Source organism: Macaca fascicularis, chromosome 7 (genome assembly GCF_037993035.2).
Source record: "Macaca fascicularis isolate 582-1 chromosome 7, T2T-MFA8v1.1".
Classification (NCBI taxonomy): domain Eukaryota; kingdom Metazoa; phylum Chordata; class Mammalia; order Primates; family Cercopithecidae; genus Macaca; species Macaca fascicularis.
The window spans coordinates 5,761,608-5,904,156 of record NC_088381.1 but is presented as its reverse complement, the minus strand read 5'-3'; the positions used below and the strand labels follow the sequence as shown (position 1 = coordinate 5,904,156).

The window sequence follows — 142,549 nt, the reverse complement described above, 5'->3', positions numbered from 1 at the left end:
CCATACCCTTTCCAAGGTTCACTTTTCCTGGAAAGCCCCTGGAGCTTCCCTGGCTCTTATCCTGTGAAGCCGGCTCTGGCCACCAGGGGGCAGGGCCATGAACGCAGCCTGGAGGGAGCCTGCGGGGCAGCCGGCGCTCTGGAGGGACAGACAGAAGAGGCCACCAGGTGCAGACGGGAGAGGGAGGCACGGGGACGGAATGGAAGACGCCTGGGCTGGGTGGAAGTCAGTGCCCTTAGGTGCTGGTACCTGTCTTCCCGGCCACCGCTAGATCAGGCTTCTGAGCCTGTTGGCTGTCAGGGTGGGACCGCGCCCAGTAGGCGCCATGGCAGTCCCTGTGGAATCCCCCAGGCGCCACCAGGCAGCATACAGGTAACAAGCCTGGAAGGTCCCCAACAGCCTAGCTGGACATGCTCAAGACACTCTAGGGCTCCTCGTTTGGTGGCACAAACTCCAGGACCCAGTGAGGGAAATGGGAGCACACCAGGCCGAGGAGTATGGCTAAATCGGTTTATTCCAAAATAAAAAGCAAAATAAACAGGAGTCGCATCACCAGGGAGCCACGACCCCATCCCCGCCTCCTTCCTCTGTCCTATGCTAGCAATAAATAAGTTTCCCAGCCACAAATAATTATTAAAACCTCCTCCCCATGTCTCAGTTCCAACCTCCACTAGGTCCGATACAGGGGCGGCCCTACCCGCTGGGATATACAAAAGGTTACACAGACAGAATAAGTACACCAGGGAAGGGGGGCCACCCCAGCAGCCCGTGCCCTCGCCTGGTCCACAGTTAGCCCCACTGTCCTGCCTCAGCTACCTCTCTGAATAAGAAGCTGGGAGCCTCCCTGAGGGAAAAGTTGCTATGGTGAGAGAAAGGAGGCCATCAGGCCTCCTCCAAACAAACCAACTCCACCAGCCTCTGGCTCTTAAATAACAATCATCATCATCCAGAAATTTAAGGACTCAGCCCTGGTCAAGGTGGCAAAGGGTCTGTTTGTCTTTCCGCATTAGACAGAGGTCTTGTCTTGCTACCCTAATTGTAAAGGGGTGACTGGGAAGGGGTGGCAGGGACATGGTGGCGGTGGAGACTCCAGCCCAGCTTCTCCAGGGCTTGCTGTCAGGGGCCTGCTTTTAATTTTCATTTTTGTCCCATGACTTTAAAATCCCATAACTTCTTTTTCGTAAGTTTTTTTTAGTAACTTCCCATAAAACTTTTTTCTCCTTTTTTGCCACAACTTTTTTACTTTTTTATCCCATAACTTTTTCACCCCATAACTTTAATCCCATAACATTTTATTTTGTGTTCTTTTAATAAACACCTGCATAGTTATATTACAATTTTATAAAAATGAAACAGATTATCTCATGCCAAGCATGCCTAGCATTTGCACAGTATCAATACCTTTAATATTATAGTTTTCAAGACACGCAAAATAAAATTTTAAGGAAAAAAACAGCACTTTGCAACAATTAAATCATTTATTACATTACAGTAGCATCACACCAGCAGTCAATAATGCCACTTTAGGCAAAGGTCTTTCAGTATTTCTATTATACATTCTGTTTACAAGAATTCATAAATTGGTAAAATTCATTCTAAGAAAACTTGACAAATAAAGCTTTGGGCTGGAATTGGCATTTCTTTCTTTGCTTTTTCTTCCCACCATTTGTTTCTTTTAAACTACAGTGTTCATATTTTAAAATGTTTTAACTTATTTCAGAACATTAAGATAGCAGTTACATTTTTTAATAGTTATATTGTTTTAAAAATGACTCTTTAAGATAAGATTTTAGACTAACTATATTATGGATAGGGCTGATTTACATTTTCAAATTCCTAAAAGTCAGCTTTGGTTTTAGAGCTCATTTTGTTTTTTTTCATTTCTGGAAAACCTATCAGGTTTAATCAAATACTTTTAAAATGATTATTATATATTGTAATCTTTAAATAGGTGTTTTGATTCTTCCTACAGAAATTCAAATTTATTCAGTTGAACTCACATTTTAAAATTCTATGTTTCTGATGAACTCTAACCTTCCAATGTTGCCTTCTAAGCAAATCGAAAGCTGCCTTACACTGAATGAGGAAGAGCACAAATACTTGGCTGAATGAGGTATCGCAAAAGACTGCGTGCACTTTGAAGAAAGACTTAAGTTATTGTCATATCATTTCCATTCTTTTTAGCTTTTTCTTAAATATATGACAAATACCTACACAAAGAGTGGAATTTCAGTTAATACAGTAAATTTATTTTCCAGATGGACATTCAGCTGGAACATGCCAGCGTGTGATTTAACCCATCGGCACCTGATGAACACAGTATGGTCAGATTGGTCACAGATGCTAAACACTATCTGAAGGTCATGCCCAGTCACTCATGTTTATCAGGGTAAAAGTGAAGTTATTTCAACGATAAAAGTACCTTTGAAATAATTTATCCATGTATTAGATAAACCCAGTTTCAGAATGATAAAGAAAAAACATTAGACCAAATAATATGGCTAATTAACAGTGGTCCGATTTCTAGCCCGAGGTTTTACAATGGACTTAAAGTAACTGTCTTTAAACTGAACTCAAAGAATGCAAAAGTGGCAAGTTCAGAAAATAAAAGGCAAGAACAGGACTTACCCACGGGCTAGAAATCGGACCACTGCTAATTAGCCACATTATTTGGTCTAACATTTTTTACTTTATCATTCTGAAACTGGGCTTATCTAATACATTGATACATTCATACAATTTGGAAGACTCCCATTGAAGTCACAACGACCCAATATTTGTGCTCTTTCAGTGAATGCAGGCAAATCTGTTATTCCATCGGTAAAATCGTATTTTGCTCTCCTGTTAGAATATCATATTTATAAAAGTGTCATAAGGATGCCAGATGCTAAAAATGGAGATGGTCTGGTAACTAGAAATCCCCACCCCAGGGAGCACACGTACATATCTCCCTACATCCTAATACTGTGATGTGTTTTGGACACAGACATTAGAACCTCATGAGGTTTTAACTGTTGATTCTTTCCCAAGCACCATCAAGTTATGATTTAGGCAATGTGTGACTGAAATTCATTCATTCATCATGCATAGGCACGATCACATAAATACTGCACAAAATATGTCCCTAACTGAAACTGAGAGGTACAAAAACATATTTCACTCTTCGTAAAGAAATTTGCGAAGAAATATACCTATGATTGTATAGACACGTTACCTCGTAATACACTGACATTCACAAACAGTAGATTGCACTGCAGTTTGTAAACATCTTAAGTTGCATAAAGTTCTCCTTGATTTTCAAAGACAGTATAATACTGTCTACTAAAACTCCTTGTTTCAATTAAGTACTCTCACATATATTAATTTATAATAATGTTTGTTATTATTTTTTAAAGTGTTTTCCATTCAAGGAAAACAAGTAAATTCCTATGTCAGAGTAACTAAGGTGGTTGAAGAATAGGTATTAGCCAGAGAGGTCTAGATGGTAAAATCAATCTTCAAGCCTCAAAGAAGCTCCATGAACAGAGAGGAATGCCAGGTGTCACATGGCTTTCCTTCACTCTAATTCATTCTGGACTAGAGCCTCTATGCCTGTTCCAGGGACATTTAAACTCTTAAAGGACTTCTCATGCTTTTTACTAAATACATTAAGAAGAATGCTAACCAGTGCCCTTTTGTGAACTGGGACATGTAGTCATGTGATTAAAACAGGTAACATGAACTCTGATTTTCAAATGTATTACAGATACAAATGCTCTAAGCTAGGAAAGGTTTTCCACATCCACAGTCAACGATGGGAGCCTTTCATTCCTCAGAAATAGTCCCTTTTTAGGTGACGGATAAAGAGTACAACTGCTGCAGCTCCTGATGCAATATCTTCATGAGCCCAGAGCACACACGAATCCTAAGGGAACTACCATAGTACAGCGCTCGTTCTTGGCACCGGAACAAATGAAACACACTGTATCCCGCACATTCCTGCCGGAGCAGGCCACTGTCCTCTTCTGTGAGATTTAAAAAGCTCCCCCAAAACGTTATTACTCCCATCACCAGTACACAGAAAATGGGGGAAAGGCTGTTTCCAGTTCTCAGACTTTAAACAACTCTAATGTCAGTACTCACGCTGGCATATAGTACAAAGTAATCAACAGTGCACACTTGAGGGCAAACCGCATATTGAGCTAATGAAGGGCTCACTGTGATTAAGATTAAATCAAACATAATAGCAGAACATAAGCAAATTTTATCTGAATTCTGATGCTGCAATAACATTAAAAAAGCATGGCAGCCTGTTCCAAACAGCGAGAATAGTTTTGTGCAAACAGTGGGTCTTTGTGTGTTTGAACTCCCACCACGTAACGGCAAACTCGATATACATGCTAATGACCTACAATTATGAAATTAAAACAGAAAAATGCTAAAGGATGCCAGAGTGAACCTCAGTGAAGGCCACAGAGACCCACTCTCCTTTAACTTTTTACAAATAAACTTAAACTATAAATTGGAAACAAAAATAATCAAGAGTGGCTCTAACATTCAAATGAAGTAAATGGATTGTGTAGGAGATTCATCCCATAGCTTTGTTTCTTTTTAAAAAATGTCTTGACCAGCTCTTTGATGATGGTGATGTTTATCTCCTTCTTCTTGGCAGCCAAGCCCAGCAAAAGAACGGCACACAGCGGCTGCTGCCCAAGCCTGGGTGCTCCTGGTGCTCCTGCGCGATGGGCTGTGCAGTAGGGTTGTCGTGGGGAGACCCCTCCGTGGCTTCTCCTTGCCCAGTCTCGGCGCTGTCGCTGAGGCTCAGCTCACAAAGATCTTTGGAGAGAGGGAGGCGGGGATCTGAGCACAGTGCAAACCCCCTGCTCCTGCCTGCCCGCCCTGCATGAGGGCTCTACTCACCACCATGCTGGTTGGCAGCCCTAAGCTCCTGGGCGGCTGGGGCTCCTGGACGGGGCTCATGAGCAGGGTTCTGGGAAGAAGTCAGGAGTTTGCTGTGCTCGTTGTTGTGGTCCACACAAGCCATAATAGCATCTCCTGCAGCTCCACCTGGAGGGAGGGGTGCTCAGCTGTCACGCTGCTGCCGGCGCCCACCCTCACGCCCACCCCCACCCCTGCAGAGATGTTGCACACCCTACCTTCATCTCCTCCCTGTGCTGGACCAGCCTGATGATGTCCTCCTCCCATTGCTGCATCCTCGGCACTGCCCCCTGCCTCTGTTAGAAGCTGATGAACATTCCTGCGGGAGGACAGGGCTCAGACGCTGGGGCCCCTCCGAAGGCCCTGCAGCTCCCCCTGCCCTGCCCTGGCCTCCCACTCACTGATGGCATCTCTCTCCCCAGTATTCGATGAATGGAAGTTCGGGTTTCTCCACCAGCTCACTCAGGTCTGCCATCTCCTCCCGGTGGTCCATAAAGCCGCTCTGGAGCCAAAATAATGGGGTCACATCTCGGCAGCGACCTGCCCTCAGGTGGCATTTTCAAGTAAGTCATGGAGAAGCTGGAGGTGAGTCCTGGCATGGGCCAGCTTCTCCACGACTTCCTGCAGGGCCCGGTGGGTCTCCGCACTCACAGACTCGCCCCCAGTCCCTGGGGCTGGGACCGCTGCCTCTGGCTCCTTCTGGGCCGAGGCCACCAGGTAAGCCAGGTGCTGGCAGCACACCCTCTGCTCTGTCACCCACTCTCGTAACCCTGCCTGCTCCTCCTTGGCACTGGCTCCAGCGGATTTGAAAAATGCCACCTGAGGGCAAGACGTGAGCATTCTTGTAGGGGCATACACAGAAGAAACAGGGTAGAGGGGTGGAGCGCAGCCCCTTCCCTTGGGGCCCCAGAGAGTGCACCTTTTGGTCACAGGGGAAATGGGGTCTGACCACTGGCTCCCGGAAGGGATGAGGGCGCAGAGAAATCAGAAGGCAGGGAAAGTAAGAGCATAAAGGGGTCTTGCAGGGACCACAGAGGAAGGTGGTAAAATGGGTGCGGGGGGAGTCAGGCTCACCATGGCCTCCCAGCTCTCCTGGTCCTCTGGGACGCTCGGCATGGGCCGAGGTCCCTCCTCCTCCTCACTGTCCAGATGTCCTCCATCTCCTGTGGGGAGTGGCCAGAGGGCTCCTCAGACAACCCAACATTGGAGGTACTGTGGGCCCACCTCTGCCTCCACCCTCACTGTGTAACCCTGAGCCAGCCCCTCCCCAGAGAGGAATGAGCTGCTGTTCTTTATTTTTACTTTTAAGAACCAAGATCTTGCTACACCGCCCAGGCACAGTCCCACTACCGGTCGGTTTGGGAGTTCTGACCTGCTCCGTTTCTGACCTGGGCCAGTTCAGCCATCCTTAGGCAACTTGGTGGCCCCCCGCTCCCAGGAGGTCACCATATTGGTGTCGAACTTAGTGCAGGCACCCGGTCGGCATAATGACCAGCTGTTCTAAAGGTCTCTTCCAACTCCTCAATCCTATGCTGCTAACAGTCCCCCCTTCCTCCTGGGGCTCTGTCCTCTTCCTCTGAGTGGTCTCCGGTACCTTCCCCAGGGAGAGCCTTGAGGTTCAACGGGGCATTCAGCTGCTGGCTCTGCTGGCTGGAAGCTTCCAGGCGCTCCTAAGGGGCCAGGAAAGAGTGAGAAGGCATGGAGTTTGCCAGGTCGTCCCCCTCATAGCCCCATCCTCAGCAGCTCCCTCCCCTGGGTCTCCTGCAACTTTTGGCGGGCCATCTCGGCCACCGCTTTGCCCCAAGCTTCCTGCTGCTGCAGCTGGTTCATTAGCTGGGTCTGCTGCAGTAACTGCCTGTGCAGCGCCTCCTTCTCAGAGGTCAGCTGCTGATAGGCGGCCACCTGCTGCTGATAGGTGGCCACAGACTGCCGCAGGTGACCCAGGTAATGGTCTGGCTGCTGCTGCAGACTCTGAGCCTCTTGGCTCTTCAGCTCTACCTGCAAGAAGACCGTGGGTGTGACGGCACGTGGCGGCTAGCTTCCAGATTCTGGGCCCATTAATAGGGTCTCCAGGGCACTGTGGGGCTCTGCCACCTGCCCAGGACCCTCGCCTCTTACTCCAGGCCTAAGTGACTGCCTCCCTTTCCTAGAACCCCATGCCTCCTTTCCCAGGCTCAAATCTCATACCCTCTTCTCACCATTTAAACTGTAGGCCACAGACTGGTGGAAAAGCAGTGGGAGCCAGCCGCCATCTGCTAAGTGTGCTACAGGCCTAGTGCTTTCCGTGTATTATCTCATTTAATCCACAGCACCTCTGTAAGGAAAATGCTAACTTTCTTTTAAAGTTAAAGAAACAGAAACTTAGAGATGCAAAGTACTTGAATGGTGACCAGTGGAACCAAGGCTGGAATCCAGTTGTAACATAAGGAGCCTTTTTGTTTTGTTTTGAGACAGAGTGTCACTCTGTGGCCTAGGCTAGAGTGCAGTGGTGCAATCTCAGCTCACTGCAACCTCCACCACCTGGGCTCAAGAGATTCTCATGCCTCAGCCTCCTGAGTAGGTGGGATTACAGGCATGCACCACCATGCCCGTTTTGTTTGTTTGTTTTTGTAATTTTAGTAGAGATGTTACCATGTTGGCCAGGCTGATCTCAAACTCCCGACCTCAAGTAATTCTCCTGCCTCAGCCTCCCAAAGTGCTGAGATTATAGGCGTGAGCCACCGTGCCTGGCATAAGGAGCCTCTTATCCCACTGTCTCTTCACCTATGACTGGGGGCTCCATGCCTCTAGCTGGGATGACGATTTCCAGACCTGGGAGGAGCCCAGGGCTACCCACCTCTAAAAGTCAGAAGGCAGGAAGGAAGAAATAGTCACAAGACTGTCCTGGAGGGTGCTGGGGTAACCTGCCCCCAGGATGCAGCTGCCTCGGCCTGGCACACCCCTCCCCAGAGGCTGGTGCCCGCCTCCCAGCCCTTCTTGGATGGGGCAGAGGTTACTGTCTCCTTCACCTCGTCCAGCTTCTCCTGTAGCTCCTCCACTTGCTGCTCCAACTGCAGTGCGCTCTTGTTCTCATTGTTCTGGACAGAGAGAGGGAATCAGCAGCCACCCACTGCAGCTGGAGACCCTAGAACTCGGTGTCTGCCTCCCATGGCACCGGGAAGGGTGGAGGCAGGTTAGAAAAATCATCCCCTCTCTCCCACAGCCACCAGAGCAGGGCTCTGGCTCACAGGTGCCTTTAGAAGTAACATTTCACGTGAGGGCTACACTGCCCCATTTTACAGGTGGGGAAACAAAGGCCTGGAGGGCTAGGGAGGAGGATAGGCTCCGCAGGTGGGGCAACGCACCAGCTCCTCAACACCGCTCTGTGGCTCGGCCAGCTGCTGAAGCTTCTCATCCTGCTCTCGAAGTCTCTCCTCCTGCTCCCGAAGCCTCTCCTTTAGTGGCTGGTTCAGGAGACTTACGTGTTGATGGTTTTCCACCTGGGCCTGGAGCTCTGCTGACACCCTCTCTAGTTCCTTCCTCAGGTGCTGCAGCTCCTCCTCAGCGGGCACTGCTGGGCGCTCCGGGGGCTGGGGTTTAGCTGAGAAAGGAAGCAGACAATAAGGGCCTCTGGATTCTCAAAAACAAAAACAAAAAAAACCAAACAACAACAACAAAAAAAACCCTCCTCTTGGTGCACAGCTCCTCTCAGCCTCCCCAAACTTGGCCTCACTGCTAATGATTCCTCGCACCCGGATGGCAGCCAATCTTCCAAACCACTTTCAGATGGAGAGCACTGTGGGTGACTGACAACGGGCCCCCTTTGCTGATGGGGACACTCAGGCTCATGGAGATGACAAGATTTGCTGTCTCCTGGCACAGACCTCTTTCCCTCTGCCTCAAAGCCCTTCCATCCACCCACCTCCCTGGAGCATTCTAAGCCCCTCCACAGCCCTCTGATGCCAGGCCTGCTCCCAGGTCACACCAGCCCCATCTTACCCATCTGGTTTTTGAGTTTGGACAAGCTCCTCTTCAGCTCCTCCACCCGACGTGTATCATCCTTCTTCTCTTTCTTCAAGGTGCAAACCTGCCCAAAGCACAGGGGGAAAGCGCCCTGGAGAGAGGGGCTGGTGGCTGGACAGGCTGCCATCTCCCTCTCTGCCCCCACCTCCACAAAGCCCAGACCCATGACCACATCTGGCTGTATATTCCCATGTTACAGATGCCCAGAAAGATCCAGTGACCTATCTAAGATGGGGGTGCTGAACAGTCAGACCTCACCTCCTGCCACATTTTTCTCATCCTCTGCTGCCACTGGGCCCTCTCTCCTTTTAGATGTTGAGCATATTCATCTCTCTCTAGATGGGCTTGTTTAAGTGAATCCTTCATCTGCAAGAATGGGCACAGAAGTTAGGAAGGGCTGTCACTGGTCCTCACCTGCTCCTGGCCACTTGGGATCATTTTCCTTCCACATCTCTCCCTCTGCAAAACCCCACCTGTGTCAGCTGAGCTTTCAGCCGTGCCTGCTCCTGTATGGACTGCTCTAACTGCCACTCAATAAGTGCTTGACTGCGGCTTGAGAACTGGATGGTGAAGAGTGAGAAGTTTCCATCTGGGGAGCCCGGGCCATTCCACACAGTGCCCCTTAAAAGGGCTAGGGCTAGGCTCAATATACAACTCGGTCAGTAAAGATCAAGGCATTTCCAAGCCCATGGTCTGGTTTTTAAAAGAACTCAGTAAAGTTGGAAGGGAGAGGGAAAGAGATCGAATTTACAGCTGGCTAACAGAGGCCCAGAGAGAGCAGATAATATTGCTATTGTTATTACTGTTATTACTACCACTGTCTGAACCTTTATGGAGTGCTTCACCAGGCACCACGCTAGCAATCTCATTTAATCCTCACAACCACCATAGGAGACAGTTACTATGATTCCCTCTATTGTGTAGATGAAAAATCATGAAGTATTTGAGGTTAAGCGCTTGCCGAAGATCACTGAGGCAGAGTTGGGATTTGAACACCCAGGTCTATCCGATTCTCTAAGCCCATTTTTCTTGCTGGGGATGGGGGCACAGATAGGAAGGGGACAATTAATCTTTTGTTTACTTTTTGAAAGGATGACACATTCGTATAGTCCAAAACTCAGAAGGTACAGAAGGGAAGTATCTCCCAGCCGCCCTGTGGCTCTCTCCTGAGTTTTTTTTATGAACCCTTGCAGACATGTTTTCTGTATATTATTATAATATGTACACACACACACACATACACACACACACACGTTTCCTCTCTACAGAAATGGTATCATACTAAAGGTACTCTTCTGTACCTTCACAGTACAAGTACCCAATACCCCACCTAGGACTTGGCCAAGACCACAGCCAGGTAAGGGCAGGGCAGGCACTTGGCCTCCACGCTCTACGTCCAGTGCTCCCCGCCGCACCCCCCAACTCACCCACAGCAGCTGACTCAGCCCCAGGCTGCCTCTAACAACCAGACACAAAAGCAGTGAGACATGGCCATGCCGCCTTCTGGGCAGGCCACTCCATCCTGCAGAAGGGACTTTTAGGCTCACTCCTCCATCTGCGAAGCCGGGCTCCCAGGGGACAGGGCAGGTGGTTGAACTCACACTGATCTCCTTCTCCTCCTGTGTGGCGGGGACAGCAGACAGAGCCTGCTCTAACTCTTCTATACACTGCAGTGTTTGTTGCAGGCGGCCAGCCAGATCCTTGGACTCTTCTGTAATGACAGATGTGAGATGGGGCCCAAAGGACTCTCCCTAAAGACCTGTCAAAGTGCCAGGTTAAAGGATGACAGGGCGCCCAGATTCCCACCTTCAAAGTATCTGAGAGAACGTTTCGTGTGATTCATGTCTGTATTTAGTTTCTTTATCTGTCTATTCAATGTCTGGATTTGAACCTTTGGGAGAAAAGCCAAGCAAGTGCTGGAAGAGAAGGAAAGAAACATTCTCCGGAGGACAGGAGAAAACTTCACACCCTCCACTCACCTCTAGCTCCCTTTCAGTTTTCTGTTTCTCATTGTTTGCCTTCTTTTCCTATAGGAAGAGGAAGACAGAGCTCTTACCAGGGGGAGGCAGAGATGGCACAGCAAGAGACATGCCCCCAGAAAGCCACCGATGCCCCAGGACAGGCCCACCCATGGGACCAGGTTATCAGGGACCCTGTGGGGATGGGGTAGAATCTGAGGGGTGAGCCTTCTTCCCCAGGCTGGGAGTGGGCGAGACGAGACTGGGGCCTCTACATCTGAGTGCCCCCCAAACCCAGCCGTCATGTCGCGAGGAAAAAAAGAAATCACATTACTTCTTCCAGCTGATGTTCCACTTGTTTCTTCTGTTGTTCCTGTGGGGAGAGTCAAATTAAGGTGATGGAAGGTGGCCCCTTAACTCTATTCTCCAGACCAGGAAGTGGTAGGCAGGGGCCAGGAATGGATTTTAAAGGCAAAGTTCTCAGACCCAATGGGAACACGAACTGGTAAACCCTCCTCAAGCTTCCAAGGACAGAGGATTTGGGTCTTTGTCGGCTTTCGCCCACAGCCACAGAACTCAAAGTCTGAATGTGGAAACTCTTGAGAGGACAGGAACACAATCCTCTAGAGATGGAGTTGGAGAAAGGCCCCCCTCCTGCCCGTTTGTGATTTAGAAAAGTGCGTTTGGCCGGGCGCGGTGGCTCACGCCTGTAATCCCAGCACTTTGGGAGGCCGAGGCGGGCGGATCACAAGGTCAGGAGATCGAGACCACGGTGAAACCCCGTCTCTACTAAAAATACAAAAAAAAATTAGCCGGGCGCGGTTGTGGGCGCCTGTAGTCCCAGCTACTCGGGAGGCTGAGGCAGGAGAATGGCGTGAACCCGGGAGGCGGAGCTTGCAGTGAGCCGAGATCGCGCCACTGCACTCCAGCCTGGGCGACAGAGCGAGACTCCGTCTCAAAAAAAAAAAAAAAAAAAAGAAAAGTGCGTTCATTCAATAAACATTTACTGCGCATGAATGGGCCAGGTACAGTTCTTCACAGCAGATATAGGCTAACGGAAAAGGACAGACAGCAGCCCTTGGCCCTGAGGTTTCCATTCTAGGCGGCCTTTAAATCTCGGACTCTCAGAGCTAACAGACACCTTTGATACTCACTACCTCCTCTGGAAACACGAGTCCAGAAAGGAGAGGCGGCTTGTCCAGAATCAAAGAGCAAATTAGGGACTGAGTCATGGCAGAAATACAGCGCCCCTGACAACCAGTCAGGCTTGCACTTCCCCGAGAGGCAACAACCCCAGGGCGTGTGTAGCAAGGACTTGAGCAGGGGTGTGTGGAGAGGAGACAGTCGGCAAAGAGGGCAGCAAAAGAACAGCCATGGTGTGTGCTCTGGGGTCCCTCCAGGTGAGGTCTGGGAGCCCCAGCTCCCTATTTGCCCTTGGCACCAGGGACCCCCAGCCCCTTTCTTCAGGGCCCCAAGGGGAAAATGGAGCCCGGGATTGGCAGCGTGGAATCAGGGGACCCCACTGGACTCTTACCAGAGATTTGATGATGTTATTCAGTCGACTGATTTTGACAGACCTCGAGTCCAGGACAGCTGCTAGTTCTTGGCACGGGCTCTGAGGCGCATGCAGAGAGGAGGAGGTGGAGGAGGAGTCGGGGGAGAGGTAGAGAGAACAATCATTAGGGCTGGGGTGTGTGTGGGCTGTCTCAGCTGGCAGAGGGGCACCCAGTCCCCACTGTGGGAGGAGGTTAGAGGATCGGCCTGCAGGGTCACTGCACCTCCACCCAGAGCCTCTTACCTCCAGATCCTTGAGGGGTGCAGATGACGTAGGGCCCTCTCCGTCGATACCTGTTGCTGACTACAAGAGGTGAGAGTGCACATGGAGATGTTCTGTCCCCCTCAGTGTCAGAGCCCTCTGACTTCCTTTCTTCCCTATCAATGGGCAACATTTTCTTTTCTGCCTATCTTGGACCCTTTGTCCCGTAACTCCTTTATGCCAACTTCTCTCGTGGTTCTTATCTCCCCACCATCCCACCCTGGGGCCCTTTCTGTGACTCCTGATGGCAAATGGCTGTTCTCATTGCCCTGGCTTCCCCTTGAGACTGGGGATGAGGAAATTCAAAGAGCAATGACCATATCCTGGATGTCCTGGGTGTTTACAGCAGGCCAAGTACTAGGGATTAACATAAAACAGTAACAAATCTCATTTAAACCTCAAAAATGGAAGTCAAACAATAATACCACCTCTATTACACAGATGTGCAAAGAGAGGCCCAAAGAGCTCAAGCAACTCACCCTAAATCATATCCCTAGCAGATGGAGAGGCAGGATTCAAACCCAGAATTCTGAACCAGTACCCAACAGTCTATCCACAATCTTAACAATTACCCTCTACTGCCCCTTGTGCCCCCTGTCCCCAGGAGCCTGGCCACCAAGACTCACATCCCCAGGTGAGTGGGAACCACCAGAAATGGCTGTCTCAGGGCTACTGCCATTTGTTTTCCTGTTCTTCTTCGCTCCTGCTGGACCACCAGGGCTGTTTCTGTGCCAATATTCTTTTAACTGTAGGAAAGAAGATCAGTAATCCTCATGGAATCATCAGCCCCTACAGCCACATCCTCCTTTACAGTTTTTACAAAATACTCTTATACACCTCTGATTTAATGACACCAACAACTGTACAAGGTGTTGTCACAATCATTTAGTGACTGAGAGGGATTGATATCTTGGCTAGAAAAAAAAAAAGGAAAGAAAAAGGTGATACTGGAACTTTGAAACTCAGTCTTCTGACTCCAAGCTCTGGGGTTTTGAGAAGAATCAGCAGCTGCCTAGGACAAAAACCAGAGGCAGAGGTAGAAAAGTAAACATTAGGTAGGCAGGAACCGTATGCCCTGTGGTTTAGAGTCATACATCCTCACATGTCTGTTAGTGTCAAGAAGTGCACCAGTACCTCTCAAACTTTTATATCAATGTGTCCTCATGGCAGAAGGCAGCCTTTCTGTTAAATCTGGGAATTCATCAGAAAGAGGACAACCCAAGCCTCATTTCAGAGAGAAGTCTGATATACTCTTGGAAATCTGTGACTGTCATCCTTAAGTACATTAATGTTTTTTTCTCCTGATCTCAAGAGAATCAAGGGAAACTGATGCTTCAGAAAGATGTCCCATATTTGTCCTGTGGCACTCAAGGTACCCCAGATTGAGATAATATGAGGAATATGCAAGTCATCAAGTTCAGTTTCCCAAGATCTGTTCCACAGAAGATGAGCAAATCTCACTTCAGAGACCACTGACTGAAGGGCAGTCTGGTCCCAGAACCATGGAGAATTAGAATATGAGGTGGAGAACACAGAAAAAAAGGTTAAAATCTCTCTCTGGAAAGTAGAAGCCTGGGAGAAAACCAAACCAAACCCATCCTCCCATTGCCACTTGGAGGTACGGTCAACGTTCTGCGCTCACAGGGGAAGTGTAGGCTTTCCCCCCTGTCATTGTTGATGTTAAGGGAGTGAGACAGCCTGAAACCTCTTGCTCCTAGGTCCCACAGTCTCCATTCCCCTTCCAGCTGCAAATTCGTGCTGTGACCAGAGGAACCAGAAATGGGTGAGAATGCTTAGGGGACTGGGTCATAAGATCAAAGGCCAGTCTTCCAGTAATGACAGTTCCTAGGCAGACTGTGACATCACTACATTCCACTCCTCCTGATGAGGGGGAGGGACCACATCAGCGCAATGTCCGAGTTACCACTCCATGATGGGGGAGGGAAACACAAGGTTGGGACCCAGGTCCTTGAAGATGCCAGTGTAAAGAGCCCACGGAGGTTAACCTTGAGGCAGCAGGCGGGGAGGGCAGAGTCTGCAGCAGGGAGCCCCAGGAGTCACCAGCTCAAAGTCACCCAGGGATGACACACGAGGGCAGGGCCTGGGGCTGGGGGACCAAGGTCCCTAGAGATGCAAGCCCAAAGAGCCCAGGGAGGTCAAGCTTGGGGCAGCAGGAGATGAGGGCCCAGTAATGCAGCAGGAAGCCCCAGGAGTCACCCACCCAAAGTCACCCTGGGGTGATTGGCAAGGGCAGGGACTGGGCTGCTTGCTGAAGGGGTGAGGCTGACTGACAAAACTTTGATGGGGGCAGCCCAGAGGCACTAGGGTTAGTGGGCCCAGTCCAGTGTGCCTCAGGAGTGGTATGGACTCTGGTAGTGGTCTTGTTGTCAGAGGGGATCTGTGGCTGGGTTGGGGGGCCATGACCTGGTATGTTTTTACCTTTTTCTTGGCCTCAGCCAATATGCTCTGTCGAGTTTCTTCTGCCATTGCAGAGTGGGGAGGGAGGCGGGGTTGGGGCCACATCAGCAAAATCCTAGCAAGCACTGATCAACACCTCCAGTCACCTACCAGGCAGCTGTGCGACTGAGCCAGAGGCAGCGTAACCAGGGCTGCAGTAGAATGCCAAATAGGGGCGTGGCCTTAATGCTCCAAGCCCATTGGTCAATTAGAAAGATGAAAGGGAATGGGGGCGTGGCTAGACAGCAGTGTGTCCAGAGGGACTCATGGCTCACAAGGAAAGCTGCCCATGCAACTGCTGTCCCCACCCACTCTAGGAGAACGGAGGGGCTTTAAAAGCTTTAAAACTTTTAAAAATATATGTGTGTGTACTTTATATATATGTGTGTCCGTGTGTGTGTCTATGTTTACTTCCAGATCTGTCTTCATTACCCAGTTTCTATGCAAGATCTGTGATTCTGGCCTATATTTTTCATCTTCAAATACAGTACAAAAATCCCCAGTATTACCTTAATTGAGATACAAAGCCTATAAAAATGGAAAATCCATAGCATGCTTGATGATTAATGAAGCAGACTATATTATCCAACATTCCAAAAAGATAAAATAATCACAATGATTTCTCTATTTTGGAAAAACGTTTCTCTTCTTCTATGTTATTCTTAAGATATTTTTTCTTAAACAAGAAACATGTCTAATATCTGTAAAAAGGCAAAGCTTTTGGGTCAGGCGCAGTGGCTCACACCTGTAATCCCAGCACTTTGGGAGGCCGAGGCAGGCGGATGATGGAGTCAGGAGATCGAGGCCATCCTGGCTAACACGGTGAAACCCCATCTCTACTAAAAATACAAAAAATTAGCCAGGCGTGGTGGCAGACGCCTGTAGTCCCAGCTACTTGGGAGGCCGAGGCAGGAGAATGTCATGAAACCTGGAGGCAGAGCTTGCAGTGAGCCAAGATCATGCCACTGCACTCCAGCCTGGGCAACAGAGCAAGGCTCTGTCTCAAATAAATACAGAAATAATTGTTCACTATATCAGTTGTTCACAAAAAAGAACCAACATGTCCATTAACAGGGAACTATTTAAATTAATCAAGTTCATCTACATGATGTAATACCATACAACTATTTAAAAGCACCTAGTAAACCAATACACACTGAGATGGAATAATGCTATTAAAAACAGCAAGTAGTAGAACACTGTGTTGCCTATGACACCATTTTTATTCAACATTTAAACAAATTTATAACAGCAATTATATGAGCAGTGAGAATGGGGTTTATGAGACTTTTCATTTTTATGTGCTTCTATTTTTGTTATGCTTCTGTATATACATCCATTTATTATGGAGTATTATTTTTGAAAAAACAAATGGGCCAGTATTGTTTGGTGTTGCAAAGCGAGAGTATAGCTTCTGATATCAACTTTTGCATATTGCTTCTCATTTTAGGGAAATTACGAACCTCCCTTATTCTAACTAACTTAAACCCAGAATTTCAAACATACAGAATTGATGACAAAAAGAAAGAAAGAAAGAAAAGACAAGGAGCTTCAGATGACAGTGACTCATACTAAATTATTTATGCTGTAACGCTTGTTAAATAGTGCCATATTCTGGACATACTTGGTATTACAGTCCAACTCCAGTTGATCGCTTTTTACAGAGACGAGGAACAAAGGAAAAAACACTCAAGAAGTGAAAAGTATGGAGTCATGGAAAAATTGCTGTGATGCAAAGCCTATGGTCATAGGACATGAAACAAAGAGAACTCCAAGCAGTAAGCCACTGCTGTTCTATTAGCATCCAAACCTCCGTACTCCTGTCTGCCCCAAGGCTTTTTTAAAAAATGGAGACAGGGTCTAACTATTTTGCCCAGGCTGGTCTTGAACTCCTGGACTAAAGCAATCCTCCTGCCTTGGCCTCCCAAAGTGCTGAGATTACAGGCTTGCATCACCATACCTGGCTATTGATATTTTCTTAACTCTCTTGCCTGGCCTATAGCCACCATGGAAGCTAATAAAGAATATTAATTTAAGAGTAATGGTAGAGTTCACTACATTGAAATACACGTATAAGTGTCTAAATTGTACATGAAAGGCATCCATGGATCGATTACCCCCCCGGGTGGCCAAAGGAACTGCGCGAACCTCCCTCCTTGGCTGTCTGGATCAAGCTTCCCACTAGGTCCCTTTACTGAGTGCCTCCCTCATCTTTAATTATGGTGAAGTCTGGGATAACAGGACTGGCACAGGGGAGGGGAAAGCTTCCTCCAGAGTTGCGCTACCCTCTCCTCTACCATCCTATCTCCTCACTCCTGTCAGCCAGGGAGTCCAATCTGTCCTGAACTCAGAATGTCACTGTCAACTACATAAAATTGCCAGAGAAGCTCTTTGGGACTACAGACACATACCCTTAATGTCTTTATTTCTATTTTGTCTACCTCTTCAGTCTAGGTGAAAAAATAAGAAGGATAATAGGGAAGAACTTTGTTTATGCCACTTGTCCGCCCCTAAGAATTTTGAAAACCTCTAGGTAGCAATAAGAACTTCAGCATGGTATAAGAAAAGAGGAGGAAAAGCTGTACAGAACTGCATAATAAATGGGCTGGAAAAGAACTGCTGGGAACAAACAGGTAGGTTGAACTATATAGAGAGAAAGCAGAGAGGCTAATCAACAAGGCTGGGATCCCAAAGGGGCATGATGAGAATATTACCAAAGTAGGAAGTCCTGGCTCCATGTCCCCTTAGTGGCTTAGTACTATGTAGCTTGCTTTCTGCAGTGAACTTCAGACCTTCCTGCTAGGATCCTCGAATGGAATTTTCTTATTGGAAAACAGTCGTTCTCTCGACATTCAGGTAGGCCCAAGTCTGCCACACTCGATCACATTTTCTCTTCATATAATCTCTCAACCATCCTCTATCCTTTAACTGTTTTTCTATATCCTGATCAGATGCCAACAAAAGTGAGAATGTTAGAATCATATATTTTTAGAGGTAGACCATACCTCAGATTTTAAAAATGGCAGATACTCCATTTTCCAAAATGCATATGCAGAAAAAATAAGTCTAGAAGGATATATGCTTAGGTAATCAGTTAATTTATTTACTTGTATTTTATGAATTCTTTTAAATGAACACATTGCTTTTTTAAAAAACAAACTAAAGGTTTCTGTCAGTTAAAAAATGACACTGATGAAGCAGAGCCCTTACAGATCATCCAGTCTGACCCTGGCCCATACGGTAGCCACGTGTGGCGTATCAGTTCCTTAAAAATGCAGTTCCTGTGCTGCACAAGATGTGTCAAGTGCTCAAAAGCCACATGTCACTAGTGGCTCTGTGCCACACAGCAGGGACATAAAAGATTTCCATCCTCAAAGAAAGTTCTACTGAACAGCACTGCTCTAATTAAATAAAAAATACCATTGAGGACAACATAGTAATAGAAAAGACTGAAGAGGTAGTGCTGATACTTAAAAACCTGGTATTTTCAGCCAGGCGTGGTGGCTCATGCCTGTAATCCTAGCACTTTGGGAGGCTGTGGTGGGAGGATCGCTTAAGCACAGGAATTCTAGACCAGCCTGGGCAACATGGTGAAACCGTGTCTCTACAAAAAATATAAAAAATTAGCTTGGCATGGTGACATGCGCCTGTAGTCCCAGCTACTTGGGAGGCTGAGGTGGGAGATCACCTGAGCCCCGGAGGTGAAGTCTGCAATGAGGTGAGATTGCACCACCACACTCCAGCCTGGGTGACAGAGTGAGACCCTGTCTCAAAAAAACCAGGAAAACAAAAAAACAAAACAAAAACACCTGATATTTATTTTTAAGTCCTCTATTTTCAAACATTCAGAAGTTATTCCATCCTATCTTCATGGTTTCCATTCTATGCCTCGTTTAGGATTGGGATCTGATAAAATAAACATGTTCAACAGAACCAGTTCTCATGGCTGTATAACAGATGATCAATACATATTTGATGAGGAAATTATTCAATTTTCTTAATTTTTTTCACAAAATTTGTGGTTTCAAGGGACCAAACTTGAATACTACGCCTTCATGTTCTAAGAATCAGGGGACTTATATAAAACCTCTGTTGCCTGATAAGGGCTACATCGAAGTGAAAAGCCATGGGAAAAAACTAGAAAGTATACTTTTGACCCTAGTTCTGTAGTTTCCTTAATGCCACAGATAATACAAATCCCCATTCCTGCCAAATTCCTTCCCTCATCTCCATCTATTGTCTTGATTCCATAAATAGGAGAAGAGCATGAATTTGCTTTAGTTAGACAGATAGATGGATAGAGAGAGAGAGAGAGAGAGAGAGAGAGAGAGAGAGAGAGACAAAGATGGAGATAGAGATGGAGATAGAGACAGATTTGCAGAAGACAAGTTATAGGTAAACTAATGTCAACATCAAAGTGGTATACCTACATCTAACTATTCTGGAAAGAAAAGCATACCTCAAAGAAATTGACTTAAGTACATACAGAGAAAAAGTTTAAGCTGAAAGCTACTGTCCTCTTATATGAGACACTTAAGAAGTTGAGGGCGCGGTGGCTCAAGCCTGTAATCCCAGCACTTTGGGAGGCCGAGGTGGGTGGATCACGAGGTCAGGAGATCGAGACCATCCTGCCTAACACGGTGAAACCCCGTCTCTACTAAAAATACAAAAAATTAGCCGGGTGTGGTGTTGGGCGCTTGTAGTCCCAGCTACTCGGGAGGCTGAGGCAGGAGAATGGCGTGAACCCAGGAGGCGGAGCTTGCAATGAGCCGAGATCAAGCCACTGCACTCCAGCCTGGGCGGACAGAGCGAGACTCTGCCTCAAAAAAAAAAAAAAAAAAAAAAAAAAGAAAGAAATTACTTGGGGGCAAGTGAGAAAATGGAGAGACATAGCTCAGAGGATACAAAGTAGCAGATATGTAGGATGAACAAGTCTAGAAATATAATGTACAACATGAGAAATATAGGTAATAAAATTGCTGTATTTGGGATTCACGCTAAATGAGATTTTAAGCTCCTCTTGCCACCAAACAAAAAGAAAACGGGTAACTATGTGAGTTGAAGGATACGTTAATTTGCTTCACTGCAGTAATCTTTTAACCATCTATATGTATCCCATAACATCATGTTGTATGCCTTAAATATACAGAGGACAATTTATTTAAAATGAAAAACTACTCCAATATTTTCTGCATTTTTAATATTCTCACTCAAAGAAAGTATTAATTTGCATATCTGATGTTAAACAGATAGCCTAATCAAGTCACTATCAAGATCAAGACTGAAAGTTATAGCTTTTCTCTTTTGATGCCTTCGAGATATATATGTACACATATATATACACATACACATATATATACACAAATATATATACACACACATATGTGTGTGTGTATATATATATTTTTTAAGTTTTAGTTTTGGCCAGTTGCAACGGCTGACACCTGTAATCTGAGCACTTTGGGAGGCCGAGGCAGAAAGGTTGCTTGAGGCCAGGAGTTTGAGACCAGCCTGGGCAACAGAGCAAGGACCCTATCTCTACAAAGTTTTTTTAAAAAATTAGCCAGGGGTGATGGCATGCACTTGTAGTCCCAGATACTTGGGAGGCTGAAGCAGAGGATTCCTTGAGCCCACGAGCTCAAAGCTGCAGTGAGCTATTACTGTGCCACTGCATTCCAGTCCAGGCAACAGAGCAAGACCTTGTCTCACAAAAAGTTCTAATGAAAGATAAAGAGTTATAATTTTACAAACCTTGACTGCAACTGAGGGAAAATCCCGTAATTGGCAAAATGAATTCTGCCTGCTTGCAAAACTTCTGACTAATAGAAAATAATAGGAAGCCCAAATTAGAGGATCCACATCAGTTAAAAAGTTTTTCCAAATAAGAGTGACTCTGAGTTCTGCAGAGTTGAAAGATTGGGTTCAAATCAAAGACTTGTGAGATCTTGAGGAAGTTACTTAATCCCTCTGTGACTCACTGTTCTGAAATGTAAATGAAGACAATTTGTAACCCAAAAACATAAAAATGAAAGAGTTTTCTCGAAGATTGCAAATTCTAAAGATAATTTCATTTTAATATCAGTCATTTAGTCTGGATACACCATAATGCAGACTAATTTTCCCTCTGTGTAAGGTCCACACAAAAACATTATCAATCAAATTTACTTGTGGATCAATTTTCCTCCTGAGGCTTCCTCATTTTTTTGGTTAAAAAAAAAAAAAAAAAAAACACTAGACGGGGCACAGTGGCCCATGCCTGTGATCTCACTTACAGAGGCCAAGGCAGATGGATGAGTTGGAGACCAACCCGGGCAACATGGCAAAAACCTGCCTCTACAAAAAAAATACAAAAATTAGTCAGGTGTGGTGACACATACCTGTGGTCCTGGCTACTCTGGTGAGTGAGGTAGGAGGATTATTTGAGCCCACACAGAGGTTGCAGTGAACCGAGATGGCACCACTGCACTCCAGCCTGGGTGACAGAGCAAGACCCTGTCTGGAAAAAAAAAAAAATCACTATAAAATTGAAATAAAATCACAACAAAGGAAATACATTTGGATACCCAACCTTCTTTTAATTTATTTATTTACTTATTTGTAACATTTTGAGATGGCATCTTGCTATGTTGCCTAGACTGGTCTTCAACTCCTGGGTTCAAGGCATCCTCCCGTTTTGACTTCCCAAAGTACTGGGATTACAGGTGTGAGCCACCATGCCCAGCCCGTATTTAACTTTCACTTTCTGAATATCGCAGGTCTAAAAGGTCATCAAATATATAGTACTATATTTCATTGCTCTAAGATGCACATTCACATTTTATTAATAATAGCTCTAAAACTGATGTATTACAATTGATGGCAATTTAAATTTACAACTATAACTGGTAATGTTTTCCTTCCTGGCAGTATAAAAAATAGTGTTCAGTCTTTTTTCTTTTTTTTGAGATGGAGTCTTGCTGTGTCACCCAGGATGGAGTACAGTAAGGCGATCTTGGCTCACTGCAAGCTCCGCCTCCCAGGTTCACACCATTCTCCTGCCTCAGCCTCCGGAGTAGCTGGGACTTACAGGCACCTGCCACCACGCCTGGCTAATAAAATAGTGTTAAGTCTTAAAACCAGTGGCATCTTTAATTTAATGAAATAGGTATTTGGAATCTCCAAGCAATTTCTCATCTAGGCACTAGGTAAATAAAATCCTGCCTAGTTACTTGGATTAAGAGTATGCATATGTGTGTTTATATAGAGAGAAAATTCTTTAAAATATTCTACATAAAAAGTGGCAGTGATATTTGGAATGACTTAAATCCTTTATAATTTTCTGCAGTTGTGTTTTCTTTCTTATGTTTTTTTAAAGACAGGGTCTCCCTCTGTCACTCAGGCTGGAATGCAGTGGAACTGCTGCAATCTCAAACTCCTGGGCTCAAGGGAAGCTCCTGCCTCTGCCTCCCAAGTAACTGGGACTACAGGTGCATGCCACCATGCACAACTAATCTTCTCTCTTTGTATAGAGATGGGGTCTCATTATGTTGCCTAGGCTGGTCTCAAACTCCTGGCCTCAAGCGATTCTCTCACCTGCTCTCCCAAAGCACTGGAATTACACATGTGCCACTGCACCCGGCCGTATGTTTTCTAATACACATATTTTCTTTAGTAAGAAAAATGGGCCGGGTGCGGCGGTTCACGCCTGTAATCTCAGCACTTTGGGATACCGAGGCGGGTGGATCACGAGGTCAGGAGATCCAGATCATCCTGGCTAACACGGCGAAACCGCGTCTCTACTGAAAATACAAAAAATTAGCTGGCATGATGGCGGACGCCTGTAGTCTCAGCTACTGGGGAGGCTGAGGCAGGAGAATGCCTGGGAGGCGGAGCTTGCAGTGAGCAAAGATCACTCCACTGCATTCCAGCCTGGGCGACAGTGCGAGACTCCCTCTCAAAAAAAAAGTTAAAAAATAAAAATAAACATTAAAAAATAAAATAAAATAAGAAAAAGAAAAATGGAGTTTTTATTTTAAAAAAATAGATGGATGTGTTGACATCATAACATCAAGGTTATTGATGCTGCAATTTAAAATTTCCATTTTACAGTTTTACCAAATTAAGCTGTCTAATGTTTTACATGCATATGTGAATATCTTGCATGACAAGCTGCTGAATTATTAAACAGGGTAGAAATATTACTTTAGGCTGGGCATGGTGACTCAAGCCTGTAATCCCAGCACTTCTAGAGGCTGAGCTGGGAAGCCTGCTTAAACCCAGGAGTTCAAGACCAGCCTGGGCAACATAGTAAGACCCCATCTCTACAAACATTAAAAAAAATTAGTCATCCATGGTGGTGCAGACCTATAGTCCCAGCTACTCGGGAGCCTGAAGTGGGAGAATCACTTGAGCCCAGAAGGTCAAGTCCACAGTGAGCTGTGATCATGCTACTGCATTCCAGCCTGGGTGACAGAATGAGACCCTGTCTTAAAAAAAAATGTTACTTCAAATCAACAGATATTTTTATTTTTATTATTTGTAGAGACGGGGTTTCACTGTGTTGCCCAGGCTGGTCTCAAAATCCTGGCCTCCAGTGATTCTCCTGTCTTGGCCTTCCAAAGCACTGAGATTACAGGTATGACCATCACCAAATCAAGAGATATTATCAGAAGAGCTTTCTCAACTTACACATTTAATAGTATATCTTGCCTGCATAGCTCTATAAATATACTACAAAGCTTGGAATTGTACAGTTAAAACATGTGACAAATATACTCCAGTAAAGCCTTTTTAAAAAAATAACATGTCGACCAGGCACGGTGGCTCACGCCTGTAATCCCAGCACTTTGGGAGGTTGAGGCTGCTGGATCACCTGAGATCAGGGGTTCGAGACTAGCCTGACCAACAAAGTGAAACCCCGTCTCTACTAGCTGGGTGTGGTGGTGGGCGGCTAAACTCTCAGCTACTCAGGAGGCTGAGACAGGAGAATCGCTTGAACCCGGGAGGCAGAGGTTGCAGTAAGCATGATCATGCCACTGCACTCCAGCCTGGGCAACTGAACGAGACTCCATCGCAAAAAATAAAATAAAATAAAATAAAATAAAATAAACATGTCAATAAATACTTAAAAAAGTATATCTACACAGAATTTCACAAAAATACATTGTTTTCTATGTGAAAATTAACCTAAAAATATGCTTTGCTTATGTTTAAGATGGCATGCTTTTTATCAGTTGAAGAGTTCAGCTTAATAATCCTCTAATATCTAAAACAAATAGGAAAAAAACTAAAAGTAGAAAATGGAAATAAAATGTCAAAGTGTTTCTACCACTCAAAATTGCTCTTATAACTACAAAATGCTTTTTAAAAGAAAATATTAAAGTTAAACTCCCCTAGTCTTTTGGCTCGTTTTTGCTTATCTAAAATAACATTCTGCACAAATCCCCAAAGATTAGTCATAATGTAAGAAGACTGGTTAAGACTGATGGGGATGGAGAAGGAGACTACAGAAGACCAAAAAGATAAATCATATCATGAACTCCAAGCATATGCTTTGACTCTAAGCAGCAATGTATTAAAGGCTGACCAGCTGTACTGCCAGCAGCTATACTGACTAGAATGAAGTCCTACTGTAAACCATCAATCAATCAATAACTTTTGTTGAGTAAAAGTCTAAATTTTGTGTTTAAACAAGTCTTTAATTCAAGCAAGACTTTCACAAGTTAAAAGGAGCTTATGAGTAGGAAGTAGTTATGCATGGGCATAAAGGGTTTTAATGGGATAGGGAAAATATCTCTGATAATACTTCAATGGCTGCCCAATCACCTATACGACTGATGTAAACATGGAAAAGGTCAAAAACCTGGGTCACTCAAATAGATGATTAATGGAGAGGATGAGGTTGAAAGTTAAATGTAGATGAGTGGTATTATTCTCAATAAAAATGTGAAGATGAGGCAAGTTTCTACAAAGATGGACAAGACTCATTCATGAAACAGCAAAAACTGGACATTTGTTCTCATCTTTGAAGAGTAGGAAAAATTCCTATTTTAAAGAAAAATAGTAACTCACAGGATATACCAACCCAACATAAAATCAGAAACAAAACAATAGTCTGAAGAAATAAAAATCAAACGTTTGCACAATCAAATCATGGATGAAATTCACTTGTAAAGATCACACTGATTTTGTTTTATTCACAGTGTCAGCCTGAGCAACATGGCAAGACCCTGTCTCTATTAAAAAGAATAATAATACAAAAATTAGCCGGGTATGGTGGTGTGCAGCTGTAGTCCTGGCTATGAGGATAGGGAGGCTGAGGTGGGAGGATTACTTGAGCCTGGGAGCTTGAGGTTGGTGTGAGCCATGATCACACCACTGCACTCCAGTCTGGGTGACGGACCAAGTTCCAGTCTCAAAAAAAAAAAAAAAAAAAAGTATGTACTGTATAATTTTATTTATACAAAATTCTATTAAGTGCAAACTAATCTACAGAGACAGAAAGCAGAGGGTTGGTGGCCTGGGATGGGGAGGAGGGAGGGATGGATGACAAAGGGGCACGAGAACACTTCAGGATTAGGGAGTTAGAGAGATGTTCACCGTCTGAATTTAGGTTTCATGAGTAGACGCAAACATCAAAACTAACCAAATTGTACATTTTTAAATTGTACAGTTGATTGTACTCCCAATTATGACCCCATAAAGGTGAGGGGGAAACTCTTAAAACCAGGTGAAACGAATCTATAGCATTAAAAATTAGAATAGTGGCTCCATTTGGGAGGGCAGGGACCTGGAGGAAGCACAGGGGCCTAAAACTACCCAATGCAGGTATTCTGGATATCTCAATGAAAAAAATTCATGTCATGGACTATCAGTAATATCTTACTACTGAAAGTAAAGTCATTAGTATTTCCAAGGTTAATCATATTAGAGAAACAATTCCGGAAACATCAAAACCAATTCACAAAATTTATCCTTAAAATTCTGTTCTTCTATATACACTCTTGGGGCAAAAATCTACATTATTCAGGTTTCTCCAGAAAAATAGAATCAATCTGACATAGGTAGGTAGGTAGGTAGATAGGTATGCAGCTAGCTAGCTACCTTTCTATATCTCATATCTCCTCTTGAAACTGGAGAGTTCCCTGATCCCCTACATAGGATGATTGTGGGTGTCGCTCATCTGTGCTGCTGCCTTGTGCTCAAACCCCTCATGGGAGGGGGAGCACACAGACAGGCAGGTGCAGGAGCTGGGGCAAGCACTTTTGGACTCTGGCCCCACATTAGCATCTATGGGTGGGTGCCTGCAACTCCCAAAGCCCCAGTGGACATATTACAGTACTCTTTTAGCTCTGCCATCTGCAGACCGCTGAAGTGTTAACCAGCTCAGTGCCCTCTTGGTACCAAGGTCCTTGTCTGGCATCCAGGAAGAATCAGGTCACATGCAAAAACTGAAGGATGGTAAATGTGGGGGATTTTATTGCCGGACAGAAGTGGCTCTCAGCGGGGTGGATGGAGAGCTGGAGAGGAGTTGCAGTGGGAAGATGATCTTCCTCTAGTGTTTGGCTGTCCCGTTGCCAATCTCCAACCATCCGCAGCCAACCACCTCTCGATGTTCAGACGTTCCTTCTCTTCTCTCCTTCTCTGCCACCCTGCTCTTCTGACCTTCTCCTCTTCTGCTTGTGGAGCCTGGGGCTTGGCTTTTATAAGGGTTCAGGATAGGGGAGCATAGTGGGCCAAAAGGCAACATTTGGGTGCAAAAACAGGAGTGCCTGTTCCCATTTAGGGCTGCAGGTTTCCTGGCCTGAGGGTGGGACTATTGACAGGGAACCACCTCTTCTACCCCGTGTTTCCCTGTCACCTGTCCCTATCACTCTTATCTCTGTAGATAAATAATAGATTCTCTATCTCTGTGGATAGATACAGAGATAAGAGGAGATCTAGAGTCAGAACTGGCTTACATAATTATGAAGGCCAAGAAATCCCACAGTACGCCATCTGTAACCTGCAGACCTATGAAAACTGGTGGCACAATTCAGTCTGAGTCCACAGGCCTGAGAACCAACAGAGTGAATGGTGAAACTACCAGTCTGAGTTCAAAGACCTGAGTACCAGGAGATCTGATGTCGAAGGGCAGGAGAAGTATGTCCCAGCTCAAGGAGAAAGAGAATTTGCACTTTCTCTGCCCTTTTTGTTCTATTTAGGCCCTCCATGAACTAGCAGGGCTGCCCACATTTGTGAGGGCAGATCTTGTTTGTCTATTGAATCAAATACTAATCTGAAAAAATTAAAGAAATTGCACACTTCAAAAACCAAACAAATACTAAAAACAAATACTAATAATATTTTCCAAAAATACCTTCACAAACACACTTAGGAAAAATGTTTTACCAGCTATCTACCAAGTCAACTTAAGGTATAACTTCAAACATCACATCCTTTAATCCAGCATGACATCTTTTAAATTCATCAACGTTTGTGTAGCTCAATAGTTACAGTTCTTTTCTTTTGGCACTTGAAAAGTATTGTGCCACTTCCTACTTGCCCCCATGGCTTTAGATAAGAAATTCACTGTCATTCCAGTTGATGTGCCCCTAAAGATAACAAGTCATGTTTCTGTGCCTGCTTTCAATATTTTCTTTCTATCTTTTCCGAAGTTTAGTATGATGTGTCCTGGTGTGTATTTCTTTGGGTTCATACTATTTGGGATATATTAAACTTCTTGAATCTGAGTGTATTTCTTTTACCAAATTTGGGAAATGTTTACCCATTATTTCTTCAAATACTCTTTCAGCCCCACTCACTTTCTCCTCTTCTTCCCCAACTCTGATAATATTAATGTTGGATCTTTTGTTATTGGTCTGTGAAGTTCTGTTCATTATTTTCAGTCTATTTCCTCCGTTTTTCAGATTATGAAAATTCTATGCATTTTCAAGTTCACTGATCATATCTCCTGCCTTCCACCCTCTCTTACTGAGCCCACCTAGCAAGCTTTTAATTTCTGTTATCACATTTATCTGTTTCATGAATGAATTTTGTTTCTTTTTTTATAACTCCTATTTCTTTGCTAGGATATTCCATTTTTTCATTTAAGATAATTTTTTTTATTACTTGTTGAACCATATTTATGCTGGTTGCTTTGAAATGTCAGATAATTCCAACATGTGATTTATTTCACTGTTAACATCAGTTGATTGCCTTTTGTCATTTCAATTCCCATTTCCCTGTGTCTTGCACATTTTTTATATTATGTTAGAAAATCTGGGTTCTATTTACATTTTGTTTAATTTTAGTAAGCATTCACCTTTTTGGATTCAGCATGCCAGTCTGGACCTGATTTGAAGGATTTGACTCCTATGATAATTTAATTTTCAGTTTCGCAGAGCCATTTGCTTTTTAAAAAAATATCATTCCACTGGGGCTCCTACTGGTTCCTGATGGAGCTTCTCCAGGATCAGTTGTCTGTATCTCTAAGTGAATGAAGGGAGTCTCCATCCTACAGGGGCAGTGCTTCCCTGGCCAAATGCACATTGCAGTGTGAATCCCCTTCCCTGTGCCCTTGGCTGTGCAGTGTCTCTGGTGAAGGAAGTGAGTCGCGTTCTTTGTGGGAAAGAACTAGAGAGTTGAATTTTGGCAATTCCACTTGCTAGTGCCCTCAACCAAGTGCTTGGGAACAGGAGTGGAAGAAGAGGAGTACAGAGGTAGAGAAAACGGTGTCTCACACTTGGTGAAAAAGTAGAGCTTTCTGCAGCTTACTGTTAACAGGGCTTCTAATCAGCCCATCTCCATTGCTGGTTCTCCTCGGCTTGCCTGCTGTTTCTGGCAAATTCTCATTTGTTGCAGAAGAATGAGCCTACTTGAGCCACCTTCTATTACTACATTGGGAGTTGGGAATTGCTGAGCCTGGATCACCTCTCTTGTTGGATGGGGGTTGTATTTTGTTCCTCCAGAACCAAGGCCCTGACCAATTCACCTTCCTCTTACCACCTTTCAGAATTCTCCTGTTCCTTTTACTATTCCTAGTATTTATCATTGTACTTAATAGGGAGGGACAGAGAATGACAAGTCAAGGTGACTTTGTCAACTCTCAAAGTCTTGTCTATTCAAATTTTTAAAAGTGAAAATAGAATCTCTGAATCTGGCAAATATGTGTCTGACAGTGGAAGCCTATTGCCCATTTTCTAGGTTTGGTTCAGTTCCACAGATCTGGATGTTGTGTGATGAAGGAGAATCCATGTACAGTTAAGAAATGAGTGTGCAGGCCAGGCACGGTGGCTCACGCCTGTAATACCAGCACTTCGGGAGGCCGAGGTGGGTGGATCCCGAGGTCAGGAGATCAGGACCATCCTGGCTAACACAATGAAACCCCGTCTCTACTAAAAATATTTAAAAATTAGCCAGGCGAGGTGGCGGGCGCCATTAGTCCCAGCTACTCAGGAGGCTGAGGCAGGAGAATGGTGTGAACCCGGGAGGCGGAGCTTGCAGTGAGCTGAGATGGCGCCACTGCACTCCAGCCTGGGTGACAGAGCGAGACTCTGTCTCAATTAAAAAAAAGAACAAGACCATGGACTAAGTATCATTATATAGCTTGGACAAATGACAGAGCTTACTGCTTTCATTTATTAAAAAAATAAAAAATGCATAGAGGTTTTAGAAATTAAAAAATGTTATTCTTGAAATAAAAATCTCAATAGATTGGTTGAATAGCAAAATGGATTGAAGAGTAAATCAGTGAACCAGAATATCATGGTAAGTAATTCTCCCAGAATGCAGTGCAAAACAATAAATAGATGGAAAGAATGAACAAAATGTTATGAGACATGAATGACAGATGTAAAAGTTCCACTATCTGCTTAATATGAATTAGAGGAGAGAAGAAAATTAAGGAAGGAGAGTACCTAAAACAAGGCAAAAATTTAAGACAATTTCTTAGAAATTGAAAATACTGATATTGAGAGGAACCAGTGAATATCTACAGGAAGAATGTAAAAAGACTGACTTGTAAGTAAGTTGTGATGAAATTTCAGGGCACTAAGGATAACGAGGAAGCTGTGAATGTTTTCAGAGTGAAAAAAAATTGTGTGGGGTGGAATAAGAATAAGATCGATACCAGATTCTACATTTGCAACATGGTAAGAAAACAGCATATCTTTAGAGTTTTCTGGTGAAAATACTTGTGGATTTATGATTCTTGTTAAAGTGAACTAAATATGGCCTGAGAAGGACTCTGTGCTTCTGTATTTGAGTCCTTGTGGACTAACCATAACCTAACTTAATAGACAAGATTGAAAACCTAGCTTAGGAGTACACATCTGCAACAGCAGCTGAGTCTTGGCCAATCCTAGCAGCCATACTTCAATCACTCATACACTGCTGAGCGTTCAAACTGTGTTCAAATAAGGCAAATGTCAACCTGTAACCAATCCAGCTGTTTCTTTACCTCACTTTCAATTTCTGCATATCACTTTCCTTTTTTTGTCTCTACGTTTGTTCTGACCGTGAGGCATCCCCTGAAGTCTCTCTGAATCTGCTGTGGTTCTGGAGCCTGCCCAACTTATGAATTGTAATTTTTCTTGCTCAATTAAACTCCATTTAATTTGAAATTTTCTTTTAACATTCTTTAACCAGCCAAGATGCAAGTGAATAAGAGGGCATCATAAAGACATTTTTAAGACACAAAAACAGATACAAAAAGTTTATAATTGGCCGGGCGCGGTGGCTCAAGCCTGTAATCCCAGCACTTTGGGAGGCCGAGGCGGGCGGATCACGAGGTCAGGAGATCGAGACCATCCTGGCTAACACGGTGAAACCCCGTCTCTACTAAAAAATACAAAAAACTAGCCGGGCGAGGTGGCGGGCGCCTGTAGTCCCAGCTACTCGGGAGGCTGAGGCAGGAGAATGGCATAAACCCGGGAGGTGGAGCTTGCAGTGAGCCGAGATTGCACCACTGCACTCCAGCCTGGGTGACAGAACCAGACTCCATCTCAAAAAAAAAAAAAAAAAAAAAAAAAAAAAAAAAACGTTTATAATTCACTGTCCACATAGGCTAACCTTTCTCAACAGGGTACCATTGGCATTTGGGGTGGGACAGTTCTTCGTTGTGTAAGACCGATCCACACATTGCAGGTTGCATAGTGTCCTTGATCATCATCCAGTAAATGCTGGTAGCATTTCTTCTCCCCGTGACAATACACAACAGCCCCACATTTGGAAATAGTGCTGTATCACCTCTGGTTGAGAAACCACGGTGTAGAAAATATATTCAAAAAGAAAATAAATCTGGGGGGAAAAAAGGGATATAAGAAGCACAGGTGAGCAAGAGAATCAGTAAGGTTTACTTTTAAGTCTAAATAAATTATAAGAATAAACCTATAATAATAAACTGAAATCTGAGATAACTCAGGATGGAAAGTTACAAAGTCTGGAAAGGAGGTAGGAGAGAGAAGTAAAAGCATGCTAGGAGTCCCATTTGATCTACACGATTAGCTCTGGATGTCAATTAATACTATGCGTAGCTATGTGTATAAAAATATAAAGATACAGGGAGTAAACATATACTTTTCAAGTCATTAGAAGAAAAATTAGTTGGGAACAGGTAAAATGCCAGCAGCTAACTGAAGATAGGGGATGAAAAAGAAACACAAAAACAGCATATAAAATAGAAAGCACAGCCGGGCCCGGTGGCTCACTCCTGTAATCCTAACACTTTGGGAGGCAGAGGCAGGTGGCTCACAAGGTAAGGAGCTCGAGACCAGCCTGGCCAATATGGTGAAATCCCGTCTCTAATAAAAATACAAAAATTAGCCGGGCATGGTGGCGGACGCCTATAGTCCCAGCTACTCAGGAGGCTGAGGCAGGAGAATTGCTTGCATCCAGGAGGCGGAGACAGAGCAAGACTCTCTCTCAAAAAAAAAAAAAAAGAAAAAAAAAAGAAAAAAGAAAGCACAAGGTAAATTGGTAGAAAATGTGCAAATACATCAGTAACCATAATAAATATGACTATATCAAATTCGATGCTGACAGAGACTTTTGAATTGAGTTTAAAAAGAGCTGAACCATGTGTTGTTGTATAAGAGACAGCAAAACAGAGTAATACAGAGAGATTGAAAGTAAAGAGATGGAAAAGGTAGTTGGGAAAACGCCAGGAAAAGGAAAGCAAGTGGTACAAGCAATCTTACCATTCGACAAAACGTATTTTAAGGCAAAAATAATCATTGTTACTCAAAAAGACAAAAAATAATGTTTCGTAGGGATAAAATACTCAATCTACTAATAAGTTTAGCCTTATGCTTGTGTGTATCTAGTAACATAGGATTGAAATATATAATACAAAAACTGAGAATTATAAGGAGAAAACAAATCCATGGCTTTGTGGGAAACTTTACCTTTAGAAATCTACAGAACAAGTAGTCAAAAATCAAGTAAGAAACATGAAGATCTAGTACCACGATCAACAAGTTACTATTATTATTACTGTTTATTTATTACTATTTTATTTTATTTATTACTATTGTTCTACCACTCAGGCTGGAGTGCAGTGTTGTGATCTCACTGAAGCCTCAACTTCCCAGACTCCAGCGATCCTCCCAACTCAGCCTCCCAAGTAGCTGGGACCACAAGCGCACACCACCATGCCTGGATAATTTTTGCATTTTTGGTAGAAATCGGGTTTCACCATGTTGCCCAGGCTGGTCTCAAACTCCTGAACTGAAGCGATTTACCCACCTTGGCCTCTCAAAGTGCTGAAATCACAGACATGAGCCACTGCACCCAGCCCACCAAGTTTAATCAAATAAATTTATATAGAGATAAATGTTTACACTTTTCTTTTTCCCTTTTTTTCTTATTTTGAGACAGAGTCTCTTTCTGTCGCCTAGGCTGGGGTGCAGTGGTGCAACCTCGGCTCACTGCAAGTTCTGCCTCCTGGGTTCACACCATTCTCCTGCCTCAGCCTCCCAAGTAGCTGGGACTCTGTCTCCTGACCTCGAGATCCACCCACCTCAGCCTCCCAGAGTGCTGGTATTACAGGCATGCCATCGTGCCCACCATGTTTACCCTTTTCAAACACACATGTAACTTTATAAAAATTGTCCTGACTTGAAATAATAGTTTTTTTCCTTTTAACCTTTTCTTTCCTCTCTTTTCTCCAATGATACTGCCTGCTTCTCCTCTTCCCAGGTAAAGTTGCTAGCAGAGTGACTGTATCCATCTATATCTTTCTTCATGCTCTTAAAATCGTATCTATATATATACATATATGGAGATTTTTCTTCCTATAGCTTACAAAAATAGGACCATAGTTTATAAATTTCTCTGCATCTTTCAGAAATGTAAGATGGAATTGCTCTCAAGTCAGTTGACAGAAGTTATAAGTTATTTCTATTTTTTATTTATTTTTTTTGAGATGGAGTCTTGCTCTGTGGCCCAGGCTGGAGTGCAGTGGTGCCATCTCCGCTCACTGCAAACTCCGCCTCCCGGGTTCACGCCATTCTCCTCCATCAGCCTCCCGAGTAGCTGGGACTAATGGCACTGCCACCACGCCTGGCTAATTTTTAAATATTTTTAGTAGAGACGGGGTTTCACCATGTTAGCCAGGACGGTCTCGATCTCCTGACCTCGTGATCCGCCCGTCTCGGCCTCCCAAAGTGCTGGGATTACAGGCGTGAGCCACTGCACCTGGCTAAAATATTATAAATTTTATAATTTGACGGCTCTTATCTCTCCTACTCTATTTGTATTCCATTTCTCTCATTCTACTTCAAAGGAAAATGGAGAAAAACAATTCGTCAGTAAATATTACTGATTCTGAATTTAAGTAACAATAGTTTCTGGTAGAAACTGTAAACGTGAAGTTTTGGGAAAGTTGGTAGTTAAATAGGATATATTAACAGAAAATCTTGCTTTGGCCGGGCGCAGTGGCTTACCCCTTTATTCTCAGCACTTTGGGACCAAGGCAGGCAGATCGCGAGGTCAGAAGATCGAGACCATCCTGGCTAACACGGTGAAACCCCGTCTTTACTAAAAATACCAAAAATTAGCCGGGCGGGTGCCTGTAGTCCCAGCTAGTCGAGAGTCTAAGGCAGGAGAATGGCAGGAACCCGGGAGGCGGAGCTTGAAGTGAGCTGAGATCTTGCCACTGCACTCCAGCCTGGGCAACAGAGCCAGACTCCGTCTCAAAAAAAAAAAAAAAAAAAAAAAAGAAATAAAGAAAAGAAAAAGAAAATCTTGCTTTAGCGGTGCATGGTGGCTTATGCCTGTAATCCCAGCACTTTGGGAGGCTGAGGTGGGCAGATCACCAGAGGTCACGAATTGAAGACCAGCCTGGCCAATATGATGAAACCTCATCTCTACTGAAAATACAAAAATTAGCCATACGTGGTGGCACATGCCTATAATCCCAGCTACTTGGGAGCCTGAGGCAGGAAAATCACTTGAACCTGGGAGGTGGAAGTTGCCCCAAGGCAAGATCACACTGCACTCCAGCCTGGGTGAAAGAGTGAGACTCCGTCAAAAAAAAAAAAAAAAAAAAAAAAAAAAAAAAGGAGAAAGAAAAGAAAATCTTGCTTTGTGGGTAATAAGAGGTCCTGTCTTAGAAAAAAAAAAATGTAATTAGCATAATCAGAAAATAAATCCTTAATAAATTAATATTCTTTCTTCTGAAAGAAATTTCAGTAACAAAGCAAAAATTTGTCATATACTTGTTAAAAAAGTGAAATCCAATTAATTATAAGGGAAATAGAAGTTAATTCAGAATAAAATATTGTTTTACTTTTATCCTTTTGATGAATATGCAAAATCAATGAATAAAATATGAAGAAAAGTGTCTGCAAAGATGGGGAGCAGTAGAAACTGTCATTTCTGGTGAGAATATGAATTGGTACAATAGCTTTGCAAAGCAGGCTCACATACCTAGTAAAGCTGAACATAGGCATCTTTTGTTCTGTGGCACTGCCATGCTACTGCTAAGATATCCTGCATGCTCTTGCACACGTATAGCAAGAGATACCTTCCAGATGGTTTAGAACATTGTTCATACCATCCCAAATGCCATTGACTGATATCAACTCCATTATTCATCAACCATAAAATATATACATAAGTGGGCTATGTATTCATAAATTAGTATACTTTGGAAAAAAGAAATGAGGGCTGGGTGTGGTGGCTCACGCCTGTAATTCCAGCACTTTGGAAGGCTGAGGTAAGTGGATCACTTGAGGTAGGGAGTTTGAAACCAGCCTAGCCAACATGGTGAAACCTTGTCTCTACTAAAGTACAAAAAATACAAAAATTAGCTGGGCGTGGTGGCACATGCCTGTAATCCCAGCTACTCGGGAGGCTGAGGCACGACAATTGCTTGAGCCTGGGAGGCAGAAGTTGCAGCGAGCCGAGATTGCGCCACTGCACTCAAGCCTTGGTGACAGAGCGACTCGGGTTCAAAAAGAAAAAAAAAAAAAAAGAGAAATGAGTATACCTATATCCATCAGCATGAATGAGCCTCAAAACCATACTGTTTAACAAAAGGAGTAACAAGATAGACTGTATCATTTGATTCATATAAAATTCAAAAACTAGCAAAACCAAGTAATATATTATTTAGGGATGCATATATTGTTTTTTTGTTTGTTTGTTTGTTTTTGAGACGGAGTCTCGCTCTGTCGCCCGGGCTGGAGTGCAGTGGCCGGATCTCAGCTCACTGCAAGCTCCGCCTCCCAGGTTTACGCCATTCTCCTGCCTCAGCCTCCCGTGTAGCTGGGACTACAGGCGCCCACCACCTCACCCAGCTAGTTTTTTGTATTTTTTAGTAGAGACGGGGTTTCACCATGTTAGCCAGGATGGTCTCGATCTCCCGACCTCGTGATCCACCTGTCTCCGCCTCCCAAAGTGTTGGGATTACAGGCTTGAGCCACCGCGCCCGGCCGGGATGCACATATTGTTAGTGAAAACTATTATGTTTATAACATTATGATCAGGATAAGCAAACTCTCTGTGCAGTAAAATGTGTTCAGAGAGGGGCAGATAAGGCCGTGAAAATGTTCTATTTTTTGGACTCAGTGGAGGAGTGGGTACAACCGTATTATTTTCCTTAAATTATTTATGTGTATAACTGTATCTACCACTATCTGTGCCTCTGCCTCTACTTCTATCAATTGTTACGTCTTCAACCCAATTTTATCAAATAGTCCTTTCTTACTTGCTAATTTATAGAAGCATTTTTTAAAACTACCTTTTATATATATTATCCAATACTTTTATTTCAATGGACAGGTGTGAGTTGGGTAGACACTCTTGGAATGCTGCCTGCAGATTAAACCACTTAATCTTCACAACAAAATCACTTGGAGAGTCCTGCTTTTATTCAGATCTTAAGGAAATCGAGGCACAGAACTTGTACAAGGTAAGAGAGAAGTTACTGGTTCAAGATATACTAATTTTATTGTGCATATTGTTTCTCTTAAGCAGTTCACTATATTGCTGGTAAAAATAGCTGCACAAACAAAATAACCACATAGAACTTTAATAATTCCTCTTTGCCCAGTAAATTAAATTCCACTCGTGTATTCAAAAGAAATCAATTGTAACATTTTTAATTCACATTTTATCTTTCCAATATTGCTTTCAAGTAATTTTAATAATTCTGTTCCTCTGTAAACACACCCCTTGCTCTGTTCATGATGTTTGCTCCTCCCAGGAAACCTTCTCCTCCCTATTGTCAGTTGCTAAAACCAAATTATAAGTCCACCCTCTCAAATACCACTTTCTCATAAATATCACAGGCAAATATTGTTCTGTTTTTCCAGATTGCCCTTTCTCTGTGAAGTATTTTTTGAACTTGCCATTTGGATAGTTTCTTTTCTTTCTCTGAGCTCACATGAAACTGATTGATCTCTGTTGGATATAATGTGATACAGGGGATTGCACACAGTATTTCTTCTGTGTTCATCGCCAAATGGAAGAGTTGATAATCGTGAAACATTTCTGCTGAGATACCAGACGTACTATTTCAAAATAGAAGTATTCTTAAAGAAAGTGTAATCTGAGGGCTTCAGCCCTGCAAAAAGATGGAAGTGGTTCTACTTTGGTATTAAGAAGCAAATCTCATGCTAAAAATAATCAGAGACTGATACCAAAGTTCATACAGAATAAGCCACCATTACTGGCCTAAGTGTTACAGTTCCAAATGTCCTTTATCACATGATGCCTTCGTGTAATGCTAATATATAGTGTTCAAAAAAATTTCATCATGCTTTAATAGAGAGTATTTTAGAGATACAAATAAAGTCTGTAATAAAAAAGAGTGTACATGTTTGCTCTTCATAGTGTGGTCCTATGGACCAAGGAATAATAGCATCATCTGTAGGCAGGTAAGAAATGCCCCGCCTCAGATTTCCTGTGCTATACTCTACTTTTTAACCAGAACCCCAGGTAATTTGTATGTATGAGAAAGTTTGAGAAGCTCTGGGATCAGCTCAAATACTCTGTTTTTTAAAATTATTTCTACTTAATGAGCTCTCAATTTTCTGTTCAATAATCTATATGAAAAGTACTACTTCTGAGGTGGGTGGATCATGAGGTCAGGCAATGGAGACTATCCTGGTTCACGTGGTGAAACCCTACCTCTACTAAAACCACAAAATTTAGCCAGGTGTGGTGGCACACGCCTGTAATCCCAGCTACTCGGGAGACTGAGGCAGCAAAATGGCGTGAACCCGGGAGGAGGAGCTTCCAGTGAGCCGAGATCATGCCACTGCACTCCAGCCTGGGTGACAGAGCAAGGCTCCATCAAAAAAAAAAAAAAATAAAGAAAAAATAAAAAAACAAAACAAAACAAAATTATTACTTCCACACAGTTACAGGTACAGAAGTCATTAAAGAGCCGAAGACATGCCTATAACTTGTTTCTGCCAGATGCACTTCATCAGTTAATCCTGACTGGAAGAGAATATCACTACTTCAAAAACCACTGTGTATTCACAACAAAATGACATCAAAAATAGACCTAGATAAGAATGGGTTTGTTTCTGGTTTTGTTAATAGCTATATGACGTTGGTTAAGTCATGAGAAAATTTACCTGATAATATTTGCTTGAATTTTAATTTTTTTTACTTCCTCTATTGATCATATAGTTAACACTTAGCATTGTGTTGTTCAAAAAATACCACAACTTATTATTTTATGTTCTCTAGCGTGGGATAGATTTAGTTATGATTATTATTATTATTATTTTTTTTTGAGACAGAGTCTCGCTCTGTCACTCAGGCTGGAGTGCAGTGGCGCGATCTCCGCTCACTGCAAAGCTCTGCCTCCTGGGTTGACGCCATTCTCCTGCCTCAGCCTCCCAAGTAGCTAGGACTACAGGCGCCTGCCACCGCGCCCAGCTAATTTTATTTTTTTTATTTTTTTATTTTATTTATTTTTTTTTGAGACAGAGTCTTGCTCTGCGGCCCAGGCTGGAGTGCAGTAGCGTGATCTCCGCTCACTGCAAAGCTCCGCCTCCAGGGTTCAGGCCATTCTCCTGCCTCAGCCTCCCGAGTAGCTGGGACTACAGGCGCCCGCCACCTCACCCGGCTAGTTTTTTGTATTTTTTAGTAGAGACGGGGTTTCACCGTGTTAGCCAGGATGGTCTGGATCTCCCGACCTGGTGATCCGCCCGTCTCGGCCTCCCAAAGTGCTGAGATTACAGGCGTGAGCCACCGTGCCCAGCCCTAGTTATGACATATTACAGAACAGCTGAGTGATCTGAAATGTAAGCTAGGAGGCTCCTCTAAGGCTTAGTTAATAAGTCATCCCTCTTCACCTCAGTGATTTAACATCAGTCAAAGCCAGTGCAATGAAAATAATCACTTAGGCACTCAAGGACAAACTATTTTATTTCAATTCTACTATTTAAATATGTTAATATATAACTTTTCAAGAGAATGAAAGATGATTTATAATGTTCATTAGGTATCCATATTCCATTATACAATATTGTTAACAAAATAGCAGGCAGTCAGGATGAGTATCAATTATTTAGAAACCAAAATGGAAATGTATCATCAGAAAAATATTCATAGTGATCACATATTAAACTATATCTTAGACATATATTTCATTTCTCTTTAGTATAATTTTCATCAGTACTATCAAAACTGTACTAGATGGTCATTTCAAAGTATTTAAAATTTTGAACATTAAACTGGATTGGAAAATGTTTATCTGCGAAATTTTATGGTTTTATTATGCAGTGTTTTATCTAAGCTTTAGAATTAGGTACTTGTAAAATGTAGATCAAAGTGGGCAGTCATTACTCAAGATTACTTTCAATGTCTTGCAAAGGTTTTAATCTAATGAAACTTACAAAGAATTTATTTTTAGTATGAGTGGATAGACAAATGATAAGCAATAGCCTTATTGAAAAAAATGGTTATTTTTAGTACTTTTTCTTATATTTGAAAAATATTAATGGGATATTTTTCAACACTTTACAAAGTAGCTGAATATATTTTATTTTGATCAAATTTGGTGAAACTTTAATTTTAGAAAGAATACACATAATCAGTAAACATATTTAAAACTATAATCGTGGTAGAATGGTACCCAAATCTTACAGGCATATATGTTTGACAGAATGCATTTATTTATTTATTATTAAAAAAAAATTTTTTTTTTGAGACGGAGTCTCACACTGTTGCCTGAGCTGGAGTGCAGTGGTATGATCTCAGCTCACTGTAACCTCTGCCTCCTGGGTTCAAGAGATTCTCCTGCCTCAGCCTCCCAAGTAGCTGGGATTACAGGCACCCGCCACTATGCCCAGTTAATGTTTTTTTTAGTATTTTTAGTAGAGATGGGGTTTCACCATGTTGGCCAGGCTGGTCTCAAACTCCTGACTTCGTGATTCGCCCAGCTCAGTCTTCTGAAGTGCTGGGATTACAGGCGTGAGCCACCGCGCCCAGCGTGTCTGACAGAATGTATATCAATAGGAAAAAAATCAATAAGACTATATAAAATTATATAAAATAGTATCTACAATATGAATAAATCCATAGTTTTCATAGTTCTGGAAAGAAAAATAAAGTAGTATTTTTTTAATGTATCCTTAAGTTCCACACCTACCTGAGACTTTTGAAGTGAAGTTGATTTATGGTGAAAATAAATATGAGGAAGCCAAGAACTTTCACACAGTCTACAATCCTGCATTACTAAATAAATCAGCTTCCCTTATTCTTCAGTGACTAACAAAGCGTCATTTTCATTTTGCTGTGTGCAAAGAATATACTATTCTTTTTCCAAGGTCATTCTTAGTACCCTGATGTGGATACATTTGTTAGAGTTACCAAATTACCAAGTTACCAAGCAAGAAAACCAAAACACAATATAAACAACAGTTCTATTTATTTTAGACTAGAGAAAATCAACAAAAAATTCTAGATCTAGCAATTTAATATTGTAAGATATTATCCTATGATTTATAAATTAATCATATTTAAGTCAGATACTTTCTGTTCCAATAAGCCTACCTCCTAAGGTATTACATTGGGAAATGCTTTATAAACTGGACAATGCTATCAGTGGCAGGGAACCTTTATCATTCAGTAAGGAGTCTGTGGGAAAAGGGCTAGTTGTCAATAGACATGTTAAAAAGTTTGAGAACTGAATTCTGGAATCCTGAAATATTTGGAATGTGGAATGATGAGAAGAAGATCAGCAAAATAAACCCAAAAACTGAAAATCAGCTTACTTTTTAAGAATGTCTGATATCTGGTTCTAGTTGTGATCAAGTCCATTTTCCCTCAATTATCACTGTGAACTACCTTGTCAAAATGAATTTGATCATGGATTATGTATTATTTAATTTTTATAAGCAGAGTTATTGTGATTTAAATCATAAGATCACATAAGAATTTTAAGCAATGCAACCACAAAATTTCAAAATTATATGTAGAGTAATTTTGCTACAAGCTGTTTTCAGTAGCACCCTGCTTTGTTTTTCAACATTTGAAACTATCCCGATTTAGAGACATAAGAAGTATAGTCAGATATTTCAAGAGGTATAGATTTTAATATTAGATTTGTTCCGCGTGGCCAAAATAAGAGAATTATTTTTTCCAGTTGTGTTTAGAACGTTCATGAGTTAGCTACTGTGAAAGAATGGCAGGTGTCAGACAAGGGGTGAGGAGACTTTAAGTTCAAAGCCATTCCAATCCTGCAGCCCCAGGTTACTAGTGAAATATCTATATCTATGTAAACGAGCCAAATACATAATAAAAAAAGTAGAAAAATTTTCCTAGTGGGATTTCTAAGCCATTCTACTGAAATCAGTTTCTTAAGAGTGAAAATTATGTAGTATAGATGACTTCTTTCTATAAGAAACATTAGTTAACATTTAATTATAGTGTACAGGTAGAATTACAAATAGAAATTATTTAGAAAGCAATACAACTTAAATAATTTGATAACCTTGGTAGTGAAAACAAAATGACACCAAAAAGGTACAGAAATATTTTGGTGGGAAAACTTTGCATATTGAAATATAGAGACCCCTCTGTTATCTGAAATAAGCATGCACAAAAACAGATGCAGGAAATAACTTCAAGTAATAATTAGCAAAATATTTACCAATTTTTTCATTTGCATAAATAGGGCAGAATCATGAAATTTCAAAGCAGTACAATATTAGTATTCATACTCATAATTATATATAGTTATATGTAGATATATACACGTACATAACTTTAAATCTAGTCAGACTTTTTATCATAACAAACTGTGTGCTATTTATGTCATGTTTTCCAAAGAATAAACAAAAGTGTCATGAAGAAATAGTGGTGCATTTCAAGTCCTTAAAACTGATGACACCTTGTTAAACTTTTTAGATCATAATATTTTTAAGTCATTAAGACCATCTAAAACTATGCCTTAACTTGCTTCACCAATATATCAAACTAGGCCAATAGGGGCACAATATTAGAGTGCTTTATAAAAATAGCTGGGAAAATTGGCTAGCCATAAGTAGAAAGCTGAAACTGGATCCTTTCCTTACTCCTTATACGAAAATTAATTCAAGATGGATTAGAGACTTAAATGTTAGACCTAATACCATAAAAATCCTAGAGGAAAACCTAGGTAGTACCATTCAGGACATAGGCATGGGCAAAGACTTCATGTCTAAAACACCAAAAGCAACGGCAGCAAAAGCCAAAATTGACAAATGGATCTAATTAAACTAAAGAGCTTCTGCACAGCAAAAGAAACTACCATCAGAGTGAACAGGCAACCTACAGAATGGGAGAAAATTTTTGCAATCTACTCATCTGACAAAGGGCTAATATCCAGAACCTACAAAGAACTCAAACAAATTTACAAGAAAAAAACAAACAACCCCATCAAAAAGTGGGCAAAGGATATGAACAGACACTTCTCAAAAGAAGACATTCATACAGCCAACAGACACATGAAAAAATGCTCATCATCACTGGCCATCAGAGAAATGCAAATCAAAACCACAATGAGATACCATCTCACACCAGTTAGAATGGCAATCATTAAAAAGTCAGGAAACAACAGGTGCTGGAGAGGATGTGGAGAAATAGGAACACTTTTACACTGTTGGTGGGATTGTAAACTAGTTCAACCATTATGGAAAACAGTATGGCGATTCCTCAAGGATCTAGAACTAGATGTACCATATGACCCAGCCATCCCATTACTGGGTATATACCCAAAGGATTATAAATTATGCTGCTATAAAGACACATGCACACGTATGTTTATTGCAGCACTATCCACAATAGCAAAGACTTGGAATCAACCCAAATGTCCATCAGTGACAGATTGGATTAAGAAAATGTGGCACATATACCCCATGGAATACTATGCAGCCATAAAAAAGGATGAGTTTGTGTCCTTTGTAGGGACATGGATGCAGCTAGAAACCATCATTCTTAGCAAACTATCACAAGAACAGAAAACCAAACACCGCATGTTCTCACTCATAGGTGGGAACTGAACAATGAGATCACTCGGACTCAGGAAGGGGAACATCACACACCGGGGCCTATCATGGGGAGGGGGGAGGGGGGAGGGATTGCATTGGGAGTTATACCTGATGTAAATGAGGAGTTGATGGGTGCAGCACACCAACATGGCACAAGTATACATATGTAACAAACCTGCACGTTATGCACATGTACCCTACAACTTAAAGTATAATAATAATAAATAAATTTAAAAAAAAAAGAAAATACATTAGAAAAATTTGAAATACTAAAGTTTAAAAACGTTTTCTGACATCACCTATTATGGAATTAATAATGCATTTAAAATTTTTGAATCTACATATATTTGGAAAATAATACATATATGTGTAAGCTATATTACAGATAATTATTATGTGAAAAAAAAAAAAAATAGAAGGCCAGGGGCGGTGGCTCACGCCTGTAATCCCAGCCCTTTGGGAGGCTGAGGTGGGCGGATCACGAGGTCAGGAGATGAAAACCATTCTGGCTAGCACGGTGAAACCTCGTCTCTACTAAAAATACAAAAAAATTAGCCGGATGTGGTGGCGGGCACCTGTAGTCCCAGCTACTCGGGAGGCTGAGGCAGGAGAATGGCCTGAACCCGGGAGGCAGAGCTTGAAGTGAGCCGAGATTGCGCCACTGCACTCCAGCCTGGATGACAGAGCGAGACTCCATCTCAAAAAAAAAAAAAAAAAAAATAGAAATGTGACCAAAACTTCGCTCCTTCCCGTCTCTCTTTACTTCAGCATGCTATCTGCAGTGGTTTTCTAACCACTTACTAAAAATTGAAAGGCAACAGCCATAAACTCGTAGAAACATAATAGGCAACCCACTAAGAGCAGATGTGGATTTTCAGAAAATGCTTGCCTGGAGTTGCTGAAAAATCATCTATGTCTTAAATGGCCTAAATTCTGATAGGTAGCTGCTTGTTCCATGCCTGTCCATTTCTGCAGTAATAGAAACCAAGGTTTTGAAGTAAAACTTAATTTTTGTCAACTTGTCAAGTATAGTTTTCAGAAAAAAACTATTAGTAGTTGAATATCCTTCACTGCCTCTACTTCCTTTGTGAACGAACGAAAAAGAGTGACCTAGTAATATATAACAAGTTCTTGAGCTTGTAAATAACTTCATGAAGTAAAAAACTTCCTGTAAATATACCAGTTCCACACACACACGCACACACACACACACACATACCCAAAATACTATACTTTTAATAACTTTATGTTCTAAAATACTACTGATATTTAGATGGCAATGCAATTATAGTACAAATAAATACTCCAGATAGGATAAAAATGCAAGTTTATGAAAAATTACCCTGATGGTTAAGTGTCATAATTCCTAAATACAGTGGAAGACATTTTAGATTTTAGTAAAAATCATTATTTCTAGTAAAAACCCTTTCTTTTCCATTTTCTCTTTTTAACCTGATATAATTAAATTATAATTTGTTCGCTATTTGACTATGATAAAAATGACATAAAGTAAAAACTTTCTTATATAATGACACTATATTTTTTTAATGACACAATTTGATGATTTAGTAGTACTCACCCATCCTGGCTTCACGTTATTTATCAAGGTACAATTCGTATCTATTATGCCCTAAGAGTTACTCCACTTTCAAACCTTTGTAATTCTCCCAAAAAAATATGGAGTCAGCCCAAATGCCCATCAATCAATGAGTGGATAAAGAAACTGTGGTGTATACATATACCATGGAATACTATTCAGTCATAAAAGGGAACAAAATAATGGTACTCACAGTAAACTAGATGAAATTGGAGACCATCATTCTAAGTGAAGTAACTCAGGAACAGAAAACCAAAGACTGTATTTTCTCATTCATAGTGGGAGCTAAGCTATGAGGATGCAAAGGCATAAGAATGACATAATGGACTTTAGGGGGTTGGGGGAAAGGGTGGAAGGAGGGTGAGAGATAAAAAGACTACCAATTGGCTACAAGGTATACTGCTCAGATGATGGGTGCACCAAAATCTCACAAATCACCACTGAAGAACTTACTCATGTAACCAAACATTGCCTGTTCCCCCAAAACCTAAGGAAATTAAATAATAATAAAACAAAAGCTTTATAATTCTGAGAACTGGTGGTCATTCACTAGTGTTTTTTTCACAGAAAACTATAAATTGTCATCAAAAGCTACTAGTCAAAAATAAACAAAACCACTAACAATGCATGTCCTAAATAAATAAATGAAAAGAGTCATTTTCATTTCCAAGTCCTCTTGCTCATTTCTAAATACATTGTCTTTATTTCCTTACATCCATAAAATATCTTTAATTATATATATATATATATATATATATTTTTTTTTTTTTTTTCTTTTTTCTTTTTTGAGACAGAGTCTCGCTTGACGCCCAGGCTGGAGTGCAGTGGCGTGATCTCTGCTCACTGCAAGCTCCGCCTCCCGGGTTCACGCTGTTCTCCTGCCTCAGCCTCCCAAGTAGGTGGGACTACAGAAGCCCACCACCACGCCATGCTAATTTCTTGTATTTTTAGTAGAGACGGGGTTTCACCGTGTTAGCCAGGATAGTCTCAATCTCCTGAACTCGTGATCCGCCTGCCTTGGCCTCCCAAAGTGCTGGGATTACGGGTGTGAGCCATCGTGCCCGGCCAATTATATTTCACTTAACCAAGGGAAGAAAAAAAGGAGAAACCAATCTGATAAACTATATTAACACTCATAACAAGAACACATATCCTTATCTCATTTTGTAAGAATAGAATATATTGAATTCGCACTAGGAGTTTTGTGGCCTTTTGTTCAGTGGCTGCTCAGGTGCCCTAATTCTCATCTATTTTACACGTTAAATAAAATGTATTACTGTGTCTAACAAGAAAACATTTCATTATGTTAACTGCCTTTTTAATTTTGCACCTCTTTTGGCTACCATTTGTTAAACCAATATATTTGGCTTGTAAAACCGGATCTTAGAGGGAATGAGGAATTGATTTTGGAAGGATTTGTCGTGCTTTTAATTCACAATGAGAGAATTATAAAGTCAATGAATTCTTCTCCCACCAAAAGGTATATCTAATAGGTGCAAAGCAGCTCTGTGTGATTTTGAGGAAAGCTCCACGTGGGGCTGCATCTTTTCCAGAAGGTGACCCCTGCCTTTGGTATAATCAAGACTAAATGAATAGTTGAAACCAGCTACTCTAGGTACGTTAACACTTACATTATTTCTCAGTTGGTCACTTTGTTGTTTTGTCCATATGAACAAATGCATGCATGTAACAATGGAGTGTGGAGAACCTATATTCCTCATCTTGTGTGTGATAATCAGGAAAGGAAATCCATTTGTAATTTTTTGTTGTTGTTATTTGAAAATTCTATCATTTGTGGTAGCGATGAGTCCAGGAATACCAGAAATAGCTTCAAATCCATACAATCGAAATAAATGTTTAGTGAGATTTTTTTTTGGAAGAGAAATTCATAAGCATTAAATCCGAGTAGTTTTCACATTCAATAACCACATACCAATTTCTATGCAATTTGACTATGATAAAAGTATAATAAAGTAAAAACTTTCTTATATAATGACATGATAATTTTTTTTTTTTTTTTTTGAGACGGAGTCTCGCTCTGTCACCCGGGCTGGAGAGCAGTGGTGCCATCTCAGTTCACTGCAAGCTCCGCCTCCCGGTTTCATGCCATTCTCCGGCCTCAGCCTCAGGAGTAGCTGGGACTACAGGTGCCCGCCACCACGCCCTGCCTATTTTTTGTATTTTTAGTAGAGACAGGGTTTCATCATGTTAGCCAGGATGGTCTGGATCTCCTGACCTCGTGATCCACCCGCCTCGGCCTCCCAAAGTGCCAGGATTACAGGCGTGAGCCACCGCGCCCGGCCGAACTGATTCATTTATTCATCCCATGAAATTAATTGAGCATATCCTAAATATAACACATTTTTGCTTTTGTTTGTTTTTTGAGATGGAGTCTCGCTCTGTCGCCCAGGCTGGAGTGCAGTGCTACAATCTGGGCTCACTGCAACCTCTACCTCCTGGGTTCCCGCCATTCTCCTGCCTCAGCCTCCCTCTGGAGTAGCTGGGACTACCAGCGCCCGCCACCACGCCCAGGTAATTTTTTGTATTTTTAGTAGAGATGGGGTTTTACCGTGTTAGTCAGGATGGTCTCAATCTCCTGACCTCATGATCTGCCCACCTTGGCCTCCCAAAGTGCTGGGAGTACAGGTGTGAGCCACCACGCCTGGCCATAACACATATTTTGAAGGATAAACATCCATATGGAAAGAGAAGGCGTAACTGTGGTTCTCAGAAAGTGATTATTATGGCCAGGTACGGTGGCTCATGCCTGTAATCCCAGCACTTTGGGAGGACAAGGTGGGTAGATCACAAGGTTAGGAGATCGAGACCATCCTGGCTAACACGTGAAAGCCTGTCTCTACTAAAAATACAAAAAATTAGTCTGGCGTGGTGGCAGGTGCCTGTAGTCCCAGTTATCCCAGCTATTCCGGAGGCTGAGGCAGGAGAATGGTGTGAATCCGGGAGCGGAGCTTGCAGTGAGCCTACATCTGGCCACCGCACTCCAGCCTGGGTGACAGAGCAAGACTCTGTCTCAAAAAAAAAAAAAAAAAAAAAAAAAAAAAAGATTATATACTTTATTTCAAAGATGAAATTTATGACTGTACAGCAAAATAAAATTGGGATTAAAAAATAACCTGAAAATCAGGAAACAGGAGAAACAATCTAAACATTTAGTTTTGTGGTCTTGCCTAATTATTTTTCTTATCGTCAATAAGGAATACTGTAAAATGACCTTATTCCTGAGTACCTGGAGACTTCTAAGTTTTTAAAACAATTTTATGCTGAAGAATCATACCAAGAAATACTTCCCAGATATATTTGTGTTGCCATCCTAGTTACTGTAAACCAGAGAAAAATATTCTAATTACCCTTTTTAACGAATATGTACAAAAATGCTTCATTATAAATCTAGAATATAGGAATATGTTCAATAATTGATTTTTGCAAAAAGTTATTTTTTTTTTCCCCAAAGCAGGGAAAGAGCTGTAGCTTCATGATCTGAGATATCAGGTAAGGAAGTCCTCCCCTATTCTTTCTTAGGGATAAGCTTTTTACATTCCTCTCTCCAGTCCCTCAGACACAGCGTCAAATAACTCCCCTATGTCTGTGCTCTTTTGGCTCCACCCTCAGGGGCAAGTGTTATTTCACATCTTACTCTAAAATCATTTTTGAGGAATAGACATAGCTTCCACCAAAGAGGAGCCCTCCAAAGAGAGCTTTAATAACACCAAAAGGTTTCCATGTGTGCACCCTTAAGCAAACATACATAAATGAAATGAATCTACAGATTGATAATGAAGCCAGTTTTTATAACTGACACATGAATATCAGTCGTATTAGGCCGTGTACTGTAACAAATCTCTCTTCATTTTTACCACATACATGAATAGCTGTCCCATATATTCAGAAAATACTATTTTTTTTCTTGATTAATAAACTTCATTTTTTGGAGTAGTTTTAAGCTCACAGCAAAATTGAGTGGAAGGTAGAAGAGTTCCCATAGACTCCCTACTCCCATACACACACAGCTCACCCCACTGTCAACATCCTGCACCAGAATGATATATTTGTTATAATCGATGACCCTACACTGACACATCACTATCACCCAGAGTCCATAGTTTACATTAGGGTTCGATAAAATGAATTTTTACAACTTAAATCCCCCAATAAACTTAACATTACTTCTCTGGAGCATACGTTTTTCTGCATCAGTAAAATGGGATAAGAATATTTATTTGGAGCTGGGAGTGGTTTTGCATGCCTGTCGTCTCAGATTCTTGGGAGGCTGAGGAGGGAGGATTACCTAAGCCCAGGAGCTGGATGCTGCAGTGAACCATCATTACACTAAAGCCTGGGCAGCAGAGTGAGACCCTGTCTCAAGCAAAACGAAACAAAATAAAACAAAGACAACCAAAAGGTAACATTTATTTAGAAGGTTTTGTGAGTACTGTTTGGGATACATTATGAAAAGTGCTAGCACATTATGAGTATTCACTTACGGTTAGTTAACTTTATCATTAAGATCGTTATAACCAGTAGGAGCTGGCACTGCTACCCCGATCCTGTCTTTGAAGGAGCGAACCCATATGGGAGTAACAATGACTGCCCCCCCGCCCCGCCGCCGCCTTGAATCTGTCATTTGAGTCTACCTAGTTATAAAATGAACAGTGTTTTAAATTTTGAACTTATTCCCTGTCACGGTGGGTAGAAAATCGTCACTACACCCTTATTTATAAAACAATCAGAACAGAGGAAAAGACACGATTTTGAATTCCAGCCACACATTAATTGTGTGCCTTTAGGCAAATCACTTAAGCCTGTTAAAATTCATTTTATTCCACTGAATAAGAATACATGAAAGCACTTTATATACTTGAATGAACTATGCTCATTTACAGGGTTCTGTGCATGACACTGCATTCGTAAAATTGAGAAACCAACAAAATGAGGACAGAATGAAAAAAGAAAAAAACTTTCAGAATGTTCTTCCTTTCCTCAATGCCATACAGTTTGTGCAGTCAGCTGATTGGCTGAAAATAGTCAGTTTTGATGACTAATGCTTCCTGCTTATGTTTAGTTGGTTTAGGAAGCTCATTAGGGGTGCTGTCTTGGAGATGAGTCTGGTGGATAGAATATCTGATGACTCTAAGGCAAATGTACTTCTTTCAGCTGGTGAATTAATTTCTCAATAGACTCAATTTGCTTTTTACTAACTGTCTTGCAATATCCCATATTTGCAATAGCCTTTCACACACTTGCAATAAGATCTGGCTCACACATACAACCTGTTAGCGGTGAAACAGAAACATTCACATTCAAAATTCTCCAAACATGAGAGCAGTTGAATGTGCTTTAAGACAGTAAACATAATGATACATCTGTATTTTCCCCTTCCTCTTACAATCATTTACACAGATAGATGAGAAGTAAATATGTGTTTAGAAAGTATTAGTCATCACAGATATACCTCCAGTCATCCATTCAAATGTAAACATGGTAAAATATGCACTTGTACAATTTTATACTATCAATGACTATAGGTAGGTGAAAATTAGTGTTGCCAGAAAAAAATCCAAACCAGAAAACTGAAAGTACAGAAAAATTATACTTTTTGTTTTGTCATTGATAAACCATTTTAAAATAATATATCATGTATAGAATAAAAAATTCCACGAATATATACATGTGAATTATACATATATGTCAATTTAATTTTGTTAAAAGGTAATTGGCATCTGCAGTTTCATGGAGCCTAAGTGAAACCCATAAACAAATGTGTATGAACTAGGAAAGCAACAAAAGCTCCTAACATTTTAAAATTAGAAATCAGATTCAAAACCCATCATGATCTATTTTAAATTTATCTCTATAACATTTCAATTGAGACATAAAACACACTTTCTATAACATGCCTCACTATTTTATTTACAGCATAACTTCCCTTTCCCCAATCCCCAAACTATGTTCCCATCTACACCCCACCCCACCCAACTCTCACCTCTTCTATTAGCATTATTACAAATATGTTTTACCAAGCTTTTCCACTCTGTCTCTTTTAAATGTAGAAAAATCTTCTATACAAACCCAAATACCACAAATCTTCAGATTTATATTTTCTAAAGCAGTTAAACCTTTATAGACAATTCTACCTAAAAAGCCAAATACGCTTTACAATATGTCACGTTATGTTACGTTGACCAGACACAGAAGTCATTTCTGTCGGATTTCTTGTCAGTGTTTGCTTTAAGTTGGACCTTTCTGATTTCGGCTCCTGTTGTGCCAGTAATTTGAAAGGTCACCTCTCTGTTGCCATTTGGTTTATGCAGTGCAGTCTGGCAATTTATAAAAGTCTTGTCAGGGCGCGGTGGCTCACGCCTATAATCCCAGCACTTTGGGAGGCCAAGGCGGGCGGATCACGAGGTCAGGAGATCGAGACCATCCTGGCTAACACAGCAAACCCCATCTCTACTAAAAATACAAAAAATTAGCGAGGCGAGGTGGCAGGCGCCTGTAGTCCCAGCTACGTGGGAGGCTGAGTCAGGAGAATGGCACGAGCCTGGGAGGCAGAGCTTGCAGTGAGCCGAGAGCGCACCACTACACTCCAGCCTGGCAGACAGCGAGACTCCGTCTCAAATAAATAAATAAATAAATAAATAAATAAATAAATAAATAAAGATATGGAACCATGACCATTGTTATACAGTTTTATCCATTGCATAACAGCAATGGATGCTGTTTCTGCGCTAAACAGAAGGTGAGGTCATAGCAAGAAAACGACCTACAAGGCCTCATTTACAGGGAAGTTTTGAGAAGCTGAAGAAACTCTTAGGAAAAGCATGTATGATTGCTGGAATTAAACCATCTACAGAAAGTATGTTCTAAGGTGTTAGGATAAGCACCTAATTAAGCACCAGCAGGCTGAAGCAAGCTGAGAGATAATTGGAGCTACATGTTCACACCTTGCTGCCACTGAGAAGCAGCTGAAAGCAGTATCTCTTCAGAAGTTTCAAGCATCCAGGTATCTGAGAGGCCAAGAAGTCTGTGGCTGCTAAAAGCAAAACAGCCAGCAGATTAAAAAAAAAAAAAAAAAAAAAAAAAAAAAAAAAAAAGCGCTGCCTTTTAAAATCCAGAAAACGTCACTGTGAGCTGCAAGGTAAATTGTCACTGCAAAGACAAAAGGCACCCTAATTTCCTAAGCTTCCTGTTCTCCACATACAATTGCTTTAAGATTTCTGGGCAAAAGTAATTGCTGCTTGACCTGCATCTGTGAAACTATTTTAATTGCTGTATTTCTGTATACCATGTGATACGTGGAACATTGCTATCACTGGACGAATGTTCACAGTCAGTAGATGTGTCATTTGTTGCAAGTTGCTTCTAGCAAAGGCTGAAGTTTCTTCTCCGACCTTGATGATAATTGAATGAGGTAATTGGAAGAAAATATCCCTACTTTCATTCCAACCCTAATTTTTTCTTTAAAAACTTTGTAAGAAAATAAATTTGGCACTTTACTCACCTTTCAGCAATTTTTTCAGAAAAGACACACTTTTCACTTGGCCGTTATCCCATTTAAAAGCAGCCATGAATATCTTGTGAAGGAGAGAAAAGGAGATCAGGCACTAAGATGATGTGATGACATTTGGAAGTCTGAAGGATAATAGAATTGTCCTGACAGTTTAGCTAAGAAGCAACCCACCACTCTGAGTACTCCCAATGCCAATGGAATGGCAGTTTTTCCAGAATCATTATGGATGATAAGAACTGGGAAGAGAAACAGAAACCAAGAAGATTGAAAAGCTGCATGTGGAAACAACTATGTGGATCAACCTTCCACATACTTCTCTGTCGCTTCCATTGCCTATAGCCTTTGCACAAAGGATAAAGTCATATAAACATTCTTGAGAACAGCACAATTGGTCCAGAAAAGGCTTGGTGAGACATAGCTGAATGATAGTGTGTCGGGAATTGGTGGGTTCTTGGTCTCACTGATTTCAAGAATGAAGCCACGGACCCTCACAGTGAGCGTCAAGAGTTCTTAAAGATAGTATGTCCAGATTTTCTTCCTTCAACATTCAGACGTGTCTGGAGCTTCTTCCTTCTTATGGGTTCGTGGTCTCACTGTCAGGAGTGAAGCTGCAGACCTTCGTGGTCACTGTTACGGCTCTTAAAGGCATCACGTCTGCAGTTGTTCTTTCTTCCCTGTGGGTTCATAGTCTATCCAGCTTCAGGAGCAAAGCTGCAGACCTTTGCAGCGAGTGTTACAGGTCATAACTAAAGCATGGACCCAAACAGAGAGCAGCAGCAAGATTTACTGTAAAAAAGCAAAAGAACAAAGCTTCCACAAAGCAGAACCCAACCCAAAACCCAACCCTAACGGGTTGTCACTGCTGATTTGGGTAGCCTGCTTTTATTCCCTTATCTGGCCCCACCCACATCCTGCTGATTGGTTCATTTTACAGAGAGTTGATTGGTCCACTTTACAGAGAGCTGATTGGTCCATTTTGACAGAGTGCTGATTGGTGCATTTACAATCCTTGAGCTAGACACAGAGTCACAGAGTGCTAGTCCTCCAAGTCTCCACTAGGTTAGCTAGATACAGAGTACCAATTGGTAGATTCACAAACCCTGAGCTAGACACAGAGTACTGATTGGTGTATTTACAAACCCTGAGCTAGACACAGAGTGCTGATTGGTGCGTTTACAATCCTTGAGCTAGACACAGAGTCACAGAGTGCTAGTCCTCCAAGTCTCCACTAGGTTAGCTAGATACAGAGTGCTGATTGGTGCACATACCATCCTCTGGCTAGACATAAAAGTTCTCCAAGTCCCGATCCAGTTCAGGAGCCCAGCTGGCTTGCCCAGTGGATCCTGCACTAGGGCTGCAGGCAGAGCTGCCCGCCAGTCCGGCGCCCCGCCTGTGCTCCTCGGCCCTTGGGCTGTCCACGGGACAGGGTGCCACGAAGCAGGGGGTGGCTCAGGCCGCCAGGGAGCCCATCACAGTGGGGAGCTCCCGGCTGCAGGTTCGGAGGCCTGCCCCGCTGGGAGGCAGCTGAGGCCTGGGGAGAATTTGAGTGCGGTGCCGGCGGGCCAGCACTGCTGGGGGACCCGGCGCAGCCTCCGCAGCTGCTGGCCCAGGTGCTAAGGCCCTCACTGCCCTGCCGGCCGGCCGCTCCGTGTGCAGGGCCCGCCGAGCCCGCGCCCGCGCCCTCCGGAACTCACACCAGCCCGGGAGCGCATCCCGGGTTCCCACCCGCGCCTCTACCTCCATACCTCCCGGCAAGCAGGGGAAGGAGGCTCCGGCCTCAGCCAGCTCAGAGAGGGGCTCCCAGGGTGCCTGGCGGGCTGAAGGGCTCCTCAAGCGCCGCCACAGTGGAAGCCGGGACCTGAGGACAAGGAGGCGCTGAGAGTGAGGGCTGCTAACACATTGTCACCTCTCAATAGTTAGACTTGACAGATTAAATTAGCAATTACTGTGTGACTTCTCATCAAAGAGCAGATGTGAGTTACAGCATCATGTATGATGGTGAACAGAGATGCAGACCTGAACCAGAGCTTCCACCCAACCCCCACAAACGTGTCTCCCCACCGTGTGACTCAGCCCATTGTCTCTGGAAAAACTGGTAGAAAAGTGAGTGCGATCATCAAATCAACTACAAGAAAATCGAACAAAGAATTCTGAAGAGTAGAACTGAGGTTACAATAGAAATGTATTCAATAATGTGGAAAACAATTATGTCCAGCTTTTTATAACGAAGTAATACCAGTTTTACTTGGCCATATGTGGTTGAAGGAGAGGGGCTGTGGGCATCTCTATCCTCCCCTTGAATAGCAAGATACCAGTAACTGCTCAATAGAAGAACTAGTGGTCTTTTCAGAAACATCACTGTTGGGATTAAAAAGTATGCTAGTGGATAGGAAATAATATTACCACAATAATTTCAAGATGACTTGAAAAGGCAAATGTTGAAAGCTAAATTTCATATTCATTTGAATATGAATTGATATTTACATAATGTGGAGTGAGGCAGAGCCTGCACAGAGCTGGACACCATAAGGGAAAGGACTATACATTAACTAGATAAAATTTCACATCTAAATTTTCCAAACAAAATTTTATCCTGTTTAGTAAACAACACTTAAACACAATTTTAACATTATAAATATATGTATACATACAAATGTATAAATGTGTTATTTATGCAGAAAGAAAATATTAGTTAAAACAGATCAACAGTAAAACGTGTTTTTGTAAGTAAGTGATTAAGAAGGGAGGGTAATGTGTTTCTTTTTTCAAAAATATTCACTAGCCTGGGCGTGGTGGGTCACAGCTATAGTCCCAGCACTTTGGGTAGCAGGAGTGCTTGAGTCCAGAGGTTTGAGACCGGCTTGGGCAACATCCTGAGACCCCATCTCTACAAAAAAATTTTTTAAATAGCCAGGCATGGTGGCACACACCTGTAGTCCCAGCTACTCAGGAGGCTGAAGCAGGAGGACTATGTGAGCTGCAGGTCGAGGCTGCAGTGATCGATCATGCCACTGAACTCCAGCCTAGGTGACAGATGTCATCTCTAAAAACAAAACCAGCCATTAAAAAGAAAGGCACTGCTGCCAAAGAAGAAAGGCAGGGGATTTGTCATAGAGTCTAACTTTTATGAAGAGTTTACTTACTGCTGCTGTTAAAGTGTATCTTACAGTCTGTAAATTAGCAGATGTAATAATGACTTGTACTTCCCTCAAACGAGTAATTAAAGCAGCTTACTTTTGTTCAGTGCTTAAACACCTGCATTTACTGTCTGATTAGGCAACTTTCTAGAATCTGCTATCTGCAAACCCTCTTCTCATATGCAGATCTACAACCTGTGAATATAACATTCCTGACTATGTCACGACCACTCCCAGTGGGCTCTGCTGGTAGCTTGTTTTGTATAAATACAGATCCAGTGCTTTTTCCTCGTTATTCTTTTTATCGAGTGCTCTTATACATAGATGGTTGTGCACAGATAACACACTGTCAATACAAAGATTTTCAGAATTTATTGGACAAAATGATACAAAACTAAAAAAATCATCTACACATGAAATTCAAAGAAAGCATTATTTTTCCTTACAAAATTGTGGAAAAATTAATTCAGATAGTAACATAGAACTAGTCCTAAAATTAAAATGCTAGTGTGAATGTATATAGGAGACATGGTTTGACTGTGTTCCCACCCAAATCTCATCTTGATTTTTAGCTCCCATAATTCCCACATGTTGTGGCAGGGACACAGTGGGAGGTAACTGAATCATGGAGGCAAGTCTTTCTCATGCTGTTCCCATGAGAGTGAATAAGTCTCATGAGATCTGATGGTTTTGTAAAGGGGAATTCCCCTGCACACATGCTCTCTCTTGCCTGCCACCACGTAACATGTGACTTTGCTCCTCATTCACCTTATGCTATGATTGTGAGGACTCCCCAGCCATGTGGAACTGTGAGTCAATTAAACCTCTTTACTTTATAAATTATCCAGTCTAAACAGTCTTGGGTATGTCTTTATTAGCAGTGTGAGAACAGAGTAATACAATCGGCAAAATGAGGGAGTTTATTTTAAACCTGCTTTAAATAATTTAGTGGTTAAAGTATTTAAAACCTTTTCTATTTTTAGGAAAACAATGAGAAAGCTGAGCACAGGTCTAACTTGTTATTCAACTAAAAATTATTTTAAAATATTTGAGTATAGACTTCTGGCACCAGCCAAGACCAAGCGTGCTCACCAAGGCCTATTTCTCCTTCTGATTGAAATTAAAACTCTGGACATAAAAAGCAACTATCAAGGACTCTTAAAAGTAAACAATAACAGATGGATTGAAAGCAAAATCAAAATACCAATAGTGACCTGTAACAGGTGGGTTTAATGGCTATTCTTTTTTTTTTTTCTAACCCAGGTGTGCAAAATTTCTACTCTTTTTAGCTAGAGAACCAGGAATGTGGCCTCTGTAAGATGGAGCATACGTAGAGAAATAATCCTATTGTTTTTCTTTTTTTTACCCCATTCAGCCTTGCCTAGAAGCCAGCTCTGGTTCTGAAGTTTCTGTCATGATGCTAGCTGTGCACAATGCACAGGCACTGAGAACTTCAAGAGAGACAATCTCTCTCATTATCATTTCTCTTTAAAGAAAAAAAAAGGGGGGGTACAGGTACTTGTGAGGAAAAAAAAAAAACATGAAGACAAATATAAAAATACAATACTAAGAAACCAAATCTAGCAATATTTTTTAAAAAATACTTTACAAACAAGTGAGTTATACCATGAATGCAAGGCTGGTTCAACATTCAAAGCTCAACAGATATAAACTGCAACATTATTAGGTAGATGAAGAATAAACGTCATTTCAGCAGATGCAGCAAAAGCATTTAACAAAATTCAACATCTATTCTTTATAAAAACTCTCAGCAAAATGAGAAAAGAAGGGAACTTAAGCTGATAGAGGGCATCTACAAAACAAACAACAACAACAAAAACAAAACTATCACTAAATTACACTTAATGGCGACTCTCCAACTGATTTAAAAGCTGGGTCCCTGGCAAGAAATCAGCTCTTTTACCACTTATATTCAACTTTATACTGATAGTCCTAGCCAGATCAGTAATGCAGGAAAAAAAATCAGTGACATCCACATCAGCAAGGAAGAAATAAACCTGTTTTTATTTTCAGACAACATAACAGTCTATGTAAAAGCATTCAAAATAACCTATTAAAATACTCAATATGTGAGTTTAGTAAGGTGGTTGTACTCAAACCCAATAAACAAAATCAATCATATTTCTATATATTATCAAAAGTTTGGAAATAGAAACATCCAAAAAATTATTTAGAATGACATAAAAAATAAAGTGTTTATGTATAATTTTACAAAAGTATGTGCACAATTGGTATTTTTCCTGAATATAAGCAATTTATTCTGATTATTGATAAAATAACATTCACATTCAAACCTGTAAATCTGAGAAATCACTATTCCATATGCACAGGAGGCCACAGTCAGTAGTCTAACAGTGCTGCTTGCCAGAGTACAGTAAACTTCTTTCAGAATCAGGGAACAATTCTAGATCACCCATGGTGAGAAATAAGTGCTCTTCTCTTAGGCCAGTGACACTTCGACAGGTCTTGACACCCCACCTATGGGCTGATGTATGAAACTCTCATCCCTACTTCCCTCCCCAGTTTTAAGAGTCACTGTGTCACATAAAAGCTGCAGCATTGGCCAGGTGCAGTGGCTCATGCCTGCAATCCCAACACCCTGGGAGGCCAAAGCAGGTAGATCACGAGGTCAGGAGTTCAAGACCAGCCTGGCCAAGAAAATGAAACCCTGTCTCTACTAAATATACAAAAATTAGCTGGGCGTGGTGTCGCGTGCCTGTAATCCCAGTTACTCAGGAGGCTGAGGCAGAGAATTGCTTGAACCTGGGAGGCAGATCGTGACACTGCACTCCAGCCTGGGGGACAGAGTGCGACTCAGTCTCAAAAGAAAAAAAAAAACAGAAAGGCCAGGCACAGCAGCTCACGCCTGTAATCCCAACACTTTGGGAGGCCAATGTGAGTGGATCATGAGGTCAGGAGATCGAGACCACCCTGACTAACACAGTGAAACCCTACACTCCAGCCTGGGCAACAGAGCGAGACTCCATCTCAAAAAAAAAAAAAAAAAAGCTGCAGCATCCCACACAAGGCCCCGCTGGTCTTCCGGGGTGTTATGTGTCCTGTCCACCAGCACCCTGTTAGTGCGCTTTTCAATAGGTCTTAGCCTCACCCACTTTATTCAAGCCTACCGTGGCGGGTGCCTTTGTCAAACTTGAGCCTAACGGTCCCACTGGCCAGGGTCCTGCTCATCGCTGTCCTCCTCAGAGTCAGCAGACACCTCTTGATTCTCTGGAGCACGGCCTTGATGCTCCTCTCAAGGTCACTGGTGTGTCTGCTGGTGGTTGGTTTGCTGCTGGGGTTTGGGCCAATATCAGGGTAAATTTTCTTCAGTTTGACCCCTTGCCTTATGGCAGCCAGAATGTGCTCATGGACTGAGGCGTGGGGAGGGCACACCGCCAGCACTTCCACCTTCCAGAGACGAGCTCTGCCATGCCTTAAGGAGGCCAACACTTCATCCGTAGATCCTGGACATGGAAAACTTTCCAAGGAGTCACGTGGTCTCCCAGCAGGTGCTTGGCACACTAGAGGAAGTGGCTGGTCATCTTTCACTGGAGCCCGGAAGCCTAAGTTCTGATGAGCTGCAGCTTGAGAGGATGAGGACAGAGCAGGGAGAGGAGGGGGTGGCAGTGGTGGGGGTGATGGGGGTGGTAGTGGTGGTGGTGGTGGTGGTGGTGGAGGAGGCAGTGGCAGTGACAATTCCTCACTGGATTTGGAATGTGTTTGATCACCAACTGGAACAAAAACATGGACAGGGACCTTTCCATGACAGTCTTGACACTTGGGGCTTTTCACATTACCAGCTTCCGACAGGGGAACACCTTTACTCAGAGGTAAAGCCAAAATTGATACCGTGACAGACTGAAAACTTCTCGGCCAGCAGATCTAGAAATGGTAAAGGGGCATCTCCAAACTGAAGGAAAATGATACCAGAAGGCAGCTGGGATAGAAACAAAACCTTATGGGCCCAAAATGGTAAACATGTAGGTGAACAGAAAATACTTTTGGCCAGTCGCGGTGGCTCTTTGGGAGGCCGAGGGGGGTGGACCATCTGAGGTCAGGAGTTCGAGACCAGCCTGACCAACGTGATGAAACCCTGTCTCTAAGCAAAAAATACAAAATTGGACAGGCTTGGTGGCACATGCCTGTAATCCCAGCTGAGCCAGGAGAATCGCTTGAACCCAGGAGTCGGAAGTTGCAGTGAGCCAAGATCATGCCATTGCACTCCAGCCTGGAGCCTGAGCAACAAGAGCAAAACTCCATCTCCAAAAAAAAAGAGGCCGGGCGCAGTGGCTCACGCCTATAATCCCAGCACTTTGGGAGGTGGAGGCAGCTGGATCACCTAAGGTCAGGAGTTCAAGGCCAGCCTGACCAATGTGGTGAAATGGTCTCTACTAAAAATACAAAAGCATTAGCTGGGCGTGGTGGTGCATGCCTGTAATCCCAGCTGTGAGGGAGGCTGAGGCAGGAGAATCGCTTGAACCCAGGAGGCGGAGGTTACAGTGAGCTGAGATCGTGCCATTGCACTCTAGCCTGGGCAACAAGAGCAAAACTCTGTCTCAAAAAAACCAGACTTTTTTTTCTCTTTTCGAATTTGAGGAGAAAAAATGTAATTGCCTATTTAAAGCAAAAACAAAAACAGCATATTGTGGGGTTTATACCATGTTTCACTTGGACATATGATACAGCAACACAACCAACCAAGAACAGGTCAGAAGCAGGAAGCTGTGGTCAGAGCACTGCCCCGCGGCTCAGGCAGTGTAATACCATTTGAAAGTGGACAGTGGGCCGGGCACTGTGGCTCATGTCTGTGGTCCTGGCACTTTGGGTGGTTGAGGTGGGCGGATTGCAAGGTCAGGAGATCGAGACCATCCTGGCTGGCACGGTGAAACCTCGTAAAAATACAAAAACATTGGCAGGGCGTGGTGGCGGGCGCCTGTAGTCCCAGCTACTCGGGAGGCTGAGGGAGGAGAATGGTATGAACCCGGCAGGCGGAGCTTGCAGTGAGCTGAGATTGTCTCACTGCACTCCAGCCTGGGCGACAGAGTTAGACTCTGCCTCAAAAAAAACAAAACAAAAAAATTGTTACCAAAAATACTAATAATCCATCCAAGTTATTTAGATAAGGAGCGTCAGATTAAGCTTTCCTAAGTGTCAAAACGCACCAGATTATCTGGTCGCTTGCCCCATAACCCGCTGTGCAGAATTGACTTGCGCTGTGCACAGGTGCAGGAGTTTCTTCTTCATCATTTTTCTCTTTGTCATCCAGATCTTCTTTCTTTGTTCCACTTTGTTCCACACTATCATCTGCAAAAATAAAAAATGTTTAATCTGTAACCGCTTTTCACAATGTCATACCATTAGTCAGTCTCTGCAAATGTCCCTCCCCAAAAAGTTACAACACACATCATTAACTGAATGTCTTAAAAATAAAATACATCAATCATATCTGTTACAGATCCAGTACAATTTTCATAAAGAAACCAATATATCGGCCAGGAGCGGTGGCTCGTGCCTGTAATCCCAGCACTTTGGGCAGCTGAGGCAGGTGGATCATGAGGTCAGGAGATCAAGACCATCCTGGCTAACACGGTGAAACCCCGTCTCTACTAAAAATACAAAAAATTAGCCGGGCGTGGTGGAGGGAGCCTGCAGTCCCAGGCACTCAGGAGGCTGAGGCAGGACACTGGTGTGAACCCGGGAGGCGGAGCTTGCAATGAGCTGAGATTGTGCCACCGCACTCCAGCCTGGGTGACAGAGCGAGACTCTGTCTCAAAAAAAAAAAAGAAACCAATATATCAAATTACTTAAAGCATGTCTTCCAAAATGGTATTTCATTAACTTCCTAGTAGATTTCACAACTGAGAAAATTAGTCTTTGATATTCACCTACTTCAATTTCACATCAATTGCTTTATTCAGTGTGGCCCAATGCTTGTGTATCCATGGGGAAAGGGAGGGTGTAGAACAGGAGTATAAATCAAAAATCTTTTAACTCCTTACGAGGCCCTACTCCACTGCCAACTGAGAAGCACTGCTATGCAGGGGCGCTATCAGTGAGAGCATAACTCAAGAGCACTGGGACACAAAGGAAAAGCTGAGAACAATGACTTTAGGCCACTGACAATGTGAAGTTTCCATCAAAACAACTGTCATGAAACTCGTTACATAGTCAGCCAAGAGGAGAGAGAAGTAACCTTAATCTTGACATGTAAACACGTTCCATCACACAAGGCTGTTACTAACCGTCTAAACAACATAATTACAAAAATGTATCCAAATCGGTGGAAGACATGATATCCTATCCAGATTACAAATAATGAGTATCTAAAAATCTCTAAGGAAACAGTTCCTCTGTTTGCAACACTTCTGACACCAAATGGGTGGACTTTTGCACCAGGCAATTCTCCAGTTCTCTGGGACACCCAGCTATGTGTCCCACAGTGCAATTCAATTCTGAAACTAACTACCTAGAATTAGCACAGACCCCACTGGTTAATAACAGGAGAGAAAAGGTACAATGCTGAAAAAAATATCCAAAGAACTAATGGCTGAAAACTTCCTAAGTTCAGCAAACGACATAAACCGAGGCAGATGGAAGAATCTGTGCAAAGCCCACACATCATAAATCCAAAGGAAGCCATGACTATGCACATCGTAATCAGCTGCTAAACACTAAGGACAAAAACCTTTTGAAAAGTGCCACAGAAAGTAGATATAGAAGAAGGTATTGTGTGGCCTGAAATTAAGACTAAATATTATGTGCTGCCTTGACGTCGGTAAAATCAAGAAGGCCTCAAATAGCCTAACCACAAGGTCTCCTCCGAGCTCTGCTCCCACGGATAAGGTCCCAAACCAAACAACCCTCCTTATCACAGACAGCCGACCCCAACCTGCTCATCCCTGCCGGCCCAGAGTTATTCAAACAAGCCAATCACATCTGTCTATGGAAGCAAGGTCATCTCACCCTCTTCTTACTATAAAATGTGCCTCCCACAGCCCCTGGTTGCTCACTCTGTTCCCAAGTGCAGCCCCCGTGTGGCATGCGGCGTCCCCCACCTCCAGGGCTGTGAGCATGCGTGACTAATAAACTGCTATTTCATCTGTCCAGTGTCGGCGTCCTATGTTCAGCCATCCCATATCCCTAGGGCAGGAATCTTCTGGGGTTATAAACAGAACTTTAATCAACCTCTCCTTGGTTATTTTACTGGTTCCATGATACAGCTTTTTCGTGCAAAAGATCTGAACAGAAACTTCACAGAGGATACAAGAGTGGCAAAGAAGAACATGATACTCAGCATCGTTAGCCATTACGGAAATGCAAATTTAAACCACAATGAGATCCCACTAGACTTGTTAGAATGGCTCAACTAAAAATCACTGATAACACCAAGAGCTAACTAAGACACAGAGCAACAGAAACATGACAGATTGCCAGTGGGAATGCAAACTAAATCAGCCACTTTGGAAAACAGTTCAGCACACGACCCAACTTTCCCACTACTAGGTTTTTATCCTAGGGAAATGGAAACTACATTCACACGACAACTGTACAGAAACGCTCATAGCAAGAATACAATCGCGAAAGAAAAATGGCGACAACCACAAGGTCCTACAATAGCAGAATGGATAAACACAACGTGGTACATCCAAATGATGTTGGCCAGGCTGGTCTCGAACTTCTGACCTCAGGTGATCTTCCTGCCTCGGCCTCCAAAAGTGCTGGGATTATAGGTGTGAGCTACCACGCCCGGCCACTGTATTTTATGTTTTAACGATTCAAAAATAATCAAAAGAAAAACAGTATTTTGTGACTTGCAAACATTCTGTGAACTTCATCTTTTGGTGTCCATAAATAAAGTTTACAGAATGAACTTCCCCTGCCCACAGACATAGTATTATCTGTGGCTGCTTTGGCACTACAGCTGCAAGGGCCCATGGCTATGACAGAGACCATATGGTCCATTGAGGGCTTAAAATATTTACTATTTGGCCCTTTAGAGAAAGCATGTCACCCCTATCCTACATCTGGCTATAAACTTTACAAATAAAAAAATGCAAAATTCTTTAAAATCAGTACACTGGAACACTGGTCATCTCCCTTCTTCAAGATGAAAAGCTTCGACAGTCACCACGAAGCAGACAAGAACCCCAAGTACACCTCAAGTGTTATTCTCAGGAGCATAAATTAGAACACTTTACAACAGCAAAAGCAGGATGAAGTCATTGAAGGCCATGAAAACAATAATTAGCACCAGCAGCTCAAAGACCACACTGTATCAGCTTCAATATTTGTCTACTCTTCCTTTCACTACTGTAGGGTTCAAAGTATATATAGAGAAAATTGAACACACACTGCCCAAAAACATTGCTTATAGAATGCTGGAGAGAAGGGAAGGAAGACCTCCCACTGGCCAGGTGTGGTGGTCACGCCTGTAATCCCAGCACTTTGAGAGGCCAATGCAGGAGGATCACTTGAACCTAGGAGTTCTAGACTAGCCTGGCCAACACGGCAAAACCCCATCTCTACTAAAAATACAAAATTAGACTTGGCGCAGTACCTCACATCTGTAATCCTAGCACTCTGGGAGGCCGAGGTGAGAGGATCACTTGAGGTCAGGAGTTCGAGACCAGCCTGGCCAACATGGTGATACCGCATCTCTACTAAAAATGTGGCTCACGCCTGTAATCCCAGCACTTTCGGAGGCCGACGTGAGTGGATCATGAGGTCAGGAGTTCAAGACCAGCCTGACCAATATGGTGAAACCCTGTCTCTACAACAAAGTCAAAAATTAGCCGGGATTGCTGGCGTGTGCCTCTAATCTCAGCTACTCAGGAGGCTGAGGCAGCGAATAGCTTGAACCAGGGAGGTGGAGGTTAGTGGTGGCGGGTACCTGTCATGCCAGCTACTCAGGAGGCTGAGGCAGGAGAATTGCTTGAACCCGGGAGGCAGAAGTTGCACTGAGCCGAGATCACACCACTGCACTTCAGCCTGGGCGACGGAGCGAGACTCCATCTCAAAAAAAAAAAAAAAAAAAAATTAGCCAGGTGTGGTGGCAGACACCTATAATCCCAGCTACTTGGGAGGTTGAGGCAGAATCCCTTGAACTCGGGAGGCAGAGGTTGCAGTGAGCCAAGACAGCACCACTGCACTCCAGCCTGGGCAACAGAGCAAGACCCTGTCTCAGAAAATAAAATAAAATACTCATAGTCTGAAAAATGGAATTTGAGGCCAGGCACGGTGGTTCACACCTGTCATCCCAGCACTTTGGGAGGCCAAGGTGGGTGGATCACCAGGTCAGGAGTTCAAGACCAGCCTGGCCAACATAGTGAAACCCCATCTCTACTAAAAATACAAAAATTAGCCGGGCATGGTGGCAGGCGTCTATAGTCCCAGCTACTTGGGAGGCTGAGGCAGGAGAATCATTTGTACTCGGGAGGCAGAGGTTGCAGTGAGCTGAGACGGCACCACTGCATTCCAGCCTGGGCAAGACAGTGAGATTCTGTCTCAAACAAAAAAGAATGGAATTTGATATGTATAAATCTATAAATAATTTCTAATAATAAAAAACACACAACATTCCACACTAAAAATAAAAACATTTACTGAATGCCAAAAGAAACCTCCCTACAAACCCTAATCATTTGGGATCCATGTAAAGAATAATTATACTCTGCTTTCTAACCATGATTTTTACAAGAACAAAGGACAAAAAAAAAAAAAAATCATCAAACATGGGCCGGGCGTGGAAGCTCACGTCTGTAATCCCAGCACTTTGGGAGGCCGAGGTGGGCGGATCATGAGGTCGGGAGTTCAAGACCAGCCTGGCCAATATGGTGAAAGTCGGTCTCTACTAAAAATACAAAAATTAGGGCCAGACGCGGTGGCTCACACCTGTCATCCCAGCACTTTGGGAGGCCAAGACAGGTGGATCACAAGGTCAGGAGATCGAGACCATCTTGGCTAACACAGTGAAACCCTGTCTCCACTAAAAATACAAAAAATTAGCCGTGTGTGGTGGCAGGCGCCTGTAGTCCCAGCTACTTGGGGGGCTGAGGCAGGAGAATGGCGTGAACCCGGGAGGCGGAGCTTGCAGTGAGCTGAGATGGTGACACTGCACTCCAGCCTGGGCGACAGAGCGAGACTCCACCTCAAAAAAAAGAAAAAAAATTAGCTGGGCGAGGTGGAGGACACCTGGAATCCCAGCTACTCAGGAGGCTGAGGCAGAGAACTGTTTGAACCCAAGAGGCAGAGGATGCAGTGAGCCAGGATCAAGCCACTGCACTTCAGCCAGAGCGACAGAGCAAGACGCCCTCTCGAGAGGAAAAAACTACAACAAAAAAATTCATCAAATGTAATGAATAAAACATATACTTCGGATTTTTCCATGTACTTTTCTTTCAGTATCTTTTGCAACTATGCTTTCACAGAAAACACTTCGGGAAATGTTTTAATTTATTTACAAATCAGTATTTGAAAACTAGGAGGAAGAGGTGAAAAGTTTTAAAAATATAATGAATTACTGACACGTGCAAAAAAAAAAAAAGAAAAAAAAAAGGTTTCTGATTCCTGTCAGGGAAGGCACTGTCACATGGACACTGTCAGCCTCAGCATCCGGAGGTCCAGAAAGGGGAAATTTCAAGTCAGATAGAATTCTATATACACACCATTGATTTGGAACCTTCAGCCCTCAAGATCCTAACATCATGACCTCGGTTTCAACACAATTGTCCTTAGTCCTTGTATTGGTTACAAATACAAAACAAACAGCTCAACTGAACTCACTCTTGTCTCTCCAGAAACACAAACACAAGACCTCATAAAATGAGTGAGTTTCTCTCGGCCATAATTACTGCAACTGACTTCTCCAATTTTCCCCTCCACAGTTAACTAAACAGCTCAAATACTATCAGTAACAAATAACAGTCATCATGATATGGTGAGGAGTGTGGCAGATTTCTTAGCCAGTAATAATAAATAGGAAAAAAATTTTGCCTATTAATAGATCTCAAGGGTAGTGCACTTGCAAGAAACTAATTAAAAGGCAGCCGTGCACAATCTACAAAAACAGCCATAAAGACTGCTACCTTTTTTTTTTTTTTAGACGGAGTCTCGCTCTGTCGCCCAGGCTGGAGCGCAGTGGTGAGATCTCGGCTCACTGCAAGCTCCGCTGCCTCCCGTGTTCACGCCATTCTCCTGCCTCCGCCTCGCGAGTAGCTGGGACTACAGGCGCCTGCCACCACGCCCGGCTAATTTTTTTGTATTTTTAGTAGAGACGGGGTTTCACCGTGTTAGCCAGAATGGTCTCGATCTCCTCACCTCGTGATCCATCCGCCTCGGCCTCCCAAAGTGCTGGGATTACAGGCGTGAGCCCCCGCGCCCGGCCAAGACTGCTACATTTTAAGTTATAGGAGGAAATAAACCTGCTCCTCTAACATAGGAAGATACAACTAACTTCCCCTTACATGCCCTAAAAAAAACAGCCTTACACGAGAAATTTAAACATGGAAGCAGAAACACGCCAAGAAAAAGACATGGCAAACCCCACCTGTGCATCTGTTTTCAACGGAACATTTGGAGTCAAGGGGAGCCTGGGCAGCCAAACAAACATTCAGAGGGCAGCTTTTCTCCAGCGTCCTCCCGGTTCTCAGGCCTGCAAGTAAACACACATGTTTAAAAACTAACGCTTTTTAATAATTTACAAAGACACTCCCGAAATGTTTAATGCAGAAAAAAGAGAGCGAGAGAGAACAGCAAGAGGGGAGAGAAGAGCTGGGGGACGGGAGTGAGGGGAGAGAGGGAAACAGGGAAGAGATGGAGGGGAAAGGGAGGTGGGGAAGGGAAAGCCGCCTTCCAAGGTAAGCAGGGTGGGCCGGGTTTCCGCACCACGCTGGCGAAACCTTGAGAATGGACGGTCACAGGAGACCAAGTCACAATGTCATCTGCCCTCAAATGCAAAAGGTACACACACACACGACAGGAAACCCCCCGTTTCAACGGACACATGAAAGCAGCATTTACCCCACAGCACGGCGCGTGCGTGAAACAAATTACTCAAAACGATCGCCTGCAGAAAAACCCACAGCCACCAGCACTTAAGAGATGGAGAGAGGCCCCAGACTGCCCCGCGGGCTATCCGCGCAGGCCCCGGTGCCGCCGCCGCGCCCACCCCTGCCTCCCAGGCTCGGCCGCCCGCCAGCCCCGCGCCCGCACCGCCTCCGCCTCCCGCCGCCCCGGTGCCCCAGACCAGGACCGGACAAGCAGAGCCGGGCCGCGTGGCCCCGCCGGCGTCCCGACACAGCCTCCCAGCAGCCGCCGGCTCAGCCCGGATCCCCGCGCCTCTAACTGCCCTAGCGGCGGGCCGAGGCGAGACTCCCGCGCCCCCCCGCGTACGGCCAATCGCAACGAGGCTGCTCCGCGGGCGCAGCCAATGGTGAAGACGAGCGCTTCGCAGTCCTCCGGGCTCTCCCGCTTCCCGCAATCCTGCTTATCTTCCTACTTGGAGCTCACCCTCTGAGGCCAGGGTCAAGCGCCGGCGCCGGAAGGCGGGATTTCCGTCGCACTCACCCACGCCCCCACTCCCACGGGAGACTGCCCGGCCCGGAGCGCTCTTAATCACGCGGCGGGTGGTCGCGCTCACAGCAACTGGAGCCATCCAGGGCGCGGGTGGAGTGGCGAGAGCAGCTGCCCTGGGGATGAGAACGGATCTTTGTGTGGTCGGCTGGGGAGTGAAGTTTCCTCCTGTGTGTTCAACTGAATGCAGCAGAAGTCTTGGGCAGATTACGTGGAGCAGCTGTGGAACACTGTGCAGAGAATCCAAGAAGAAACAGACCTCCAGCGACCACAAAACACAATGGAAGAAATATGCAACAATATAGGCTGGGCATGGTGTCTCACGTCTGTAATTTTCAGGGCTTTGGGAGGCCGAAGTGGGAGGATCCCTCAAAGCCAGGAGTTGGAGGATCCCATGTTGCCAGACTGGGCAACATAGCAAGACCCCATCTCCAAAAAAAAATTAACAATTAGCCAGGTATGGTAGTGCACACCTGTGATCCCAGCTGCTCGGGAGGCTGAGGCAGGAGAATCGCCTCAGCCTGGGAGGTCAATGCTACAGTGAGCTGAGATCATGCCACTGCACTCCAGCCTGGGCGACAGAGTGACATCCTGCCTCTAAGAAGGAAAAAGGGCATGGTGGTCCCGCCTGTAATCCCAGCACTTTGGGAGGCCGAGGCAGGTGGATTATTTGAGGTCAGGAGTTCAAGATCAGCCTGGCCAACATGGTGAGACCTCCTTTCTACTAAAAATACAAAAATTAGCCAGGTGTGGTGGTGCGTGCCTGTAATCCCGGCTACTTGGGAGGCTGAGGCAGGAGGATTGCTTGAACCTGGGAGGCGGAGATTGCAGTGAGCCAAGATTGCACCACTGCACTCCAGCCTAGGGGACAGAGGCTGCACCACTGCAGCCTTGACTTACCGGGTTCACGTGGTTCTCAACCTCAGCCTTGCCAGTAGCTAGGACTGCAGGCACAAGCAACCACGCCTAGCTAATTTTTGTAGTTTTTGTAGAGACCGGGGTTTGCCATGTTGCCCAGGCTGGTGTCGAACTCCTAGGCTCAAGTGATCCGTCGCCTCTGTCTCCCAAAATGCTGGGATTACAAGTGTGAGCCACTGCACTCGGCTAATAGTAATGAACTTTGAACAGAAGGAAAAGATGTTATTATTTACTTAGTTATGGTTTATCTGTATTTTCTAATTTTTCTAAACATGTAAAGATGAAATTCTATTAAAACTCAATAAGACCTCAGAACAAAAAAAGTAGAGTATAAATATTTATTTTAGTTGTACAAACTTGGTTTCTGGAAAAAGAATGGAATAGATTTTCTGAGAAAAAAAAATTCACTTTGGCCGGGTGCGGTGGCTTACGCCTGTAATCTCAGCACTTTGGGAGGCTGAGGTGGTGGATCACCTGAGTTCAGGAGTTCAAGACCAGCCTGAGCAACATGAAGAAACCCCCGTCTCTATTAAAAATACGAAAATTAGCCAGGCATGGTTTCAGGCGCCTGTAATCCCAACTACTCAGGAGGCTGAGGCTGTGGAATCGCTTGAACCCAGGAGGCAGAGGTTGCAGTGAGCTGAGATCACACCATTGCACTCCAGCCTGGGTGACGAGCAAAACTCTGTCTCACAAAAAAAGAAAAGCCGACTGGCTGAAAGGATTAAAAAAGAAAATATGATCCATCAATGTGCTATCTACAAGATAAACATTTTAAATTAAAATAAACAGATTGAAAGTAAAAGGATACAAAGATACAACCTTTAAATAGTAAGCAAAAAACCGCCGAAGTGGCTGTACTAATATCAAGTGAAATACACTTTAATTTAAAGCAGGGCTGGGCATGGTGGCTCACGCCTGTAATCCCAGCACTTCGGGAGGTGGAGGCAGAGAGATTACTTGAGCCCTGAAGTCAAGATCAGCCTGGGCAACATGGCATAATCCCATTTCTACAAAAAATACAAAAATTAGGCGGGCATGGTGGTGCCCACCTGTGGTCCCAGCTGTTTGGAAGGCTGAGGGGGGAGGATCATGTGCGCTGGGGAGGTCGAGGCTGCAGTGAGCTAACATCAGGCTCCTGTTCTCCAACCTGGGCAACACAGTGAGACCCTGTCTCAAAATAAAAAAAATAAAAAAGGGTTGAGATAGCCGGGCGCGGTGGCTCAAGCCTGTAATCCCAGCACTTTGGGAGGCCGAGACGGGCGGATCACGAGGTCAGGAGATCGAGACCATCCTGGGTAACACAGTGAAACCCCGTCTCTACTAAAAATACAAAATCTTAGCCGGGCGAGGTGGCAGGCGCCTGTAGTCCCAGCTACTCGGGAGGCTGAGGCAGGAGAATGGCGTGAACCCAGGAGGCGGAGCTTGCAGTGAGCTGAGATCCGGCCACTGCACTCCAGCCTGGGTGACAGAGCGAGACTCAGTCTCAAAAAAAAAAAAAAACAAAAAAAAAAACAAAAAAAAAGGGTTGAGATGCAAAAAAGGACATCATTTTTTATTTTTTATTTTGTTGGGATGGAGTTTCGCTCTTGTTGCCAAGGCTGGATGGAGTGCAATCGGGTGATCTCGGCTCACTGTGACCTCTGCCTCCTGGGTTCAAGTGATTCTCCTGCCTCAGGCTCCCAAGTAGCTGGCATTACATGTGCATGCCATCACTCCTGGCTAATTTTTGTATTTTTGGTAGAGACGGGGTTTCATCTTGTTGGCCAGGCTGGGTTCGAACTCCTGACCTCAGGTTATCCGCCTGCCTTGGCCTCCCAAAGTGCTGGGATTACAGACGTGAGCCACCGTGCTGGCCAAAACCTTCATTTTCAAAAAGGCTGGGTCAGGCATCATGGCTCATGCCTGTAATCCCAGCACTTTGAGAGGCCAACGCCCATCTCTACCAAAAATACAAAAATTAGCTAGGTGTGGTGGCATGCACCTGTCATCCCAGCTACTCCAGAGGCTGAGTCAGGAGAATTGCTTGAACCCAGGAAGCAGAGGTTGCAGTGAGCAGAGATCGTGCCACTCCACTGCAACCTGGGGGACAGAGAGAGACTCCATCTCAAAAAATAAATAAAGGCTGGGTGCCAGCTGTGGTACATAGGCCTAGTTTGGTGACTCCTGTACTTAAGATATAAAACTGAAGAACAGTGGGTGGGAGTTTCCCTCTAAAGGCACAGGACGGGCAAGCTGGTCCCTGAACAGTGACTTTATAATAACTTGTTACACTGTGTTTTTTCTTTTGTTTTGTTTTTCGTTCGGTTGGTTGGTTATTTGAGATGGAGTTTGGCTCTTGTTGCCCAGGCTGGAGTGCAATGGTGTGACTCAGTTCACCGCAACCTCCGCCTCCTGGGTTCAAGCGATTCTCCTGCCTCAGCCTCCCAACTAGCTGGGATTACAGTCAGGCACCACCACGCCTGGCTAATTCTGTATTTTTAGTAGGGATGGGGTTTCTCCATGTTTGTCAGGCTGGTCTCGACCTCCCAACCTCAGGTGATGAGCCCGCCTTGGCCTCCCAAAGTGCTGAGATTACAGGCATGAGCCACCGCACCCAGGCTTTTTGGGTTTTTTTGGACAGTCTGGCTCGGTCGCCCAGGCTGGAGTGCAATGGCGCGATCTCAGTTCACTGCAAGCTCTGCCTCGTGGGTTCGCACCATTCTCCTGCCTCAGCTTCCCGAGTAGCTGGGACTGTAGGTGCCCACCACCATGCCTGGCTAATTTTTTGTATTTTTTTTTTTTTTTTTTTAGTAGAGATGGGGTTTCACTGTTTTAGCCAGGATGGTCTCGATCTCCTGACCTCCTGATTCACCTGCCTCGGCCTCCCAAAGTGCTGGGATTACAGGCATGAGCTATCGTGTCCAGACTAATTTTTGTATTTTTAATAGAGACGGGGTTTCACCATGTTGGCCAGGCTGGTCTCACACTCCTGATCTCAGGTGATCTGCCCGCCTTTGCCTCCCAAACTGTTGGGATTACAGGCATGAGCCACCGATTTCGGCCAGCTGCCTGATAACACTTGCACAAAATGAACCTGTTACTTCATTTTTCCCCACTGCCAATCACCTCCCCCCACATTTTAGACCATCACACTTCCCTAACCTAGAAACAGCCCTCAGCCTTATCTCCAGGGAGATAAGGATTTGAGCGCTGTTCTCCCACCTCCTCACTTGGCGGTCTTGTGAATCTATCTTTTTTCTTTTGCAAAACCCGCGTCACAGTGATAGATTTGCTGTGTACAGGCAGAATGGACCTCAACCTGGCCAGTGACGCTGGACAGCCACGGCCGCCTCCAGACAGCAACTGCTGGCTCTTTCCTTCTGCCTTCCAAGTCACACATAAACACCCCTTTTGGCCAACCCTTCCTCTGGGAGGCTTCTCCTCAAGGGGCACCAGCACTGATGGGGAAGCCAGAGACAGGCAGCTCAGGATGGGGATGAAAAGCCAGGCATGTGGAGGCCGACTTCTGCTCAGCCCTGCTCCCTTGGATAGAGAGGCTGGAGCCCAGGGCATCAGCCACAGGTCTTGGGACAAACCCTTGGCCCAGGAAAACAGAGCTGGATGAATCCTTGAAAACCACGAGATCCACCGTCTCACTCCCCAGATGGGAAAGTCAGGCTCTGACTCCTGCTGTGGATTGCCGCAGGTCCCGGGCTGCTAACTCCGTTCTCTCTGGCCAGCACCACTGCAGCCTGGGCCTCAGCTGGTGGAGAGAACTGGGCTCACCCACCGCCAAGGGAACTGCAAAAAGCGCACACGGCAGTCCTGGGCAGAGCCCTGGGCCAGGACATCAGCCAGTTGCACAGCAGGGAGGGCACCTGCCCATCTCCACAGACATCCTCCTCCTGGGCACCCTTACCAAAAGGCACTCCACGAAACAAAGTAAGGCCAGGCGCCATGGCTCATGCCTGTAATCCCAGCACTTTGGGAGGCCAAGGGGGGTAAGGACGAGGTCAGGAGATCGAGTGATTCCACTTTTCTTCTCTAGGAAGTTTGGACATTCAGATCTAGTTGGTCTTTTATCATAGAACTTCTAGTGTGCCCGAGTCTTACATTGTGAAGATCCTTTTCTACAATATTACATATAAGAGGATATAAATGGTACTAGATGAGATCAGGCTGGATGAGAACTGATACTTGTAAACATACTTTTTAGATGAAATCTCTGATTGCCATTCGCTTTCTATTTGAACTTGTAAAAATAAAACACATTGGCTGGAGGGTGGAAGTAGGAAAAAGGTTTATGTCTTTTAATTGCATGTCATTGCTTCGTATCGAGACAGAACATATAGTATCCCTGGCTTTGGACCTACAGAAGGAAACACATTTTTCTACCTGCTGTGTGCCAGCGGTTCCTGAACACCTGGAGGGCTTATTGCAGCACAGATTGCTGGTCCCTACTCCAGAGTTTCTGATTCATCAAGTCTAGGGAGGGGCCTGAGAATTTACATCTATAAGACATTCCCAAGTGCTCCTGGTTCAGAGACTATATTTTTGAAAAGCACTCTTATCTACTAACTGTAAATTGTAGAACTTTAGAAAAAAGCTTAGTTTGGTCTGGGATAAGAAGCACACAGATAATGGAGCAAATCATGAAAAAGTCAACCCTTGATCCCAGGTAACAAGCACTACACAGTGACAGAACACAACTCTTGGTTTTCATGACTGCAAGTCATAGCCAAGTATCAAGTGAGAAATTCAGTTTCATTTTCAGGGCTTAGAGAGGCCAGGTGATTCTAGAAAAATAGGATTTAGTGATTAACCTCATGAGAGTAGGAGTTATTTATGTCCTTTTTCTCTCCCCCATCACTTAGCATTTAGCCTTACTTTAGAGGGTCCTGTATTTGTTTTAAACTTGTAAAGAACTTTGAGTGCTTATGAAATGGAAAGCTTTCCGTGTGTGTGTGTGTGTGTGTGTGTGTGTGTGTGTGTGTGTGTCTGTGTGTGTATGTTTTTAGAAACAGAGTCTTGTTCTGTAGCCCAGGCTGAAGTGCAGTGGCATGATTTTGGCTCACTGCAACTTCTGCCTCCCAGGTTCAAGGGATTCTCCTGCCTCAGCCTCCCAAGTAGCTGGGATTACAGACACCTGCCACCATGCCCAGCTAGTTTTGTACTTTTAATAGAGACAGGGTTTCATCATGTTAGCCAAGCTGGTTTTGAACTCCTGAACTCAGGTGACCCACCCACCCCAGCATCCCAAAGTGCTGGGATTACAGGCGTGAGCCACCACACCTGGCTCACAAGCTTTATGTTTTTAAAGATATTAGACATGTTTCTTGTTTTCTTTTTTGTTTTTTTGTTTTGTATTTTTAGAAAAACAAAAAACCCTTAACAATAATGTAGGAGAATAAGAGAAAGGTTTTCCAAAAAAGAGAAATCATTGTGATTATTTATCTTAGTGGAATGTTGGATAATATAGTCTGCTTTATCAATCATCAAGCACACTATAAAATTTCCATTTTCATAGGATTTGTACCTCAATTGAGGTAATCCAGTTTTAAAGTCTTTAAAGTGAAAGCCAGCCCCGCCCCTCTCCTGGAGTGGGCGGGGACAGCGGTTATATGGCGGCTTTCCTTGTGACATCACAGGTTCTTCAGGACAGGCTGCTGTCTGGCCACGCCTCCTTTCCCTTGCATCTTTCTCATTGACCAATAGGCTTGAAGCATTAAGGCCACGCCCCATTCTGCATTCTAGTGTGGCCCTGGTTACGCCTCCTCTGGCTCAGTCACACAGCTACCTGGTAGGTGACTGGAGGTGTATAGTTGTCCTCGCCTGGATTGTGCTGATGTGGCCCCAACCCCACCGCCCTACCCATCCCATGATGTCCGAAGAAACCCGACCGATCAAATTGGCCAAGGCCAAGGAAAAGGTAAAAGGCACCAGGTTGTGGCACCCCAACCCAGCCCCAGGCGCCCTCTGACAGTCAAGCTGCTGCCAGAGTCTGTGCCACTGCTGAGGCACACCAGGCTGGGAACCCCCCAGTGCCCCTGGGCTCCCCACACCAAAATCTTGTGAGCCAGCCCAACCCCCTCGTGAGTCCTGGCCCTGTCCTCACCAGCCACCCCAGGGTGACTTTGAGCTGGTGACTCCCAGGGCTTCCCACTCCATACTCTGCCCTTACCTCCTGCTACCCCAAACCCGACCTTCTTGGGCTCTTTGGGCTCACGTCTCCAAGGACCTGGGTGCCCTAGAACCTGCCCTCACCGGTTGTCCCCTGGTCACTTTGGACAGGTGACTCCTGGGGCTCCCCGCTCCATACTCGGCCCTCACCTCCCGCCACCCAAAGCCTGACCTCCCTGGGCTCTTTGGGCTTGCATCTCCAAGGACCTGGGTCCCAATCCTGTGACCCCCACTCCCCAATCTCAAAGCGGCAACTTGGGCATTGCACTCCTGTGTCCCCCGCACCACTCCACCGAGGAGTGGAATGTAGTGATGTCACAGTCCCTCTAGGAACTGTCATTACTGCCACGAGACCGGTCTTTGGTCTTAGGACCCAGTCCCCTAAGTGTTCTTGCCCATTTCTGGTTCCTCTGGTTGTAGCACAGGTTTCCAGCTGGAAGGAGATTGGGGACTGTGGGACGTAGGAGAGAGAGGTTTCAGGCTGCCTTACTTCCTTAACACAGACGTTGACAGTGTGAAAAGCCTACACCTCCCCCATGAGCTCAACACATTGACGGTGTTCTGGGTGGCAATGGGAGAACGGGTTTAGTTTGATTTTCTCCCAGGCTTCTACTCTCCAGAGAGACTCGAACATTGTTTCTGAGTTCTCCACCTCAGATTTGAATTCTCCATTGTTCTGGGACGAGAGTGCCCCTCAGTCAGTGGTTTCTGCAGTGAGATCTGCCTATCTTCTGTGGAACAGATCTTGGGAAACTGAACTTGACAGCTTCACTCTTCCTCATCTCATCTCCACCTGGGGTACTTTGAGTGCCACAGGATAAATATGGGGCATCTTTCTGAAGCATCAGTTTCCTTTGAGTCTACTGAGAGACAAAACATTAATGTACTTAGGGGTGACTGTCACATAAATTTATAAGAATATACAAGACTTCTCTCTGAAATGAGGGTTGGGTTGTCCTCTTTGTGTTACGTTCCCAGGTTTCACAGAAAGGCTGCCTTCTGCCATGAGCAAACATTAATATAAAAGTTTGAGAGGTAGTGGTGCACTTCTTCACACTAACAGACGTGTGGTGGTGTATGACTCTAAACCACACGGTGTACAGTGCCTGCCTACGTAATATTTGCTTTTCTGCCTTTGCCTCTGGTTTTGGTCCCTGGCAGCTGCTGACTTGTGGCAAAATCCCCGAGCTCAGAGTTAGAAGACTGAGTTTAAGTTCCATTAGTGCCTTCTGTTCAGCCATGGTATCAATCCCTCTCAGTCACTAAGTGATTGTGACAACACTTCCTACAGTTGTTGGTGGCACTAAATCAGATGGTGCAGAAGAGTATTTTGTAGAAACTGTAAAGCAGGATGTGACTGTAGGAGCTTGTAGTTCTCATGAGTATCACTGCTCTTCCTTTCCAGTTGAGAGACTACCATCCCCAGGCCAACCCTAGTGTTGGTACAGAAGCAAGCGACACCAAAAAGAAGAACATAAATAATGGTGCTAACTCTGAGACAATCACTTCTGGAGGTTGCCACTCACCTGAGGATGTGAGTCTTGGCTGGCCAGGCTCCTGGGGACAGAGGGCCCAAGGGGTGGTGGAGGGTAATTGTTAAGATTGTGGAAGAACTCCCAGGCACTGCTTAAGAATTCTGGGTTTGAATCCTCGCCATCTGCTGGGGATATGATAGAGGGCAAATTCCTTGAGCTCTTTGGGCCTCTCTTCTCACATCTGTAAAATTGGAGTGGTGTGGTTTTACCTACATTGGTAAAGTTTAAATGAGATTTATCATTGTTGTTTTTATGTTAATCCCTAGTCCACGGCCTACTGTAAAGTCTCCTTGGCTTGCATTTCCTGAGGTAGAGTTAGAGAGTATCAGAGGTGTCTGTTAGCTCTGAGAGTCCGAGAGTTAAAGGCCCACTAGAATGGAAACCTCGGGACCCAGGGTTCCTGTCTGCCTTTTCCGTCCTATTCTCCCGCTGTTAAGAACCGTCTCTGGCCCGTATGTGCTCAGTCAATGTCTGTTGAATGAAGGCACCTTTCTAAATCACAGGCTGGCAGAAGGGTGGGCTTTTCTCACACTCCATCTCTGAAGGTTTCTGTGACTGTCTTTTCGAGAGAATCTAGTTTCATACTTTGAGTTCTGTGGCTGTGGGCAGAAACCAACAAAGACCCAAGTCCTTTTTCTTTGGGAGTTGAGGAGAGTTTACCAGTTCGTGTTCCCATTGGGTCTGAGAACTTTACCTTTAAAATCCATCCCTGGCCCCTGCCTACCGCTTCCTGGCCTGGGGAATAGACACGAAGGGGCCACCCTCAGTCACCTTCCTTTGACTCTCCCCACAGAAACAGCAGAACCGAGCCCAGCTGGAAGAAGTGACGTGATTTCTTTGTTTGATCATGACATGACTGCTGGGTTTTAGAAGCACTCAGCAGTAGAGGCCCCAGTGTCATCTTGCCCACTCCCAGCCTGGGGAAGAAGGCACACCCCCCAGATCCCACCCCGTCCCCACAGGGTTCCTGATAACCTGGTCCCATGGGTGGGCCTGTCCTGGGGCAGTGGTGCCGTTCTGGGGGCATGTCTCTTGCTGTGCCATCTCTGTTTCCCCCTAGTAAGAGCTCTGTCTTCCTCTTTCTATAGGAAAAGAAGGCAAGCCACCAACATCAGGATGCCCTAAGGAGGGAGCTAGAGGTGAGTGGACGGTGTGAAGTTCCCTCCTGTCCTCTGGAGAAGGTTTCTTTGCTTCTCTTTCAGCACTTGCTTTTTTTTTCCCCAAAGGCCCAGGTTCATACCATACGAATCCTTACATGTGAGAAAACTGAGCTTCAGATGGCACTCTATTACAGCGAGCGTGCTGTCCAGCAGTTGCAAGGTGGGAATCTGGTACCCCATCATCCTTCAACCTGGCACTTTGACAGGCCTTTATGGGGAGTCCTTTGGGCCGCATCTGAATGTCTCTCATTCCAGGAGAGTGCAGGCATCTGGTCGGCCGCCTGCATGATTCATGGAATTTTGCAAGAGATTTAGAGTGGGATCTCTCTGCTGTCGCTACACAGAAAAAGAAGGCTGACAGGGTGAGTCCAACCCCCTGCCCCATCCCCTGGGAGCCTGGCTTCACAGATGGAGGAGTGAGCCTAAAAGTTCCTTCTGCAGGATGGAGTGTCCTGCCCAGAAGACAGCATGGCCATTTCTTGCTGCTTTTGTGTGTGGTGGTTAGAGGCTGACAGGGGCTGAGTCGGCTGCTGTGGGTGAGTTGGGGGGCGCCGTGGGGAGTGAGCACCGGACATAGAGCTCACAGGCCAAGTGCCCGCCCTGCCCATATTTGACTGTGGCCTTGGCCAAGTCCCAAGTGGCGGTTAGGATACTGGTACCATCAAGGTACGGAAGAGTAGCTTGAGTATGTTATTATTTGTGTTGAGAGAGGGAGCCTCTGTGTGTGTGTGTGTGTGTGTGTGTGTATTATGGGAATATACAATAAACATGTTTGTAAGGATCATAAACATCTCAGGAGAGAGGAACAGTGTTGGGGGGAGATATTTCCCTTCTGTACTTTCTGAGTTTTGGACGATTCAAACGTATCATCCTTTCAAAATGTCAGCAAATGATTAATTTCCTCCTCCTTATCTTTGCCCCTACCCCCAGGGAAAGAATGGGCTTAGAGAATCAGATATACCTGGGTGTTGAAATCCCAGCTCTACGTGATCCTAGGCAAGCACTTAACCCTTAATACCCCATGTTTTTCATCTATACGATAGAGATAATAATGGTAACCGTCTCCTATGGAGGTTGTGAGGATGAAATGGGATTGTTAGTGCAGTGCCTGGTGAAGCAGTCAGTAAAGGTTCCAACAGTGGTAGTAGTAACAGTAAGAACATTAGCAATACCATCTGATGTCTCTGGGCCCCTGCTAGCCAGCTGTGAATTCAGTCTCTTTCCCTGTCCCTTCCACCTTTACTGAGTTCTTTGAAAAACAAATGAGGGCCTGGTGCTCTGGCTCATGCCTGTAATGCCAGCACTTTGGGAGGCCGAGGCTGGCGGATCACCTGAGGTTGCGAGTTCAAGACTAGACTGACGGACATGGAGAAACCCCATCTCTACTAAAAATACAAAGTTAGCCGGGTGTGGTGGCACATGCCTATAATCCCAGCTAATCGGGAGGCTGAGGCAGGAGAATTGCTTGAACCCGGGAGGCGGAGGTTGTGGTGAGCTGAGATTGCGCCATTGCACTCCAGTCAGGGCAACAAGAGTCAAACTCTGCCTGAAGAAAAAGAAAAAGTAAGAAAGAAAGAAACAAAACAAAACAAAAAAGAAAACCAAAGGAGACCCTGGGCTTGGAAGTGCCTTGAGAGCATGTCAGGTGTGACTGGGAGTGGGGAGTGGTGTGTGGAGTAGTCACGGTGGCTGTTGTTCCTGGTCGGTCAGCCGCTCCTCTGCCTGCTCTATCCTGACTTCACCTTTCTCTATTTGCAGTACATCGAGGAGTTAACAAAGGAGAGGGACGCCCTGAGTCTGGAACTGTACAGGAACACGTAGGATGGGGGATCGTGGGATGGAGGTCTGGGGGCTCTTAGCGTGCGGGGTGTGCTGAGAGGTGGGGGGTACAGGTGAGCATGGTGAGAGGCTCATACAGGTTTTCATGTGTGCACAGGGAAGCTCTAGTGCCGGCTGTGCCACTGACTCATGCGGTAGCCTCAGGCAACTCATGTCTTCTCTCTGGCCTGCCACCTGGGGCTTTAAATTCCTGGGGTCCCATCCAATGCCACGGTTCTGTGGTTGTGGGGTGAAAGTAGAGGGTTGATCACCAAAGCGGTCCTTTCTGTTCTTCGTTCATTCCTTTATCTACCGCCTCTGGTTGTAGCATAACCGATGATGAGCTGAAGGAGAAAAATGCCGAACTACAAGAAAAACTTCGACTTGTAGAATCTGAGAAGTCTGAGATCCAGCTCAATGTAAAGGAGCTAGAAAGCAAGCTGGAGAAAGCCAAGCTCCTGCTGCCACAGGCAAGCGGCTGCAGCCCCGGGGGTTGTGGGATCCCTGTCCGGCTGGGACCATGGTCTAGGATCATGCAGGCTATGGGGAGGCTCCAGTCAAGAGCTGGAAAATTTGGGCCCTTGTTCTGGTCCCACCATAGAATCCTCTAGAGTGTGCTAAAAATGTACAATGTGGGGCCCTGCCTGGGGAATCAGAATCTCAGAGTTAGGGCTTAAAAATATATATTTTAAAGGATCATGGGTGAAAACCATTGTTTTATAGATTACATTTATATGACTATCCCATGAGTCTGTTTCCTTCTGAGGTTCAAACCAACTTTCACTGTTCCAGCAGCAGCTGCAGGAGGAGGCTGACCACCTGGGTAAGGAGCTTCAGTGTGTGTCCGCGAAGCTCCAAGCCCAGGTGGAAGAGAACAAGTTGTGGAACCGCCTGTACCAGCAACAGGAAGAGAAGATGTGGAGGCAGGAAGAGAAGATACAGGAGCAGGAAGAGAAGATACGGGAGCAGGAGGAGAAGAGGCAAGAGCAGGAGGAGAAGATACGGGAGCAGGAGGAGAAGAGGCAGGAGCAGGAGAAGGAGATGTGGAAGCAGGAGGAGAAGATAAAGGAGCAGGAGGAGAAGATACGGGAGCAGGAAGAGAAGAGGCGGGAGCAGGAGGAGAAGATGTGGAGGCAGGAGGAGAAGATACAGGAGCAGGAGGAGAAGATACATGAGCAGGAGGAGAAGATACGGGAGCAGGAGAAGAAGAGGCAGGAGCAGGAGAAGAAGATGTGGAGGCAGGAGAAGATGCATGAGCAGGAGGAGAAGATGCATGAGCAGGAGGAGAAGATACGGGAGCAGGAGAAGAGGAGGCAGGAGCAGGAAGAGAAGATTTGGAGGCAAGAGGAGAAGATACGGGAGCAGGAGGAGAAGATGCATGATCAGGAGGAGAAGATAAGGGAGCAGGAGAAGAAGATGCACAAGCAGGAGGAGAAGATACCAGAGCAGCAGAAGAAGAGGCAAGAGCAGGAGGAGAAGATGTGGAGGCAGGAGAAGAAGATACCGGAGCAGAAGGAGAAGATGTGGTGGCAGGAGAAGAAGATACGGGAGCAGGAGGAGAAGATGCACAAGCAGGAGGAGAAGATACGGGAGCAGGAGGAGAAGATGTGGAGGCAGGAGAAGAAGATACAGGAGCAGGAGGAGAAGATGCACAAGCAGGAGGAGAAGATACGGGAGCAGGAGGAGAAGATGCACGAGCAGGAGGAGAAGATACAGGAGCAGAAGAAGAAGATACAAGAGCAGGAGAAGAAGAGGCAGGAGCAGGAGGAGAAGATTTGGAGGCAGGAGGAGAAGATCCATGAGCAGGAGGAGAAGACACAGGAGAAGGAGGAGAAGAGGCGGGAGCAGGAAGAGAAGATATGGGAGCAGGCGGAGAAGATTTGGAGGCAGGAGGAGAAGATGCGTGAGCAGGAGGAGAAGATACAGGAGCAGGAACAGAAGATACGGGAGCAGGAGGAGAAGATACGGGAGCAGGAGATGTGGAGGCAGGAGGAGAAGATACAGGAGAAGAAGGAGAATATGCACAATCAGGAGGAGAAGATATGGGAGCAGGAGGAGAAGATACACAAGCAGGAGGAGAATATATGGGAGCAGGAGAAGAAGAGGCAGGAGCAGGAGGAGAAGATGCGGAGGCAAGAGGAGAAGCTACGGGAGCAGGAGGAGAAGATATGGAGGCAGGAGGAGAAGATACGGGAGCAGGAGGAGAAGCGGCGGGAGCAGGAGGAGAAGATATGGAGGCAGGAGGAGAAGATACGGGAGCAGAAGGAGATAATACGGGAGCAGGATGAGGTGATGCGGGAGCAGGAGGAGAAGATGTGTGAGCAGGAGGAGAAGCTGGGGGAGAAGGAGGATATGCTGCGGGAGCAGGAAGAAAAGCTGTGGGAGCAGGAGAAGAAGATGTGGGAGCAGGAGGAAAAGATGTGGAGGCAAGAGAAGAAGCTAGGGGAGCAGGAGGAGAAGATGTGGAGGCAAGAGGAGATGATGCGGGAGCAGGAGAAGAAGATGTGGGAGCAGGAGGAGATGATATGGGAGAAGGAGCAAAACATACGTGAGCAGGAGGAGAAGATGTGGAGGCAGGAGGAGAAGATGCGGGAGAAGGAGGAGAAGATGCAGAGGCAGGAGGAGAAGATGCGGGAGCAGGAAACGAGGCTGTGGCAGCAGGAGGAGAAGATGCAGAAGCAGGAGGTGAGGCTGCAGGAGCTGGAGGAGAGGCTGGTGGAGCTGGGGCGGAAGGCTGAGCTTTGGGGGAGCAGGCGGAGGTGGTTGCAAACCCTGGAGATCATACAGAACGACCTCACCACAACTTAGCAGATGGTGGTTGGCTCCCTCTGCTTTTCCACCAGTCTGTGGCGTACAGCTTCAATGGTGGGAAGAAGGGTGTGAGATTTGAGGCTGGGGAGGGAGGCATGGGCCTCTAGGCAAGGGAGGCAGTCACTCAGACCTGGAGGAAGGGGCCAGGGGCCAGGGGCCTGGGCAGATAACAGAGCCCCACTGTGCCCTCGCCACCCTGTTTATGGGCCCAGAATCTGGAAGCCAGCCACTGCCTACCCTGACGCCCATCCTGCAGGTGGAGCTGAAGAGCCAAGAGGCTCAGAGTCTGCAGCAGCAGCGAGACCATTCCCTGGGTCCCCTGCAGCAGTACGTGGCCGCCTATCAGCAGCTGGCCTCTGAGAAGGAGGCTGTGCCCAGCTGCAGCAGCAGGAAGCTCAGGGCAAAGCGGTGGCCAAGGTAGCCCCCCAATAGTTGCAGGAGACCCAGTTGAGGGAGTTGATGAGGGTGAGGCCCTGAGGGGGATGACCTGGCAGCCTCCGTGCCTTCTCACTCTCTTTTCTGGCCCCTTAGGAGCACCTGGAAGCTGCCATCTACCGAGCACATGACAAGAAGGCAAAAACAATAAACATGTAAAACCCGGCAGCAAGGCCTGGAGAAGAGTCAGCTGCCATGTGACTGTTTAGAATATAGTCTGAGCCCAAACCTGAAAAAAAAAAAAATATATATTTATTTTAAATTGTGGCAAAATACTGGTCAGGCACAGTGGTTCATGCCTGTAATCCCAGCAATTTGGGAGACTGAGGTGAATGGACCACCTGAGGTCAGGAGTTCCAGACCAGCCTGGCCAATACAAAAATTAGCCGGGCATGGTGGCGCATGCCTGTAATCCCAGCTACTTGGGAGGCTGAGGCAGGAGAATCGCTCGAACCTGGGAGGCAGAGGTTGCAGTGAGTTGAGATCATGCCACTGCACTCAAGCCTGGGTGACAGAGCGAGACTCCGTCTCCAAAAAAAAACAAAAAAACAAAACAAACAAACAAAAAAACAAAAAAAATCTTTCTTCCTTATCTTCCTTACATGTATGTTTCTATTGGTTTTTTCTTGTATGTTTGTATTGTTTTTTTTTCTTGTTCTTTCTCATTTAGTCTTGTCTTGTCTTATGGCGTTGTTAGTAAACTTTTATCTGCCTCCAGAGAGTACTGACTTTGACTTTATGGCACACAATTGGAGTAAGCACAGATCACCTTCGTATAGTTTGGGACTAAGCTGGTTCAAAGCAGGTTTTAGTTTTTGTGACGACTGGTCTATTTTTTATTCATTTGGACTCCTAGGGGTGACCCTTCCAGGGTTCCCACCAAAGTCCCATCTCCTTACTGGGACCCATTTCAGCCCTGTGAGTGCCAAACATTCAGCTAGGCTCTCCAGCCTCTTAACCACCACTTCAGACTCAGTTTCTTAACCTCTTAGCCCTCTACTGTTCACCAATCACATAATGTGGGAAAAGCACTACAGACTGTCAGGGTCACCTCCTAGGCCTGGTCACTCAAGTCCTGACTGAGGTCTCCAATTACCTTCAAACAGTTGTTTTTGGTGGTGGGGGCACATTTTTGTGCAGTTTCTCTAACTGCTTTTGGGGGGAGGCTAATCTATAACAAGCTACTCTGCCTTTAGTGAAAGTTGAAAACCTTCATCTGTCTTTTCTTTTTTTTTTCTTTTGAGATGGAGTCTCGCTCTGTTGCTCAGGCTCCAGTACAGTGGCGTGATCTCTGCTCACTGTAACCTCTGCCTACTGGGTTCAAGCAATTCTCCTGCCTCAGCCTCCCGAGTAGCTGGGACTACAGGCCTGTGTCCCCATGCCTGGCTAATTTTTGTATTTTTAATAGAGACAGGATTCAACCATGTTTTCCAGGCTGCTCTCGAGCTCCTGACTCAGGTGATCTACCCGCCTCGGCCTCCCAAAGTGCTGGGATTATACGCGTGAGCCACTGCGTCTGGCCCATCTCTCTTTTAAAAAATGTTTTAAAATTGAGGTATAATTTATCTTCAGTGAAATGCACAGATCTGGTGTATATTTTCATCAATTTTAATAAATGCATTACCCATGTATCCCACCTCCTTTGAAGATATAGAACATTCCTGTCATCCAGAAAGTTCTCCTGTGCTTTAACCCTGTCCGGCACTCCCCCAGCAGCTGATGAACCTGCTGACGACATTGGTACAGGATTCTGGCCTCCCCAAAAGAGCTGCTTTGAGAAGCCTGCTTGCCTTACCCAGCACTAAGTCCCTGTCTGCTCTCTCAAAATTTCCATCTTTAAACTGGTTGTACCTATAACGCTCCCTGGTCAAGTCAGTAGGTAAACCCTGAAAATAAACACCCCTTCCTGGCCCAGCAGCCCACAGCCTAATCTTTCCTGTAAACCCAACTATCAGAAATGTCACTCGCTGGCTGGTTCACCCTCACTGGGGTGGCAGCTGCACAGGAGCAGCTGGGCTCACCTGTTAAGCAAGAGGCCAATAGCTGGACAGTGACACTCAGACCCCAGCCTGGGTGAGCCTGGCTGAAAGCCCCCTTCTTTCTGGTCTGACTGTGGAGGGGCGGGGGCGGAGCACAAACTCTACTGCCCTCCGCATCCTTCAGCTGTGCTTCCTCCTGGGAGACGGAGCTGTTTATTAATTTGGCCAAAGCCTTCTTGACGGCTGTAGGTTTGACAGGCTGGGTGTGTGGGGGCCACCGTGCTAGAGAGAGGCTGGTGTGTCAGAAGGCAGCCACCTGGCCAGAAGAGGGGCAACCCCCTTGGTGTCCTCCTTCCCCTGGCTGGAGACAGCGCCCTGCACTCTCCACATGTGACTGCTCCCCTCAGAGCCGCTTCCAGGGGAGGGGTTCTAACCCTGTGGGTGGGGACACTGTGTTAGTTTACAGTGGGCCATGGCTCCCTCTGACATCTCCAACTCAGAGGCAGTGGAGAGAAGATGAGAAATTCCCTGCACCTCCTCCCTCAGCACCCACCTCTGCACACATCCACATATGGAGCCCTGACGGTGGTCTCTGGGAGTGCCGCCATCTGCGCCTCCTTTCCATGCCTGCAGCAGCCATGCCCACTCTCCAGACCCTCACCCACCTGGATCAGTTGGGGCTGCACTGCCTGGGGTCCTGCCCCTATACCTGGGCCTCTGTACCCATCAGTTCCCCCAGTCTGGTTCTTATTTCCCCCAACAAGTAGGGAGCCGGTAAGGTCACCTGCTGAGCAAGCTGGGGGAGAGAGTAGGGTGGGGCTGGGAGGATGACGAGGAGAAGCTTATGGTCGTGCTGGAGACTCAGTGGACCAGAGTCTATGCAGGCCCATTGGCTGCCTAGCCAGTGGTGACCCCGCTCCCACCCTCGTTTCTTCTTTAACAAAACCATGACCGCATTAAATATTGGACACCTACAAACCTCATAGACCCTCCTCCAGCCTCCCCGCCATGTATTGGTGAGTCTAAGTCAACTCTAGTCATTTCATTCCTCTGGACACTGATTGCCTGGGGCTTGGGCATGAGCTGCCTCTTCACCTGAGCCTGAGCCACACGTGTCCTCTGCACCTACCCACTGATGCACTGGGTCAGGGAGAGCTCCGTCTCGATGGAGATGAGCTGTGAGGAGCTGGTGGCCGGGCGGATCAGGTTGTTGTAATGGGTTTTGTTCAGAGGGTCATCCATCAGCTTCTGCTCGGCATGGGCCATTCGGCAGTCCCCTGGGTAAACACACAGACATGCTGGACCCTTGAGCAGCTGTCCCCCACTGCAGCTGACAGCTACAAAGTGGGAGCCGAGAGGGCCAGGGAGCACAGGCACCTCGAGGGCCGGCCCAAGCAGTGAAGGTGCTGGCGGGCCTGGCGCTCCCTGGGAACCTCAAATGACATTCATGACAGAGCTCAGTTACCTCCTCCCATGCCACACCTCTTCCTCCTCCTCCTCCCTCGATCAATGAACAGCATCCCACGCTCCACACATCTGAGACAAAACTGGGTGTCTCTTCCAGACTCCTCCCTTGGTTCATTCAAGTGGCCACCAAGTCCTGTCTGTCCTCCCATCTCCACAGCTACAGCCATGTCCCTGCCTTCCCCACCCTGTCCACCTTCTGGTCTCTCCACCCGCACTCTGTCCCCGCCATCCATGTGCCATACAGTGGCAGACTGGTCTTTCTACAGCACACTGGACTAGCGCCCTTCCCTGCCCACAGCTCTCAGAGCTGGAGGTGGAGTTGAAACTCACGGTTTGGCACTCAGAGCTCTTTCCCCCTCGGCACTGGCTTATCCAGAGCGCTCACAGTGCGGGGCAGGAGCCCCTGACTCAAATGTGGGTGTGGTGCACAACTGGGTCATAGGCTTTCCCTAAGAAGAGACAGGACTGAGATGCGGAGCTTTTCTGGGTTCAGAGTTAGACCCACAGAGTGCAAGGTTTCTCCGAGACACCAAATGGAGGGTCCAGCTGGCAGCTGGCTCCTGGTCTGGAGCTTCAAGGAGAGGTCTCAGCTCTGAGCCACATTCAATAGCCAGCTGAAATGCAGCCTCCTGCAGGGAGTCCCTGGAGCTTCCACAGCCTCAGATCTGCCCCTCTGCATACCCCAGAGCCCTTGCCAAGTGGCGTTTGGCTCTTCATGTCATCTCCCTCCCATGGCTGGGAGTAAAGGTGAGGTGCAGGGACTTGAGCTTGTGTACTCTGGTGTCTTAACGGAGAATGTGTCAAGTAGAGTGGAGGTGGCTTGGAAAGAGGGAGACTCAGAGGAGAGTGAAGGACACTGACCAGGCGAGCCTGGGAGCAGGAAAAGAGATGAGCGTGAGCAGAGGAAACTGCTGGGGCAGGGGGCGGATGGGAGGATCAGGGAATGAGGGGGCTGGAGAGGTGGGGGTGGGGATGCTGGTGCCAGGCTACCTGGCTCGCCAGGCTCAGGAGTCGGTTACATCCTCCCACAAGGGCCAGCTCACCTGGTCGCCCCAAAGCCCTCCCTCTGTGGGTGGGACCAGAGGGACCAGAACATGGATTACCCAATTGAGCAGGACAGAGGTGGACTCAGGTGGTGCTGGGCTGGACTCCTGGCTGTGGGGAGCAGCCACCACCCTGCTACTGCATCCACTTTACAACTCGCTGCCTGTCTGAACAGATGCAATATGGGGCACCTTGTGAAACGTGCTCCTGGTGCACCTGCTGCCTGCTGCCCCTCCTGCAGAGTGCCCGGGCTCTCCAGAGGGGATTCCTGTGGAGGCTTGGCCTAGATTCTGAGTCCTGCCTCTCACACCCGGGGCTGCTAACCCAGAGGCCAGCTGCTTGAGTACCCTGGAAGCCTGTCTGTAGCCCAGGCTACAGCTGGGTCCGTCCCACAGCCCTTCTTTAGTGCATCTATTTGGACTGACTGCTCATTTCATAGGTGTGTCTGGCATGTCTAAGGCAGTTGTGGGGTCAGAATCTGCAGCTACTAGCCCCAGCCCTGCAACAGTAGGAGAGGCTGGACCCCGTATCTCTACAGTCCCACCGGGCTGGTGTGAGCGGGATCCTGAGTCCAGGGCTGCTCTGCAGGCTGTGGGGCTCATGCACCAGCTCTGAGCCCACCTGATGTGTACAGGTTGCTCACCTTTGGGCCTGTCCTGCCTCTCAAGCATTCAGCTGACCCTGAGGGCCTCTCCCTCATCTTGACCACCAGCTACGGGCTCTGACTTGGAGGTTCCCAGAACCTTAGACCATTTGGCCCCCTCTCCCATTTCTCAGCTGAGGAAACTGAGACCAGAGAGGGAAAGCAACTTTCTCAAGGGCACCCAGCAAGTCAGAGACAGAACTGGGTCTAGGAGCCGCTTCTCGACAGAGATTCTCCCTGTCCCCTGAGCCTTTTTTAGTGCTTCATTAACTTCCCTGTAAGGACACTGCCCTGCCGAGGCTGGATATGGTGCTGTCCAGGGCGGTGTGTGCCCGTGACTGTGCCTGTGTTTGTACTTGTGAGTGTGTATGGGGGTGGGGATGAGGGGAGGGAATAAATGGCAGGGATGCTGAGGCTGGAATGCACTCCGCCTCACCCCAAAAAAGGGCGCAGGAGAGCCCAGCCAAGCACAGCACATGCTTCACCTGGAATCTGCGGAATGACTGGGAGGCCGGCTGGGCTCAGAAGACAAGGAACAGGCCTTTCCCCACAGATGACAGGGGGGCCCAGGATGGGCGGAAGCTTCTGCTGCAGCTTTGGGGGTCACATCCCAGCCCACGGGCTGACAGTTAAGCAGAGAAGCCGCCTCTAGGGGTCAGTCATGATCCAGTGATTCTGATGAGGAGGGGTCCCCACCAGCCTCTGTCCAGGGTCTTGTCTGGAAAAACTGCTCCCTGGCAGAAATGGGCTGATAATTTGAAAGGAAGCCGTAGCTGAAATTCTAAACTGTGTGAGTGTGTGTCTAGTTTGAAAAAGCATATCCGACTTCAACATTTATATTGAAAAAATGGAAAGCTATTTCTCTTGTTTTGGAATACAAACTACAGAAAGCAACAGTTAACAGAATCTTATTGGAAAGGTCAGATTCTGCATCTGGAAGGGCACAGTGACTTTCAACTGGGGTGTGTGTCCTTCACTGAGGAAGGGAAGGTGAAATTTATGTTTAGTGAAAGGCAGCTATGAATTTACCTTTTATAAAGAACTTGCCACATACTATTAGTGCGTTTTCAATCATGTCAGAATCACCCGGATGCCTGTGTAAATGCAAGTTCCCAGGCTTCATTCTCGGAGATTCCGGTCCTGTGAGCCTAGGGTGGGGCCCGGAAATCTCTATGGGGTGATGCAGGCTGCCCCAGGAATACACCTAAGAAACACTGCAACTGCCCCACACACACATCCAAGTCCCCAAATACGTAGGCAGGCATCTCATCTCCATAGAACAGATAGGAAAACTGAGGTCCAGAGTGGGGAAAGAAATGGCACAGGGTCACCCAGCAAGTAGTAGCAGAGCCACGACACACCCACTGCCTGTGGACACCATCTCTAATGACAGCTCCACCTCCCTTCAGGAACCTTGCCTACCCCCACCCCTACCTCCTGCTGCCCCTATGGTGGGTCTCTGTCCAAGGAAGATGTAGCCCTGGTCCTCTAGGCTGACTGGGGCTCAGAGGAAATGCTTGGCGCAGAACGTAGGAGCTAGAAGAGTCCTTGGAATTCAGGTGGGGAAACTGAGGCCCAAAGAAGGGAGTCCTCAGATTTGAACTGTGTCTGGAGAAGGTCTGGGTCTCCTTCCTGAGTGGTAGGTTTGGCTTCACCAGCCTGGCCCTCAGTCAAGCTGGCTGTCCAGGCCCGCCACACCTCGGGGTGGGTGACCAGAGGCGGAGGTGCCATAAAACACGTTTCCTGGGAGATCCACCCCCAAAGCTCAAAACATTCCAGGCCTGGTGATTTCGGCATGCCCCCTTCCCTCTCAGCCTCGTTTCCCCATCTCTACAATAGCTGTGTTGGAGGAGAGTTCTCTCTGAGACTGAGCTGCAGATGTTCTCCCGGGTGCCCACACTGCCCAGGTTGCTGGCTCCTCTGTGCCCACTCTTCAAGACAGTCAGCTCTTAGGTAAAGAAGGTGCCTTGGCCCTATCGGGAGTAGGAGCTTGTGCCTTCGAGCCTCCCAGACCAGTGGGGATGACCCAGGCTGCCAGCAAAGCTGCTGCCCAGCCCACAGACACCACTTTGGAGGGTGGCCCCGGCCCTCACAGCAGCTCTGAGAAGAGGCAGCCCTCACTTCAAAACTCGCAGAGCCACCCATGCCTTCCCTCAGCGCGAAGAGGCTTTTAGGAAAATGAATCATCTCAAGTTCAAACCCATGGGGTTGCTGAAAGACGAGACAGTACGGGGTGAGCTGGTGCGAGGGAGCGCGGCTCTGTGCAGACTCTGCAGGGAGGGCACTTAGGAAAAGGGCCTGGAGTCTGGGAGGCTGACCAGCTCAGGGTTAAAGGGAGGGGATGGAGCTGGAGTGAGCTGGCCTCATCCTCCCCCTTGGGCCTTCCAGCCTGGGCTCAGGTGATTCAAGGGACCAAACACCTCCTTTTCCCGACCAGGGAGTTCTCGCCACGTTTTGGAATTGGTACCATTCCCTTGGGGGCTGGGGGGCAGCTCCCACCTCCAGACCTGGCTGGAACTGCTGCCTCCATTCTGGATCCCAAAGGGCCCCGGCAGCTTCTCCATCTCCCTCCCAGTCCAGCCTCACCTCCTCCCTCGTGAGGGCCCCAATAGCAAATCTGACAACTGGAGGAACAAGGCAGGAAGGGCAGGGTCTGAGGGAGTGACCACCTCCGAAGGCAGCTCGGCCACCTTCTCTCCAGGACTCTCAGGCTTGCTTTCATATCGCTCCCTCGACATCCTTTTGCTATAATCTGGCATCTAGACAGACAGATGGTCTTTAAAAACAACAACACTGTTGACGTGGAGCAGACGTCCCCTTTGGGATGGTTTGGAGAAGTTAGGGTTGAGGGCATCCTCTCTTCGGCAGACTGCGGCAGTAGTAGGGGAGATATATAAAGTATATAAAGGCCGGGCGTGGTGGTCACGCCTGTAATCCCAGTACTTTGGGAAGCCGAGGAAGGAGGATCACTTGAGGCCAGGAGAACAGCCTGGCCAATATTGCAACATCCAGTCTCTACTAAAAATGTAAAAATTAGCTGGGCATAGTGGTGTACACCTGTAGTCCCAGCTACTCAGGAGGCTGAGGCAGGAGAATCACTTGAACCCGGCAGCTGGAGGTTGCAGTGAACCAAGATCCCGCCATCGCATTCCAGCCTGGGTGACAGAGTGAGACTCCATCTCAAAAAATAAAAATAAAAAATAAAGTAAATAAAAAAGACATGCCCAAGCTGAAAAATAAGTTAATCATTATCTCCATGAATGAAAAGCAGAAAAGAAATGCAAAGTGGTTGGAGACTGAACAGCCTGGACCCCGCTGGGCTTTGGAAACCAAAGATGGTGGCAGGTCCTTTGGGATAAAGGGACCAAATGACTCCTAACTGGAAGCTGGGAGTTTGGGTGGACCCCAGTACTTGAAAGGCTGCTGCCAGGCGCGGCGGCTCCTGCCTGTAATCCCAGCACTTTGGGAGGCCGAGGAAAGTAACTCATGTCAGTGTGAAAGCAAATCAGACAGGACAGGGCAACATGGAGGGGAGGAGAGCCGAACCAGGGCCTGGTTCCAGACCCGCCCCTTTGAGCCAGGCGCACAAGTGGCTCTCTGCACAACATCAAGGGTGAAGGAAGACATGCTTTCAGGTCCACTTTAACTCAGGTTCCTAATGTGACAGCAGGCTTGTCAATCCCACTTGCATTGTGGTGCACATGAGAAAACTACCAGCAGTGTGAGTAAGGACAGAAGCAGGAGACAGAGGAGCCAGGGTTTGGGAATCCCACAGCAACCCACAGGCCCTCATCACACACACAAGGTTGCGCCCCCACTGGGCTCACCACACCATTCGACATCACCTTTCAGCCTCACTACCTGATAACCTGCCTGGATAACCCCACTGTAACACAAGAAACAGGGCTAGAATCTAGCATGGAAGCTACACCTGAAGGAGCAAGAGACAGTAATACAATAGAGTGACATTTTTAATTTATTTCGTTCATATAAAATTTAGAGCCATAATCAAAACGTGTAATTCTGATGGGGTTTACTACTTACAAAAACTTCACAGAGCTCTATTTTCAAATGGAAATGGTGTTCTGTGGCTCCTGGCCGGCATGTAACTAAAGAGTTACTCTGAAATCCATTTCACGGCTTATTTTTAGCAAGCAGCAATTTCTTCAACCCAGGTCTTCCAAGGGAAAAAAGGACATGAAATGTACCCAAAAGTCTCTTACAATCTTTAGAGAAACTACTGTTCAAGAACCGCATCCGCCAAGTCAACACATCAAGAATCCTTCGATCACAAACACTTAAGGTGAGAAAACATTGTCTATCGGTGTGGGAGACGGACATATTATCCACGCTTATGAAACGGTCTGGACTATCGGCTACTGAAAAGCTGTGAATGCATTTTTCTTTTTCTATTTTACAAAATTTTGCTGAGGTGATAACTATGTTTGTTTCTATTCTATTTTTTTAGTAGGTACATCCTTATTATAAATCAACTGTAGAACCAATGTCCCATACGGGACCCCACGTGCCAAAAGAACCAAAGAGTCACACGCAGCGAAGATGAAGACACAGGAGACAACCTGTGTGGACAGCACAAAGCCACCTGCCCAGAACACCAGTGGAGCCACAGGTGCAATTCAACATGTTCTTAGCTGTCTTAATAAACATGGCCAGGTGCGGTGGCTCACACCTGTAATCCCAACATTTCGGGAAGCCGGGGGGGCAGAGTAACTGAGGTTGGGAGTTCAAGACCACCCCAGCCAACATGGTGAAACCCCATCTCTACTAAAAGTACAAAAATTAGCCAGGTATGGTGGCACGCATCTTTAGTCCCAGCCACTCAGGAGGTTGAGGCAGGAGAATCATTTGAACCCAGGAGGCAGAGCCTGCAGTGAGCTGAGATCCTGCCACTGCACTCCAGTCCGGGCAACAGAGTGAGGCTCCATCTCAGGGGAAAAAAGCAAAACAAACCAAACAAAAAACCACATGAGGCTGGGCACGGTGGCTCAAGCCTGTAATCCCAGCACTTTGGGAGGCCGAGACGGGCGGATCACGAGGTCAGGAGATCGAGACCATCCTGGCTAACACGGTGAAACCCCGTCTCTACTAAAAAATACAAAAAAAAAAAAAAAAAAAAACTAGCCAGGCAAGGTGGCGGGCGCCTGTAGTCTCAGCTATTCGGGAGGCTGAGGCAGGAGAATGGCGTGAACCCGGGAGGCGGAGCTTGCAGTGAGCTGAGATCCGGCCACTGCACTCCAGCCTGGGCAACAGAGCGAGACTCCGTCTCAAAAAAAAAAAAAAAAAAAAAAAAACCACATGAAATTAATTGTAATAATAGCCGGGTTCAGTGGCTCATGCTTGTAATCCCAGCACTTGTGTCCACTAAGTTCATTTTTCTGGCTGTGGACGGCAGGCCCACTCCACGCTGTAGGCCCACCCCACGCTGCAGGCTCACCCCACGCTGCAGGCCCACCCCACGCTGCAGACCTACCATGGCCCCATGAACAGGCCAGCTGAGAGCTGGGGCCACTGCCCAGGGCTCCCTGCTCTGTGCTCGGCTGCCTGATCCAACCTGCCAAGGCCCTGCTTTCTCTATGTGTAGAAACAAAAATCAGGAGCACGAGTTTACAAACAGCAGACTTTTATGAAATAGAGGTATAAATGTGTTTCATTGTCTAATAAATCTCTCTCACAAATCACCTTGCTCTTCCGCTCCTCTTGAGCGATCATTTTTACACAACACTGCCTGACCGTTTTGGTTTCTGCCAAGGTTAGCCTCTGTCCACTGGCTGAGTCTGACTTCTTCCCACCTCCTCCTAGTCCGGCCTTCAAAAACAATGCTCACCAGTATTTCACATTGACTTTAGTTTTGAAAAGAAAAATTACCTTACAAAGTAGTATGTATAACTCTGTAGTATATAAAGTGAGGCAATGATAGAACCACTTTTAAAAATAACCTTCCATGATGATTTTTATTTGCATCCACGTGCTTATTACTAAGAATCTTTTTACATGTTTACTGCACACCTCAATTTCTCTTCTGTGAAAAACTTTTGAATATCATCATACCCTCCAAATTCTCCTCTCACCTATGTTGAAAAAGGTCTGCTCTTTATCCTAACATCTGTACTAGATAATTTTCAGAATATTCCTTCCATCATCAGATTTTTGAGATCCTTGTGCTGGATTTCACTATCTTAATATGAAAACCAATAATCACCTATTAAAACACAATACAGGCCAGGCACAGTGGCTAACGCCTGTAATCCCAACATTTTGAGAGGCCAACGCAGGTGGATCACCTGAGGTCAGGAGTTGGAGGCGAGCCTGAACCAATATGCTGAAAACGTGTCTCTACTAAAAATACAAAAATCAGCCAGGTGTGGTTGCAGATGCCTGTAGTCCCAGCTACTCGGGAGGCTGAGGCAGGAGAATAGCTTGAACCCAGGAGGCAGAGGTTGCAGTGAGCCAAGATCGTGACACTGCACTCCAGCCTGGACAACAGAGCAAGACTCTGTCTCAAAAAAAAAAAAAAAAAAAAAAAAAAGCTTTAATAAGTAAATAAATAGGCCGGGCGTGGTGGCTAATGCCTATAATCCCAACACTTTGGGAGCCCAAGGCGTGAGGATCACTTGAGGTCAGGAGTTCAAGACCAGCCTGACCAACGTGAAGGAACTCCATCTCCACTAAAACTACAAAATTAGCCGGGTGCAGTGGCACACGCCTGTAATCCCAGCTTGTCAGGAGGCTGAGGCAGAAGAATCGCTTGAACCTGGGAGGCGGAGGTTGTGGTGAGTCAAGATTGCACCACTGCACTCCAACCTGGGTAACAAAAGCGAAACTCTGCCTCAAAAAAAAAAAAAAAAAAAGTAAATAAATACAATACAATACAATACAACACAATACAACACAATACAATACAATACAATACAATACAATACAATACAGCTAATACGATTTACCTAAGAAGCTGTTGTACGAGCTGAACCAGAGGTAAACACCGTTTGCCAGAAGACTCACAGATTCCCATATTAACAAGGTCTTTATCCAACGCAGTCCTGCTTCTATGAAATGTTGAGGCATTTGCTTCCTGTTCATCAACTTCTTTTTCCTTCTGTGCTTCTTTTTGGGCTTCAATAACCTGGAATTCATAAACGGACACTGTTTACAAGGGATCTCATTAGCAGGTGTGAAGGCACACAGGCTGGCTGAGCCCTGACCCCAGGGCCAAGCTATCCCAGCCTGTGAGTGCCACCGCACACACCTACCCACGTAAGGCCCACACCTGCCCTGTTGGAAACCCCAACTCAGTTGTGCAGTTTCAGTGTCTTCTTTTTACAGATCCAAGGTCCAGGCGGCCTCTGCTGATGCTCTCCAGCCTCCTTCTGTGAAGTCCCTAAAATCCTTAACCCTGCTCCTGGCTCTCACAAACACCCATGGGATCCGCCCCACACACGCAGCATCCAGCTGCTTTGTGAGGACAAGAAGCTAGAATTCTCACACACACTGGTTCAAGTGTAAACGGCAAAGCCACTCTGGGAAACCATGAACAGCTACTTACCCCAGGACCTAACAAATTCCACTCCAAGTGTTTACCCTAAGGGAGAACATATGTTCACTGAAGTACTTGCACAAAGCACAATCGTGGCAGCTCTACACGGCCAAAAACCAGAAAGCCTGGGCGCGGTGGCTCACGCTTGTAATCCCAACACTTTGGGAGGCCAAGGTTGGGGGATCACTTGAGCTCAGGAGTTCGAGACCAACCTGTGCAACATAGTGAAACCTTGTCTCTACAAAAAAATCAAAAAACTAGCCGGGCATCGTGACCTGACTGTGGTCCCTGCAACACAGGAGGCCGAGGTGGGAGGATCGTTTGAACTGAGGAGGACCAGGCTGCAGTGAGCCAAGATCAGGTCACTGTATCCAGCCTGGGTGACAGAGCAAGACCCTGTCTCAAAAAAAAAAATAAATAAAACAAACAAAAAACAATTAAATGTCCTTCAATAGGAGAATGAACTAACAACCAGCACTGCACCTATAAAATGGAAAACTTCCCAATAATAAAAACCAAGTCACAAGACACACAACAGTGTGAGTGAATCCGAAAATCCTTCTCCAAGGCAACGCAGGAAAGAGTGCAGCCTCTGCAGCTACATTGGTGCAACACTCAGAGCAGGAAAATGAATCTCATCTGAGGGCAGGGGAGCGTCCCCGTTGCGAGTGCCAAGGGGCACAGGGATCTTTCCGGGTGATGGGAACAGTCTACGTGATGGACAGGTTACCTGTTAACTTCACTGAAACAGACAAAAACCCAGGATTGCACAATTAAATCATATCTCAGTAATTGTTTAAGTTAGCACATAAAAGAATTTAAAAAAATACTTGGATATGAGACAAGTTTAGTTTTACTGTTTTCAGTTATTCTTCGCGTGTGAGTGTGGTATTTCCGATCTCAGAGCACCATCAGGTCATGTGTGCCTCCAAGGCCATACCTCGATCTCTGCAGTAATGGCTGCATATAAGGCTGACTCCAACTCTCCAGCAGCCACCAAGCTGCCCACCAGAAGATCACTCATGAATTGACAACCTTGACTTATGTTCACGTCATTGCCTGAAACTGAAAGTGTGTGCCAATTTGAATGAAACGCCATCCCCTCCCAGCACCCCGACCCATGCCCTCTCCTGTTCCTTCCCCAAGCCCACCTGCGCAGGGCAGGGGAGCAGAGAGTGCCCGGGCCCGCTCCTCGGTGCTGGGCAGCAGCACGGACCAGCCACTCTGCGGCATGGCCTCGGCGGACGACTGCATGGTGCTCAGCACGCCCGTGCTGCTGGCCAGGGTCACCACCGTCTGCTTCAGGCTGTTCAGGAGGACGCTGCCCAGACCTAAACCACACAATTCAGGGTCAACCTGGTGACTAATGGCAGCATGCAACTGACAGGAGAAAAACAATTTTCACTTAGAACCCCTCAAAATGAGTGAATTTCAAAGTCTTATTAAACACGAAATAAACTCACTTTCAAGTATTATTTAAATAGATAAAGTAACGTATGAGATATGTTTTGTGATTTGTTTTTAAGCTCATCAGCTATCGTTAGTGTATTTTATGTGTAGCCCAAGACAATTCTTCCAGCGTGGCCCAGGGAAACCAAAAGACTGGACACTCCTGGAGCAGGGTTTTCACAGCACAGAGGAGAGAGGGGCCAACACTGGTCTCTCAGCTGAGCACCGCCTCCCCCCATCACCTGTGATCTCACCCAGTCACTTCTCCACACACAACAACAGTAAAACAGGAAGAATGCTGACACACTCATCATAACAAAAATAACACAATCCATGCATGCTCTTCCTGCATGCTGAGGCTGACTTCCACCACAAACATAAAATAACCAGATCAAGTTGTTTCAGCCTCGCATCCATTATGAGCGTATTACAATCTTACTTTAAAATACTTCACCGAATAGGCTAAAACCCATGCCCTTCAAAATACCTAAACCTTCTTACAAATCCCTAAGACACTTATAAAAGGAGTAAGAAGAAGGGAAATTGTGAACACCTGAAGTCGTAAAGATTCAGCGTTGCCACGGCCACGCACTCTTTCTCCTGGGGCGGGGGCCAGTCCGCGGAGCCGTCCACCCCCTCACTCACCTGCCGCAGCAGGAGATCCAGCTGCTCAAAAGTCACTGAGCAAATGTCCACCACAAAAGGGACACGGAGGCCAATGGACCACTCAGAACACGATGACCAGGCAAAGCTCTAAGAGGAAACGCGACAATCGAAAATGAATCTCCAAATGCAGCTGCTGGTCTGTTCCACAGGAGTCCCCAGCATGTGTGATGGAGCCGCCTTACATTATCACCTATCATCCCTCTAACCGCCCAGTACAATAGCAACTCTAACTAGACAATGAATTGTTAGACGCATAGAACACACACACTACCTTTCACAGTGAGAGAACAAGTCATCGGCAAAAATCTAGGAGATCTGTAGAATACCATTGACAAATTGGATCTAATTTACAGAACACTTCATCCAACAACAGCAAAATACATATACTTTTTGTTGTTGTTGTTGAGATGGAGTCTCGCTCTGTTGCCCAGGCTGGAGTGCAGTGGCAAGATCTCGGCTCTCTCCAAGCTCCGCCTCCTGGCTTCACGCCATTCTCCTGCCTCAGCCTCCTGAGTAGCCAGGAATACGGGCGCCCACCACCACGCCCGGCTAATTTTTTTGTATTTTTAGTAGAGACGGGGTTTCACCGTATTAGCCAGGATGGTCTCGATCTCCTGACCTCGTGACCTGCCTGCCTTCGCCTCCCAAAGTGCTGGGATTACAGGCGTGAGCCACCGCGCCTGAACCATACATATACTTTTTAAGCACATACAGAATGTTTGCTAAGAGAGAACATATCCTGAGACATAAATCTTGACACATTTAAAATAAATGAAATCATATACAGTTGGCTTTCCCTAAGAAATCATTAACAGAACAATCTGCAAACATTTCAAAATTTAAAAACATACTTAATAATCTATGGGTCAGGTTGGGTGCAGTGGCTCACGCCTGTAATCCCAACACTGTGGGAGGCCAAGGTGGGGGGATCACCTGAGGCCAGGAGTTCAAGACTAGCCTGGCCAACATGGAGAAACCCCATCTCTAGTGAAAATACAAAAAAATTAGCTGGGCATGGTGGCGGGCACCTGTAGTCCCAGCTAACCAGGAGGCTGAGGCAGGAGAATCACTTGAACCCGAGAGACAGAGGTTGCAGTGAGCCGAGATCATGTCATTGCACTCCAGCCTGGGCAACAACAATGAAACTCCATCTTGAAAAAAAAAAATAATAATAATCCATGGGTCAAAGAACAATTCTCAAGAGAAATTACAAAATATTTTGAACATAAATGAAAACACACCAAAATTTGTGGGTTTAATTAAAGCACTGCTTAGAGGAAAATTTATAGCCTCAAATGATTATATATTACAAAAAAGATAGATGTAAATCAGCAATCTACGTTTCTACCTTAAGAAACTAGAAAAAGAGCAAAGTGAACGCAAAACAAGCCAAAGGGAAAAATGACAAGATAAAAGCAGAAATCAATGAGATTGAAAGGAAAAAGCAAGGGAACAATTAATGAAACTAAAAGATTGTTCTTTGAAAAGATCAACAAAATTAAAAAACTCTAGCAAAACTGAGAAAGAAAAAAGCAGAAAAGATACAACTTCTCAGCATCAGGAATGAATGAAGGGACATCACTGCAGGCCCCACAGACGTCAGACAGGTTAGCAAGAGACACCACGCAAAACTCGACACGTACACATCAGACCATGTAGATAAGTAAAGCCATGTCTGAGCGCCACAAACCAGGAAAATCCTCCTAGAAACAAACAGGTAATCTGAATAGTTCTAGATCTGTTAAAGAAATGGAATTTGTAAAATCTTTTTTTTCTTCCCTTGAGCTGGAGTTTCGCTCTTGTTGCCCAAGCTGGAGTGCAATGGTGCGATCCCGGCTCACTGCAATCTCCGCCTCCCGGGTTCAAGCGATTCTCCTGCCTTGGCCTCCTGAGTAGCTGGGATTACAGGTGCATGCCACCAAGCTCGACTGATTTTTTTTATTTTTAGTAGAAATGGGGTTTCAACATGTTAGCCAGGCTGGTCTCAAACTCCTGACCTCAGATGATCCACCCGCCTCGGCCTCCCAATGTGCTGGGATTACCGGCATGAGCCACTGCGCCTGGCGTAAAATCTTATAGAAAGAAATCTCCAGGCTCAGATGGATTCAAAAACATTTAAAGAAGAAATAACACTAATTCTACACAATCCCTTATAGAAAACGGAAACAGAGGGAATACACGCCAATACTTTGTATAACGTCAGGTTCCCCCTGACAGAAAGTCAGACGAGACAGTATAATACAAAGAAAGACAACCACAAACCAACATCCCTGATGAGCATCAACAGAAAAATCCTCAACAACGTGTTAGCAAGTCAAAGTTAGCAAGATAGAAACAGAACAGGACCGGGCGTGGTGGTTCACGCCTCTAATCCCAACACTTTGGGATGCCAAGGAGGGTGGGTCACTTGAGGTCTGGAGCTGGAGACCAGGCTGGCCAATATGATGAAACCCCATCTCTACCAAAAAAAAAAAAAAAAAAAAAAAACAAAAATTAGCCAGGCGTGGTGGTGCACACCTGTAATCCGAGCTACTCAGGAGGCTGAGGCAGGAGAATTGCTTGAACCCAGGAGGCAGAGGTTGCAGAGAGCTGAGATTGCACCAATGTACTCCAGCCTGGGTGACGGCGCGAGACTCTGTCTCAAAAAAAAAAAAAAAAAAAAAAGAAAAGAAAAGAAAAGAAATAGGGTGGTAAATTGTGGCCAAGTGATGTGCATCCCAGGAATACGAGGCTTGGTCAGTATTTAAAAATCAGGCTGGTGCAGTGTCTCACACCTGTAATCCCAGCACTTTGGGAGGCCAAGGCAGGCAGATCACTTGAGCTCAGGAGTTCAAGACCAGCCTGGGCAACATAGTAAAACCTTATGTCTAAGGAAGAAAAAAAAAAGTTTAAGAAAAAAAAAGTAAAAATCATCAATATAATATCCCATATTAACACACTAAAGAAGGAAAACTGCAGGACCATTTCATTTGAGATGATTAAAAGCATTTAACAAATTTTAACATCCATTCAGGATTTTTTAAAAGCTTCTAAAAGGGGGAATTAAAGAAATTGCCTTAATCTGGGAATAAGGCATCTACATAAACACCCGCAGCCAACATCACAGCCGATGGTGAAAGACTGAACTGCCCTCCCCTACAGTCCGGAACTAGGCGGGGCGCCCACTGTCCCCTCTCCTACTCAGCTTCACACCGCAAGTCCTGGCCAGGGCAACCAGGCCGGGAAAAGACATAAAAGGCAGGCAGACTGGAAAGGAAGAAATGGAACTGCCCCTCTATACAGACAGTATAATTGTTCATGAAGAAAACCCAAGGAAACGACAATGAAGTTCATAATAAATGAGTTTAGCACAACTGTGGGATGTAAGAACAGCAAACAAAACTCAGTGGTATTTTCTATATACTGGTAATGAACAACTGGAAACCAAAATCCTCCTAAACACCAAATCAAGCTCTATATTCCGTACCTGGGCAGGCCCACAGGCAATTCCCACTGTGTGTTTGGTGTCCAGTCCCGGCAATGCTGCAGGTTCTGGCTTGGTCACGCGCAAGGTGTCAAAGTGCTGGCACTGGTCCTTGCTCCCTGAGCTGTGGACCTCGCTGTCCTCAGTCAGAGCCAGGCAGTGGGTGGAGCCGGCAGCCGCATCAATCACCTTCTTCCCTACAAGGAAAGAGGGATGCAGATGCAGCTTCAAGCCTAGGACTTCTGCTGCAAGAAAGACAGGTATTTCCACTCGGCCATTCAGGTCAGAAAGCTTTTAATATTAACTTCTTGAGGATAATCTGTTGCTTTAATATTAAGCACAATTCATTTGATTTGGGTGTGTTATTAGAACTCCTGTATTTTGTTAGCTACAATTTGTTAGGACCCACGGCCTACAAAGATCATAATGCTAGGATATGAAAAGAACCTATTCTCTTTTCTCCTCCTCATTCAGATTTTCATTCAGAGAGAAACAAGGTGCTTTTAATTAACTATTAGATCATATTCTCCCATCCCAGATATAATAATACACAGCACACTCTTCACTGAGGAAGGCTTCCTAAGAGGAAATCTATTTTTCTCTCAGAGTTAGGTGATATCAATATTTAAAACATTCTTTCTATTTAAACACTTATTAATTGTGTTTACCAGGAACACAAAATATTCTATTTTTCCTTTCTGGTAAATCTAACATGGCCAACACAAAGGGTGTTTCTCAGGAATGTCAACATGTAAAATAATTCAGTTGAAAAACCACACTGCAGTAAGGGGAACAATTCTATCCTAGGATCCTACCATAAGTTAACATCAGCAACAACAAAAGGTGTTTATCAACAGTAATTTAAATACTTTCAAAGTAAACGATTTCTATATCTAAAGACCGTCGTAGCTTTCCTATACTAATGGAGGAGAATATAAATAAGAAGGCACATGAAATTAAAACATCACTTATCTCAGAAGCTCAGAACATAATACATAACGTATGGGCACACAAAACTCTCAGTCATCAAGATACTAACATGCGTTAAAACAAAACTCATGGAGAAAGGAACTGGCAAGTCTCACTTAAAAGTCCCACTTCCAAACCCACTTGGTAAAGAAGCAAACACACAAACAATGTGTGCAGTACCAGGACCCAACGAACTACAGCCCCCACACAGAGCGCAGCCCAAGGCCTGCTTCTGTGAAGACGCTGGTGTTGGAACACAGCCACGTCCGCCTGCTTCAAATACAATCCGGCCCTTTAAGAAAAAGGCCGCCCACCCCGGTGAGAGAACCCTGAAGAGTCCATCTGATGTACCTGTCGCTGCCTTTTCCCTTCTTCCCTACTTTCTTGTCAGCTTGCCTGCCCTTCCCCAGTTCTCGACTTGGATGAAGACTACCTCCCAACCACTAGGCCAAGTGGCACAGAAAAGTCCAGTTTTGCCTTAGAAAAATCCCTCCGCCATCACAGTTTTGATGGCCCCCACCCCAACTTCCTGCAGCGTAACATCCCTAGGAAGAACACCATAGAAGAATTTCAGGGTCTTCTTGCGGAGGCCCCCATCCTCTCTGCCTGCACCCGCAGCCCACACTGAAGGCGCCGGCACTCATATCTACACACCTCGGCTTCCATCTGTTCCCTCCAACTACAATGCATGCGGGACACCTTTGCAACTGAGCAAGCAGGAAGCCCCCACCAAGGACGAGTTCACATCAGAGCGTCCCAGGTGGACCCAATCCCACCTCCCAATGTGGCCCCACAGCACAACGCACCCTCACGGTCTCAGTGTGTCTGCAGTACAAGTACAGGTGACCTCATCACGCAGAGGGAACCCTTCCTGAGTCCAGCCTGCTGAGGGACGAATGGGTGCCTGCCACGGAAAGTGGCGATGTTTGTAAAACTCAATGTGTTTAAATTAAACTTGGTAAGAATAATTCAAAGTCATTTGTAATAGAGACACACCCACTTTCCAATTAGTATCAATCCCTGTACCAAGCCGGCTGTCAAAGTTTCTTTTTTTAAAAATTTTTTAAATTTTTAAAATTATTTATTTATTTATTTATTTATTTGAGACAGAGTCTCACTCTGTCACCCAGGCTGGAGTGCAGTGGCCGGATCTCAGCTCACTGCAAGCTCCGCCTCCCAAGTTTACGCCATTCTCCTGCCTCAGCCTCCCGAGCAGCTGGGACTACAGGCACCCGCCACCTCGCCCGGCTAGTTTTTTGTATTTTTTAGTAGAGACGGGGTTTCACCGTGTTAGCCAGGATGGTCTCGATCTCCTGACCTCGTGATCCACCCGTCTCGGCCTCCCAAAGTGCTGGGATTACAGGCTTGAGCCACCGCGCCCAGCCGGCTGTCAAAGTTTCTCATGACTGTCCATTCACGGAATGTCGGGTCAAGAACACAAAACCTGCAAACTTTAAAACATCACTAAAAAAACCGTCCTGAAGGGTTTTAACAGTTTACGTTTGCACTCACCTCGCAAGCCTTCTAAGAGTTTTGGATAACGAACATGTCCCTCTGGTCCGTGTCCACGTCTCTGGTTGTCACCTTTTCCCCATGAATAAACTTGGCCATCTTTCGTCAAAGCGATGGAAAACTGACTTCCACAGCAGACTCTGACCACATCCAAGTCTTGAAGCTTTTCAATCAGCTTTGGGGTTTTGCAGCCATCACTACCACCTCTGCCCAATTTACCACAGTCACCATCTCCCCAGGACCACACTTGCCCGAAAAAATACAAATGCATTTAAATAACAACTGGGCATTTTAATGAAAAATTTTAAATGACTGACAATAATCTAATGAAAAACGCACACTAATGTAGACCACCCGTGTGCACAGTTAATACTACAAGGGAGGCTACTGAGCAAATGCAATCTAGGTGACACATGAGGTTGATATAGAAGCAAGAAAGAAAGGGAAGGCAGAGTTTTCTTTTTGTTTTCATTACATGAAAAACCAAGTCCTGACTCTTACTAGCCTGGGCTCAATGTTCACTGCTTCACAGAACCAAAGGCCCACTGCCTCCGTGACACACAGTAACTGGGGCCCGGCACACTGCAGACGCTTGCGGACCACCCTCCCATTTGCCTGCCTGCTTCTGTTGCCACCGTGCTGACCGCTGGTCAACTGTACCACTGTACGTGTTCCCAACTGCATATATCAGCATAATTATGTAAGCTGATTAAATATTACATAAAGGGATAAAATACATTTGCAAAAGTAAATAGTTTTATTTTTACTGTGAAAAATAAGCTGAAAACTTTGCAAAAACTTAATGAAAGTGAACTGCTAAAAACCAAAATTGTTAGGCTGGGCACGCTGGCTCATGCCTGTAATCCCAGCACTCTGGGAGGCCAAGGCCAGCAGATCACTTGAGCCCTGGAGTTCAGGATCAGCCTGGGGACCAAGACGAAACTCTGTCTGTACTGAAAATACAGAAATTAGCCAGGCATGATGGTGAACATCCATAATCCAGCAGAGGTATGAGAATTACCTGACCCCAGGAGGTGGAGGTTGCAGTGAGCCGAGACTGCACCACTGCACTCCAGCCTGGGTGACAGAGCGAAACTCTGTCTTCCAAAAAACAAACAAACAAACAAAAAAGTGAAATTACATAAAGGTGAAAACTGTAAAAGATCAGGAAAAAGAAATCAGAGAAGATATCAGATTGCTCCACAAGTTCCCACATTCTATTTTGTAATAACTAAAGATAGGCAAATATTTTCCTCAACGATCAGATGGTAAATATTTTTAGCCTCTCTGGGCTTTCTGTCCCAACGACCCAGCTGTGCCACTGTCACAGGAAAGCAGCCACAGACAATGCGTAAATGAGTGGGCAAGCCGGCACACCAATACAACTCCACCTGCAAAAGCAGGCCGACCCCGAGCGAACCGGAAACCGGAGATGACACACTATGTTGTGGTCAATGAAAGCAGCACAGCAGACCCGCACACAGAGATCAGAGGTGCACTTCCACACGCTGTGCTGAAGATTATGCTGTTCACGTAGCCCGCCAGGCTATTTCCCACTGTCCCCCAAGGCCAGACTGCAGGGTAGGATACTTCTACCGTAACAGGCGCCTCAGAAACTAACAGCACAGCAGGGACACTTCCCTACAAGATCTGCACCAAAGAAACACCAGTGTGAGGAAGACGCTGTCCGCAGCCTGTTCAAGGCAGTTTACTCAACATATCATCACAAACTTCACCTAAAGTAGCAACTACACTAAAGAACGCAAAGCTAGTCTCCTAACACAGCTCAGACCTCACAAAACTTTTAATCAGGAAATATTTTAAGGTCTACCCCTCACTCGATATCGATAAAATAGATATTTTTAAATGACGACATGTCCAATTGAAAGCTCCTTGACAGCAGGAGCCTTTCAGAGGAGACCACCTTTGCTCTAGGACTCACAGTAGCAGAAACAGGATGGCTCTGACAATGTCTGTCCCGGCAACGGCAGCGGGACCTATACATATAGGGAAGTATCTGAAATGATTTTTCATCTTTGACCTAAGAAATGCCCAAAAGTCACTCAATTATCAATCTGCCATTCAACTTCTGCAGGAGAGAAAGCAAGCTGACAGGTCCCAGCTGATTTCACAGAAAGACTCCACAACGCCAGAGACACACAAGATGCCAAGGACAGAGCCCCACAATACTGACAGACGAGTCGTTTCTAAAAAATTAACGTCACTTTAAGCATGAAACCTCATCATGTACCCTCGAAAAAAGATGAGGATGATCTCAGTTAGGAACACAAACCCAAAAGCAAAATTCAAAGCAAGCAGATACCGCAGCGTCAGACTACAGAACACGGAAAGACTTAGCAGGGATTACCACACGGAATCAAGAGTGGCCGAACGTTAAGAAATGTAATAATACTAACCAGAGACAATTCAGAGTGTCAATCATTCCATCCCAACTCTCATTCTTAAAAAATAAAATGCCCACACAGGAATGCCCACACAGCTGCTAACCTGCTGACAGGCCCCAGGCAAACAAGCCCTGTCAAATCAATAAGCTCCCACCTCAACTACTTAGATAAACAACAGCAAAATAAACTCAAAGCAAGCATAGGGAAGAAAATAATATAAATATATATATACACATATATAACCACCGCGGCCTCTTCACCAATGCCACTGACCCCACACCCACTGGACGACAGGGTGGGCGGCCTCGTGAGGCCCACTGTACTCATCTCACTTCCTCCAGGGAAGCTGCCATGCGTGTCCTCGAGGCCCTGTCCTGGGTGGCGAGAGCTCTATGTACCGTTCTCAGTGACAGCCAGGGTGTGAGCGTCCCCACTCCCACACGCCACATCGATGACCTTCAGTCCTTTAAGCCCAGCTATCAGCATTGGAATGGCCTCGTCCTCACTGGAGCCTTCAAACAGATAGGACTGCTGTTCCTAAGTCCTGTGAGAGGCCACCTCCTGCTGCATGCTCCCACTCATGCAGGGCAGACGCACCGTGGCCCGGCCGGCCGTAGTTTCCGTGGCCCCCGGTGTACAGCTCCCCCTCGGCAGTGATGGCCGCGCTGTAAGTGCTCCCGCAAGCGATGTGCACCCCGTGCTTCCCGGCCTGCTTTCCAGAGAAGGCGGAGATCACCTTAGGCTCCTCCAGAGAACTTGGGGAGGAAGGGAATAAACATGAATGCCCTTCTTCTTGGTGTTATTTCTTATTAGTGTTAGCAAAGGAAATTCACTATCCAAATGGAGACCATGAGAGCATCAGGCCAGTTTCACCTTCCACGTATCTTATAAAATAAGGAAGAGAGAATTTGAACACCTAACACCTCCATGACTTTTTGTTAAGTTGGAACCTGACGCCAAGCATGGTATCCAGTAGAATTACAAAAACAGGGTGAAAGACTTGTACAATAGGCTGGGCACGGTGGCTCACACCTGTAATCCCAGCACTTTGGGAGGCTGCGGTGGGCGGATCACCTGAGGTCAGGAGTTTGAGACCAGCCTGGCTAACGTGGTGAAACCTCGTCTCTACTAAAAATACACAATTAGCTGGGAATGGTGGCGGGCCCCTGTAATCCCAGCCAACTGGAAGGCTGAGGCAGGAGAATCGCTTGAACCCGGGTGGCGGAGGTTGCAGTGAGCTGAGATCACGCCATTGCACTCCAACTGGGGCAACAAGAGCAAAACGCCATCTCAAAAAAAAAAAAAAATTCTACAGTAAAGTCCACCGCAGCTTTCTTCACAATGGCCCAAAACCACGGTCCATCTGCAACAGAAGGAAGGAATTACCCACACACCCAGCAACGCGGCTGGATCTCAGGACATCACGCTACGTGAAAGATGCCAGAAACGAAACACCACACACTGTATGGCTTTGTTTACCTTCAGTTATGACAAAGACAAAATAGTAACAACAGAGGGCAGATCGGAGGTTGTCAGGAACTGGAGGGAGGAAGTGGGCATCAACTCAAAGGGTACAAACAGGGCCCTGGAAGCGATGGGAACGCCCCATGTCTTGATGGTGGTAACTCCCCAGCTGAGGGCACTGGCCAAAACCCATCCAACTCTATACCTGAAACTCAGTCGTCTGGTTGTACGTAAGCCTCAAAGCTGACTGACATTTATAGGTATTTGTTAAATGAATGTGGATGGAATGAAGCCAGCACTCTGCAGTCTGTATTTTACAAATGAAAACTATGAGGCAGTGGGGATTAGGGTAGAGAAGTCTTACTAGTTGAAGAAATTGCAAAGTTAACAAAATATCCTATTCTTAGGATCCAGAATACATTCCTATGTTGCATGACATTTTCTTGAGAATTGATAGAAGCCGGGCCTCTCCAAAGGCATGGTTTACTCACTTTGTGACCTGCTAGTTTGCAAAATACACACAGTGGCACAGGCGCACACAGCGACAGTCCAATGACTCTACCCGAGTACAACCTCTCCCTTATTCAGCTTAAGTTTCAACTTCCCCAAAAGGTTATCTCCAGCTTCTGCCATCTGCACTGATCTCTCTTCCTTCCTTGAAGTCCTAGAACAAGGGATAAGTTACTCATCCCAGCACTTACTCTGCACTGAGAATTGTTTTACTATGAAATATTTTATACAAAGTCAGTAATACCTAAAGGAAATAAGCAGACACACCACCCTGTCCTGTACCTCAATGCCTTTCAAATCCCGTGTACCCCATGTCAATCCCAGCCCTTAGGATCCAATGTGAGAGTAACAGCTATAAATTCCACGGAGATTGATCTTTTGTTTTTCACTCATTTTATATTTGTCTGAATCCCTTACAACACTGTCAGGGTTGGGCTGTGCTGAGCTTGGCATACATGTACCACACGATGCGCATCACTCTGCTTTTCTCCCAGTTTGGGATCTTCCCAGCAGATGCCATTGGCAATGATGCCCTCAACTCCACCCTGTGGTGTGCATGGCCCCTGCCCTCCAGGCTCCTCTCAAGGGACACAAGGGCAGTCATGACTACGCTCATTTCAAGTTCTGCACTGTCCGCTCCCTGCTCAGGGCTCCGGCCCGCATGAAATGGGCTTGCTGGGTTGGTGTGTACATACATCCTTCATTTAAACCTAATGCCAGAGTTCCACGCACAACAGCAAAGTACAAGAGGGTTCCCATCACTCATGGGGCTGGCAGACCTCCCAATTTTTACAACCTGGCATTTATAACAACTTTATTTCTGTTCTTTCACAATAAAAGGTTCCACCGAATAGGATGATATTACGAAGAAACTGCTGACTTTCGCTCCTGTAAAAATAATCTAATGGTTGAAGGAAAGGGAGACAACCTTATCTATGGGAGACAGGGGGAACTGTTTGTGAAGGAAGGAACAGTGCTGTGGGATTTGTTCTGGCAAACTCCACAGTGGGGATGCGGTTTGAGTAGAGAGAAGGCGGCCAAGGCTGCACGGGGTGGAGAAGAGCAGAAAGGCTGAATCCCGTTGCCTTCCACACATGGGCAGAGAGTTCCTCAGCCGTCACCAAGGAGGGGGCATATCACAGTGTCCCGCTCCACCCCAGCGCTGCACGTCGGGGCAGCTGGAAAACACCTGCACACACTCCTGCGCTCCAGCCTGTCGAGGATATGGCAACATAAAAGAGGAGTGTGTCCCTGCAGGAATGAGCGATACATACACAGTGTCCCCATGGCCCAGCCATCCGCTGTCCCCAAAGCCCAGGAGTACACCTCTCCAGTGGCAGCCAAGGCTACGCAGTGATGACCATCAGAATGGGCAGCAATTTTTACAATGTTTCTGGAGGCAAGGCCTTGGACCAGCTGTGGGGCCTAAAAAAAGAAAAATACGAAGAAAAGTCATCATCAGTTCAAGGAAAATGAAATCAGCACAGCTCTCCTTTATCGTGCATCCCCAAGCAAAGCCTGCTCTAACCGGAAGTGGGGCATAAGTCTCTGCGGGCCACGGGGCCGGCTCTCCAGCCCTTCCCACCCAGCACCAACAGAACAGCGGGCAGCCTCCAAGTGCTCCGCGGCAAGACCAGAGCCGATGCAGGGGCAGGGCAGGCTACTCCTTGCGACAGAGACGTGCAGCCGACAGGGAGGAACACCCCGCTTTAATGAAAACGTGCCACGTCCCAATGTGCCATTATCCCCATGAGGCCCAACTCCCTCATCTGTCACCTGCCTGGCCACAAAGTCAAATGAGTTTACACATGGAAAATGAGTTTACAAACGGGAATCTCACGATTAGCAATAAGTTTCACTGTAAGGACTTCCTAACCTTCACAACCCAAATCTTGACAATATTACAGCTGAGACCATTAAACATAATATACAATAAACAGAAGCTTCTCAATCTTCACAAATCAAATGGCCTCAAGAAAGACCAGAGCTTGTGCATCTGCAGTACAGACCCTGCCCGCCAAGGGAACACTGTAGGCACAGTGCCCAGAACACACACCAGTGTGTCACTATTGTAGGCCTGTGTGTGCACACGGCCATTGTGTGACAGAGTCAGGAAGCGCTTCTCTGCACAGGCAATCTGTGTGACTCCCACGTTGGCCAGGCCTTCACACTGGATCGGACCAATCACATTGGCATAGTATTTCCATCCTGTTAACCCCCAACCTATGACCTCTTGCAATGATCCCTGTAAGATAAGAAAGTAAATGTTTTCTTTTACAATAGCAAAAGAAAAAAAAAAAAAGGCTGGGAGTAACACTGAGATATTATAAGCTAAAAACAAAGCAAATAAAGAGAAAATATGCTGATTCAAAACATCAAAATAGCTGGTACCATGCCGTACTACCTCATTTAACAGGTATGATGAAGCGACTGAACAGGTTAGTTTTCCATTTCCAACGCGTTTCATTTTAACAGAGCCCATTAAAAAGTAGTATCAACGCCCTTAAATACTAATATACTTTAAAATGCTCAAATTACATCAGGGTCACCATTTTGTGCTTTAGGAGGCAAAATCCCAAATGCCCACACGCGAGGCTGGGAGACCAGCATCCCTGTCGGCGGTGAGAGAAACCAAGTTGTGCAGGAGCAACCTGGTGACAACCAGCCCACACTAGGTGCATCCCCACCTGCGCATGGGCACAGGCACACACGCGTGCACACATGGAGCACACGTGTTCCAGGGCAGGCCCTGCAGCAGTATTTGTGTTTGTTTTATTGTTGTTGTTATTGTTGTTTGAGAAGGAGTTTCACTCTTGTTGCCCAGGCTGGAGTGCAGTGGCGCCATCTCAGCTCACTGAAACTTCCGCCTCCCGGGTTCAAGTGATTCTCCTACTTCAGCTTCCCAAATAGCTGGGATTACAGGCACGTGCCACCATGCCCGGCTAATTTTTGTAGGTTTTAGTAGAGATGGGGTTTCTCCAAGTTGGCCAGGCTGGTCTAAAACTCCCAACCTCAGGTGATCCCACCACCTCGGCCTCCCAAAGTGCTGGGACTACAAGCGTGAGTCACCACACCAGGCCCTCAGTACTATTTGTATAGCAACATTGTGGCAATAAGCCCAAGTGTCCACCAATAAGAGACTCACTAAACAAAGATACATAAAACTCACATCCGCACACTGAATACTAAGTTGCTTTATAAAAACAAAGAGCCACACTCTGATAAAGTACTCCAGTACAAATGGTTAGTAAAAAACACACCACAAGTAATGCAACCTGCTACCACTAGCTACTCATTCCAGAGAACACGGAGGTTACAGAGGAGACTGAGAAGTCAGAGGGAGCAGGTGGGAAACTGGGTAGAAGGGTGGGCAGGGAAAGCGACAGTGTGTCTCTGCCTAGGTTTGATTTTTGAACCATGTGACTGTATTCCTAATTTTTTTTTTTTTTTTTTTTTTTTGAGACAAAGTGTGGCTCTGTTGCCCAGGCTGGAGTGCAATGGCGGGATCTCAGCTCACTGCAACCTCCACCTCCCGGGTTCAAACCATTCTCCTGCCTCAGCCTCCCGAGTAGCTGGGACTACAGGCGCCCGCCACCACGCCCGGCTAATTTTTTGTATTTTTCGTTGAAATGGGGTTTCACCATGTTCGCCAGGATGGTCTCAATATCCTGACCTTGTGATCCATCCACCTCGGCCTCCCAAAGTGCTGGGATTACAGGCGTGGGACACTGCATGGGGCCTCCTTTTTTTTAATGACTGTAAAACAAAATAAATACTCTTCATATTAGAAATAAAATGTTAGAAAAATCTATTCAAAACTAAGATTACTGTTATACCCTGGCAAAGTTCACCACCATTCCCAAACGCAATTTTCTCTTGACATAATGAGATACAACAGCATGCATGAGGTCCTCAGCGGGCCTGCACCCTACAGGTGCTCCACACACGCAAATCACTACTATTACCATTACTATTACATGACAGATAGAATATAGAATTATACTGTCACTACTATAACCAGCATTACATACTAAGACAGCCCGCCTTCGGAGTATAAAGAAGGCTGTGGAACCCCCTGCAGAAGGTGGGAGGGCCTGGGGCTGTGGCTAACGGGGAGCTCTCTGGGGCTGTGCTACCTGAACCTGGAACCTGGGCCCCCAGGTTGGGTCCCTAGGCCTGTGCACCTCAGCTTGCTCATCACTCACTCTCCACACGGGGAACACCTTCAACTGCAAACACATTTAAAACCACAAGCCAGCTCCCCCATCAATAACAGAAAACCAAGTCTCCACACGGGCCCAGGATGAGAACCTAGAGGTGGTACTAGCCACAAAACACATGGAGAACGTGGTTCTTGCACACACCTTATGAGACGTCGGAGCGCTACACAGCGGAGGCAAACGGTGTAGCCAGACAGTCTAAATGGCCCATGACGACAACCACGGTCTGTCCCAGATCAGTGGCAAGCTCGTTGTCTTGGGGAAGGGTGAGGTACCTCAGGAAACTCTCGCTGGGGCTCAGAGGGCCAGACAAAAGCTAGAAAGGAAAAGTAAACAGACATTCAGAAATGGTGGGAAAAATTAAAGTAACACAATTAGCCCTTAATAAAATAAAAAACCACTCTTTATATTTTGGTATTTACTCGTGTGGCCCATCAAATGACCATGTCGATGATACAGTTATACTACACATCTATATATTTATGCAGCATATAAACTGACTGCACAAATGTCTAAATTTGCTGTATACATGTCCACAACATTGACGGTGCATGTATACACTTATGATACCACAGGTTAGTTGAGTCCACACAGATTACCAACACAACCAAACCACCCCGCAGGCCTAGGACCCCTGGAGAAAGGCAGAACCACCTCTGGGGGAACCCAGCGCAGCATCTCAAGCTGGCCTTGAAATCCCAAACCAAAACCTTTACTTTAATCTAAACCTTGCCAGCTCTGGAGAACACCTATTTTCATTTGCAAATTAAATCCTAATTCTAATTCTTCTACAGGCAGAAGAGCCCGACGATTATTCAAGACTGCCAAATAATAGAAAAATAAACCAAAGCACGATACTAGAATGCCTAAGACTTTCCCGAAAAGACTGGCAAAATCCAACCTGTACTTGACCTGTAAGGACCAGCAGTCCTGGAGATTCAGGCCCAGGGCCCCGCACACCTGCTCCTCCCTGAGCGCGGCATCCACACCTGTTAAGGGGGGAGCTGGTACTCAACAGAGTGACAACTCAGGTGACATGCCCTGCACAGAGCCTAGTACACAGGAAGGGCCAACAAAGCAGGCCACTGTTTTCGTTGTTCTTTTCTGGTATTGATTTAAAAGTGCGTGTTTCAAGCTTGGTTCTGTGCTGACAAGGAAGTCGGTGCTCACTGATTCAAGTCTTCTCCACAAACAAGTGACCTCCCACACCTGTCTCATCTGACTCGCTGCTGTTTCCACCAAATATGCACACAGCAGAGAAAAACACTGCCGTGGACACGCATGCTGGTCTTACTTAAAAAATAACAAGAATCCAGTGCCACCTAAACACAAAGTTCCCTCATGACACTCACGTGCATGTCACCCTCGGAGTGGGGCGTATCCTTCCTGCAAATGATGCTCTGGAACCTTTGCAGCAAGGGCAAAAGCGGGGTGCTGGTGCCCTGGGCAGAATGCTCATTGTCAGTCTCCTGTGCCCCGCTGTCCCACAGCTGAAGCAACAACAGGATGGCAGACAACATTTGGCTAAAGGAGAAAAGATATTCATTCCTAGTAAAAACACATTAACTTTTTTTTTTTCATAGTTAATCAAAAATAAAAGCAAACAGCTATATAGAAGTGAAGAAATACTTGGGATCTGGAAGGAAATGAAAGTAAAGCCGTGCTAATTAAATCACTGAATTGACACTGAGATTTTAGCACACAACATCGCCTTCTGCTGATAGGAAAGACCAGTTAAGAAGCTCAAAGAGCACGTTTACATGAAAGCTCTAGGATCTTAAATTCATGGAATAAAAACAATTAAATGAGGAAAACTGAAAGAAAAAAAAAGAACAGTTCCCAGACTAGAAAACCGAGCATAAAAAAGGAGATGAAGGAAAGGTAAAGAGAGAGCGAGCTCTGGGACGTGGTTCTCTGGTTACAGAGCACCACACATCTGCTGCACTCACAAACCATTCAGTGAAATGCACACAGTGCTACAGGTATGTGGATACAGACGCACTTCCCCAAAGCGTTCCCAGTCTGCGCCAGCCCTCACCTCAGCGTGCCTCACTGCACAGCCGCTCCAGCAGGATGACCAGGGCCAAGTGCTGGTCCTGCAGGGGGACGCTTCTGGTCCTTTGGCGCCTGGCGTTCCATGAACATCCCTGAAATGAAAGCAGAGGATGCAGGAACAAAGCGACCTCCAGACAGACAGCATGCTTACAATCACACTGCACGTTTCCTACACGCTCCCTCCCAAGGAAGGATGTATTTTTAATATTTAGAATCAAGTTTCTCAGACTTGCTACTCAAATTTATTCAGAGGCTTTAAAGTGTACAACTAGCTTACAAAAATGTATTTGAAGTATTCATTCAGATACTATATTACAGTAGATGACATACTCCAAGTGTGTGAAGCATAAAATAATTTATCTCATTATCCAAAACATGAGAAGAAGAGTATCTAGCTATGTTTTCTAGTTTCCATGTCATGTAAGACTGCAACAGTATCAACATTCTCCTACAGAATTAGAGAAACACTTTCTAAAACCACCTGAGAATCTGGAGGCAAAATGCTATATTTTGCAGAGCTGTATTTCTCCTCTATCAAAAGCAAATAGGAGAAATATTGCTGAATTCTTTTTCTCAGCAAGGAACATCCCTGAGAAAGAGAATGCGCCCTGAAGGTAGGCCTATAAACGGCTCCTTTAGAAGCGTGTGCCGTCTTTTATGGTCGAAGCCGAAGGGATGAAATAAGCCCTGGTCTCCTGTAGCGCTCCCAGGCTTATTAGGACAAGCTCAGACAGGAAACACAAGAACCTCCGAGAAGGGCACTGGGTACCTGGAAGACAGAAATCTTTGCTCTGAAATGAGAAATATGAACGTGACAAGACACAGACATGTAACAGGACACACAGTCCTTCCAAGAGAAAGCACATGGGTCAAGTGTGGTCAGAGGAGGTGGGCGAGTCACTTCGGGTCAGGAGTTGGAGACCAGCTTGGCCAAAATGGCAGAACCCCATCTCTACTAAAAATACAAAAATTAGCCAGGCGTGGTGGTGCACGCCTGTGGTCCCAGCTACTTGGGAGGCTGAGGGAGAATTGCTTGAACCTGGGAGGTGGAGGCTGCAGTGAGCCAAGATTGTGCCACTGCACTCCAGCCTGTCCTGGGCGACAGAGCGAGACTCTGCCTCCAAAAACAAAAAACAAAAAACCAAAAAACTACTACTCAGCAATAATGACACGTGCAATGACCCCCTTGGGAAAATGTCAAGGGGATTATGCTGAGTGAAAAAACTCAATCTTGCTTGAGGCCAGGAGTTCAAGACAAGCCTGGGAACAATAACAAGACCGGGGTCTCTACAAGTACAAAATTAGCTGGGAGTGTTGTCGTGCATCTGTGGTCCCAGCTACTCAGGAAGCCGAAATGAGAGGACTGCTTGAGCCTAGGAGTTTGAGGCTGCAGTGAGCTATGATTATATCACTGCACTCCAGCTTGGGCATCAGGGTGAGACCCTGTCTCCAAAAATTACAATAATAACAATAAAAAATTTAAAAACCAATGTCAAAAAATCACATAATAGACACAGAGAACAGATGAGTGGTTGCCAGCAGTTAGGGTGGGGAGAGAAGACGTGAATGTGGGTATTAAGGACCCTTGTCCATGTACCCTGATTGCGGCGGTGGTCTCAGGAAATCCACACGTGAAAAATTTGCCAAGAAATACACACACCATTGAGAGCATGTAAAACTGGGAAGACCTGAAGAGGGCAGGCAGACTGTCAGCGTTAACACCCTAGTTGTGGTGACTGTGCCGTAGTTTGCAACTGGCTACCATTGAGGGCAATGGGGCGAACAGTAAAAGGAACCTCGATACTATTTCTTACAACTGTATGTGAATCCACAATTATCTCAAAAAAAGGCTTTTATTTTTTTAATTTTAGGAATTCTTCCAATTAATGAAAGATATATTCCAATAAATCCATCAACACTATGTCATCACAAAGGAAACAGCACAGAGAAAAACCAGCTGGGCTCTCAGCCGTTTCTGCAGCTGAGGGAACTCAGTTTGATTTGACAAACACACAACACTGCTTGGAGAATCTGAGCACCTACCGCCCACCCATACATGACACTCTGATTCATGACCATCACAGCCGGTCAGGAAGGAGGGAAAGAACCACGGCACTACTATTACCAAATGGGTAGAAATCTCATCTGTCACTTGGTTTAATTTACTCTCAAACTGTTTCCAGAAATACAACATGCACAGTCGTCCCTTTGTATCTGCAGGGGATTGGGACCAGGCCTGCCCCACCCTGGCTCCACACCAGACCCTAGGATGCTCAAAACCCTGATATAAAATGGTGTGGTATTTGCATGTAACCTGTGCACATCCTCCTGTGTCATTTAAGTCATCTCAGCCAGGCACAGTGGCTCACACCTATACTCCCAACACTTTGGGAGGTTGAGGCGGGAGGGTCACTTGAGCCCAGGAGTTCAAGACCAGCCCAGGCAACATGGCAAAACCCCATCTACACAAATTAAAAAAAAAAAAAATTGGCCAGGTGTGGTGGCTCATGCTTGTAATCCCAGCACTTTGGGAGGCCGAGGCGGGCGGATCACTTGAGGTCAGGAGTTCAAGATCAGCCTGGCCAAAATGGTGAAACCCTATCTCCCAAAAATTAGCTGGGCGTGGTGGCAGGCACCTGTAATCCCGGCTACTTGGGAGGCTGAGGCAGAAGAATCACTTGAACCTGGGAGGTGGAGGTTGCAGTGAGCCGAGATTGTGCCACTGCACTCCAGCCTGGACCGCCGAGTGAGGCTTCATCTCAAAGGAAAGAAAAAAAAAGAAAGAAAACATCTAGGTCCCGGGAGGACAGCTGGAATACAGTCTGGTGGAATCATGCCAGAGCAGGGAGCGGGGTCCGGAGGGCTGGAGTATGGTGTGTCCCTACTCTAGGAAGGAACCAGGAAACGCATCCTGGGTGAAGCAAGAGCAGAGTCCCATTTTGCACCAGGTGAGCACTTATCCTGATCTGAGCAACCACATAGAAATTTAATATGTCTCGCGTAGCCTGTTATTTTCCTCAGCAACATGGAAAATGAGAGAACAAACAATTCAGAAGGTTAAGACATGAAATACATTTAACTCAGAAATCCTTCACAGAAAGGTAGGAAATAAATGGGGGAAAAAAGCAGCTAATGAAAAGTGAAAATAGGCCAGGTGCGGTGGCTCACACCTGTAATCCCAGCACTTTGGGAGGCCGAGGTGGACGGATCACTTGAGGTCAGGAGTTCGAGACCAGCCTGGCCAACATGGTGAAACCCCATCTCTGCTAAGAATACCAAAATTGGCCGGGCGTGGTGGCAGCCACCTGTAAATCCCAGCAACTCAGGAGGCTGAGGCAGGAGAATTGCTTGAACCCGGGAGGCGGAGGTCATAGTGAGCTGGAATCTCGCCACTATACTCCATGCACTCCAGCCTGTGCAACAGAACAAGACTCCATCTCAAAAAAAAAAAAAAAAAAAAAAAAAAGGTAAAATGACCTAACATGTCCTACACAAAGCATCTGGCCTAACAACAAAACATGACCCTTTTCAATCTTCACAACCAACCTGGAAGCAGGCAGGCTTTGCTGTCTCCAGTTTACCAAGGTAGACACCTCAGGGCCCGGAATAGAGAGTAGAACCCAGCCAGGAACACAGCTCGGCTGAGAACACAGGTGCTGGCTCTAAATGCCTGACTGCCCTGTGTGTGTGTGTGTGTGTGTGTGTGTATGTGTGTGTGTGTGTGTGTGGTCACTAACCACAGCTCAGGGGCCAAACCCAGCCCACAGCCTCTTCATGTATGGTCTGAAAGAAAGTATTTTACTTTTGTTCTTTTGAGACAGAGTCTTGGCTCACCACAACCTCCTCCTCCCAGGTTCAAGTGATTCTCCCAGGTTCAAGTGATTCTCGTGCCTCAGCCTCAAGTAGCTGGGATTACAGGCATGCACCACCATGCCTGGCTAATTTTTTTTTGTAGTAGAGATGGGATTTCACCATGTTGGCCAGGCTGGTCTCGAACTCCTGACCTCAGGTTATCCGCCTGCCTCGGCCTCCCAAAGTGCTGGGATTATTAAGTGTGAACTACCATGCCCGGCCACCGTATTTTATGTTTTAACGATTCAAAAATAATCAAAAGAAAAACAGTATTTTGTGATTTGCACACATTCTGTGAACTTCATCTTTTGATGTCCATAAATAAAGTTTACAGAATGAACTTCCCCTGCCCACCGATGTAGTATTGTCTGTGGCTGCTTTGGCACTATAGCTTCAAGGGCCCATGGCTATGACAGAGACCATATGGTCCATTGAGGGCTTAAAATATTTACTATCTGGCCCTTTAGAGAAAGCATGCCACCCCTACCCTACATCTGGCTATAAATTTTACAAACAAAAAAATGCAAAATTCTTTAAACTCAGTACACTGGAACACTGGTCATCTCCCTTCTTCAAGATGAAAAGCTTCGACAGTCACCAGGAAGCAGACAAGAACCCCAAGTACACCTCAAGTGTTATTCTCAGGAGCATAAATTACAACACTTTACAACAGCAAAAGCAGGATGAAGTCACTGAAGGCCATGAAAACAATAATTAGCACCACCAGCTCAAAGCCCACATCACATCAGCTTCAATATTTGTCTACTCTTCCTTTCACTACTGTAGGGTTCAAGGTATATATAGAGAAAATTGAACGCACACTGCCCAAAAACATTGCTTATAGAATGCTGGAGAGAAGGGAAGGAAGACCTCCCACTGGCCAGGTGTGGTGATCACGCCTGTAATCCCAGCACTTTGAGAGATCAATGCAGGAGGATCACTTGAACCTAGGAGTTCTAGAGCAGCCTGGCCAACATGGCAAAACCCCGTCTCTACTAAAAATACAAAATTAGGCTGGGTGCAGTACTTCATATCTGTAATCCTAGCACTCTGGGAGGCCGAGGTGAGAGGATCACTTGAGGTCAGGAGTTTGAGACCAGCCTGGCCAACATGGTGATACCTCGTCTCTACTAAAAATGTGGCTCACGCCTGTAATCCCAGCACTTTGGGTGGCTGAGGTGGATCACGAGGTCAGGAGTTCAAGACCAGCCTGACCAACATGGTGACACCCTGTCTCTACGACAAAGTCAAAAATTAGCCGGGAGTGCTGGCGTGTGCCTGTAATCCAGGCTACTCAGGAGGCTGAGGCAGAGAATCACTTGAACCTGGGAGGTGGAGGTTAGTGGTGGTGGGTTCCTATAATGCCAGCTACTCGGGAGGCTGAGGCAGGAGAATTGCTTGAACCCGGGAGGCAGAAGTTGCAGTGAGCCGAGATCACACCACTGCACTTCAGCCTGGGCGACAGAGCGAGACTCCATCTCAAAAAAAAAAAAAAATTAGCCAGGTGTGGTGGCAGACACCTGTAATCCCAGCTACTCAGGAGGCTGAGGCAGAGAATCGCTTGAACCTGGGAGGTGGAGGTTAGTGGTGGCGGGTACCTGTCATGCCAGCTACTCGGGAGGCTGAGGCAGGAGAATTGCTTGAACCCGGGAGGCAGAAGTTGCAGTGAGCCGAGATCACACCACTGCACTTTAGCCTGGGCGACAGAGCGAGACTCCATCTCAAAAAAAAAAAAAAAAAAATAGCCAGGTGTGGTGGTGGACACCTGTAATCCCAGTTACTTGGGAGGTTGAGGCAGAATCCCCTGAACTCGGAAGGCGGAGGTTGCAGTGAGCCGAGATGGCACCACTGCATTCCAGCCTGGGCAACACAGTGAGATTCTGTCTCAAACAAAAAAAAAGAATGGAATTTGATATGTATAAATCTACAAATATTTTCTAATGATAAAAAACACACAACATTCCACACTAAAAATAAAAACATTTACTGCATGCCAAAAAAACTCCCTAAAAACCCTAATCAGTTGGGATCTATGTAAAGAACAATTATGCTCTGCTTTCTAACCATGATTTTTACAAGAACAAAGGATGAAAAAAATCATCAAACATGGGCCGGGCATGGAAGCTCACGTCTGTAATACCAGCACTTTGGGAGGCCGAGGTGGGCGGATCATGAGGTCAGGAGTTAAAGACTAGCCTGGCCAATATGGTGAAAGTCCGTCTCTACTACAAATACAAAAATTAGGACCGGGCGCAGTGGCTCACGCCTATAATCCCAGCACTTTGGGAGGCCAAGGCAGGTGGATCACAAGGTCAGGAGATCGAGACCATCCTGGATAACATGGTGAGAGCCCGTCTCTACTAAATATACAAAAAATTAGCCGGGTGTGGTGGCAGGCGCCTATAGTGCCAGCTACTTGGGAGGCTGAGGCAGGAGAATGGCGTGAACCCGGGAGGCGGAGCTTGCAGTGAGCTGAGATGGTGACACGGCACTCCAGCCTGGGTGACAGAGTGAGACTCTACCTCAAAAAAAAAAAAAAAAAAAAAAAATTAGCTGGGCGAGGCAGAGCTAATTTACTGACTAATTTACTAATTACTGACACGTGCAAAAAAAAAAAAAAAAAAAAGGTTGCTGATTCCTGTCAGGGAAGGCACTGTCACATGGACACTGTCAGCCTCAGCATTCAGAGGTCCAGAAAGGGAAAATTTCAAGTCAGATAGAATTCTATACATACACCATTGATTTGGAACCTTCAGCCCTCAAGATCCTAACATCATGACCTCAGTTTCAACACAACTGTGCTTAGTCCTTGTATTGGTTACAAATACAAAACAAACAGCTCAACTGAACTCACTCTTGTCTCTCCAGAAACACAAACACAAGATCTCATAAAATGAGTGAGTTTCTCTCGGCCATAATTACTGCAACTGACTTCTCCAATTTTCCCCTCCACAGTTAACTAAACAGCTCAAATACTATCAGTAACAAATAACAGTCATCATGACATGGTTAGGAGTGTGGCAGATTTCTTATTCAGTAATAATAAATACGAAAAAAATTTTGCCTATTAATAGATCTCAAGGGTAGTGCACTCGCAAGAAACTAATTAAAAGGCAGCCGTGCACAATCTACAAAAACAGCCATAAAGACTGTTACCTTTTTTTTTTTTAGACGGAGTCTCGCTCTGTTGCCCAGGCTGGAGGGCAGTGGTGAGATCTCGGCTCACTGCAAGCTCCGCTGCCTCCCGTGTTCACGCCATTGTCCTGCCTCCGCCTCCCGAGTAGCTGGGACTACAGGCGCCCGCCACCACGCCCGGCTAATTTTTTGTATTTTTAGTACAGACGGGGTTTCACCGTGTTAGCCAGGATGGTCTCGATCTCCTCACCTCGTGATCCACCCGCCTCGGCCTCCCAAAGTCCTGGGATTACAGGCGTGAGCCCCCGCGCGCGGCCAAGACTGCTACATTTTAAGTTATAGGAGGAAATAAACCAGCTCCTCTAACAGAGGAAGATACAACTAACTTCCCCTTACATGCCCTAAGAAAAACAGCCTTACACGAGAAATTTAAACATGGAAGCAGAAACACGCCAAGAAAAAGACATGGCAAACCCCACCTGTGCATCTGTTTTCAACGGAACATTTGGAGTCAAGGGGAGCCTGGACAGCCAAACAAACATTCAGAGGGCAGCTTTTCTCCAGCGTCCTCCCGGTTCTCAGGCCTGCAAGTAAACACACATGTTTAAGACCTAACGCTTTTTAATAATTTACAAAGTAACTCCCGAAATGTTTAATGCAGAAAAAAGAGAGAGCGAGACAGAACAGCAAGAGGGGAGAGAAGAGCTGGGGGACGGCAGTGACGGGAGAGAGAGAAACAGGGAAGAGATGGAGGGGGAAGGGAGGTGGGGAAGGGAAAGCCTCCTTCCAAGGTAAGCAGGGTGGGCCGGGTTTCTGCACCACGCTGGCGAGACCTTGAGAACAGACGGTCACAGGAGACCAAGTCACAATGTCATCTGCCCTCAAATGCAAAAGGTACACACACACGACAGGAAACCCACCGTTTTAACGGACACATGAAAGCAGCATTTACCCCACAGCACGGCGCGTGCGTGAAACAAATTACTCAAAAACGATCGCCTGCAGAAAAACCCACAGCCACCACCACTTAAGAGATGGAGAGAGGCCCGAGACTGCCCCGCGGGCTATCCGCGCAGGCCCAGGTGCCGCCGCCGCGCCCACCCCTGCCTCCCAGGCTCGGCCGCCCGCCAGCCCCGCCTCCGCCATCGGCTGCCCCGGTGCCCCAGGCCAGGACCTGACACGCAGAGCCGGGCCGCGTGGCCCCGCCGGCGTCTGGACACAGCCTCCCAGCAGCCGCTGGCTCAGCCCGGATCCCCGCGCCTCTAACTGCCCTAGCGGCGGGCGGACGCGACACTCCCGCGCCCCCCCCCGCCCCCCGCGTACGTCCAATCGCAACGAGGCTGCTCCGCGGGCGCAGCCAATGGTGAAGACGAGCGCTTCGCAGTCCTCCGGGCTCTCCCGCTTCCCGCAATCATGCTCATCTTCCTACTTGGAGCTCACCCTCTGAGGCCAGGGTCAAGCGCGGGCGCCGGAAGGCGGGATTTCCGTCGCACTCACCCACGCCCCCACTCCCACGGGAGACTGCCCGGCCCGGAGCGCTCTTAATCACGCGGCGGGTGGTCGCGCTCACAGCAACTGGAGCCATCCAGGGCGGGAGTCGAGTGGCCAGAGCAGCTGCCCTGGGGATGAGAACGGATCTTTGTGTGGTCGGCTGGGGAGTGAAGTTTCCTCCTGTGTGTTCAACTGAATGCAGCAGAAGTCTTGGGCAGATTACGTGGAGCAGCTGTGGAACACTGTGCAGGGAATCCAAGAAGGAACAGACCTCCAGCGACCACAAAACACAATAGAAGAAATATGCAACAATATAGGCTGCGCATGGTGGCTCACGTCTGTAATTTTCAGGGCTTTGGGAGGCCGAAGTGCGAGGATCCCTCAAAGGCAGGAGTTGGAGGATCCCATGTTGCCAGACTGGGCAACATAGCAAGACCCCATCTCAAAAAAAAAAAAATTAACAATTTGCCAGGTGTGGTGGTGCACACCTGTGATCCCAGCTGCTCGGGAGGCTGAGGCAGGAGAATCGCCTCAGCCTGGGAGGTCAATGCTACAGTGAGCTGACATCATGCCACTGCACTCCAGCCTGGGCAACAGAGTGACATCCTGCCTCTAAGAAGGAAAAAGGGCATGGTGGTCCCGCCTGTAATCCCAGCACTTTGGGAGGCCAAGGCAGGTGGATTATTTGAGGTCAGGAGTTCAAGATCAGCCTGGCCAACATGGTGAGACTGCTTTTCTACTAAACATACAAAAATTAGCCTGGTGTGGTGGTGCGTGCCTGTAATCCCGGCTACTTGGGAGGTTGAGGCAGGAGGATTGCTTGAACCTGGGAGGCGGAGATTGCAGTGAGCCGAGATTGCACCACTGCACTCCAGCCTGGGGGACAGACGCTGCACCACTGCAGCCTTGACTTACCGGGTTCACGTGGTTCTCAACCTCAGCCTTGCCAGTAGCTAGGACTGCAGGCACAAGCAACCACGCCTAGCTAATTTTTGTATTTTTTGTAGAGACCGGGGTTTGCCATGTTGCCCAGGCTGGTGTCGAACTCCTAGGCTCAAGTGATCCGTCCGCCTCTGTCTCCCAAAATGCTGGGATTACAAGTGTGAGCCACTGCACTCGGCTAATAGTAATGAACTTTGAACAGAAGGAAAAGATGTTATTATTAACTTAGTTATGTTTTATCTGTATTTTCTAATTTTTCTAAACATGTAAAGATGAAATTCTATTAAAACTCAGACCTCAGAACAAAAAAATTAGAGTATAAATATTTATTTTAGTTGTACAAACTTGGTTTCTGGAAAAAGAATGGAATAGATTTTCTGAGAAAAAAAATCCACCACTTTGGCCGGGTGCGGTGGCTTACGCCTGTAATCTCAGCACTTTGGGAGGCTGAGGTGGTGGATCACCTGAGTTCAGGAGTTCAAGACCAGCCTGACCAACGTGAAGAAACCCCCGTCTCTATTAAAAATGCGAAAATTAGCCAGGCATGGTTTCAGGCGCCTGTAATCCCAACTACTCAGGAGGCTGAAGCTGTAGAATCGCTTGAACCCAGGAGGCAGAGGTTGCAGTGAGCTGAGATCGCACCATTGCACTCCAGCCTGGGTGACGAGCAAAACTCTGTCTCACAAAAAAAGAAAAGCCGACTGGCTGAAAGGATTAAAAAAGAAAATATGATCCATCAATGTGCTATCTACAAGATAAACATTTTAAATTAAAATAAACAGATTGAAAGTAAAAGAATACAAAGATACAACATTTAAATAGTAAGCAAAAAACCCCCGAAGTGGCTGTACTAATATTAAGTGAAATACACTTTAATTTAAAGCAGGGCTGGGCATGGTGGCTCACGCCTGTAATCCCAGCACTTCGGGAGGTGGAGGCAGAGAGATTACTTGAGCCCTGAAGTCAAGATCAGCCTGGGCAACATGGCATAATCCCATTTCTACAAAAAATACAAAAATTAGGCGGGCATGGTGGTGCCCACCTGTGGTCCCAGCTGTTTGGAAGGCTGAGGGGGGAGGATCATGTGAGCTGGGGAGGTCGAGGCTGCAGTGAGCTAAGATCAGGCTCCTGCACTCCAACCTGGGCAACAGAGTGAGACTCTGTCTCAAAATAAAAAAAATAAAAAAGGGTTGAGATGCAAAAAAGGACATCATTTTTTATTTTTTATTTTGTTGGGATGGAGTTTTGCTCTTGTTGCTAAGGCTGGATAGAGTGCAATCGGGTGATCTCGGCTCACTGCGACCTCTGCCTCCTGGGTTCAAGTGATTCTCCTGCCTCAGGCTCCCAAGTAGCTGGCATTACATGTGCATGCCATCACTCCTGGCTAATTTTTGTATTTTTGGTAGAGACGGGGTTTCATCTTGTTGGCCAGGCTGGGTTCGAACTCCTGACCTCAGGTTATCCGCCTGCCTTGGCCTCCCAAAGTGCTGGGATTACAGACGTGAGCCACCGTACTGGCCAAAACCTTCATTTTCAAAAAGGCTGGGTCAGGCATCATGGCTCATGCCTATAATCCCAGCACTTTGAGAGGCCAACACCCATCTCTACCAAAAATACAAACATTAGCTAGGCATGGTGGCATGCACCTGTAATCCCAGCTACTTGGGAGGCTGAGTCAGGAGAATTGCTTGAACCCGGGAAGCGGAGGTTGCAGTGAGCAGAGATCGTGCCACTCCACTGCAACCTGGGGGACAGAGAGCGACTCTATCTCAAAAAGTAAATAAAGGCTGGGTGCCAGCTGTGGTACATAGGCCTAGTTTGGTGACTCCTGTACTTAAGATATAAAACGGAAGAACAGTGGGCGGGAGCTTCCCTCTAAAGGCACAGGACGGGCAAGCTGGTCCCTGAGCAGTGACTTTATAATAACTTGTTACACTGTGTTTTTTCTTTTGTTTTGTTTTTCCTTCGGTTGGTTGGTTGCTTGAGATGGAGTTTGGCTCTTGTTGCCCAGGCTGAAATGCAATGGTGTGACTCAGCTCACCACAACCTCCGCCTCCTGGGTTCAAGCGATTCTCCTGCCTCAGCCTCCCAACTAGCTGGGATTACAGTCATGCACCACCACGCCCAGCTAATTTTTGTATTTTTTTTTTTTTCTGAGACAGAGTCTTGCTCTGTCACCCAGGCTGGAGTGCAGTGGTGCTATCTTAGCTCACTGCAAGCTCCGCCTCATGGGTTCGCACCATTCTCCTGCCTCAGCTTCCCGAGTAGCTGGGACTGTAGGTGCCCACCACCATGCCTGGCTAATTTTTTGTTTTTTTTGTTTTTTTTGTTTTTTTTTTTAGTAGTAGAGATGGGGTTTCACTGTTTTAGCCAGGATGGTCTCGATCTCCTGACCTCCTGATCCACCTGCCTCGGCCTCCCAAAGTGCTGGGATTACAGGCATGAGCCATCGTGTCCAGACTAATTTTTGTATTTTTAATAGAGACGGGGTTTCACCATGTTGGCCAGGCTGCTCTCACACTCCTGACCTCAGGTGATCTGCCCGCCTTTGCCTCCCAAACTGTTGGGATTACAGGCATGAGCCACCAAGTTTGGCCAGCTGCCTGATAACACTTGCACAAAATGAACCTGTTACTTCATTTTTCCCCACTGCCAATCACCTCCCCCCACATCTTAGACCATCACACTTCCCTAACCTAGAAACAGCCCTCAGCCTTATCTCCAGGGAGATAAGGATTTGAGCGCTGTTCTCCCACCTCCTCACTTGGCGGTCTTGTGAATCTATCTTTCTTCTTTTGCAAAACCCGTGTCACAGTGATAGATTTGCTGTGTACAGGCAGAATGGACCTTGACCTGGCCAGTGACACTGGACAGCCACGGCCGCCTCCAGACAGCAACTGCTGTCTCTTTCCTTCTGCCTTCCAAGTCACACATAAACACCCCTTTTGGCCAACTCTTCCTCTGGGAGGCTTCTCCTCAAGGGGCACCAGCACTGATGGGGAAGCCAGAGACAGGCAGCTCAGGATGGGGATGAAAAGCCAGGAATGCGGAGGCCGACTTCAGCTTGGCCCTGCTCCCTTGGATAGAGAGGCTGGAGCCCAGGGCATCAGCCACAGGTCTTGGGACAAACCCTTGGCCCAGGAAAACAGAGCTGGATGAATCCTTGAACACCACGAGATCCACCGTCTCACTCCCCAGACGGGAAAGTCAGGCTCTGACTCCTGCTGTGGATTGCCGCAGGTCCCGGGCCGCTAACTCCCTTCTCTCTGGCCAGCACCACTGCAGCCTGGGCCTCAGCTGGTGGAGAGAACTGGGCTCACCCACCGCCAAGGGAACTGCAAAAAGGGCACACGGTAGTCCTGGGCAGAGCCCCGGGCCAGGACGTCAGCCAGTTGCACAGCAGGGAGGGCACCTGCCCATCTCCACAGTCATCCTCCTCCTGGGCACCCTTACCAAAAGGCACTCCTCGAAACAAAATAAGGCCAGGCGCCGTGGCTCATGCCTGTAATCCCAGCACTTTGGGAGGCCAAGGCGGGCAGATCACGAGGACAGGAGATCAAGTGATTCCACTTTTCTTCTCTAGGAAGTCTGGACATTCAGATCTAGTTGGTCTTTTATCATAGAACTTCTAGTGTGCCCGAGTCTTACATTGTGAAGATCCTTTTCTACAATATTACATGTAAGAGGATATAAATGATACTGGATGAGATCAGGCTGGATGAGAACTGATACTTGTAAACATACTTTTTAGACGAAATCTCTGATTGCCATTCACTTTCTATTTGAACTCGTAAAAATAAAACACATTGGCTGGAGGGTGGAAGTAGGAAGGAGATTTATGTCTTTTAATCGCATGTCACTGTTTCATATCGAGATAGAACATATAGTATCCCTGGCTTTGGACCTAGAGAAGGAAACACATTTTTCTACCTGCTGTATGCCAGCGGTTCCTGAACACCTGGAGGGCTTATTGCAGCCTGGATTGCTGGTCCCTACTCCAGAGTTTCTGATTCATGAGGTCTAGGGTGGGCCTGAGAATTTACATCTATAAGACATTCCCAGGTGCTCCTGGTTCAGAGACTCTATTTTTGAGAACCACTCTTATCTACTAACTGTAAATTGTAGAACTTTAGAAAAAAGCTTACTTTGGTCTGGGATAAGAAGCACATAGATAATGGAGCAAATCATGAACAAGTCAATCCTTGATCCCAGGTAGCAAGCACTACACAGTGACAGAACACAACTCTTGGTTTTCACGATTGCAAGTCATAGCGAAGAATCAAGTGAGAAATGCAGTTTCATTTTCAGGGCTTACAGAGGCCAGGTGATTCTAGAAAAATAGGATTTAGTGATTAAAGTCATGAGATTGGGAGTTATTTTTGTCCTTTTTCTCTCCTGCATCACTTAACATTTAGCCTTACTTTAGAGGGTCCTGTATTTGTTTTAAACTTGTAAAGAACTTTGAGTGCTTATTAAATGGAAAGCTTTCCGTGAGTGTGTGTGTGCGTGCGTGTGTGTGTGTGTGTGTGTGTGTATGTGTATGTGCGTGTATGTGTGCGTGCGTGTGTGTGTCCGTGTGTGTGTGTGTGTGTATGTGTGTGTATGTGTGTGTGTCCGTGTGTGTGTGTGTGCATGTGTGTGTGTGTGTGTGTCCGTGTGTGTGTGTGTGTGTGTGTGTGTATGTGTGTGTTATGTGTGTGTGTGTGTGTGTGTATGTGTGTGTGTGTGTGTGTGTGTGTATTTAGAAACAGAGTCTTGTTCTGTAGCCCAGGCTGAAGTGCAGTGGCATGATTTTGGCTCACTGCAACCTCCGCCTCCCAGGTTCAAGGGATTCTCCTGCCTCAGCCTCCCAAGTAGCTGGGATTACAGACACCTGCCACCATGCCCAGCTAGTTTTGTATTTTTAATAGAGACAGGGTTTCATCATGTTAGCCAAGCTGGTCTTGAATTCCTGAACTCAGGTGACCCACCCACCCCAGCATCCCAAAGTGCTGGGATTACAGGCGTGAGCCACCACACCTGGCTCACAAGCTGTATGTTTTTAAAGATATTAGACATGTTTCTTGTTTTCTTTTTTGTTTTTTTGTTTTGTATTTTTAGAAAAACAAAAAACCCTTATGAATAATGTAGGAGAATAAGGAAAGTTTTTCCAAAAAAGAGAAATCATTGTGATTATTTATCTTAGTGGAATGTTGGATAATATAGTCTGCTTTATCAATCATCAAGCACACTATAAAATTTCCATTTTAATAGGATTTGTACCTCAATTGAGGTAATACAGTTTTAAAGTTTTTAAAGTGAAAGCCAGCCCCGCCCCTCTCCTGGAGTGGGCGGGGACAGAGGTTACATGGCAGGTTTCCTTGTGACATCACAGGTTCTTCATGACAGGTTGCTGTCTGGCCAGGCCTCCTTTCCCTTGCATCTTTCTCATTGACCAATAGGTTTGAAGCATTAAGGCCACGCCCCTATTCTGCATTCTAGTGTGGCCCTGGTTACGCCTCCTCTGGCTCAGTCACACAGCTACCTGGTAGGTGACTGGAGGTGTATAGTTGTCCTCGCCTGGATTGTGCTGATGTGGCCCCAACCCCACCGCCCTACCCATCCCATGATGTCCGAAGAAACCCGACCGATCAAATTGGCCAAGGCCAAGGAAAAGGTAAAACGCACCAGGTTGTGGCACCACAACGCAGCCCCAGGCGCCCTCTGACAGTCAAGCTGCTGCCAGAGTCTCTGCCACTGCTGAGGCACACCAGGCTGGGAACCCCCCAGTGCCCCTGGGCTCCCCACACCAAAATCTTGTGAGCCAGCCCAACCCCCTCGTGAGTCCTGCCCCTGCCCTCACCAGCCACCCCAGGGTGACTTTGAGCTCGTGACTCCCAGGGCTTCCCACGCCACACTCTGCCCTTACCTCCTGCTACCCCAAACCCGACCTCCTTGGGCTCTTTGGGCTCATGTCTCCAAGGACCTGGGTGCCCTAGAACCTGCCCTCACCAGTTGCCCCATGGTCACTTTGGACAGGTGACTCCCGGGGCTCCCTGCTCCATACTCGGGCCTCACCTCCCGCCACCCAAAGCCTGACCTCCCTGGGCTCTTTGGGCTTCTATCTCCAAGGACCTGGGTCCCAACCCTGTGACCCCCTCCCCAATCTCTGGGAGCTTGGTCATTGCACTCATGTGTCCCCCCCACCACTCCACTGAGGAGTGGAATGTAGTGATGTCGCAGTCCCTCTAGGAGCTGTCATTACTGCCACGAGACCGGTCTTTGGTCTTAGGACCCAGTCCCCTAAGTGTTCTTGCCCATTTCTGGTTCCTCTGGTTGTAGCACAGGTTTCCAGCTGGAAGGGGATTGGGGACTGTGGGACGTAGGAGAGAGAGGTTTCAGGCTGCCTTACTTCCTTAACACAGACGTTGACAGTGTGAAAAGCCTTCACCTCCCCCATGAGCTCAACACATTGACAGTGTTCTGGGTGGCAACGGGAGAATGGGTTTAGCTTGATTTTCTCCCAGGCTTCTACTCTCCAGAGAGACTCGAACATTGTTTCTGAGTTCTCCACCTCAGATTTGAATTCTCCATTGTTCTGGGACCAGAGTGCCCCTCAGTCAGTGGTTGCTGGAGTGAGATCTGCCTATCTTCTGTGGAACAGATCTTGGGAAACTGAACTTGACAGCTTGAATCTTCCTCATCTCATCTCCACCTGGGGTACTTTGAGTGCCACAGGATAAATATGGGGCATCTTTCTGAAGCATCAGTTTCCTTTGAGTCTACTGAGGAACAAAACATTAATGTACTTAGGGGTGACAGTCACATAGATTTACAAGAATATACAAGACTTCTCTCTGAAATGAGGGTTGGGTTGTCCTCTTTCTGTTAAATTCCCAGATTTCACAGAAAGGCTGCCTTCTGCCATGAAGATACATTAATATAAATTTTGAGAAGTACTGGTGCACTTCTTCACACTAACAGACGTGTGAGGGTGTATGACTCTAAACCACACAGTGTACAGTTCCTGCCTACCTGATATTTGCTTTTCTGCCTTTGCCTCTGATTTTGGTCCCTGGCAGCTGCTGACTTGTGGCAAAATCCCAGAGCTCAGAGTCAGAAGACTGAGTTTAAGTTCCATTAGTGCCTTCTGTTCAGCCATGGTATCAATCCCTCTCAGTCACTGATTGTGACAACACTTCCTACAGTTGTTGGTGGCATTAAATCAGATGGTGCATAAGAGTATTTTGTAGGAACTGTAAAGCAGGATGTGACTGTAGGAGCTTGTAGTTCTCATGAATATCACTGCTCTTCCTTTCCACAGTTGAGAGACTACCATCCCCAGGCCAACCCTAGTGTTGGTACAGGAGCAAGCGACACCAAAAAGAAGAACATAAATAATGGTGCTAACTCTGAGACAACCACTTCTGGAGGTTGCCACTCACCTGAGGATGTGAGTCTTGGCTGGCCAGGCTCCTGGGGACAGAGGGCCCAAGGGGTGGTGGAGGGTAATTGTTAAGATTGTGGAAGAACTCCCAGGCACTGCTTAAGAATTCTGGGTTTGAATCCTCTCCATCTGCTGGGGATATGATAGAGGGCAAATTCCTTGAGCTCTTTGGGCCTCTCTTCTCATATCTGTAAAATAGGAGTGGTTTGGTTTTACCTACATTGGTGAAGTTTAAATGAGATTTATCATTGTTGTTTTTATGTTAATCCCTAGTCCACGGCCTACTGTAAAGTCTCCTTCTCGGCTTGCGTTTCCTGAGGTAGAGTTAGAGAGTATCAGAGGTGTCTGTTAGCTCTGAGAGTCCGAGAGTTAAAGGCCCACTAGAATGGAAACCTCGGGACCGAGGGTTCCTGTCTGCCTTTTCCGTCCTATTCTCCCGCTGTTAAGAACCGTCTCTGGCCCGTATGTGCTCAGTCAATGTCTGTTGAATGAAGGCACCTTTCTAAATCACAGGCTGGCAGAAGGGTGGGCTTTTCTCACACTCCATCTCTGAAGGTTTCTGTGACTGTCTTTTCGAGAGAATCTAGTTTCAGACTTTGAGTTCTCTGGCTGTGGGCAGAAACCAACAAAGACCCAAGTCCTTTTTCTTTGGGAGTTGAGGAGAGTTTACCAGTTCGTGTTCCCATTGGGTCTGAGAACTTTACCTTTAAAATCCATCCCTGGCCCCTGCCTACCGCTTCCTGGCCTGGGGAATAGACTCGAAGGGGCCACCCTCAGTCACCTTCCTTTGACTCTCCCCACAGAAACAGCAGAACCGAGCCCAGCTGGAAGAAGTGACGTGATTTCTTTGTTTGATCATGACATGACTGCTGGGTTTGGAGGACACTCAGCCGTAGAGGCCCCAGTCTCGTCTCACCCACTCCCAGCCTGGGGAAGAAGGCACACCCCCCAGATCCCACCCCGTCCCCACAGGGTTCCTGATAACCTGGTCCCATGGGTGGGCCTGTCCTGGGGCAGAGGTGCCCTTCTGGGGGCATGTCTCTTGCTGTGCCATCTCTGCTTCCCCCTAGTAAGAGCTCTGTCTTCCTCTTTCTATAGGAAAAGAAGGCAAGCCACCAACATCAGGATGCCCTAAGGAGGGAGCTAGAGGTGAGTGGACGGTGTGAAGTTCCCTCCTGTCCTCTGGAGAAGGTTTCTTTGCTTCTCTTTCAGCACTTGCTTTTTTTTCCCCCAAAGGCCCAGGTTCATACCATACGAATCCTTACATGTGAGAAAACTGAGCTTCAGACGGCACTCTATTACAGCGAGCGTGCTGTCCAGCAGTTGCAAGGTGGGAATCTGGTACCCCATCATCCTTCAACCTGGCACTTTGACAGGCCTTTATGGGGAGTCCTTTGGGCCGCATCTGAATGTCTCTCATTCCAGGAGAGTGCAGGCATCTGGTCGGCCGCCTGCATGATTCATGGAATTTTGCAAGAGATTTAGAGCGGGATCTCTCTGCTGTCACTACACAGAAGAAGAAGGCTGACAGGGTGAGTCCAACCACCTGCCCCATCCCCTGGGAACCCGGCTTCACAGATGGAGGAGTGAGCCTAAAAGTCCCTTCTGCAGGATGGAGTGTCCTGCCCAGAAGACAGCATGGCCATTTCTTGCTGCTTTTGTGTGTGGTGGTTAGAGGCTGAGAGGGGCTGAGTCGGCTGCTGTGGGTGAGTTGGGGGGCGCCGTGGGGAGTGAGCACCGGACATAGAGCTCACAGGCCAAGTGCCCGCCCTGCCCATATTTGACTGTGGCCTTGGCCAAGTCCCAAGTGGCGGTTAGGATACTGGTACCATAAAGGTACAGAAGAGTAGCTTGAGTATGTTATTATTTGTGTTGAGAGAGGGAGCCTCTGTGTGTGTGTGTGTGTGTGTGTGTGTGTGTGTGTGTGTATTATGGGAACATACAATAAACATGTTTGTAAGGATCATAAACATCTCAGGAGAGAGGAACAGTGTTGGGGGGAGATATTTCCCTTCCGTACTTTCAGAGTTTTGGACGATTCGAACGTATCATCCTTTCAAAATGTCAACAAATGATTAATTTCCTCCTCCTTATCTTTGCCCCTACCCCCAGGGAAAGAATGGGCTTAGAGAATCAGATATACCTGGGTGTTGAAATCCCAGCTCTACGTGATCTTAGGCAAGCACTTAACCCTTAATACCCCATGTTTTTCATCTATACGATAGAGGTAATAATGGTAACCGTCTCCTATGGAGGTTGTGAGGATGAAATGGGATTGTTAGTGCAGTGCCTGGTGAAGGAGTCAGTAAAGGTTCCAACAGTGGTAGTAGTAACAGTAAGAACATTAGCAATACCATCTGATGTCTCTGGGCCCCTGCTAGCCAGCTATGAATTCCGTCTCTTTCCCTGTCCCTTCCACCTTTACTGAGTTCTTTGAAAAACAAATGAGGGCCTGGTGCTCTGGCTCATGCCTGTAATGCCAGCACTTTGGGAGGCCGAGGCTGGTGGATCACCTGAGGTTGCGAGTTCAAGACTAGACTGACGGACATGGAGAAACCCCATCTCTACTAAAAATACAAAGTTAGCCGGATGTGGTGGCACATGCCTATAATCCCAGCTAATCGGGAGGCTGAGGCAGGAGAATTGCTTGAACCCGGGAGGCGGAGGTTGTGGTGAGCTGAGATTGCGCCATTGCACTCCAGTCAGGGCAACAAGAGTCAAACTCTGCCTGAAGAAAAAGAAAAAGTAAGAAAGAAAGAAACAAAACAAAACAAAAAAGAAAACCAAAGGAGACCCTGGGCTTGGAAGTGCCTTGAGAGCATGTCAGGTGTGACTGGGAGTGGGGAGTGGTGTGTGGAGTGGTCACAGTGGCTGTTGTTCCTGGTCGGCCAGCCGCTCCTCTGCCTGCTCTATCCTGACTTCACCTTTCTCTATTTGCAGTACATCGAGGAGTTAACAAAGGAGAGGGATGCCCTGAGTCTGGAACTGTACAGGAACACGTAGGATGGGGGACGGTGGGATGGGAGGTCTTGGGGCTCCTAGCGTGGGGGATGTGCTGAGAGGTGGGGGTACAGGTGAGCATGGTGAGAGGCTCATACAGGTTTTCATGTGTGCACAGGGAAGCTCTAGTGCCGGCTGTGCCACTGACTCATGCGGTAGCCTCAGGCAACTCATGTCTTCTCTCTGGCCTGCCACCTGGGACTTTTAATTCCTGGGGTCCCATCCAATGCCTCGGTTCTGTGGTTGTGGGGTGAAAGTAGAGGGTTGATCACCAAAGCAGTCCTTTCTGTTCTTCGTTCATTCCTTTATCTACCGCCTCTGGTTGTAGCATAACCGATGATGAGCTGAAGGAGAAAAATGCCGAACTACAAGAAAAACTTCGACTTGTAGAATCTGAGAAGTCTGAGATCCAGCTCAATGTAAAGGAGCTAGAAAGCAAGCTGGAGAAAGCCAAGCTCCTGCTGCCACAGGCAAGCAGCTACAGCCCCGGGGGTTGTGGGATCCCCGTCCGGCTGGGACCATGGTCTAGGATCATGCAGGCTATGGGGAGGCTCCAGTCAAGAGCTGGAAAATTTGGGCCCTTTTTCTGGTCCCACCATAGAATCCTCTAGAGTGTGCTAAAAATCTACAAAGTGGGGCCCTGCATGGGGAATCAGAATCTCAGAGTTAGGGCTTAAAAATATATATCTTAAAGGATCATGCGTGAAAACCATTGTTTGATAGATTACATTTATATGACTATCCCATGAGTCTGTTTCCTTCTGAGGTTCAAACCAACACTTTCACTGTTCCAGCAGCAGCTGCAGGAGGAGGCTGACCACCTGGGTAAGGAGCTGCAGAGTGTGTCCGCGAAGCTCCAAGCCCAGGTGGAAGAGAACGAGTTGTGGAACCGCCTGTACCAGCAACAGGAGGAGAAGATGTGGCGGCAGGAGGAGAAGATACAGGAGCAGGAAGGGAAGATACGGGAGCAGGAGGAGAAGATACGGGAGCAGGAGGAGAAGAGGCAAGAGCAGGAGGAGAAGATATGGGAGCAGGAGGAGAAGAGGCAGGAGCAGGAGAAGGAGATGTGGAAGCAGGAGGAGAAGATAAAGGAGCAGGAGGAGAAGATACGGGAGCAGGAAGAGAAGAGGCGGGAGCAGGAGGAGAAGATGTGGAGGCAGGAGGAGAAGATACAGGAGCAGGAGGAGAAGATACATGAGGAGGACGAGAAGATACGGGAGCAGGAGAAGAAGAGGCAGGAGCAGGAGAAGAAGATGTGGAGGCAGGAGAAGATGCATGAGCAGGAGGAGAAGATGCATGAGCAGGAGGAGAAGATACGGGAGCAGGAGAAGAGGAGGCAGGAGCAGGAAGAGAAGATTTGGAGGCAAGAGGAGAAGATACGGGAGCAGGAGGAGAAGATGCATGATCAGGAGGAGAAGATAAGGGAGCAGGAGAAGAAGATGCACAAGCAGGAGGAGAAGATACCAGAGCAGAAGAAGAAGAGGCAAGAGCAGGAGGAGAAGATACCAGAACAGAAGAAGAAGAGGCAAGAGCAGGAGGAGAAGATGTGGAGGCAGGAGAAGAAGATACGGGAGCAGGAGGAGAAGATGCATGAGCAGGAGGAGAAGATACAGGAGCAGAAGGAGAAGATGCACAATCAGGAGGAGAAGATACAGGAGCAGGAGGAGAAGATGCATGAGCAGGAGGAGAAGATACATGAGCAGGAGGAGATGATAAGGGAGCAGGAGGAGAAGATGCACAAGCAGGAGGAGAAGATACGGGAGCAGGAGAAGAAGAGGCAGGAGCAGGAAGAGAAGATGTGGAGGCAGGAGGAGAAGATACGGGAGCAGGAGGAGAAGATGCACGAGCAGGAGGAGAAGATACAGGAGCAGAAGAAGAAGATACAAGAGCAGGAGAAGAAGAGGCAGGAGCAGGAGGAGAAGATTTGGAGGCAGGAGGAGAAGATGCATGAGCAGGAGGAGAAGACACAGGAGAAGGAGGAGAAGAGGCGGGAGCAGGAAGAGAAGATGTGGGAGCAGGCGGAGAAGATTTGGAGGCAGGAGGAGAAGATGCGTGAGCAGGAGGAGAAAATACAGGAGCAGGAACAGAAGATACAGGAGCAGGAGGAGAAGATACGGGAGCAGATGTGGAGGCAGGAGGAGAAGATACAGGAGCAGAAGGAGAATATGCACAATCAGGATGAGAAGATACGGGAGGAGGAGAATAAGATGCACAAGCAGGAGAATATATGGGAGCAGGAGAAGAAGAGGCAGGAGCAGGAGGAGAAGATGCGGAGGCAGGAGGAGAAGCTACGGGAGCAGGAGGAGAAGATATGGAGGCAGGAGGAGAAGATACGGGAGCAGAAGGAGATAATACGGGAGCAGGATGAGATGATGCGGGAGCAGGAGGAGAAGATGTGTGAGCAGGAGGAGAAGCTGGGGAAGAAGGAGGATATGCTGCGGGAGCAGGAGGAGAAGATGTGTGAGCAGGAGGAGATTCTGGGGGAGAAGGAGGATATGCTGCGGGAGCAGGAAGAAAAGCTGTGGGAGCAGGAGAAAAAGATGTGGGAGCAGGAGGAAAAGATGTGGAGGCAAGAGAAGAAGCTAGGGGAGCAGGAGGAGAAGATGTGGAGGCAGGAGGAGATGATGCGGGAGCAGGAGAAGAAGATGTGGGAGCAGGAGGAGATGATATGGGAGAAGGAGCAAAAGATACGTGAGCAGGAGGAGAAGATGCGGAGGCAGGAGGAGAAGATGCGGGAGAAGGAGGAGAAGATGCAGAGGCAGGAGGAGAAGATGCGGGAGAAGGAGGAGAAGATGCAGAGGCAGGAGGAGAAGATGCGGGAGCAGGAAACGAGGCTGTGGCAGCAGGAGGAGAAGATGCAGAAGCAGGAGGTGAGGCTGCAGGAGCTGGAGGAGAGGCTGGTGGAGCTGGGGCGGAAGGCAGAGCTCTGGGGGAGCAGGCGGAGGTGGGTGCAAACCCTGGAGATCATACAGAACGCCCTCACCACAACTTAGCAGATGGTGGTTGGCTCCCTCTGCTTTTCCACCAGTCTGTGGCGTACAGCTTCAATGGTGGCAAGAAGGGTGTGAGATTTGAGGCTGGGGAGGGAGGCATGGGCCTCTAGGCAAGGGAGGCAGTCACTTAGGCCTGGAGGAAGGGGCCAGGGGCCAGGGGCCTGGGCAGATAACAGAGCCCCACTGTGCCCTTGCCACCCTGTTTATGGGCCCAGAATCTGGAAGCCAGCCACTGCCTACCCTGACGCCTATCCTGCAGGTGGAGCTGAAGAGCCAAGAGGCTCAGAGTCTGCAGCAGCAGCGAGACCATTCCCTGGGTCCCCTGCAGCAGTACGTGGCCGCCTATCAGCAGCTGGCCTCTGAGAAGGAGGCTCTGCCCAGCTGCAGCAGCAGGAAGCTCAGGGCAAAGCGGTGGCCGAGGTGGCCCCCCAATAGTTGCAGGAGACCCAGTTGAGGGAGTTGATGAGGGTGAGGCCCTGAGGGGGATGACCTGGCAGCCTCCGTGCCTTCTCACTCTCTTTTCTGGCCCCTTAGGAGCACCTGGAAGCTGCCATCTACCGAGCACATGACAAGAAGGCAAAAACAATAAACATGTAAAACCCGGCAGCAAGGCCTGGAGAAGAGTCAGCTGCCATGTGACTGTTTAGAACATAGTCTGAGCCCAAACCTGAAAAAAAAAAAAAAAAAAAAGAAAAGAAAAATTACTTATTTTAAATTGTGGCAAAATATTGGTCAGGCACAGTGGTTCATGCCTGTAATCCCAGCAATTTGGGAGACTGAGGTGAATGGACCACCTGAGGTCAGGAGTTCCAGACCAGCCTGGCCAATACAAAAATTAGCCGGGCATGGTGGCGCATGCCTGTAATCCCAGCTACTTGGGAGGCTGAGGCAGGAGAATCGCTCGAACCTGGGAGGCAGAGGTTGCAGTGAGCTGACATCGTGCCACTGCACTCAAGCCTGGGTGACAGAGCGAGACTCTGTCTCAAAAAAAAAAAAAAATAAAATAAAAAAATAACAAAAAAAAACTTTCTTCCTTATCTTCCTTACATGTATGTTTCTATTGGTTTTTTTCTTGTATGTTTCTACTGGTTTGTTTCTTGTTCTTTCTCATTTAGTCTTGTCTTGTCTTATGGCATTGCTAGTAAAATTTTATCTGCCTCCAGAGAGTATTGACTTTGACTTTATGGCACACAATTGGAGTAAGCGCAGATCAACTTCATGTAGTTTGGGACTAAGCTGGTTCAAAGCAGGCTTTAGTTTTTGTGACGGCTGGTCTATTTTTTATTCATTTGGACTCCTAGGGGTGACCCTTCCAGGGTTCCCACCAAGGTCCCATCTCCTTACTGGGACCGAAATTCTCATTAGGTCATTTCAGCCCTGTGAGTGCCAAACATCCAGCCAGGCTCTCCAGCCTCTTAACCACCACTTCAGACTCAGTTTCTTAACCTCTTAGCCCTCTACTGTTCACCAATCACCAAATGTCGGAAAAGCACTACAGACTGTAAGGGTCACCTCCTAGGCCTGGTCACTCAAGTTCTGACTGAGGTCTCCAATTACCTTCAAACAGTTGTTTTTGGTGGTGGGGGCACATTTTTGTCCAGTTTCTCTAACTGCTTTTGTGGGGCGGCTAATCTATAACAAGCTACTCTGCCTTTAGTGAAAGTTGAGAACCTTCATCTGTCTGTTTTTTTTTTCTTTTGAGATGGAGTCTCGCTCTGTTGCCCAGGCTCCAGTACAGTGGCGTGATCTCTGCTCACTGTAACCTCCGTCTACTGGGTTCAAGCAATTCTCCTGCCTCAGTCTCCCGAGCAGCTGGGACTACAGGCCTGTGCCCCCATGCCTGGCTAATTTTTGTATTTTTAATAGAGACAGGATTCAACCATGTTTTCCAGGCTGCTCTCGAGCTCCTGACTCAGGTGATCTACCCGCCTCGGCCTCCCAAAGTGCTTGGATTACAGGCGTGAGCCACTGCGTCTGGCCCATCTCTCTTTTAAAAAATGTTTTTAATTTGAGGTACAATTTATCTTCAGTGAAATGCACAGATCTGCTATATATTTTGATGAATTTCAACAAATGCATTACCCATGTATCCCACCTCCTTTGAAGATATAGAACATTCCTATCATCCAGAAAGTTCTCCTGTGCTTTAACCCTGTCCGGCACTCCCCCAGCAGCTGATGAACCTGCTGACGACATTGGTACAGGATTCTGGCCTCCCGAAAAGAGCTGCTTTGAGAAGCCTGCTTGCCTTACTCAGCACTAAGTCCCTGCCTGCTCTCTCAAGATTTCCATCTTTAAACTGGTTGTACCTATAACCCTCCCTGGTCAAGTCAGTAGATAAACAAACGATGAAAAAAAACACCCCAGGCCGGGCGCGGTGGCTCAAGCCTGTAATCCCAGCACTTTGGGAGGCCGAGGCGGGCGGATCACAAGGTCAGGAGATCGAGACCACAGTGAAACCCCGTCTCTACTAAAAATACAAAAAATTAGCCGGGCGCGGTGGCGGGCGCCTGTAGTCCCAGCTACTCAGGAGGCTGAGGCAGGAGAATGGCGGGAACCCGGGAGGCGGAGCTTGCAGTGAGCAGAGATCGCGCCACTGCACTCCAGCCTGGGCAACAGCGTGAGACTCCGTCTCAAAAAAAAAAAAAAAAAAAAAAAAAAAAAAAAAGAAAAAAAACACCCCTTCCTGGCCCAGCAGCCACAGCCTAATCTTTCCTGTATCCCCAACTATCAGAAATGTCACTCCCTCGCTGGTTCACCCTCACTAGGGTGGCAGCTGCACAGGCGCAGCTGGGCTGACCCGTTAAGCAAGAAGCCAATAGCTGGACAGTGACACTCAGACCCCAGCCTGGGAGAGCCTGGCTGAAAGCCCCCTTCTTTCTGGTCCGACTGTGGAGGGGCGGAGCATCCACAACTCTACTGTCCTCCGCATCCTTCAGCTGTGCTTTCTCCTGGGAGACGGAGCTGTTCATTCATTTGGACAAAGCCTTCTTGAGGGCTGTAGGTTTGATAGGCTGGGTGTGTGGGGGCCACCGTGCTAGAGAGAGACGCTGGTGTGTCAGAAGGCAGCCACCTGGCCAGAGGAGGGTCAACCCCCTTGGTGACCTCCTTCCCCTGGCTGGACACAGCGCCCTGCACTCTCCACATGTGACTGCTCCCCTCAGAGCCGCTTCCAGGGGAGGGGTTCTAACCCTGTGGGTGGGGATACTGTGTTAGTTTACAGTGGGCCATGGCTCCCTCTGACATCTCCAACTCAGAGGCAGTGGAGAGAAGATGAGAAATTCCCTGCACCTCCTCCCTCAGCACCCACCTCTGCACACATCCACATATGGAGACCCTGACGGTGGTCCCTGGGAGTGCCGCCATCTGCGCCTCCTTTCCATGCCTGCAGCAGCCATGCCCACTCTCCAGACCCTCACCCTCCTGGCTCAGTAGAGGCTGCACTGCCCTGGGTCCTGCCCCTACACCTGGGCCTCTGTACCCATCAGTTCCCCCAGTCTGGTTCTTATTTCCTCCAAGTATGGAGCCGGTAAGGTCACCTGCTGAGCAAGCTGGGGGAGAGAGTAGGGTGGGGCTGGGAGGATGAGGAGAAGAAGCTTATAGTCATGCTGGAGACTCAGTGGACCAGAGTCTATGCAGGCCCATTGGCTGCCTAGCCAGTGGTGATCCCACTCCCAACCTCGTTTCTTCTTTACCAAAACCATGACCGCATTAAATATTGGACACCTATAAACCCCATAGACCCTCCTCCAGCCTCCCCGCCATGTATTGGTGAGTCTAAGTCAACTCTAGTCATTTCATTCCTCTGGACACTGATTGCCTGGGGCTTGGGCATGAGCTGCCTCTTCACCTGAGCCTGAGCCACACGTGTCCTCTGCACCTACCAACTGATGCACTGGGTCAGGGAGAGCTCCGTCTCGATGGAGATGAGCTGTGAGGAGCTGGTGGCCAAGCGGATCAGGTTGTTGTAACGGGTTTTGTTCAGAGGGTCATCCATCAGCTTCTGCTCGGCATGGGCCATTCGGCAGTCCCCTGGGTAAACACATAGACATGCTGGACCCTTGAGCAGCTGTCCCCCACTGCAGCTGACAGCTACAAAGTGGGAGCCAAGAGGGCCAGGGAGCACAGGCACCTCGAGGGCCGCCTCAAGCTGGCGGGCCTGGCGCTCCCTGGGAACCTCAAATGACATTCATGACAGAGCTCAGTTACCTCCTGCCATGCCACACCTCTTCCTCCTCCTCCTCCCTCGATCAATGAACAGCATCCCACGCTCCACACATCTGAGACAAAACTGGGTGTCTCTTCCAGACTCCTCCCTTGGTTCATTCAAGTGGCCACCAAGTCCTGTCAGTCCTCCCATCTCCACGGCTACAGCCATGTCCCTTCCTCCCCCGCCCTGTCCACCTTCTATTCTCTCCACCCGCACTCTGTCCCCGCCATCCATGTGCCATACAGTGGCAGACTGGTCTTTCTACAGCACACTGGACTAGCGCCCTTCCCTGCCCACAGCTCTCAGAGCTGGAGGTAGAGTTGAAACTCATGGTTTGGCATTCAGAGCTCTTTCCCCCTCGGCACTGGCTTATCCAGAGCGCTCACAGTGCGGGGCAGGAGCCCCTGACTCAAATGTGGGTGTGGTGCACAACTGGGTCATAGGCTTTCCCTAAGAAGAGACAGGACTGAGATGCGGAGCTTTTCTGGGTTCAGAGTTAGACCCACAGAGTGCAAGGTTTCTCCGAGACACCAAATGGAGGGTCCAGCTGGCAGCTGGCTCCTGGTCTGGAGCTTCAAGGAGAGGTGTCAGCTCTGAGCCACATTCAATAGCCAGCTGAAATGCAGCCTCCTGCAGAGAGTCCCTGGAGCTTCCACAGCCTCAGATCTGCCCCTCTGCATACCCCAGAGCCCTTGCCAAGTGGCGTTTGGTTCTTCATGTCATCTCTATCCCATGTCTGGGAGTAAAGGTGAGGTGCAGGGACTTGAGCTTGTGTACTCTGATGCCTTAAGGGAGAATGTGTCAAGTAGAGTGGAGGTGGCTTGGAAAGAGGGAGACTCAGAGGAGAGTGAAGGACACTGACCAGGCGAGCCTGGGAGCAGGAAAAGAGATGAGCGTGAGCAGAGGAAACTGCTGGGCAGGGTCGGATGGGAGGATCAGGGAATGAGTGGGGCTAGAGAGGTGGGGGTGGGGATGCTGGCGCCAGGCTTCCTGGCTTGCCAGGCTCAGGAGTCGGTTACATCCTCCCACAAGGGCCAGCTCACCTGGTCGCCCCAAAGCCCTCCCTCTGTGGGTGGGACCAGAGGGACCAGAACATGGATTACCCAATTGAGCAGGACAGAGGTGGACTCAGGTGGTGCTGGGCTGGACTCCTGGCTGTGGGGAGCAGCCACCACCCTGCCTACTGCATCCACTTTCCAACTCGCTGCCTATCTGAACAGATGCAATATTGGGCACCTTGTGAAACGTGCTCCTGGTGCACCTGCTACCTGCTGCCCCTCCTGCAGAGTGCCCGGGCTCTCCAGAGG

General features: G+C 46.4%; 4 protein-coding genes, 2 long non-coding RNA genes and 4 pseudogenes across 9 annotated transcripts; 3 read left to right on the top strand and 7 right to left on the bottom strand.

Annotated features, from left to right (window-relative positions):
• LOC141407359 (uncharacterized) overlaps positions 1-5,349 on the top strand; it is a 14,326-nt pseudogene extending 8,977 nt beyond the window's left edge.
• Positions 5,350-6,265: 916 nt separating this feature from the next.
• Positions 6,266-7,699, bottom strand: LOC141407358 (golgin subfamily A member 2-like). Its single transcript, XM_073998435.1, has 3 exons — positions 7,670-7,699; positions 6,672-6,951; positions 6,266-6,589 (listed from the first exon to the last, which is right to left on the bottom strand). Exons 1-3 carry the CDS (start codon positions 7,697-7,699, stop codon positions 6,453-6,455), a joined length of 447 nt encoding a protein of 148 aa, XP_073854536.1. The 3' UTR covers positions 6,266-6,452.
• An 88-nt stretch (positions 7,700-7,787) lies between these two features.
• Positions 7,788-11,233, bottom strand: LOC102117885 (putative golgin subfamily A member 8I; annotated as a pseudogene).
• Positions 11,234-55,647: 44,414 nt separating this feature from the next.
• On the bottom strand, positions 55,648-106,417 carry LOC135971749 (E3 ubiquitin-protein ligase HERC2-like). Of its 4 annotated transcripts, XM_065547655.1 has the most exons (7): positions 103,540-106,417; positions 101,062-101,255; positions 96,632-96,811; positions 96,421-96,545; positions 94,891-95,069; positions 66,932-67,036; positions 55,648-60,690 (listed from the first exon to the last, which is right to left on the bottom strand). In XM_065547655.1, the coding sequence occupies exons 3-6, from the start codon at positions 96,732-96,734 to the stop codon at positions 66,964-66,966; spliced, it is 480 nt and encodes a 159-aa protein (XP_065403727.1). In that variant the 5' UTR covers positions 96,735-96,811; positions 101,062-101,255; positions 103,540-106,417; the 3' UTR covers positions 55,648-60,690; positions 66,932-66,963. The 4 variants fall into 4 exon arrangements, 2 of the variants coding, with proteins under 2 accessions (XP_065403727.1, XP_065403726.1); XR_010587987.2 differs by lacking the exons at positions 94,891-95,069; positions 96,421-96,545; positions 96,632-96,811; positions 101,062-101,255; positions 103,540-106,417 and adding an exon at positions 67,637-67,730; XR_012416254.1 differs by lacking the exons at positions 94,891-95,069; positions 96,421-96,545; positions 96,632-96,811; positions 101,062-101,255; positions 103,540-106,417 and adding an exon at positions 67,642-67,730.
• On the bottom strand, positions 74,303-78,012 carry LOC141407380 (uncharacterized). The gene is made up of 2 exons (XR_012416253.1): positions 77,827-78,012; positions 74,303-76,752 (listed from the first exon to the last, which is right to left on the bottom strand). It is a non-coding gene; the product is annotated as an uncharacterized lncRNA (long non-coding RNA).
• LOC102141316 (uncharacterized) lies at positions 78,783-82,489 on the top strand. Its single transcript, XM_073998166.1, has 4 exons — positions 78,783-78,884; positions 79,490-79,548; positions 79,878-80,019; positions 80,342-82,489. The coding sequence occupies exons 1-4, from the start codon at positions 78,783-78,785 to the stop codon at positions 82,355-82,357; spliced, it is 2,319 nt and encodes a 772-aa protein (XP_073854267.1). The 3' UTR covers positions 82,358-82,489.
• LOC141407325 (uncharacterized) lies at positions 86,845-90,666 on the bottom strand (annotated as a pseudogene).
• Positions 106,418-108,294: 1,877 nt separating the features above from the next.
• On the bottom strand, positions 108,295-112,467 carry LOC135971750 (uncharacterized). The gene is made up of 4 exons (XR_010587988.1): positions 112,283-112,467; positions 111,592-111,674; positions 109,975-110,163; positions 108,295-109,343 (listed from the first exon to the last, which is right to left on the bottom strand). It is a non-coding gene; the product is annotated as an uncharacterized lncRNA (long non-coding RNA).
• Positions 112,468-133,884: 21,417 nt separating this feature from the next.
• Positions 133,885-138,057, top strand: LOC135971557 (uncharacterized). The gene is made up of 2 exons (XM_073998455.1): positions 133,885-136,909; positions 137,567-138,057. Exons 1-2 carry the CDS (start codon positions 134,957-134,959, stop codon positions 137,627-137,629), a joined length of 2,016 nt encoding a protein of 671 aa, XP_073854556.1. The 5' UTR covers positions 133,885-134,956; the 3' UTR covers positions 137,630-138,057.
• Positions 138,058-141,583: 3,526 nt separating this feature from the next.
• The window catches only part of LOC141407357 (uncharacterized), a 4,119-nt pseudogene continuing 3,153 nt past the window's right edge, over positions 141,584-142,549 (bottom strand).

Excerpts from the sequence above, each read along its gene's own strand:
- LOC102141316 (XM_073998166.1), top strand. The coding sequence starts at position 78,783 with ATGGTAACCGTCTCCTATGGAGGTTGTGAGGATGAAATGGGATTGTTA. Across the intron at positions 79,549-79,877 it reads CTGGAACTGTACAGGAACAC|CATAACCGATGATGAGCTGA; the intron begins GTAGGATGGGGG and ends CTCTGGTTGTAG. Across the intron at positions 80,020-80,341 it reads CCAAGCTCCTGCTGCCACAG|CAGCAGCTGCAGGAGGAGGC; the intron begins GCAAGCGGCTGC and ends TCACTGTTCCAG.
- LOC141407358 (XM_073998435.1), bottom strand. The coding sequence starts at position 7,699 with ATGGAGCCCCCAGTCATAGGTGAAGAGACA. Across the intron at positions 6,952-7,669 it reads CAGTCATAGGTGAAGAGACA|CCGCCACGTGCCGTCACACC; the intron begins GTGGGATAAGAG and ends TCTGGAAGCTAG. Across the intron at positions 6,590-6,671 it reads CCAAAAGTTGCAGGAGACCC|AGGAGCGCCTGGAAGCTTCC; the intron begins AGGGGAGGGAGC and ends TCCTGGCCCCTT.
- LOC135971557 (XM_073998455.1), top strand. The coding sequence starts at position 134,957 with ATGTGGCGGCAGGAGGAGAAGATACAGGAGCAGGAAGGGAAGATACGG. Across the intron at positions 136,910-137,566 it reads AGAAGATGCAGAAGCAGGAG|GAGCACCTGGAAGCTGCCAT; the intron begins GTGAGGCTGCAG and ends CTGGCCCCTTAG.
- LOC135971749 (XM_065547654.1), bottom strand. The coding sequence starts at position 103,810 with ATGCATTTGTATTTTTTCGGGCAAGTGTGGTCCTGGGGAGATGGTGAC. Across the intron at positions 101,256-103,539 it reads ACTCTTAGAAGGCTTGCGAG|GGAAGAAGGTGATTGATGCG; the intron begins GTGAGTGCAAAC and ends CTTTCCTTGTAG. Across the intron at positions 99,299-101,061 it reads TTGCCTGTGGGCCTGCCCAG|GAGGATTTTCCTGGTTTGTG; the intron begins GTACGGAATATA and ends GTTTGTTTCTAG.